The sequence below is a fragment of the Pseudopodoces humilis genome, chromosome 3 (assembly GCF_049639895.1).
Source record: "Pseudopodoces humilis isolate 2021_Gansu_Grassland_sample_001 chromosome 3, ASM4963989v1, whole genome shotgun sequence".
Classification (NCBI taxonomy): Eukaryota; Metazoa; Chordata; class Aves; order Passeriformes; family Paridae; genus Pseudopodoces; species Pseudopodoces humilis.
Window position 1 is genome coordinate 3,215,980 of NC_142202.1, and position 102,589 is coordinate 3,318,568.

General features: G+C 42.6%; 4 protein-coding genes across 14 annotated transcripts; 3 read left to right on the forward strand and 1 right to left on the reverse strand.

Moving 5' to 3' along the window:
- Nucleotides 1–14,532: 14,532 nt before the first annotated feature.
- Nucleotides 14,533–43,915, forward strand: REL (REL proto-oncogene, NF-kB subunit). Its single transcript, XM_005525515.3, has 10 exons — nt 14,533–14,615; nt 19,439–19,581; nt 22,196–22,344; nt 26,169–26,260; nt 36,051–36,191; nt 39,847–39,951; nt 40,245–40,457; nt 40,760–40,828; nt 40,931–41,005; nt 41,320–43,915. Exons 1-10 carry the CDS (start codon nt 14,609–14,611, stop codon nt 42,015–42,017), a joined length of 1,692 nt encoding a protein of 563 aa, XP_005525572.2. The 5' UTR covers nt 14,533–14,608; the 3' UTR covers nt 42,018–43,915.
- On the reverse strand, nt 43,706–69,192 carry PUS10 (pseudouridine synthase 10). 4 transcript variants are annotated; one of them, XM_005525514.3, is made up of 18 exons: nt 69,027–69,192; nt 67,359–67,495; nt 66,091–66,357; nt 64,724–64,810; nt 60,545–60,579; nt 59,975–60,086; nt 58,306–58,367; nt 55,772–55,817; nt 53,536–53,600; nt 53,036–53,121; nt 50,830–50,955; nt 49,961–50,017; nt 48,967–49,043; nt 48,818–48,873; nt 48,576–48,693; nt 47,342–47,484; nt 46,696–46,795; nt 43,706–46,420 (listed from the first exon to the last, which is right to left on the reverse strand). In XM_005525514.3, exons 2-18 carry the CDS (start codon nt 67,482–67,484, stop codon nt 46,382–46,384), a joined length of 1,602 nt encoding a protein of 533 aa, XP_005525571.2. In that variant the 5' UTR covers nt 67,485–67,495; nt 69,027–69,192; the 3' UTR covers nt 43,706–46,381. The 4 variants fall into 4 exon arrangements, with proteins under 4 accessions (XP_005525571.2, XP_087908511.1, XP_087908509.1 ...); XM_088052385.1 differs by lacking the exon at nt 69,027–69,192 and adding an exon at nt 68,967–69,009; XM_088052383.1 differs by lacking the exon at nt 69,027–69,192 and adding an exon at nt 68,874–68,903.
- A 3-nt stretch (nt 69,193–69,195) lies between these two features.
- PEX13 (peroxisomal biogenesis factor 13) lies at nt 69,196–75,594 on the forward strand. Its single transcript, XM_005525453.3, has 4 exons — nt 69,196–69,371; nt 71,361–72,058; nt 72,534–72,659; nt 72,894–75,594. Exons 1-4 carry the CDS (start codon nt 69,304–69,306, stop codon nt 73,187–73,189), a joined length of 1,188 nt encoding a protein of 395 aa, XP_005525510.2. The 5' UTR covers nt 69,196–69,303; the 3' UTR covers nt 73,190–75,594.
- Nucleotides 75,595–78,137: 2,543 nt separating this feature from the next.
- On the forward strand, nt 78,138–99,159 carry SANBR (SANT and BTB domain regulator of CSR). Of its 8 annotated transcripts, none has more exons than XM_088052966.1 (22): nt 78,138–78,281; nt 81,251–81,416; nt 83,286–83,472; nt 86,584–86,677; nt 86,765–86,836; nt 87,654–87,892; nt 88,736–88,794; nt 89,427–89,587; nt 90,414–90,500; nt 90,622–90,732; nt 92,467–92,590; nt 92,757–92,909; nt 93,094–93,269; nt 93,646–93,745; nt 94,225–94,257; nt 94,912–95,011; nt 95,992–96,086; nt 96,203–96,234; nt 96,327–96,400; nt 97,028–97,116; nt 97,477–97,568; nt 97,979–99,159. In XM_088052966.1, the coding sequence occupies exons 2-22, from the start codon at nt 81,267–81,269 to the stop codon at nt 98,013–98,015; spliced, it is 2,265 nt and encodes a 754-aa protein (XP_087909092.1). In that variant the 5' UTR covers nt 78,138–78,281; nt 81,251–81,266; the 3' UTR covers nt 98,016–99,159. The 8 variants fall into 8 exon arrangements, with proteins under 8 accessions (XP_087909092.1, XP_087909096.1, XP_087909097.1 ...); XM_088052970.1 differs by having other exon boundaries at nt 96,206–96,234; XM_088052969.1 differs by lacking the exon at nt 78,138–78,281 and adding an exon at nt 80,822–80,870.
- The last annotated feature ends 3,430 nt before the right edge of the window (nt 99,160–102,589 follow it).

Genomic DNA, 102,589 nt, shown 5'->3' on the forward strand with positions numbered 1-102,589 from the left:
TAAGAGGGAGAGAAGGGGCTTACTATAACCCTGTCTTATGTAATGCTTAGTGACATAAGCTGTTGAGCCTAAAAAGACCAGCAAAAACTCCTGGCTGTGTTTTTGTAATTACCTCATCACACTTCTTATAAAGAGTGTGATCCTGTGTGTTATTCCAGTAAATGAAGAGCCGTGGTTGGAGGCTGCTGGTGAAGGGCTCATACCCAGCCCTGTCCCAAAGGCAGTCAAGTGGCCCTAGGGCACGAGCAGGACTTTGGTGGAAAAGCCCTCTCCTGGAGAGCCCAGACGGGTGCTGCCTTCTCCCTGCCTGCCTGCCCCGGGGTGGCTGCGGGGGCTGCGTGCCCTTTCCCGGGGCTCGCAGGGGAGCTGTGGCCGTCCCACGCCCGGGGCTGTTTCCTGCCTGCGTGTGCTGTGCCAGCGCTGCTGTGGCCACCTCAGAGCGTCACTGCTGCCCTGGGCTGCTGCCGCCGGCCGGGGGAGACACCCAAAGCCCGCTGCTGTTGGACCTCGGGTGTTACTGTGGGAGCATCTTGACAACGCGGTAGCCTGCAGACTGATTTTTCTCTTATTCCAGAAAGTGCAGCCTGTTAAACTCTCAGCTCTCTGACCTTCAAGAAATTGATATGGACTGCTCATCCTTGGGCAGTTCCTCTTTCCTGGGAAGACACTGTCTGAATCCTCCTGGTGTCTTCTCCCAACCTTGTCTCTTATTCACACTTCATCTTTTTTTCATTTCTTCTGACCTCAGACTCTTGGCTGTTTTCCTTTTCTCTCTGATAATTCCCATTTCCCTCTCGCACCTGAGTCCCTCTTTCTGAATTTGAACTGGGTAACACGTTGCTGGGTGATGATGAGTAAAACTCCCGTGAGTCCTGAAACCAGAGGAGAAATAACCTACCCCGTTTCAGTTTCAGCCTGTGGCAGCCTGGCAATCAGCTGCCTACTGTGGGCACTGTCCATCTCACTCTCTGCATGTGTGCAGTGGAGAGAAAGCTGAGAATTTCAGCTAATAAAAGCAAGTCTGGCAAACATGTGCAAGGTCAGTCTTTTCCAAGGAAGAGCAAAAAATCCCAGTAGTGACACCAACACGGTCTCCTTGCTAAATTTCATGTCCCTGTTTCTGAAATGCAAAGAAGTTTCTGAAAAGCTTAAGAATTCTTTGAATATAGTTAAAGCATACATTCCCCATGGTCATTCGTAGAAAAATGACTGAGTCATATTTGTTCTGTTTTTCTTAAAAACTCATCTCAAGGGGCAGTGTGTGTGATCATGTGAAGAAAAGGTGTTGGCAAACTGGGAGTAACTGAAACTGTGGCCTTAAAATAGGAAGTGTGGACTAGCCATAACCAACAATGTGTGTTGACGATGATATGATAAGAATAAAAGGCTGTAGCAAGTAGCTACTAAAGCTAGAACATACTAGAATTTCTTTTATCCCTGAAGTTTTAATTCTGCTCTGTTTTTCCAGTGTGGTTGCTTGGCCAGAACAGAAAGTTATCCCACCTTCTCTGAGTGCATGCACACAAGGAAGAAAAGCTGAGGTTTTGTGAATCACTTGATGTGTAATTATTGGCCAAATGCTTTCAGCACTGCTTTGGAATGATGTTTGCTGTGATTTTTGTTCGATTGTTTTTCCCTTTTTTATTTATTTGATACTGAATTTTCATTTTATTGTGTACAGCCTTAAGCAGAAAGGCATAAACCTGTCATAATGAGCAATCCAACAGAGATTTCTAATAACTAACCTAAAGAAGTACCAACTATTTTACATTTCTGCATTTCTGCTCTCTCAAATGAAACAGGCATTAGACTGTCAGGAAACTGAAAGCTGGTGCTGGCTCTGAATTGTATTTCTGAAACTTAAGTCTCTGTTTCTTGCAAGACTTGTGACTGGTCATTACATTCACTTTTGGTTTTGTTTAGATGGTGTAGCATACGTTCATTTTTTCCACTCATTTTGAATGTTTTTACAGGTCTTTAATTATTTGCTATGTAGGATAACGTGTTGGGAGAGTCTAAAGAAACCCAGTATAGGTTTTGTTCAAAGCATTTGCCAAATCATGACCTGGAAAATCATGGAAACAATATTTTCTGTAGAGTGATTCTTTGTAGTAATTTAGTTAAAACCAAATGAGACAAAAATATGCCCCTGGGAATTGTATTTTGAGGAAAATGACGGTGTTGCAAGCAGTGAAGTACTAGCAGTGAGAAGGCCAGGGAATCCCCTGTTTCTGTTCCTCTGTTCACCCACTAAATAAATCCTGCCTTACACCAGATGGTAAATTGTGCAAGTACAGAGATGTTCACTTTGCTGTAATTCAGGATAAATGTTTGGTACATGCCTGTAAAATGATCAATCAATTTACTAAATACGATTCCTCTTATGAATGAGTAATCAGCAGCATGTTCATTTTCTCTCCCATGTTGTGACTTCAAATGGGGAAAATTCAGTGAAGGTGATAACTCAATTTTCTGTAGACTCTGGTTACTTAAAGTTGGTTTGAGTTCACCTTTCAGTAACAAGTAAGCTGAGATGGATTATCCAGCAGCCCAACCATGGAGCTCAAGCAGAGGTTTGTATGTTCAAACTCAAATCTTGTGTTCAACCTTAAAGGTCACTCCTGATTTCAGTGGCTGTGATGTCAGTGGGGAAACCCTGCTGCACTTTTCTATGTCCTTGTGCAAAGGTCTAAAAACGTCAAACAAAAGCAAAGCCATTACTTAGAAAAGTTTAAGGCTACAGAATAGAAACTAACCACAGGTTCTCGGTGACTTCTAAGCAACACCACATTATTTCATCAGCTCCTGCTTGTATGAGAACTTCAGCCTGTTCTCAGTCACTGTTTCTTTAGCTTACATTGTTTTGGTTTTTGACTATTCTTAAGAAGATGTTTTGTTAACAAACATGGGACAATCTATTTGTTAAATAGTGGATACCGCTAGCACCAATGTTTAAGATGACTTCTGATCCAAAATAATTGGACAGAGTGCCCACCAAAAATTCCTTATTTGTATTAAGTTCTGGAATTAAGTATCATACATTTTTTTTCCCCAAGGCTTTCCTTCTGCTTTAACAGATGAATCCAAGTTGTAGAGATTAACCATTTATGAAGGGCCAGGCAGAAATGTTGTGGCTAAGACCAGAAAGTGAAGCCAAGTTCCCTGAATGTGTGAGACCCTTTTTCTTTAGAGTCAGGTTGTCTATGCCCACAGTGGGGATTCCCAGTGCATAAGTTACTGTATCTGGCTAAGGATTGTTTTAAGGGTTCTGTATTTCTAGAGACTTCTGACACCAGCTATTGATTTTAAATCCACTATTTACATGATAGCCCCCACAATAGCCCACTATTCTTTCTTGTTGCTTTTCTACAGGCTTGCAAATTAAACAACTTTTCCTTTCAGACTATCTTCCTAACAACAGCAATAAAAAAATCATAAATTTGTTTCCTGCTTATTTTCATTTCTCTGTAAAAAAACATCACTAATAATTTTAGTGCAACCCACAGTGCCACAGGACTGCCAGATGCAAGTTAACACCTTATTAAGTGCTCACAGGTAAGTTCTTATGTCCTAATGTTGTGGGGGTGAGTGAGAGTGCTAAGGAGGAATCCCAGTAATGCTTGATAGTTAAACTGTAAAAAAAATAGAGTGACTTATTTTCTAAGAAGTATCTCCAGAAAAAGAATGGATGCTAAGTGTACATATTTATTTTGAAACATTATTAATGTTACATGTGTGAACTGGCATATTGCTATATCTTTCTGAAAGAATAGCAGAGTTTACAGTAAATTTCTGGCATCCTTCTCCCTTACAATACTTCAGTACTTACATGAATGTTCTGTTTGCAGGGCCATGGACTTTCATCACTCAGAATTCCAGTCAACTCAAGTGGAAGTGTCTGAAAGTGAGGTGTGTGAGTGGGTCCTTGACTCTTAACTGTTCTGTATTGCTGTGAATGTGTTATTGCCTGACCCCAAATTTAATAAACTTGTTCCCAGAATCAAACTTGTCCAGTGCAGTGAGCATGCACAATGAGCATGTCTCCAGCACCAAGAATGTGCTATTGCTTCATGAGTTTCTTAAAGCCCCTCAAAGCTGCAAAAACACTCAGTTGAGAGAAGCTGATGTACCCCTTCCCTGTTCCAGCTTTAGGAGGGTGAATTTTCTGAAATTCCCAAATAATGCTGTTGAGCAGTCTCTGCTTGAGCGTCTTACGAGCCAAGATGGAGATTGTCTTGTAAAGGAAACCACAGAGAATTGTGGCTCCCCTCCATCTTACTGAGACCAGGCCAGGAGTTTATGAAGATACCAAACATCTGTTCATAGAGCAGTGCTGTGCATATGCCATTGGGAAGCTCTGGGCTGGAAGACAGCCAGTAACTTTTGCAAAAGTTGAAAGAATGGTGAGTTAGAGGCTTGTGAAGGGGAGGATATTGCAAAAGAGAAGTGGACAGGGTTGCTAGAGCATGGAATGGCTGTTAAGGAGAGGGGAAAAAAGCCCTTTAGTAACACATAACTAAGCAGTAGCTACTTTGCTATGTATTGTTTCTATGAACCATAATCAATTGGGGTTTTTTCATTCTAGGAGGTTTTTGCTGCCACCTTCATCCTCAGCATGCTTAAGTCCTTTCCTGGCTGGAGAGTTCTGCTTCATCAGCTGCAGAGAATGGACTTGCCTGTGTGTAGGTAGGGAGCCAAACACTGGTAAAGGGAGAAAAAGGAACACCATGTTTATTTATCCCTGGTTTTTGTTATTTCAAATTAATTACAGGGATGTTTTTGAGGCATGGTTGTTGACCACACAAATATAGGCTGTTCATAATGCATATAGTCTGGGAGAAACTGTAATTGCTATGCTAAATGTAATTTATTCTGTGGTTCTGTTCAGCTATACATTTAATTTTATTTTTCCATTCTTCTAGGGGCACTGGTAAACATTCTTCTAAGCAGGGATGGTAATGATGAGACAGTAATTGAGTAAATTATCCAAGTGGCCGCCTTTCTTTTTTTTCACTTCCTACATTTCTGGTGTCCTCTGGCATCAGAACAGAAGTATATGCTAGTCTTAGGCTATGTAAATTAAAAGTTCTGTCTACATCTCAATTAAAAACATGTCAGGTCACATGGTTTCCACTTGACCAGTTACAGCAGTGCTGTTTTGCAAATATGGTTTTAACCACGTTGCAAGTGTGAAGCCCTGAACTGACCAAGTCTGTAGTAACTGGGTCACCTGCCAGAGTTTTTTGTGATGTAGGTCATGGGAATATTTGCAGAAGCAAAAGTGCTGTAATTGCATAGCTGTACCAGTATTTATGTTGACATTGAAACTTAAAGATGCATATTCAGGAGGCAGAAACAATACCATGTGTAATTAAGATACGTAAAAGGAATATAAATTCTAGTTTTAAAAAAATCCAGCGGCGAAACAACGTGAATTTTTTAATTAATGTCATTATTTCAGATCTGTTTCCTAATGGGGGTTTTGCACCCCAAGATCACAGACACTGCCCACTGTTGGGCAAAGAGAATTAGGAGCAGTAGCATAAAAGAATTCAGGAACCCAAAAATGAATCCAGTACGTCACATGTAAGGGTTGGGTGGCTGTGCAACTGAGGAGCTGTAATCTTCGACCATCCTGCTGTGCTGTGGAGGCAGGATGAAAAATCCCCCCCAAATTGTCCCCAAGCCCTGGCAGTTTCAACATAAACAGGTGAAAATGGTGAAAAGGGGTAGCAGCATCAATATCCAAGACAGCATCTGTCATGGAATGGAATGTTATCTTGGAAAGGAACCTCAAGATCATCTGGTTCAACCTTTCTTGGCAAAAGCACAGTCTAGACAGGATGGCCTAGTGCCCTTTCCAGCTGAATCTCAGAAGTGTCTGACACTGGGGAAAAGAAAGCTGGATTTAATGAAGGAGTTAAGGACAGGTGGAATTAAAGCTTTCCTTGCAGCAGCAGCTTTCTCCTGGGAGCCATAGTCTCACTTGGTGGGTCGGGTAAGTTTGAAAGACTTGGGGCAGTAAAAGTCTCTGGATGTGAATCAGGTCTCACTGCGAATCTCACCATTGCAACAGTCTCTGCAGGCTGTTTACAGGGGGTGTGGAGCATAATGAATATTAATTAAGTGTGGTAGCCAGTTTTACTTTAGGCAAGTGTCTCTGCTATTACCATGTCTGAAACTCCTGGAATCAGCCAGCTACAGAATTCGCTTCTCTATAGCATCCATGCCTTTGGGAACAGATTTGGTTTCTCTCTTACTGAGCTCTGAGTCTCTAGTATCTCTAAAACTTTGAAGTGGAATTAAACCTGGATTAGTTAACTCTCAGGATTTTGCAGGGTAAGAGAAGGTGGTAAGAAAAATAGAAATGGCTGTATTATTTTTTAAAAGTAACAAACTTCTTTAGACCTATAGATTTGGCTTTTTATCTGTTTTTTTTTTTTTAAAAGCAAATGATTATGTGTATGGACAGAAATGCTTTTGAAATTCAGTGGGAACGTTGGTCTCAGTTTAATTTCAGTTACGCCGATGGTTATTTATGCAGGTTTCCTTTTAATGGAAGCTCCTGGAAAAGGCACAGTCAGCTCTCTTTGGCTACTTTTCTTGGAGATGAGAGCTCAAGATAGTACACAGAGACTACAGTTCTCTGCTTTGCACGTGGACATCTTGACCCTCTTGTTCTGGGAGAAGCAGAAAAGCAGGAGTATGGGAGCAGTGGGGGAAGCAGGATTTGTGTGCCCTGTGAGGAAATTGTGGTGGTCACCATGAGGGATATTTTATTGAGACACCACAAAGCCAAAGGTGTTGCTCACTATAATTATGGTATCAAGGGCCTTAAGGGACCATCTGCTGTGACAACCAGGAGTAAAGCCAGTGGGACTTTAATCCAAATGCCCTCCATTCCTTACTTTCTGCTCTTTTGATCCTGGAGCCTGTAATACTTATCTTAGAATCCATGGGGCTGGCACAGTGGAAAGCTTTAGGTAGCAGGTGCCTGTCTCAGCCTTTGAGGAACAGAGAACTGAAGAGGCTGACTTTCAGCACTGCTGACTTGACTTGCACCCCTGGGTCTCATTGGAAAACAATCAGAAGTGGAGCTGGGACATCAGTGACTTTAATAATTTGTCTTTTTTACATCTGCCTGTTAAGGAACCTTTCCATAAAGCATTTGCCTGTTCTTTATATTCAGCTTTATATATGACATTGCCTTTGTTCTAATTAATCCTTTTGGCCACTGGCTGCTGTCAGCTCTTTCTTGGGTTAGGCCTTCTCCCTCCTCTGGTTCCTGCATGTACTTGCCAGAAGCAGCTTGTGGTGTACATTGTGTTTCCATTCAACAGGCTGTGTCTAGAGCTGTTATTTCCACTGCACAGAGCAAAAAATCAGTTCAGTTCCTCTTTTTTTGGATTTGTATTGCACAAGAGATCTCTTGAAGAAGTAGTCTTCTTCTTGGTTTATTGTTCTTTTAATTTAAAAAAAAAAGTCAGATTGATATGTGTATTCTTTACTTGCATACAGCGAGTAAGGTGCATGGAGTATTTTTTTCAGGCATCTGAAAATGCTCTGAGTCTCAGAGTGCCTGACACATGGTAACTAAGGCACAATATTTCAGATTGAAAACCCAGAGGTTGTTGTTTGGATTTGATCTGTTTTCAACAACATTAAGGCTCACAAGTGGAAATCCCGTGCAGGTGAGTGAGTATTTATCAAACTCATTGTAATATGAGAGGTTAACCACAACACTGATTACAAAAACGATGTCAAACTTTCCCCAAATGTCCTAAAAGCAAAATTGACAGGTCATGTAGTAACTGCCAAATGAACAAGACAATGAAATAGCAAAACTCATCACTGTTCTGGATGAGAAATCAAGGGCTTTCAACCCTGTCATTCAGAAACCTCAGATTAATAATGATAGCCTTACAAAGATGTAGGCCTCGTTAATAAATCTACATTATTTTAGTGCAGCATGGCAGTAAATTTGGTGCACAGGCACAAGGTGCAGACAGCAGCAGGGTGAGCAGCCTGGTTGTGGCTTACTCCGAGTTGATTGTGGCCACCGACTGCTGGTAAGGCTTTGCACGGTGAGGTGACACCTGTGACACACAGCCCCGGGCAGTCTGTAAGAAAGGGCTAATGCAGGGCCAGATAAGATGTGTTGTGGCCAATTTACAAACTGCAGGCTTGCTTTGCATGTGTAGGAGGACTTGATGTGTAAAGGTGTTACGTGTTTACTTTTGGCCTGAAGAGTGGTGTCACTGTCATTCCTGGGTGTGATCCTATAACTGTAAGGACTGCAGGAGTCATTGCATTCGAGGTTGAAAGTTAAGGTGTGAGACTTCAGATTAAGAGGAGATATATCTGGTGGGGCTGTACTGAAACAAAGTACCTTTTTCACCTCTTTAAGGTGTCACTTGTCGCTCTCTGCAGCTCCCTGAAAGAAGGTTGTGGCCAGGTGGGGCTCTTCTCCCAGGCAAGCAGCAACAGAAGTCTTAAGCAGCACCAGTGTTTGTGTTGGACATTATGAAGAATTTCTTCACAGAAAGGGTGACTGGATATTGAGTTTGGCTTCCCAGGGAGGTGGTGGATTCTCCAACCCTGGAGGTATTCAAGGAAAGACTGGATGGTGGCACTCACTGCCGTGGTCTGCTTGACAACGTAATGTTCAGTCAAAGGTTGGTTTCTGATCTCAAAGGTCTTTTCCAACCTAATTGATTCTGATTATTGGCTGTAGATGCAGTCTTTTGAGATTCTTGAAGCTGAAGGGGATGTTAAGTAGCTTAAACTCCTTGTGAGCCCTGAGGAAAAAGGGAAGTCCTGTAATAAAAAACTGGATGAGCAATTGTTATCCTCTGGATAGTGGATCCAGTGTGTGATGACTGGCTGGTGTGTGCTGGAGTCTGGGGGAGAAGCAGAATTACTTGAGGCATACATTGCCTGTATATTTTTATGCAGTTTTCATTATAATCTAAGGTACTTTAACAGCTTGCTGTTGCCAGAGGGGCAATTCCTATCCTTCCTTCTGCCTCCTTATGTTTTGTGGCTTCCCTTTGAAAGCAGCCACAGTGATCTGGCTAATAGAGGTAATCTATTTTGAAAAATTCTGGGTTGAAAAATGGTTGTTTTCTGCTGGCTTAGCTCCTTCTGCTCAGCTTGAGCTCATCTCTTCCCTAAGTTCTCTCCCTGCAGCTCTACTGCCTCAGATGAATCCTGGCTGTGTGACCACTTCAGAGGTCACTAATCAGCTTCACTGTAATGAGAGGCTTTTATGCAGCACAGTGGAAAATGAAAACACTGCTCCGTCTTTTCCTTTGCCTGCCAACAAACATTTAAAGTTTTTTCTCTGTTAAGTAACACAACACCCAAACTGTGGGATGTGTTTATAGCACTGGGATGAGTAGAAGGGAATAGGAAACACTTGAGAGGGCTGGGGAAGAAAGTGCCTGAGGACCTCTGCTCTGAATACTAACTCTGGAAAGGAAGGAGTGTGAATTAGAAATTTCAGAGAGGTTTATCAATTTCTCAGGCTAAAAATACAGTGTTATGCTACAGTTCCATGACGTTAGCCCTCTGTCAGGAAGCAGGCACCTCTGCCCAAATTTGTCTTCCAGAAACTTGTTCTGGCCTTGGTGCCACCACATTCCTTCCTGCTGGCAGAGTCATTTCAGTGATTGTACATGGAACTGGCTCCAGGAGAAAAACTGAGCCAGACAGCAGAAAAAAAAAAACCAAACAATAATCTTGTTCCCTCCAGGTTACTTTTATGCATGTTCCTGTATCTCCAAAGGAGTGCTTGGAACAGTGTAGGAGTGCTCAGGAGTCACCTGCATGGAATGAGACAGAGAGGGGACGCTGTATTTATCTGACACTACTCCAGTGTTCATTTAACTATCATTGTTTTGTGCTTGGCACTTTCACGTAACAGAGTGGCTCATTCCCTGAAGAAGTTGCATCATGAGTGAGTAAGGCAGAATTGTGGGAGCAAGGAAATATCTTCTCTGATTTTTATTGGGGAAATCGAGGCTTAGAGAATTAAACAACTTGCCTAAGAGTAGAAAGGCTGACTTGCCAAGAGCCGGATTCCAGTCTTCTGAATCACAGCCCTGTGCCTTATCCACAAGACCAACCTTTCTCTATTAGCATTTCTTTTCTCTCCACCCTGTTTTGAGGGAGGCACAGGTAGCATTGTTCTATGTCAAACAAACTTAAGAGTGTGGTACAGGAACGCTTCCAGCAGAATGACTTGAACAGCCTTTGAGTTTAACATTAATCTGGAAGCCATGAGTTTTTTGAGAATGGCTTCTTCATTGGAACCTTCCTCAGGACCAATAACCACAAAAGCTTTAACCACCAAAAGGTCTGACAGTGATTAAGTAAGACACCTCTGAGATTAAAACATATACTTCAAACAGCAAAAGGTTTCTTGAGGCATAGAGGGTTGGAAATTTCTAACCTGGCAGTAGGTGAGGCTTCAGATAGAGTGGACAAGAAAATAGGACTTAACTTTATTTTTTAAGGAGACAAGAGAGTGATTTTATTAATACTATTCTTATTCCTAGTATGATGTACCTTATTAGGGAGCCATATGCTGCAAGTGCCTTAGTGTCTGCTTAACCAGGTCAGTGACAAGGGCCTTATCTTTGATCGAAGTCAGATAGCTGGGAACAGGAAATAAAGACTTAACAGTTTGCCTGTGCTGCTCTGCTGTCACAGCCAGCTTCATTGGGCAATGCCTGAGCTGAGCACCGCTCTAGGCTTGACAAATGCCATGTCAAACTCTCAGTCCTTGGCTGTAGGAGGTTTTAGTTCTGGCTTCTTATCCCTCCTCTTTACCCTGGCTTGCCCCATGGCATTCCCTGCCAGAGCAGGGAGCTTTATTCCTTATAGCAATGTAGGTGTTAACTGTGCTAGCACAGCAGCCAGTGAAAAGCAGCAGGGTAGGACTCGTCCTTGGACTTGATAAGTGGAGAGAAATGGAATCTTAAAGCACTTGCTTTAACTGGAAGACAGGAAGTGAAGCACTGGATCAGACTGGCCTAAGAATTCTGGTATCTCGCCTCTGGCTATAGCCAAAGTCAGCTGACAAAAATAATAGTGAAGCACCTGGCTTTTGTTATGCAATGCTGCAGGAGGGGAATTCCGTCCTGTTTTTGCAGAGATCTGCATATACCCAAAGCTATGACATGTTCTTACATTTCATGGCAGTTGCTGATGAGGGTTCTGTGATTGCCAAAGCTATACTCCAATCCTCTAGTTCACCTCACTCTCCTGGGATAATCCCTGTGCCGGGGATTCCGATTGCAGCGGAGCAGAATTGCATACAGGGTAGTCAGGGACAGAGGAATATGCTCATGGTTGCATGGCTTTCTGTAAAACCTCTTTAATTTACTTAGGTTTTTGTCTTTTTCTTGAGAAGGCTTTTTGGTTTCCATAGAGTTTAGGAACATGAATCTTTTATAAAACAGCTATGCTGGTCTTAAACTAAAAGCTTCTGTTGTGCTTTTCCCTGGCCATTGGCTTATGGCTACTGCTAAAGAAAACCCATCAAGAAAACACCCTGTTTTTCATGCTGTTCTTCCTCCAGTCACTTTGTCCAGGATCTTCCAGATCTAGTCTGTGTGTTCTGATGATGGGAGCTCATCAGTTTTACACAATGAAACTCTTCACATGGCTGGTTGTCCTCTTATCACAAGTTGTTTTATTTGAATGAAGAGAGATTAAGTTTTTGGGATGCTATGAAAAGTGCAATCCATTCATATTTTTTCTTAAAAATAATATGAAGGAGCATTTTGTACCAAAGATGCTGGTGTGTATGTGAGATACCACCTCAATTTCGAACGTGCAATCTTAAGGATTATCTCAGAGTAGCCTGTTCCTGCAAGCCCTAAGAATTAGTTCAAAAGAGCTGGGGAAAAGTAGGGAATGTTTATTATGTTTTAGTCATAACACGGTATTTGTATTGCCTGGAATACTGCCCTTAATTTCACATCGGTTTAGATTGTGTACCCCACAATAAAGGTTCCCTTCTGAAGAAATCAGAAGATACTTCTGTTTTGAACCTCAGCCTCCCTGGTCCCTTGGTCAGTGTTTACTCCAGTAGTGTCATGGCCTGGAAAAATAGGTGGGAGCTAGGGATATAAACTGTATTTAGGGAAGCAACAAAACTAATTCTTTCTGAGATGCTACAGTTTTTACTATCAGAGATTTGGAAAACCAGCCTGAGGAGAAGTAAGGGAAAGTATTTAGTCACTTCATACATCTGTGCCCACAACTTGCTTTACATCCAAACTCAAAACTCACATCTACAGCTTCAGCTATCCCATGGAAATTGCACCCCTTTCCTTTTAAAAATCCTGTCCAGGTCACCTCTGTGATCTGCAGGGATGCCCTCAAATTGGGAGCATTTCTCTGGCTGTTCAGCCCTGTGAATAAAGACTTGTACAAAACTTGCCCCACAAGGTGATCAATTAAAAAACTAAAGTATCTTCTAATATGAGTTGCTGACAAGCTGATTGTTTGGATGGGGCACTTAGCAGAGAGAATTCAGGTTGTGCATTTTCCTCTTTGCTGCTTTTGTTTTAGAGCAGCACAATTTTATTTGTGGTCTCTTTGTCAGTTCATGCTTTGGGATCACGTGTGCTTGTGTAGGTAAAGTTTAGGTTTGATTTAAAATATTACATCCACTTCACTGCTTTATTATATATTATCAATCATAGGGAATCCAAGAAATCCCTGAAGACGTACAAGTCCAGTCTGAATTTCTTATACTTTCAGGGCACTGCTGGTTTATATCTTTTGTGTTGTTTTGTTTTGGCTTTTTTTTTGTGGGAAAGAAAATAAGAAATTACGTTCTTCTGGCAAGAAACTAACCCACACTCATGGAATTTTTTTATCGTAACATCTGAATAATGTATTTTTTTCTTCTCTTTAATCATCCAAGGCTAATGTCACAGACATTTTGGTTATCCTGTGTTCTCCCTAGGATTCTTCTACTCCAATTTCAGTTATAAGTTTGACAGGGGTACACCAATCCTACCATGTGACAAACCATGAATCTTTAATGAGGGAAGTTTTGCTTGTGGGGTGGAGAAAGATAATTTTTGTTTATAGGAAATATGAGGATAGCTGAGCAAAACTAAGGTTATAAAGAAAAGTCCTGTTGAGATGGACTACAGAGGAGGAAGAATAATAAGCATTTGGCAGCCTCTTCTGCTTAGTTACATGGCTTAGTGTATGAATTTGCAGATAATAGAACAGCATTTTCAGCTGTGCTTCATTTCTGTACATGCCAATAACCTTAGCTTTAGAAATAGGATAGCAGGCGAAAAGAAGCAAAAACCTATTGGTTTTGTACCTCACTTGAGTGTTCTTTCAGGCTTTTCTTATTTTATTAATCTTTCTTTTTCAGGGATGCTAATTGATTAAACTGCATTTTCACATGGGACAGTTTATTCCACTCCCGATTAAAGATTTAAGAAAAAAAATTTAAATTTTGTTGTTAACTAAGGAGTCTTGCACCACAGCTAGGTGTGGCCTTCCTGTTCCTTTGTGTTCCTCTTTTTTCAGATGTTTTTTTAATTTTCCCCCAGATCTGTCTGTTACTGACCTCTCCACCTGATCCAAACTTGGGGCTGTTCCCAGTGTTCCTTCACCTCTTCTCGCTGTGTCGGTGCCAAGCTGGGATGGATATTCAGGATCTGGGATGCTCTGAAGGCTTGGTAGATTTAGAGCTGGTCATTGTGACTAAATCAGCTTGTTGGTGATTAGTTCTTACCTTACCTGCAGTGTTGGTCTATCCCTAGTGTACAGCTTAGTTATCGAATCACAGAATGGGCTGGAAAGGGCATTCAAAGCCTGTCTCGTTCCAACACCCCGCTTTGGGCAGGAACAGTTTCCACTAGAGCAGGCTCCTCCAAGCTCCATCCATCCTGGCCCAGAACACTTCCAAGGATGGGGCATCCCCAGCTTCTCCGGGTGGGCTTGTTCCACTGCCTCACCCCGCTCACGGTAAAGAATTCCTTATCAGTATGTAATGTAACCCTGCCCTGTCATTTCAAGCCATTCCTCCTTGTCCTGTCGCTACAGGCCGTGGTAAAAGTCTGTCCTTGTCCGTCTTATAAACCCTGTAAGGGGCTTAGGTAGGCGCTGGAAGGCTGCAGTACAGTTTTCCCTTCTCTGGGCTGACCATCAGGCTCCATGCAACCGAGAAAAAGATGGGTAAGGAGAGCGCTTGGTGTCTCGAGGCTGGGAGAGCGGGGGGTGTAGGAGCGATGCTCTGCGAGGGTGAGGCTATGGAACGAAACAGGCTCTCGGTGAAATCAGAGCTGAACTTTTTTTCTCTGTACTTTGGGCCGCCGGGCAGGAGCGGAGGACAGCGCTGTGCCCGGAGCGGGGTCTCGGAGCGGCGGCGGTGGCGGGCGGGGCGGGGTCGGGCGGGGGGCGGGTCCGCCCCGCCCCGCGGCTCGGCGCGCACGTCCGCCCGCCCCACGGGAAATTCCCCCTGAAAAGGGCGGCGAGCCCGGCAGCCGCGGCCGTCCGTGAGTCCCTGCGAGGTGTGCGGGCCCGGGCCGGAGCCCCGCGGCGCAGAGGCCGGAGCGGAGCTGTCAGCATGGCCGGTGAGCGGCGGGGATGGGCGGGGGGAGCCCCCGGGGCCGCTCGGCTCGGGTGTTCGCACCGCGGGGCTACAGCAGCCGTGGGTTGTTGGCGTGAGTCGCGGTGGGATCTTACGAGGCTGTTCTATTTCAAGCGGATCTCTTAAGTCTTAAAATTGTGGAGTGGAAGCGGTTGGGTGTTAAATTAGCGCGGGGGTCTCGTGTTTGGGCTGCAGGCAACAGGCTGGAGGTTGGGTGATGCTCATCAGGATCCCGTTTACATCGGAACTCGGCTGTGAGAATGCAAATGAATGAGAAATAGTGATGGCACAAATGCAAAGTAATGCAGATAAGGGATCGCGCTTTGAGTAATTGCAACAAAAAGCACAATAAAGTTTCTAGAGGCTAAATTAGACCGAGTTCGTCATCCTTTCGGGAGGCGTCTCTCTGGTATCTTAGGATTAAAAAAAAAAACCCTAAATTTAAAACTTGGCTATACTAATTAGAATAGTATTTCTAGGCAAAGCTGCTTTTCAGAACCTGAGTGTGTGTGTTCTGTTCCCACTTAGCAAGCTACGAACTTTCACTCCTGATAAATGTACGTGTGCTAACAATCGACGTGGAGAAAAAACAGCCGGTGTTGTGCTTTAAATGTTAGGATGTATTTTAGATTGGCAACAGTGAGGAGAGAGAAGTTTCGGGTTTTTTTTTTTCTTCGCGTCTTTATTTTCAGTGTAATTAGGAAGCAGATAAGGAATTTTTTCAGCGGGGGAAGTTTATAACTTCCTGGTATTAGCTAGCTTTTGTCGTGTGCTTTTTTTTTTTTTTTTTCTTTTAGTTGCCGTTTTGTAATGTAACACGATAGTAAAGAGGAAGTTAATGAGCGTTGTTTGGTCTCTGTTAGAATTTGTGCAGTTTATGGGGCCGTAGGTAAATTACTGCGTTTCCAAATCAAATCCTGTTAGGTTTCCAGTTTCTTCTACTTAAACCGGGGTGTGCTGTAACAAAGCTTTCACTATCCTCCCTCTTTGCCTGAGGTGTTGCAGAAGGTTACAAGTGGATAGATTCTTGCTTTTTTAGAAATGACAAACTTAGGGCCACCAGGGATTTGTTCAGAGCAGTGACATCAGAGTTAAAGGGTGACACTTCTCCCAGCCGGGTCTCATTGCAGTCACCTCGGGCCGGAGGGTTTCGGGTGATACTTTCACATCTTCCACAAAGACCCGCAGCTGCTTTGCTTTCACATGCAGATGTCGATGGAGAGTCTGTTCACCGGGCACCCTGGCTGTGCAAGAAAATGACAAATTGGGCAGTTCCGCCAGAGTTGCTTGCTTGGAGCAAAGGAACGAGACAGAACCCTTGAGCGGGCTGTCACTTTGCTTGGTGGCAGCGTGTCACGCTTCCTCCCTCATGGCACAGGCTGTGTTAAACTTTAAAACATGGGTTTCTTGTCATGGAGAGGTCTGATGGAAGTCTGCTCCGAGTTTTAGGGGTTGTCCTTTTGTTCCTCTTTGTATTGCTCAAAATGTGAGAATAAAACACCCTTTAGTTCTTGGATGAGCATAACTGGCTGAACTCTCAGAGCTGTCACTGCTTCTGCTTCTTTGCTTCTTTTCCTTGCTGAACTCTCAGAGCTGTCACTGCTTTTACCTCTTTTCCTTGCATATATAATTGGGACACTTGATCTCCCATATTCTCTTTAAAATTATTCAGTGTTGTATTCAAGGCAGGAGGGGGGAAAAAGCAATTCAATAATAAGAGATTGACAGGCAGGTTATAATGTGTAGCGCAACATTTCTACTGCTAGCATGTGTATAGGCAATTAGAATTAATTACAAAGACAAATTAAACTCTTAAGAACGTAGATGAAGGATTAGCTAATTTTTTTTCTTTTCTCCTATTTCAAATGCTTTATGGAGTAGTTGTGGGCAGGCAGGTAATAAATATGAGTAGCTATGCATTTCTCTTCCAGAATTAGTGAGAGTTTGGGTTTTGGCGTATCTCAGATTTGTTTGACAAGCAAAGTGAGACCTGAGGACAGGTCTGTAGTGACTGTGTGGGAGCTAACAGACCTCTGTGTGTGTGTGAGAGTAGATTGTGAAATAGTTAAGCCGTGCCACTTGACAAGCACATTGCTGATTTACAGAAATAGGGAACACTGGACACTCATCTGCAGGGTGTTGGTAATGCCCCTCATCTGCACAAACACTTCCGTGTGTTTCCTCTCTACACAAAAACGTGATGACACTGATAATCACAGCAGAGATGATAACGTGATTCTTGAATAGAGAGAGAGGCAGCCAAGACCAAATGAAGTTTAATGTTTAATCTCTGGAGGCTGCCGCGTCACCGAGCTTTACTTTCCCACAAGCACACCTGCTGCCGAGCAGTGGGTTTACCTTCAGTCACATTTGCTTCAACCACAGCCCTGTAAAGATCACTGAGCCCAGAGTTCTATAATCAAGGGCTCTTGAGAGGTGAGAAAATAGCCCTCTCAAGAGAATATTAATAGAACATGAAGGGAAATCGTTGGTTAAAGCAGCAAGTGTTAAAGACCTCGAGTGACTGCGCTCTTGTAGTTTCGAGTGGCGAGGCTCTGGCTAGTTTTGACAAATACGAAGTCTGTGGGTGTCCTGCACGTCTGCTTAGCAGCTATGTAAGCATGAAAATCTCCCAGTCAGAAGATTAGTAGGCACTTTGCTGTAATGTCATTTTAACTTGTAAAACAGATTTTTAATTTAGTATATGGATACTTGTGTTTGTGCTGATCAATGCAATAGCATAAGTAAATTGAAGTGTGAAAGTTAAAATAGCCATACACAAATGTGTGAGTGTGGTTTTGTGAGAAGCTCAGACTTCTGCTCTCCCTGAAACCAGCTTTACATCATTTCTAGGCTTTTTTGTCATCAGTGCCTGCCTTCCCCTTCCCTTTTGCTGGACTTGCTTGTTTTCCAGGATGAGAAAATATGCAAAGCTCCTCTAAAGGAGAGTTAGGTAGAGAGTGGGGAAGTATCCAGAAAAGGGATCCTGAGTAACTGCACCTTGACTAGTGGCTAATTTGTATTTAACGTGACAGCTCATGGCTGGTGATAAGAAAGGTATTTAAAATCTACCTGATGGGAGGTGATCAGTTTAGAAGCTGCATTTTGACTGACTGTTAGAAAGGTCTGTAAAGAGTCCTGAACCACAGTTCCCAAAGGTTTTGACCTCAAACACAGTCTGAAGTGGAAGTGCACTGTGCTTTTGAAGGTTTTGCAGAGGCTCCCATTGTTGAAGACCATCCCTGCACAAGAGCTGCTCTCACACGGTGGTGGATGCAGTTCCACCGCTGCCTGTAGGTGTGTGACAGATAAATGTGCTTTCAGGTCAGACTGAGGTGATGTCTCAGATGCTGTTCTTTCCATCCATCCCTTCTCTTCTGCTCTTGATTACTTTATCTCTTAGGTTATAATATTTTCCTACTTCGGGTATGAACTGCTGCAGCGCTGGAAATGTTTTGCGATCAACAAATCCCAGGGATAAAGTTCAAGCCTTGTGTTGGTAGGGGTGCCTATACCATTGTAGGTGCAGCAAAAGAGAAGCCTTTATTATGGAGTTAGGGTTGGAATCCACCTCTTTGCCAAAGCCTGTGTGCTGTGGACTCACAGGCAGCATAGACCTTGGGCAAAAGGAAGTAGGGGTTCTTTTACCCTTTCAGCACTTTCAATATATTTAATAACTGTTTTGCTTATTATGTTGAAGTCCAAGCGCTTTTTTTTCAGTGCTGTGCCACAGGATATTGTCTATCCTGTTTGTTTGTGATGCTCAGCCTTGCTTGAGGAGGATGCCATTATATGAAGATGACAGAGAGCTCAGTAGACATTTCCATAAGCTACGTTCTTCTGATCGTGTAGCACTGTGATGATTCAACTTCACCAATATTTACTCAGCCTCTGTTTGTTTTTCACATGCCATCCCACTGTTGTCACTGTTTGATTGACTGTCCTGTTTGATGTTCTCAGTGAGATATATTAAATAGCTTGTTACTGTCAGGCCATAAAACATCACTTGAAAAGTACTTAGACTCTTGCTAAGTTCATGTCTTTCTAAGCCCCCCATTTAAGAGTTCTGCTGTCTCTTATTCTCATCTGTCACTCTGTGTTTTCTGGAAACCTCCCTTCTGACAAATGCCCAATAGCTTTTCTGAGGTTTCATTGTCTGGGGAGATACTGCTACTAGAAACCAGCCCCATGGGAGATGGGCAGCTCAAAATGTAGAATTCAATACGAGCAATCAGGTATTTTTTGGGCTCACAGAGATAGTATTCCTCCCAGTAGGGTGGGGTTTTTTTTGCATAATTTGAATAGTTTCTGCTGCACTGTGATAGGAGCTAAATCAATCTATTCTGAGCAAACATCTTCACTTTCAGAGGATGCTTAAGAGAGCACAGCAGTTGACAGCACCAGTTCTTGGAGAGGACAGCCATTCTTAAAACTGCATTATTCCTAAAAATGTTAAGCATTCCCTCAAAATAACGATTTGGGTTTTGTTGTATAAAATCTTCTTTCATCGGACACGTCTTCTATGATGGTTATAAGAAGCTACATTCTAGATGAAATGGAGAGAAGGGTGTCTTTTTTTGCTAATTACTTCCGTGGCACTGGTACCGTGGATCCATCCAAATCTGTTCTCTCCCCTTGTACCTTCAACATGTCCATGTACATAAAAATAGAGTAGATTTTCTGATAAGGTAGACCAAGTGGAAAAATGGTAATGTGAATCAGGAGTCTAGAAATTCTAATTCTTGCATCTTCTGCTGCTTTTTAAGCTGTACTGTGTCCTAACATTGAAAATATTTTATTTTTAAGGTGGCCCTGAGCCCTACATTGAAATATTTGAGCAACCCAGGCAAAGGGGCATGCGTTTCAGATACAAATGTGAGGGAAGATCAGCAGGCAGCATTCCAGGAGAACACAGTACTGAAAACAATAAGACCTTCCCTTCCATCCAGGTAAACACCGCTTTTATCCGGGAATTACCATTGCCCACGTTACCGTGGTGCTCGTAGCTATGTGTTGGACTCTGCACAGTAAATACAATGCTTTTCATCTCACGTTCTGGGATTCTTTCCTTGGCATGCAAATGGAGTTGCTGCAGAGTGGGAAAAGTAACTTGCTCCTGGTCACGAAAAGATTTGGTTTACAAAAAGAGGAGAAGGTGCAGAGGTGGTTTACAAAGTACTGCTAGAGGGGACGCAGTGAAGACTCGAGGTCTGGGAGCCACTCATTAGCAGCTTTCTCTGTATGCACGTTTGCTCTGCTTTCTTAGTTAGGTGACGTGGGTTTGGTTTTACGGTTTGGACTGCAGCACAGATTTTGGGAGAGCGTTGAAGTAATTTGCCTACAGAACGTGGAAAGGCTTTGAAACGTTGCTGGGCACAACATGAAAGAAGGCGCTTCGTACGAGCGAACGATCGCCCGTGATGCGGCAAATGGGCTCTGCAAAAGACACCAGCGTGAAGTGTGTGAAGTCAGAACTTAAAAATGAACTGAGAAGGGGGAATTGTGTCCTCAGAGCATCTGCAGTGATGATGAGTTGGGTGGTTGCACCATGGGTGGTGGGTTGGGAAATCCAGAGTGAAGGGATTCAGAGGAGCCCGGAGAGCTGCGATTAAAGCAGGGACAAGGACAGAGACAGTGGAGCTGGAATGGAACCACTTGGGCAATAGGTTAGACAAAGGAGACCCCTAGACAGGTAGGGTAAGGTAATAGAATTTCAGGTCCCCTATCTGATGTTTGAGTTGCCAGTATTTCCTTGATCTCTTTCAGTTTGGAGGAAGTCTGTCAGAGCTGAGATTAGAGGAGAAAGCTTACATTTAAATGGGAAGTTAGTTACGAGCGCTTGCCATCCTCCTGCCCAGGAACAGAGGCTGTGTATCTGTGTTTGCAGAGTGTGCAAGTATAAAAAAAACAGTGTGGAGCCCAAAAATGGAGTCTTTGGAATCACAGCAGGAAGTGAATAGAGAAGATGTGAAATATGACAAATATGAGATGTTTTATGCTGAGGCACAAAAGCCCTTTAAGAGGGAAAGTTTGAGAAGGAGAGTGTTGGCAGTCATGTGTTGAGCAGCAGAGTGAGTCTATTGCATAAAGCAACTGTGGAAGCTGGTCCAGCCCTGGAGCCAGAATTTCTAAGGGAAGAAGCAAAGAAGGTTTCCCTTTGACTATCAGAGTGCCAGATTTGGTTAGGGAATGCAGGAAATGGAGATGGTGCCAGACTCATTTTTTCAGCACTCTGCCAATTGAACAAGGAACTGTGTGGGCTGTTGGCAAGAGTAGAGGCTTGCACAGACTCTCAGCCTAAGTCTGTGTCAGGGCACAAGCTGAATGGGCTGAATCAAGCCTTGATTCCTCTTTTCTTGGACTGTGCTGTACATGAAGTCCAGGCAGAACCCAAAGGGGAGGTGGGACATGGGTACGTGACTATGCAAGCCTGGCCAAGTTTGTTCTTTTGAAAGGTGACTATTGATGACAGAGCTGATTGTACTGATAGCAGGTGATTTCTAGGTGAATTCCTGCCTCCCTGAAGCCCGTGGGAGGCTTTAGTACTGATTGGGTTCCAGGGGAGTCCCCTCTAGAGATGGAAATGTGAAGAGAGGGGCCAGGAAGAGATTAAATTTCATGGTGTGGTTATGAAGATGAGCATCAGGGGGGAACTGGGGAACCAGAAGCAACTAGATTAGGCTTCATGTTCATGGGGCTGGGTGTGAAATGAGGGAGAAATGATGTAATGGTTGAAGAAAGTGAAGGAGCAGTGGAAGTACCATTTAAAGGGTAAAAAGTAACAGTGGCTTGTATGAAGACTGAATAGAGCAAAATTGGAGATTGATGCAAACAGATGATTACAGGTAAAAGAGCACAGTTCAAGTCAAAAGGTTTGAGGTGTTGACTAAAAAGGATTGTGATGGATCCTTGGAGTTTCAGGAGGAGGAAAGAAAGGGAAGGAGAGGAACTGTGGAAGTGGAGGAGGAAAGCTCACCTCTGCACAAATGTGTGCCTGAGCAAGTCTTGTATTTGCTTTCAAGTTTTTATGTGTCAAGCAATTTAGGCCAAACTGTTTTTCCTCCTTTTTTTTTTTTTTAATTTTACACTCCCCCACACTTGGTGACTTCACTGGTAGCCCTGTGCTTGAGGTTGCTTTTATGCACCTGAGAAAGAAGCATTGAATTAGCTGATGACTGCTGTGAAAGCTCTGGTAGGAGCTTGAGACTTTGGTACTCCCCCAGCTTGAATGTAATATTGAATACTCATCTGAGAATTAGTTGGGAAAAAACCCAACAGCTTCAGAGGGGATTGTGTCATGCTGTATCTGTTAAGATCCTCTTTCACTCCCTAGTGTTCCGTGCACAGGTAAAATCCTCATCCCTGAGGCTTTTTGAGTTTTTTCCCCCTAAAATCCTTGGAGGCAGACTTGTTCTTCAAGTAACATTTCTGTATGGTCACCTGCATAGCTCCGGTGTTTCTTCCATAGAGCATTTCAGGATAAAATTTATTTTCTGTAACAGGTGGGGACTGATACCTAAATTCTTGAAAATACCCTGCTTTTTTTTTGTTGTTTTTTTTTAGATTCTGAACTATTTTGGAAAAGTCAAAATAAGAACTACACTGGTAACGAAGAGTGAGCCCTACAAGCCACACCCTCATGATCTGGTTGGAAAAGACTGCAGAGATGGCTACTACGAAGCTGAGTTCGGGCCAGAACGGCGAGTCCTGTCGTGAGTAATGGTGTTGCATGGGACTTTGATTAATTATGCAAGTGATTTGCTAATCTTGTGTTTTAAAACTCATACTAATGATTAAAATAGCAATTAGAATGCTGTCTTTGCTGTAGGTTACTAATCCATCTCTGGGAACTTCCCTTGGAAGTATTTCCTTCTTTTTTCAATGCTGCACTTGTGCTTTTTCTTTCCTGTTGTCCTTTTCTTTATCCATTCTCCCAATGTCTGTCTTCTTTTCCTTTCTCCCACTTAGTTTTCTTAGCTTTGTTCATTAGTACATCTTACTCTTGAGCATGACTCTTTCCTGCTTGTAAAAATGATGAGTAACAGAAAGGGTAGCAGCATTAGAATTCGTATTTTGTGGTGATGAGGGAAGTTCACATCTTCCATAGTAATTATATTTGGACTTTCTGGAGAAAGTTTGTTGTGGCTGAGTATCGTGTAATCTAGAAGACAGTGGTTGTGACACATCTAGAAACATGTTAGTATCTGTCACTGTTGTTGCCTGTTGTTTGGGTTGGGGTTTTTGAGTGAAAATACACATTCTGCTCAGGCCCAGCTCTGAAGAGTAAGTGTGCCAGGGAAGGATCTGCTTGTGGATGCAGTGAGGAAAACCCAGGATGTGTTCTCAGAGCATTTCTCAGAGCTATTAAGAATATCTCAATTACAGTTGTGTTTGATGGTGTTTCCTCTAAGTTTACCAAGTCTCGTGTAACAAAATAAAAGCAGAATAAGCTGCAGCAAGCATGGAGTGATTATTGCTGGAGAGGGGAATTTAGAACTGGCAAGCTGTTTGTGGTTCACAGTTTGCAATGAAGGAAATATGGAAGTAGGCTATTGCTTTGGGGTAAGCATAACTGACCTGGGAAGAAAATCAGGTAAATATTTCAGTGTATAAGTAGCTCTTACACACAGCTCTCAGGCCAATGGGATTCTGTTGGTGTTGGTGAAATTACTCCATGTTTACATGGGTTTAGTCAGTAGGACGCTATGAAAGGAGAGAGCTGAAGACACATCTGTTTTGAAGGTGGTGATTGCCTGACAGTGAAATAAACAGTGGAGATGCTTCTTCAGCATCCAGCCCAGGCTCAAGGGATCACGGATGTGCTGCAGTGTGTTCTGGTGGCACAGGGCACGCTGACTTGCAAACATCCTAAACTCTAACAGGAGTTAGAGCTCCTTCTGACCACCCATTCACCAGCTTCCCCTTTGTCTTCTCAGATCAGGCTTCCTCAGCCAAGGTCAAAGGAAGTCCTCTGTTCTGGCCCATCCCACTTCCTCCCCTCAGCTCTGTGCCTGCTGATCCGAAGCAGAAAAGCCTGATTGCTTAACACCTTTCCTGGCCCTGTGTTCCCATCACTGAGTGCAGGAAGACACTGACGATTGTTTCTCCTTTTGGCATTTTTTGGTTGCACAAGGTTCACTGTGGAGGCACGAGGCGAGCCTGTTAGAGAGGCCATTGCAGGATGTCACACCAAGAAGCACTGGGATGCTCTGCAAATATTTATTTGCAGATTGTGATTTCATCTCCTTTACGTGTTTGCATCGAGTCCTGTCCTTTGGCATAATGCCACACCTCTGTTTCACTTCAGGCACTGCTGCTTGTTTGCTCCATCCATAAATTCTTCTCAATATTTTTAGGATATGAGCCTCTCAGTTTCCTACAGAATAGTAAGTGGGCTGCTTTCATTTTATTGATAATGTGAAGCTGTGAGCTTTGTGTTTGACACTGGAGATCCTGATGGGAGGAGGCTCGACACATTTCCTTTGAAATGTTTCCAGCATCGGTACACTCATTTTTTTTTAACAAATCATTGGTTGCTTTAAGATGAAAGAACAGTATGATCCATAATTGGATCTGGATGTTTAAAGTCATTTTCCTTTTTGTGGCTGGTGACTCAATCTTCACATTCTTTTCTTCAAGTCCATGTTGGAGAAAAGCTTCATCCAGTACTGGTGAGCAGGAGATGTCCTCTGTCAATAGTGTTTCTGGCTCTTTACTCTTGCTGAGCATCCCAAATTGAGCAAAAATCCAATTTTTTTTTTTTTTTCTCCTCAGTACAAGTGGAATTATTAATCACAGATTTTTGGGCTGCTCTGAGTAATTACTCTGCTTTCTGCTGTTCAAAGTTCCCCATGTTTTAAAGTTCCCAAGCATTTTGTTCTGCCTGTGGTATAATGATCTTTGTACTGCTGCCCAAACTTGATCAGAGCCCTCCCTGGCCGAGACATCAAGGCAAGAGTATGAAAGAGCTTGTGGGGCTGCCTGTGTATTTTTACTTCCTAGTTTCCTCTCTCTACAAAGATGATACTGCTTTTTTAGATGTTTTTCATTTTTTCCTTCTTCCTACTTCTCCCTCTCTCTTCTCGTTATCTCACTTGCTTCCTGTCAGCGCCCATCGATGTGAAACCCCACAGCCCTGCTGGGGCTCTTGGCAGTTCCTCCTCTGGCCCAGCCTCTGCTTAGGCGTGGTTAAACACACTTTCACTGTGACAGCTTAGAAAACATTGATAATCTGAGAATTTCAGGCTGCTGAAAAGCCTCCTGTCCATGAGAGGCTTCGTTTGGGGGTAAAATAAGGAACTGCCCCTGTCTGTGGGCTTTGAAGTGTGCTTCAAACAGTCTGTGGAGTACAGTGGGTGTTCTGAGGAGGGGGAAATAATGTGTGCTGTGATCAAGCCCTAAAGAAAGTACTTCCTCCAGGAGCAGGTGGAAATAGGATTGCTCATCAAGGTACAGTCCCAGTCTGAGTGTCAGTAGCCACGATATGAAGGCAGAGTGCTTTAGTGAATTACGAGATGCTGCTGTGTTTAATTTTCCCCTAGGTCACATCATGTTCAGTTTGCAAAGGAAGCCTTTGCCTTCCTCTAGTGAGCAGAGGTTCTGGAAGTGGAGCTTGGTGGCAGAGGGTTTGGCAGATGAGGGAGTTCAGGGAAATTAAACTTAACATCATGCTGGGATAGTCTTGTTCAGAAGTGTACAAGCACTTTTTGCAGGAACAAGGAGTACCTTTAGGTGCATTAAGATGCTCTTCTGCTAAAGCAAAGAAGGTTTGTGGAGTTTCAAAGGAAGGGAAATAGCTGGGACTTCTTGAGAAAGATGCCTACTGGCATAACCCATCTTCAGAGCTTATTGTAACATCATGAAACACAGATTATTTATTTAATTCTTCTTTTTTTTTTTTTTTTTTAACTTCCTGCTTTACATCCACTCAGCTTTGATGATGTCATGGTTTTTCCATGTGGGAACGAGTCAGCCTGCCTGGGACTCCCCCCACCTCCTGCATCAGGGTGACCTGCACTTTTATGCAAATCAGGAGGAGCTGCAGCTCTTCAGAACTTTTCCATAACTATGTGAGATTTAAAAACCTGTTTTGACCTGTTAAAAAAAACACATTTATAATAGTATTTAAGACTTAAATTCCTTGCTAAAAGCAGGAGAACAAATCCTTTAACTAATACAAATTACCAGATTTATTTATTGCAAAAATGATTGCCACTATAAATCACCCAAGACTGAGTATCTAACTTTTTAATCACTGTAGGTTTTACTGCAGGGTAATAATTTTTAATATAGAAATATGTCCTCAATAATGTAAATTATTTAGAATTTTTTTTAGGTTTTTTTTTTGTTTCTGTGTCTGCACTTACTTTAGGAAAAACAGCATCTCTGCTCTTCAGGTCTTGTACACCCTTTTCAAAAGAAGCTTTTTAAAATTTCTTCCACTGGATGTTATCACATTAATTAACATGAATATTTTACTTAATAGTCTACACTGAAGATGTTATTAGTTGCTGAAATCTTGCCACATATGCTTCAGTTTTCAGAACTTGGGCATTCAGTGTGTGAAGAAGAAAGACCTGAAGGAATCAATTTCCTTACGAATCTCCAAGAAAATTAACCCTTTCAATGGTGAGTGGAAATCAGCTGATTCTCTTGGCAGGGTGATGGGGTTTTGTTTGTCCTGTCCTGCCTTTGCTTTTGTGTTGGAGCTTTATTTTGTGTTGGAGCTCTCTTTCTGAGGAACAGTCTTCCCCTTCTGTGTCCCTCCCAGTCTTTCTTCCCAGTCATCACATGATGACTCTATTTGGACAGTTGCCCCTTTTTTTTATATTGAGTTTTTGTGATTCCCAGCAGCAGTCTGAGTTGCTGCTTGGACAGAAGGAATGGGATAGCAGCAGAAACCTTTCCTGGAAACTTCTACAAATGTCTTTGGAGTTGGATTTCCCCACTTTTGGCAGTGATGAGAGCAAAAGACTGAATTAGCATAACTCTGCGACAACTTAAGCCAATACAAATCTCACTTGCCACTTTCTCATCTCTTGCTGTGTTTTTGTGACCTGGTCAGGGGGCTGGTAGCCCCTGGGAACTGCCCCTCACTCGATTTCACAACATGGGAGCTCAGAAATCCACAGCAGGATTGCAGTGTCAAGGCTGGGTTGGCCAGGGTTTGGAGCAGCCCGCTCTGGTGGGAGCTGTCTCTGCCCTTGGCAGGGGCTGGAACAAGATGATCTTTCAAGTGCCTTCCACCCCAAACCATCCTGTGATGCTGTGGTTGGGCTCATCAAGGTCAGAGGCAGGACCTGCTGCTGCAGAACCACACCTGTGAGGGCTTGCCCACAGGGTTCTGTTTGATGTGACTGATCTGTGGGCTGCTCTCAGAAGGAGTCATCCTGCTCTTCCCTCCATCCCTGCTCACACGCTCCCACCACTTTCCTCACACCACCACGCGCAGGGGCTGCGTGGCCTCGCAGCGAGTTGCTCCAGTGGAAAACCAACTTGAAAACAAAAAAAAAAAAGGAGAGTGGTTTCCCTTCAGATCGACTTGCTAAACCAACTCCCCTCACAGCAGTTTAACTGCCAAGTTCTCTGCACAGAGGGGGTGGGGAACACACTGCAAAGTTTTGGGCTAGCTGGAGTGGGACCAACACATGCAGAATGCAGGCACAACTGAGGGGAATTAGATGAAAAGCATAAATACCCCCAAATTATTAGCTAAGCAGTGTCAGTGTATTCATGTATTTCCCTAAGTGTGGCAGGAGCTTGGAGACGCTTCCATGGGTTTTGTAATACCCACAGAATTCTTGCTCAGGTAAGATCTCAGGTAAGATCCTTTATGGAGAGATGAGAGCTGGATTTCTGGCTGGCTTTAAAATGCATGTCCCTGAATCAGGACAAAAAGAAGGATGTTGAATTTATCACAGAATAAGAAATGTCCTAGATATTTTTCTTAATTTTGGAGCAGCTGTTTGGAATCGGGTTGATGGCCCTGATGACCCATCTGAACAATTACCCTAGTTATGATAACATTTGCACAGAGTATTTTGACAAGGCTTCAGTTCATCAGCACAATTTAAACACTTTAAGGGCTTGAATTATGTTGCCTTGACTCAGGCAGCTCTACCTTGATTTCAAACAATAAAAGGGGAACTTTTCTGTAGAAGGAAGTAGATTTTTACAGTTGGCACTTAACTCCAGATTCACTAATAAATTCTGGGTGATTTTGCTTGCTTGTGTTTGATAGCATCCAGGCAGATCCTGGGCTGCTTCCCAGCAGTCCAGCAGTGGAGGGGGCCACTCCAGCAGGGGAGAGCCTGCCTGGGTGACACACAGGGCAGCAGCCTGCTCTGGGCAGGGACTGTGCTGACAAGGGGCCACTGGCAATCCCCAGCTGTGTCACTGCCCTTTGGCTCATGTTAACGTGTCAGCACAAAGCAGAGCCACTTGAGAATGGCCTCCAGGGCAGTCCCACGCTGAGCAGAGCCTAGAAAGGCCTGGGACCAAGGTCTAATAAAACAGGATTAGTGACAGGAATATTTTTATGTGTTTGTTTAGTTGATCAGAACAGAGCTTTGTGAGCAGCAGTCACTGCAGTGTTTGCTGCTTGATAAGGTTGAAAGTTTTATGTGTGGATTTAGTTTGTTTTTTAAGGTCAGAGGAGTGTTGGTACATTTTCCAGGATAGTGCAGTCTGTGCTAAATCCATCCTGCATTGTGCTTTACCTCTGTGTCTTCAGAAAGGCATCTGACATCCCTGTTCAGAGACATTCCGGAGCTGTGCATCCTCTAAGCAGGTCGCAAGTTGGTGTTACTCATTTCTCGTATGACATCATCAAAGAAACTTCATGGAAAACGAGCCTTCAGGGTGCTTGTGTGTTGGTTGGCTTTTCCTTCTCTTTCCCACTTTCTTCTGGAACAAATATTCCCTGTCCTGAGCCTCCTTTTGGGAAAGAGAGCTTCGGTATTGATCCTAAACAATTGATGCCTGCCTCGGAATCCCTGGGTGGTTGGAATTGGTTTGCGGATCGCTGCCGTGTGCCCAGCTGGAGGTGTCATTCTGCAAGTGTACCTGTGTAAGGCTGTCTCCCTGTGAATTCCCAGTGTTGGCTGGCAGCCTTTATCCCTTGTGAAGTTCAGCACAGGCTGTAGGAGCTGTGTGCATTCACTAGGGTGGATGACTGGCAATCAGGTTGCTCCTCTTGCATTAGCCTTGTTTGGGAGAGAGGGAATTGCTGTTTCCGCACCGTGTTCACGATCTGTTGTGTTCCCAAAGCACATCCTATATATTTTTGTCATCTAACAGTCTCAAGAATTCTAGAAATCCCTTTAGCCTCTCATGTCTGAGCACTCCTGGGAAATGGGGCACGGTGTCAGCCTAACATGTAACTAGGACTCCTTGGCTTGGTGATGATGATACAAATAGCACATGGTGATACAAACAGCAGAAGGAGCAGAGTTACTCCTCCAGTGGAGCTGGTCCATGTCTGCTTTCTATGGTGTTTGTTTTCTTTTAGGAGCTGTTGAGTTGTGCCATATCCTTGTCTTCCCATGCACTGTCTGATGTACAGCCAACTCAAATTAAAAGAAGAGCCAATTTTCAGTTAAGAGCTTTTGTGAGTGGGTGTGACTTGACATAGAGACAACAATTGAGTTAATAACAGCTCGAGTTAATTGTCAATGAGGAAAAGCCCTAAGTGTTTTCTTTAAATTAGGGAAAAACTGTACTCAGTGCAGTGTTACAGAGGACTGACCTTTTTCCAGCCAAATGCGTGACAGCGTGAAAACCCCGGACTTGTCTTGGAGTGAGAACCCCGGAGAATCGCCAAATTCCAGGCAGTTTTTATCAGAGGGGATAACCTGACTTTCCCTGGAGCTTGCCAGGTTTAAGCTACCTGCTCCTTTGCAATTTCTGGTGCTTACGAGCGGTGCAGTTCAATTTTGGGCTCTCCCCCACACCTAAACACGTCTGCCTGTGCCTCCGCAGTGTTTCCTTTGCCGTTTCCCCTTTCCGCCCGCGAGCAGCTGACCCTGCGGCGGCTCCGCGCTCATCGCCGTCTGTGCCGTGACGCCCCCGCCGCGCTCTCCTCCTGCCCACGCAGTCCCCTCTCTGCAGTTTCCTCCAGCGCTGCTTCCACGAGAAACCCCCTCTCCTCTGCCCCAGGATCCCCCTCTCCGTGGGGAGTTTTGTGGAGCCGTGGATTGCACGAGCGGCTCTTGGCAAGCATTCTTGGGCTGGGAGTGGGTTGAAGGTGTAATGATCTCCTGGGATATCACAAGGAACTTTAAGCTTCTTTTCTTGTATGAACACAAATGTGCAACCCCCCAGTTAAATCCTGAGGTGTAAAATCAGAGCAGCGAGAGTCATCAGCTTTAGAAGAGAGAAAAACAGAGCAAGCTCACTCAAGGGAAGCTGTGTGTTCTGATCACGGCATGACTTTAGTACTTGCCTTTGGAAAGCTTTGTTCTTCTGTTCTCATGCAAATGCTCCTTTCTGCTTATTCCAAAAGGTGTGTGTTAATATAAAGGACAGCCCCCTTTCAAATTGTTTAAAAAGGAAAATTACCAAATAGCAAGACAAAAATGCTGACTGCTTGATTTTTTTATGATAGAAACAGGAACTGCTAAAGAAAGGTATTGGGAATGCACAGAGGCTGATGGATACACTCATATAAAACTGTTTTCCTTTTTCACGTTGAACTTAAAACAGGAAAAGAAGCCAGCAAAACATTGTCTAGGCAAAACAAGTGCTGCATTTTGAAAGTTTTAATTGGTATTTCCATTTTCTTTCCTTGGCCAGGCCTTTCACCTTCCCTGCATTTCTTTCTTCTGTAAACCAGGGAAATGTATCCATAGAAGTCTGGGCATTTACTGACTGTAGAATAGCATCTGAATTTTAGTTGTTTGCACTCATCAGCTCCCTGTGTTTTTGCTTTCTGAAAAATGGGTTGCTGATGCATGTTCTGTTTCAAGGTACAAGTAAAAGTTTCTCTTTTTTCTGCAGAATTGATTGAAAATTACGTTTTTGTGGATCTCAGTGGAGTAAAACAGGTGTGGGTGTATCAGGAGAAGAAACACAGTGCTGCCACAGTGCTTCCCTCCCCTTGTTCCCAGCTTCACCAGGACTCTTCCTCAGGGACTGTGGTCCTGTCACTATAGGACAATGGGTTCAAACACAAAGAGGGGAAATTTAGGTTGGATATATGAAGGAAATTCTTTAATGAAGGTGAGGCCCTGGCACAGATTGCCCGGGGAAGCTGTGGCTTCCCCATCCCTGGAAGTGTCCAAGGCCAGGCTGGACAGGGCTTGGAGCAACCTGGGACAGTGGATGGTGTCTCTGCCTGTGGCAGGGGGTAGGACCTGGATGATCCTTAAGATCCCTTCCAACCCAGACCATTCCATGATCCTGCCTCTCGGGAAGCGTTAGTGAAAGGCTACACCAGTGCAGCTGTGGCTGCAGCAGGGACATAGGCTGGGGGAATGAGCTGGCTCTGAAATGGATCTCCTGGGCACCGAGAGGGACCTGTGACTTGCAGAGACTTTCCCTGCCTGGTTGAACCTGGTGTAAATCAGCACCAGCTGTGGAAGAAGCTCTGCTTCCACCGATTCCCTTGTGCCGGGGCTGCCTGTCGTGGGAACCAGCTGGCTGAACACAAGCCTTTTCCTCTTCCCTTCTGGCAAGATAGTTCTGAGCCAGACCAGTTCCTTGATCTGATTCACCACATGAGAGCTGAGCCAGCCTGAGCAGTGCTGGAAAGCTTGGGCAGAGCCACCTTTTGCAGCAAAGCCTCTGGCATGGACCGAGTTAGACTGCCCGGTCGGTATCAGGGCCAAGGGGGGTATCTTTGTATTCCAGGAGCAAAACCCTGGAGGCAAACCACCTCTGTGTCATCCCTTAATGAAACTGAGCTCCCAGCATATCCCTAAATTAAAAACCCTCATCTGCGTAAGAGAGAAACAACTCATGATGATTATTAATGCTGTGTGTTCCCCACACATGTGGGGGGTGATGTGTGATGATTATTAATGATGTGTGATCTCTGGGGTGTTTTAACTTGTGGAAGGTCATTCTCTTTGACATCTCATGTAGCTCATGTGGCCCTGCAGCCCCTGGCTGAGGGGGAAGGTCACAGGATGTCCCTTTTCAGGGTGAGTTGTGCTCTCCACAGAGCCCCCTCTCTGTGTCACACCACATGGTTTGCCCTGGAAGTTTCCATGCAGGTTAAGTTGAGATGCCTCCAGCTCTGCCCACTCCAGAAGGCTGACATCATTAGCTGGGTGATGGGCTCTGTGTGAGGGATCTGCTGTTTGATAGGTGTCACATTATCAGTCAAAAAACCAAACCCTTGATAGTTTTCTTCAATGTTCAGAATAAACTTTCACTTTCCCTGAAGCATCACCTTACAAGTGAACATAAAAGCCCTTAATCCCCCATTAATTTAATCATATAAATGGCATTTTATTGGCCTTGCTGGATGTTGAAAGCTGTTGAAATACTACAAAACCTATAAAACTATAATTAGAAATTAATAAACAGGACGCCTGACATTACCAGCATCTTTAATTTTGTGTCTGAGCTTGGACTTGCACGTTGGTGCGTTGAACCCAGAAAGTCTCCAATTTTGTATTACAGAAGCAAATCCAGCAGCTTCTCAGTGGAATTCAGTGGAATCTCAGCGGGGAATCTCTGGATTTTACAGACAAAATCTTGGAGACAGGGACAACCCAAACCTAATCCTTAGGAGCTGCCCGGATCAGCCAGCTCAGGTTGGAAGGAGTTCACAGTTTAGATTGTGTGGGGTGTTTTGCCCACAGCAGGACTGTATTGGTCTCAGATAATGGGTTAGGGAATTATTTTCAAGATAATTATTTAGTAGAGTTGAGGAACCAGCATTTTGTTCAGAAGAGTCAAAACCAGATCTATAATGAAATTATTTACTGGTTATTGTAGCACCTTTCCAGATGAACAGCAAATCCTCCCTGGGTTTGGCTGTAATTCCAGGTACTCCTTTTGCAACCCAATTGCCAGAATCTTGGTGAGCAGAGTTGGATTTCTTTTACCATGGTGCTGCATGGTATTTTTATGGGCTTTTTTTGCATCATATTCCACCTTTACCTTAGAATTTCAGTTATTTTTTAAATATTATTTTCATTTCTATGAGTTACTTCTGAAAGCTCCTTGTGAAGCATACAAATAGTCCTTCATGTGTTCCTGTGTGCAGAGAGAACTGGAGTTAAAGGATTTCTGCTGGATTAAGGCGAGGTTTGCCTGGGCCATCACAGGAACATACCCAGGCTTTTGGCTGGCTTCCAGCTCTTTCAGCTGGATCCAGATGAAGACACTAAGGTGTGGTACCACACAGCGAGCAGCAGTCAGAAGAGGAAGTTGAACCCTTGCCAAAACCAGAGAACTTCTTCCCTTTTTGTGTTTCTTTTTCTTTGGATGGTTTTTTCACCACACCTGTGCCCCCAAGCCGCCGCATCGCGCGATGTTTTTACTTCACGTGCGCGATGCCCCCGATTTCGGTCCTGCTCACGCGGAGCTTGCAGGGCTCGATGGAGAGTGGCTGCTCCTCCTCTCCAGCACATAGCGTTCCCAAAATCTTCGACAGCGTTTCCTAACTTTAATAACTTCAGGTTTGTCAGGTTTAGCCCCGTCTGTTGTCCTTCTGCACAGGAGTTGGTGGAACAACACGGAATGACGTGACCATCCTCCATCCGGCCGCACTCCAGGCGTTACTCAGGGTGTTTGTCTGCCTCGGCTTTGTTTGCTTTTAATATTCCCAAGGTGTAAGCCAGCATCCATTCCAAGTTAGTGGCTGCTCTCAAATTGACTTCAGAGGGAGCAGAATTAGATGTTTGTTAAAAATAACATTACTTTGTTTTGTTTGCATGATTGTCTTGTTTTGAAATTGGTGAAAGCTGTGCGCTTCTTCATATGCACTTGGAATCTGGTCTTGCTCTTTTTTTGAAGCGTGTCGTCACAAGATGGAGTTGCAGCTGTCTTGTTCTCCTTTTTTTTGCTCTCTTATGTCCTTCTTGTCTGGTTAAAAATAGCCCAAGAGGAATCACTCTTCACTGAACGCTTCCTCTTTCAAACTACAGATTTTTTAAAATTCTATGAAATCTCTTATAAAAACATGCAAATCAGGAGCAGTGGGTTTTGCTGCAATAGAATGAGCTGTACACAGTGATTCTGTCCCTTGCCATTCTTGGCACCCCACTCCTGTGTCAGGTGTTAAACAGATTTATTGGGAATTTGCGCAAGTTTGTAGCATAGGAAATGATGTCATTTGAACATTAGCATTGCAAATTTTCTCCGTATCTAGAGTATTTTTGCTTTTATAGAGTACTCTTGGTCTTATGTCTGCTGTTAAATGTTTCTGAGGAAAAGACACATTTCCCTGTGGAAAGCACAGAGCGGGACTGAGGCTCCTTTAGCATGAGACAGGGACTTGGTTACACAACCACTAAGTCCTCACTTTTGATTCAGGGTCAGAAGCCAGATCCAGATTTCGTGCTCAGCCTCCATCTACAGGCAGCTTATTCAGGCAAAGATACTGAATCTCTGTGCTTAGTTTAGAGGTAGGGTTTGACCACCCCTTGGGTCTCTGGAAGGATCCACATGGTCACCAGTGGCTAACACAGCGCAGGAACATAAACCCTAATGTTGAGGTTATGGATGTTCTAATCCCATCTCATCCCAATCTCATGCCCATGTCCAGGGCATGGATTGGAGCTGCTCCCCTGACAGCCCTTCTGCAAGGTGCACTTTGGAAAACGCACTTTTCTGTCTGTGTTCTCTGAATCAGGCTGTGTCCAGAGGCAGCTGGGCTGCAGAGTCAGGCTGAGGATCTGCCTGTTCCAAATCTGTTTCCTAAAGATCCTATTTCAGGTTAGCAGGTGAACTGATGAAGTGCATTAAAGCATAAAACTTTGTGTATCTGGTGCCACAGCACCAACCTGCACAGAGCTCACAGGCAGAACTCCCCTGGGCCTCGCCACTTCTGAAGCTCACACAGTTGTTGCTTCATTTTGTACTCGCTGCTGTAGGTGCCTTGGAATATTGCAGATCACAGGCTTGAAAAGGGAAAGGTGACTCGATTTCCCTTTGCAGTGGAGACCAGGAGAAACTGGTATTCAGAGCACCAGGAGGACTGAAAATGCCAGTGGAAAGTATTCTGAGCTCATCACACTTACTATTTCACACTATCAAAAGGTAAAAGGAAGAAGTCATTCAAGTGGGCATTGTGGAATCCCACTCGTGGCAGGGCGGAGACCTGAGCCAGTGATAAATGCTAAAGGTCAGAGCAGGCAATCTAATCAGTACAGCATGGTCCTCAGACTTCTTATCACAGCCACATTTAATCTTCTGTTCCTGCTAGAGCCCTTTGAAAGGGAGGGGAAGAGAGTGGAGAGCTGGTGATCTGGTGACTTGGCACACGTTGGTTTTGGGTAACTGTGAGGAGTGGGAAACAGCTGCACTGCTGCATGGAAGGGTGTGGGGAAACAAACACTTGAAATGATTTTAATTATCAGCACTTCCACTTAAGTGAAATTAAGCCAGTTTCTCATTTTTACTAGCATTGAATGTCAACATAATGGGTTAGTGTCACACCTTAAAGGAAAGTGTCAAATTCAGAGCGGGCTGCTCTTCCCAGAATTGTCCATTAAGCTGGGAATACATGGAATGTTCAGCAATGGTAGCCCAGGCACTGTGTCTTGTAATTAAAATAAGGAGTGAACAAAATTGAAGTGCTGAGTTTGGGTTATGCATTGATGGGTTTTACCCTGGGGGGAATATGCAAGGAAATGGATCCTTTCCAGCAAGGCTTTCCTTCTTGTGTTACACATCTGTATCCTAATGGCTCCACTACTCCCTGCTCTGGAAGGTGTGACACTGCTGGTGACAGGGTGGGGAGGTGGTTTCTGTTTCAGCATGGTTCTTGCCCCAGGAATTGCCTTCTGACTCTTCTCCCATCTCAGTTTCTAGAGGAAAATAATGATACCAAAATCTCTCAGCGCTGCAGAAAATCTTTAATGAGATCCTAGGATCCCTTTGTACCAAAATATTTCTCTTGGGCAACAACGTTAATTTTGTAAATTTTATCATACGCAAAGAAGAATAAAAAATTAGTTTTAAGCTATAAATACATGAAACTGTTGTGGCAGGCAAGGTGAGGAACTCAGACACGAGAAACAACTGGAGAACTCGGACAGTTGAACCTTGTTGGGTGCAGGGAAAGCGTTAAAGGCTTCAGTGTCATTTGTTGTGAACGAGGGATTAATTCATGCAGCCCCTGTCCAGCTGCCAGGCACGTGTGCCTGGGCAACACCATCTCATTTACTGGTGAGGATTCATCCCCAGTTTGGTGAGGAACTCATGCTGGTTCTGTGACTGACCCTCGGTGCTGTCTGTCCTTCAGTGCCTGAGGAGCAGCTGCACAACATCGATGAGTACGACCTCAACGTCGTCCGACTCTGCTTCCAAGCTTTCCTTCCCGACGAGCACGGCAACTACACGATAGCCCTTCCTCCTCTGATTTCCAACCCCATCTATGACAACAGTGAGTACCAGCTCAGCCAAATGTCTTGTCTTTCTTTTCCCTCTTGTTTTTCTCTTTAGCTTGGGATGAGAAGTGCCAGCTCTCTGAGGGCTGTGCCAGTTCTGGGTCGCCTCTGTGGCTTGGGACTGCCAGGTGCATGACTGTCACAGGGCAAGTCACACTGAGCATACATTCAAACATGATCCCAGGGTGAAATGTTGGCCAGCCAGAGTAAGGATTGTCCGTGGCATTCATGGGCTCACACATAGGAGTTTTTCCAGTCCTTGTTCACACACAGCAGCAGTGACTGGGAGGAAAGGCCCCCCATGCCTGACATGCCAAGTGACTAAAATGACAGTAGTGAGATGGATGGCTGCCTCAAGGCTCATCTGTTTTCCAAGGGAGTCCTCTGGAGCCTGTTTGTGCCCTTGAGGAGTCTTACCTTTGCTTTGTGAGGGCTCTGGAATGGGACTTGCAAGAGAGATTTATCCCAGTGGGAAACTGTCTTAAGGCCTTTTGTGTCCCGGTTGGTGGCTGTTTCACTGTGCAGGTGGGGTAATGGAGGAGTCCTTGGTCATGCTCCAGGAGGGTGCAGAAGTACATGACACCTCTTCCTGGCACTGTTTTCCACATTGCACCAAACTGGACATCTGTAAGGCATCAGCAGCTGAGGATTTTAGTTCCCAGTGTGTGCTGGATTCCTCTCTGGGAGCAGAGTAGCAGAAGAGCTCCTAATCCTGGAAAACTTTTCTGCAGCGTTTTTCATTTCTGCCCCATGAGTGTTTCCATGCTAAATATTTGATGTCCTCATTTTAGCAGAAAGTACTGAATAAAATGAGATCTGCATTTCCTGAAGTCGTTAGGATTGTGTTGATGTGGGCACAACCATTGTGAATATGTTGAGTATGAGCTCAGATGGCTCTGATATATTTAGAGTCTCCTCTAGAATGATCTAGAAGGTGGAACGGCGAGCGTTACTGAGAACCCTTGCACTGAAATAATCAGGGCTGAGATGAAAACTGATGTACCAGATTTGCAGCTCTGCCTCAGATGCCATTTAGAAATGTGCCAAATCATGACTGCTCGTCCCGTGGGCTGACGTCAGTCCCGCGGAGCCACCAGAGGCCGGGGCTGAGCGCGGTGGGGGAAGCAGGGGCGGGTGCTGGGGGTGTCTGTGGGCAGCACTGGAGGCACCCAAAACTCTCCCTGTAGCGTAGCAGCCGTGTAAATAAACCCGTGCAGAGCTGTGACCACAAATGGTAAGAAAGGGCCCTGCTCGGTTTCAGATCCCAGTTGCTTTGAGAAGCGCCAGCCTGGTTGGAGCTGCTCTGTCCTGCGGCCAGGCTGTGCCCTCAGGTCACAGCGACTGCAGGCTGGGCAACCCTGGGCTCTGAGGTCTGGGCCTTCACAGATCTGCTCGGATTAGGAGCAAAGAGATACTCTGAAAAACAGCTTGGACGCTTCAAATCCAGTATTTTCCTCACTTTCTCATCCTTCGTAGTCTCCACTTGCTTTGGGTAGTGAGAGACAGAAGAATCACACTGACATTATGCAGGCAACCCCATCAGCAGAGGCTGCAAGTGCCTCAAATTCAGCACCTTCTGTTTCCAGATGCTTCTAAAGTTAACTGGCTCGGAACAGAAATTTCCCAAGTTGTATATCAAAAACTCTGAAGAAGAGTCAGATGAGGCAGCTCAGCATTTCTGAGAAACAGGGTTGGACAGAACATGTTGTCCTGCCCTGGTTGAAAGCAACATGATTTTCAACGAGGAGCTCATTTCTCTAGGGGTTTGTCACCAGGGATGTGGTGTAGGGGAGTAGGAACAGGAATTGGGCAGGAGCTGAGGTGACAGGGATGTGGAACATTTCCCCCTGAGGCAGGTGCTGGGCTCAGCGCTCCTGCTGACAGCACAGCAGTGCATCCACATCTGCTGTGTGTGTTGATTTCCCTTCTGAATTCCTTCTCTAAGGACAAAACAACAGATTCCAGTGAAGGAGACTGTCCCAAAAATCTGTTACAAGGACCTAAAGGGAACTGCAAGAGAGCTGGAGAGGGACTTTTCACAGCAGGGCATGCATGCAGTGACAGGACAGGGGGTGATGCCTTCAAATGGACAGAAGGAATGGTTAGATTGAATATTAGGAAGAAATTCTTCTCTGTGAGGGTGGGGAGGCCCTGGCACAATTTACCCAGAGAGGCTGTGGCTGCTCCGTCCCTGGAAGTGTCCAAGGCCAGGTTGGACAGGGCTGGGAGGGGAAGGTGTCCCTGCCCTTGGCAGGGGGGTTGGAAATGGACGATCTTTAAGGTCCCTTCCAAGCCAACCCAGTCTGAGATTCTCTGCTCTTGAGTGCCATTCAAGCACACAGAAGTGAAACATTGGTAAAATTAGGCTTTTCCTCAAAATTCTTAATTTACCCTTCCTGTGAAAAGCGCACCATGATGCTGTCGGTCACATGGCCCTGTGCTGTTTCTGGGTTTGTTTGGTTTCCCCTCCCTTGAAGGCTTCTGATTCATTCAGCAAATGAAGTGGTGTGTGTCATTTAGAACATGAGGCTGTAGCTCCCACTTACAATAATGACAGTAATAACTGCAGATAGTAACTACGTAATTGGGGACTGGTGAGAGGTTACCAGGATCTCTGCTCTAGGTGTAGTCTGTGTTGTGCTGTGGCTGTACTTGGGTAGGAATTGATTCCAACTGAGAGTCTAAAGTAGATTGGTTTGGGTTTTTGTTGTTGGTTTTTTTTTTTGTTTCTTTGTTTTCTTTTTGAGTTCAACACCATGAGCTTTGGTTTTTGTATTTTTTCTCTGTGTCTGGAACAGGGAGCCTGTAGTGGTGGAGCCTCATGGAGGCTCAGTTTCGTGGTGTCAAAGCAGCACCACCTGGATCATTCCAGACATTTTAAATGTGTTTGGAGCTGCTGCTCCAGAATGGAGCCAGACACCACCAGGCAGAGCATGGCTCCATCCCATTGGAGTCACCCATAGCCATGAGATTGTTTGGAATGCAATTTGTGCAGCCTTCAGTGGGGGCTAATTCATGGTGAGAGGCAGCTCTCCATCCACAGCTGTTCTGAGGCTGTTCACATAGAGCCTGGAGTCCTCCAAACTCCAGTCCTGTGATTTTAAATTTGAATTTTGGGGTGAAAGCTGCTGCTCTCGGTGAAGGTGTGAAATTATGGTCCTAGAGCTGTTCTTGGACACCTGCAGAGGAAAGGCTGGATGGCCAAGGGTCTCTGTGAATAGAACTACAGCCAGACCCTCAGAGAGGGGACTTCTGCTGACTTGCTAGCCCAGCTCTTTCCAGAGAAGTGTGACTGTATGAGGTAATCAGTCACTCATAGAACTGCTTTGAATTCTGGAGCTTGCAGGACAGCAGGGCTGAGCACAGCCACATCAGTGGGAGCGGTATTTGAGTCTGCTCTACAAAAGTTATGGAGTGGGTGGCACAGCAGTGCTGGTGTCCTGTGTTTGGAGGTAAGCTGTAGCATCATGGAATATCAGACCCTGCTGCTGGATTTCCTGTGTGGAGTGATTTGCTTTGTGCGGATTTCAGGGTGGCACATTTCCCCAGCTGTTGCCTTCCCTTCGTATACCTGAACTCCCAGCACCTCCTATCCAACAGTGACACAGCCACAGTAATTCTATGTCACTAAATTCACCTGTTTGCTTCCAGGAGCTCCCAACACCGCAGAATTGAGAATTTGTCGTGTGAACAAGAACTGTGGAAGCGTCAAAGGAGGAGATGAAATATTTCTGCTGTGCGACAAAGTTCAGAAAGGTAACCTGGACTAGGTTTTTTCTCTCCCTTTTTCCCAAATGGACAAATTCCATGACCATTTTCCTGCTGGGGGGCTGGAATCCTTCACCACACACCTCAGAGTGGTTTGTTTTTGTAGCTGGGTGGAACAGCTTTCAGGTTCATGGGATCTCAGCACCTCTTGTGCCTTTAAAGTTGAGCCATTTACCTTGCATCTGAATTCTGAGTCAGGCTCCTCACTTTGCTCCCCTCTTTCCTGCTGCATGTTTCCAGTTTTCCAGCTTAACAAGCATCTTCTGTTTCTCGTGGCCTAGATGACATAGAAGTCAGGTTTGTCCTGGACAACTGGGAGGCCAAAGGTTCCTTCTCCCAGGCCGACGTTCACCGCCAGGTCGCAATCGTGTTCCGGACGCCGCCGTTCCTCAGGGACATCACCGAGCCCGTCACGGTGAAGATGCAGCTGAGGAGACCCTCTGACCAGGAAGTCAGCGAACCCATGGATTTCAGATACCTGCCAGATGAAAAGGGTATGGTTCCAATGAGATGAGCTGCTGAACAGCTCTTGGCTTAATTAATGAAAAATCTACAGCACTGCTTCAGCACAGTAGAGTTGTGGGTTTTAAAAGTTACAGCAGTCAGTTTATTCCCTCTTTCAGTGGAAATACCAGAATTATTGTTGGGTAACACTGGCGTGGTTTGTTAGTGCTGCCATGCCTGCAGTATTTTCCCTGAAATAATTCCTACTACAACTTGGTGCCACTAGGAAGTTCCTTTAGGCCTTCAATAAAGAGAAGTGCAACACTTTCCCCTTCCACTCCTTTCTCTGTAGATCCATATGGCAACAAAGCAAAAAGGCAGAGATCAACGCTGGCTTGGCAGAAGCTCATACAGGACTGTGGTAAGGAAGATATTTGTCTTTTTCTTCTCGTTTGAATGAACTTACATTTAGATGGAGCTGTTTCCTCTAAATGCTGCACGCTCTCTTTGTGTCCCATCACAGGATCAAACACGATGGAGAGGCCCAAAGTAGCCCCATTCCCTGTTGTCACTCCTGAAGGGAAGCTGATTAAGAAAGGTAGGTTTTTGCCTGCAGTCTGACAGTGGTTTAAACAGATAGTGCCCTCCTCTTTGCTTGAAATTCAAATCTCTTGAGGGTTTCTTCCTGTGAGATAGTGGTACTTCTGACTGTATACAGAGAAAGCTCTCAGTTCTTTATGTCACCCTCAGCATGGGCTGTAGGGGGGTGAGGTAGGCAGCTCTCTTGCTGCTGCCCAGAACTCTGGGGTCCATCCTCGGGAGCGGCAAAGCAAGCAGACAGTGGAAATAACACATGTACAATCTTGTTGTAAGTTGGGAAAAAAACCCTCAAAAGTGACATTCTCTCCACAGAACCAAACATGTTTTCCTCCACGCTGATGATGCCGTCAGGGTTGGGAGCCCTGTCCAACACGAGCCAGCTGTACCCGGGCTGCTCGCACACGCCGGCGCTGGGGCCGGGCAAGCAGGACGTGCTGTCCCCGAGCTGGCTGCACGGCTCCGCGTCCCCGGCCGGGCTGCTCGGCTCCCACCTGCACAGCAGCTTCTCCACGGAGCCCCAGCCCAGCGCCCCGAGCAGCAGCTCCCTCCCGGCCTTCCACGACAGCGCCCTGGCCTGGCCCGATGAGAAGGATTCGGGCTTCTTCCGGACCTACGGCAGCACCAACGGGCTGGGAGCCGTGGTGCTGTCGGCCGCCGAGCTGCAGAGCCTCCCCGGCGGCTCCGGCGTGCTCGGCATGGACACGGACGACGTGAACTGCAGCAGCATCAGCCTGGAGAAGTTCAGCGCCGTGCTGGGCAGCCACCGGCAGCAGCTGCAGCTGCCCACGGCCAACGCGGGCAGCGGAGCCGCCGCCTTCGCCTCGCAGCCCGGCCTGGCCGACCCCGGCTACGGCTTCATGGAGCAGGAGGTGCTGAGCGAAGCCAGACTGTCCAGCGGCCACCAGGGCAGCCTGGCAGACGGCCAGTTCTACGACACCGACGGTGTCCACACTGACGAGCTCTATCAGTCCTTCCCCTTCGATAACATTTTACAGAGCTATAACCCGTGAGCCGGCGGCGCTGGGTACGTAGAGCTCCCCGGGCGCTGCTGCGTGGAGAGGAGTAATTTACCCTTCTGGAGTCCCTGCTTTCTCTTTCAGAATGTTGCTGTGCGAGTTCCGTGACATAACTTAAAATGTTATTTATTGCAGCCCATAGTGGTGCCCGTAAAGTGGGAGGTGGGAGTGGGGTTTGGGGTTTCTGTACCTTAAAAGTACCTTGAAGACGTATTTTTGCGCTGTTGGAAGTGGGAACTGTTAACACTTAAAGCTTCCTTACCTTTGGGGACTGTAAAAGCTGGCATCTTCAGAAGGGTTAAAATTTCAAATACTTCACAGGGTTAAAGTTGTTTTGAAATAGGCATTTTTGCTATAGAAATTAAATTGAAATTTTGATAGGACAGAAATTAGGAAACAAAACTGGCACGTGAGCACTCGAGTTCAGTCTCATCTAATGAATGACGTCTGAGTTCTGCTCAACTTACTTGAAAGGTTTAGGTTTTTAACCCCCTTTCCATAAATATTCTTCTCCTAAAATGAGAACATGTATTGATTTTCCACGCTGTCACCACACTCCATTTGCTTTGAAGGCAAATTTACTCGTAAATTTTTTTTAATGACTATGTCATTGTTAGATATATTTAAAAAGACCGGAAGGTTTGAGTTTTTAAATAGTCCAGCTCTGTTGTAAAGGAAATCACTGCACAAGAGAAGGAACAGAAAGTGAGGACTTGTCTGCACTTCATCCAGAGTGCACTATTTTACAAGCCATGCCCCTGTTGCTTTAGGAGTGAAGCTGTTATTGCTCTGCAAGTTGTGTGTGTGTGTGTGTGTGTGTGTGTGTGTAGCTGCGATGCGAGTGAGATTTGGAAAGGCAGAAATCTCTGGAGCCGAAGTATCCGCTTACTCTTTCCTCAGGTATCCCGGCAGTTTCCTGCTATGCAAGTGACTGCTTCAAAGGTGGCTCACATCTTGCCTCCCTCCCCAGCACCACCCCCTCCCAGGAGAGCAAAGCCAGGGGCTGCCTTGGTGCAGCCTCACCTCTGTTAACAACTTTTAAAGCCATTTCAGTCAGTAGTAATTAAAAACACTCCTCTGTCCTCTGTATCAGGAACCAGAACTTCCCTCCCACTTGATTCCCAGTCTTCGCTCTTAGCCCGAGCAGGAGCTGTTCCTGACACCTCCAGCTGGAGGTAACTGGCTGGGTAAGACACTCTGGCCTTGGCTACTTTTTTATACTGTTACTTTTTAAGAAGCAACACAGAGAAATGTCTGAGTATTTCTTAAGTGCCACAGCTGCTCTTTAGGGCAGATAAAGCTCAAAGGTCTCCGTTGCACAAATTGCACAATCAGAGCAGCGACAAAAAAAAGCAATAAAACGTCCTAAACCCACCCTCCCAAATCACAAAAGCCATTTGAGATGTAGAGTTGTACACAAGGAAAGGTGCTCCAGAACCCCTCTGTGCCTTACAGGAAAGCAGGGATGCCTTCCCTGCAGGAATCCATTGCATTGGGAGCACTCCGGTGCTACTGCTGGAATTCCATCACACCGGCCTGACACTCAGGGGAGCTCCTGAAACTGCTTCCCCTAACTCAGGTGCACAACAAAACTAATTGACTCCCCCTGTTTTAAAGCAGTTTTTACTACCTTCTGCACCTCTCCTCCACACTCTCAAGCAATAGAAAGACCAAAAAAAATATGCAGGAAGTTTGAAACGTGTTGTTTATTCTGTTCTTTTTTTTTTTTTTTGAAGTTCTCAGTTTTAATTATATTAAATGTAAACATTTTACTCACTTCATAGAAAGCTCTTTATAGTACAATTTGTTTTTACTGTATAATTAAATATTTTCAAAGTTCTGTTTTCCTTTGTAAACGAGTTGGTTTGGTAATTAAAAAAAAACTGGTTATACCAAGAGCTCAGCTTCTGCAACCTCCTCGGCTTCATGACCTCCCTCACCACGGGAAAGGCAGGGAAAAGGGACAAGGTAGGTTATTGGTTGCTTATCCTGGGGTTTTCTGGGGTATTTTCTGTTCCCTGTTGCTGGTGGCCACTGTAAAACCTCAAGGCAAGTGAGGGCTCACCTTCCTCAGCAGGTTTTGTGGCAGAGCTATTGGGTTTTGAGGCAGAGGGGCCAAGGGCACAGATGCTTTTGGCTGAGCTGCATTGCTGGTACAGCTTTCTCCAGGCCCAGCTGAGCTGATGCAAAACCAAAATGCAGGGGAAGGCATTAGAGGAAATACAAGATGAAATTTGGCTCTCACAAAACACCCACTTTGAGCACTCACAAAAATACTCCTGAAAATCAGGTGAAGGCCCAAGTACAACATGAATACTATTGCTGCAATGTTCAGTACATGATGGTCCCGAAACTGGACTGGAAACAGAGTTCAGAGCTCCAGATTACATTTCTCAGTTTCATATTTGCACATGGTTGGTGCCCAGGAACTGCCTCAAGAGCTCAGGGATATTTGCATATCAGCCTCCCTCCCCCCCATTCAGATACTTCAGATTTACCATAAAAATAAACAGGGAATTTTGGGAGAAAAAAACCTGGGAGAAAAATTTTGGGAGGAAAACCTGGGAAAACTTTGGAATTTTTCTCTCTGCCTTGCCCAGAGACGAGCTCAGACTCAGCACACCGAGGGTCACCTTTATGGCCTTGTTTATCCTGGATTCTGCCTGGGATCCCCACGTGCAGCAGGAGCTGCAGAGGGAGGAGCCTTGTGTGTCCTTGGCACTACTGCAGCAGCTCTTTCCCTCTCCCCCTTTTGGCTCCATTTCCCCTTGGAACAGCTCTTCCCATGCCTGTTGTGTCCAGAAAGCACACTCTTGTTGACATTTTTTTTCCTCTTGTAGCTTATGGAATTTATAAATCACATTTCAGTTCAATGTGCGTTTTAAGAAATCACTCAGATAGGAAATTCTATTTTGTTTCTGAATTCAGTTTCTCTGGTTTTCCATCATTAATGACATTTCCTTCCTAGCTGCAGATTATTATCTGAGGACTGCTCATGGTATCTGTTGCTCATAAGAGCTTTAATATTAAAACCAAAAATAATATTGCTGTCTGAATCAAATTTTTGTGTTAGAAAGTCAGAAGCTTCTGAATTACTTAAATTACAGACACAAGTTTTGACAGCCCAGCACAGGCAGAGCCTTAAAGGAGTTCCTTACAAATGTATTTTTTAACACTTTTAGAGCCTCCAGCTCAGACTGTCATGGAGCTTTACTAGAATCACTGAATTCAAGGGAAGACATCCCAGTCATCCTCCCTGTCCCCAGACAGTGGCTTGTCTTGGCAAATGTTACCCTCTTTATTCCCAAAATGGTAACAAAGAGCTCTGAAATTCCAAACCTTAATTTCTTGTTGATAGTTTAAACACTCTTCTGTACTTCAGGGAAGCACCTCCCTCATGGATTAACGTGACACAGGTATAAAAGATTACTTCCTAAAGATGTAGGTGGTGCTTAGTAAGAAATATTTTAAATAACCAAAGAAAACCTCAGATCTTCCCCCTTCCAGGCAAGTTCCTAGGCTGTGTTCAACTCTTCCAGGCATCCATCCAAGGTGAGGTACAAGAAAAAATGTATTATGCTGCTAAATCACAGCTTTTTATCTCTCTCTCAATACCAGCATCCTGTGGTACCTTTTGTTTTTGCCTGCACTTTCTTGGTATTCCTGTTTTTCTTTAGATTCCCATCATGCACCACTGCCAGAAGTTCCCAATCTTTTTATATATTGTGACTCACTGGGGAATTCCTACTCCTCAAGAGGGCTGATGAGGCCTCACCTCTTGTTTCTAGGAAGCATCCCCAATGTTTTTAAATGAGAAAAACTTGGTTTTAAGCACAAAGTTTTTCTCTGAAAACTATTTTTTCCCTTTGAAATGCACTCGGAGAGACAAATTTGCTCATCTCTACTGCCACTGACCAAAAAGCAGCCAGGGAAACTTGCTGCAGGCACTGTCCTGCTGTCTGCAGCCTCCCTGGCTTGTGGGGTTTCCTGCATGAACTACTCAGAAAAAGCTGGGAGTGGGTTTCAGATAACTCAGTGTTACCTGCATCCACACAAGGAAAGCTGTAGTATCCAATACAAAAAAAGTTGAAAATAAAGTCTGGCTTGATGGGGGGAGGTTATAAACATTGGCTCCCCAAAATCTTTTTATGTACAGAAGAAATAAAAGTAAGGCTAGAGATTGAACCAACACTGCCTGGTCCAGAGTGTGTAAAGGAGAGCTCCAGGGTATCCTTTGGCAGATCAACGTGATCCAAGCGTTCCAGGGACACCCTTGGCACCCAGGCTGTAACACTGCACAGTGTCTGGTCACCAGCTGCTGCCAAGGAGCTGCTGCTTCCTCATCCCAGCTCCAGGAGTTAATCAGCCAGGGTTGGAGGCCAGTCAACATCAACAGACTAGAAAAGCAGAAGGGGAAAAAAAGGCAGCAGAGTTGGTATTTCACAGATACCTAAAGAATCACAACTCCTTTTGCTACTACTTGGCAGCATCACCCTCTGTTGGGCTGCATTTACAAAGAAGTAAGTAGGAAAAACTTATTTTACAAAGGAGCAGTAGGAAATGGATCCCACGGTAAGGAATGTTGATCCACTTAGAGCAAGTCCATGGAAAGCATCTCACCAGGGCAGCTCCCTTAGTAATTTCCAGGAAAGACAAACAGCAACCAACTTACTTCTACATCCAGCTCCAGAATGTCAGCAGTTCTGTTCAGAAGGGCCCCAATGTTGGGCTTTGTTCTCCCAAAGTCTCCATGCACGAACTCTTTAATGTAGCTGGAAAACACTGGCTAAGGAGAAGTGGATTTCACAGGAAAGAAATCAAAAAGGGGGGAAAAAAAGTGGTTTCTTCTAAGTAATTTCTTATTATTGTATTAAGCCCATGCCTATCTTTAGGAGAGCTCCTAATTCCTTCTGGTTCTGGTGTCATAACTGCTCTGCTGACCTTTATTTTGTTTCATTCCAAACTGAGTAGTGACTTTAGAACAAATCCATAACTTGTACATAGCAGCCATCTCCAGTCTGCACTGAAGTGCATTAAATATTGTGGAAAAGGTCATTTTTGGAGGTGAAAAGTTTTCAGTTAAATTAGAAAAAGCTGAAGTGTATTTTAACCAGCACATTTTTATATCTGCCACATAGTTAATGAAAATTCCAATGTGAAATTGTGACCTAAAAGCAAATACTGTGCAGCGACGCCACTGCGGGAGAGCAGGGATTTCAAAACACCGCAACCACCGAGCAGGAAACTTCCCATTATCCCAGTCACTCCCACCAGGAGGCTGCTTGGCAGCTGCCTGGTGTCAGGGCACCCAAGGATACGTTCCTGCCTGAGTCTTGAGGTGCAGGCGGAAGTGGTGCTCGTCGATGTACTCGGATGTCATGGTGTGGATGAGCCGGCAGCGCACGGCCAGCGGCCGCCGGTGCAGCACCCGCAGAGGGGTTTTCTGGTCCAGCTTCAACTCCTGGTACAAGAAGTGAACAAAAACGTGAGGAAGGAAATGTGCAAAAAGGGTCCATAGGTTGTGGGAATCGTGTGTGGTGTTAACCAGTCCCGTCTTTTTTATCTTGTGCTCTGGTAGTTGAGTAATCTCAAGGCAAGACCGGTTTTTTTCCAAGTTTATCAAAGGAAAAAGAAGAGCCCTCTCAGAGGCCAAAGGAGGCCTCACATGAACACAAACTAATGGAATCACAAATACAGAGGAATAACCTTGAAATCTCCATAGCCCTTTGCTGGAAAGACTCCAGGATTTAGCAGCTCACTCAGAGCCTCGGGGCAATCAGAAAAGAAAATAAATCCCACCCACAAAATGCTCTGTCTAAACTACAGCCAACCCCCTAGAAATAAAAGTGAGGGGGAGAAAACCTTAAATGAGATTAGATCTCAGAACAGTCTTTTCAAAAGTTCATTCCCAACTCCCTTTCCCAAAGGAGAGGAAGAAGTTTGAAAGGCAGCTAAGGGAAGCTAAAGGAAGAACTTCCCAACAATTGTCTCCCTGAGCTGTAATGGCTTTGAGAATGAGCTGAAGTGGTGCAACACACCAAAAACTGAACCCACTTCTCCATCAGCCCATCTCCGTCTGGATAAAGTTCTCATTCCTGCACATGCTGATCCTTCCTGAGGCTTCTGTGCACTCTGACATAGACATTTCCACCTCCAAATTGCTGCAGCCGTGGGAGAACAGCTTTAGAACAGAGCAAAAGAGCTTTTCTGCTCCTTTCACTTACACATGATGCTATCTAAGGTAAAAAAGGGTGCCAGATTTCCTCCTCTCCCAGGTTCTGTTCTCCTGGAAGGTGAACATTACACAAGGATTTGTTGTCTCTGCTAAAATCCAACCCCTCCTGTCCTGCTGGAGTGACTGGTGAAGGAAGGAAGGGTAGTATGAAAGTCCCTATAGCAAGAGAAACCCTGATTAAAAAAACCAACCAAACAAAATCCAAGCACAGAGCAAGAGACAGGCCCATGGATGTGTTTAACTATTAACTGTGTTTAACTATTCCCGAGGGTACCAGGACAGCTGCTATTTAAATGACCAACAAGAGCTCCTGCTACCTTGATATCATCTAGAAACGCAATGTCTTCTCTCTGTATTGCTTTGTCTGTCCAGATCAAGGCACTGTAGGTCTTTGTCTTCTCCTCCTCACCTTCCTTCATGCGACCAATTGCCTCTCTAAACAAAAGGAATTAATTACTCACTTAACATAAGCACAACTACACAAGGCTGTGAGCGAGAACACTTCTCAGCTCCCCGAGTGTCCCTTTGAAATCCCTCGCCGGCGACAATAAACACTGACCTGGTGACAAGCTGTAAATCTCGAACCCGTATTTTGTCTGAAGAGTCATTAATTGCCTGTGATATTTAAAAAAGGAATCAGTTAGCAAGGCTGCTGGGCTGGAGAGGCAGCACGTGCTTGACGAGTTCAGTGAGGTGTCCGTGATTTACCTGCTGCAGCCTCTTCATCTCCTCCACGGTGAAATGAATCCTGCGAGGATTCACCAGCTCGATCGCAAAGGGCCTTCCTGGCACCAGGCACGGGCATAAAACATAAAAACACGTTGTTCTAAATTAATGCTGCATTTACACAGGAAGGCTGGAAGGTGTGAAGACTGTCTGCTGTTACACAAACAGGGAGAGGACTGGCGGGCTGAGGGATGGAGCATCAGATGCAAGGGAAGAAACAAGGGACTTTTTTTTTTGGCTACTAAACCCCAGTATCAGCAGTAAGTGCAAATTATGACTTCCCAGAAGACATCTTGTACAAGTCTGTGCTAATTAAAAAATAAAATAAGAAAAAAAGCTAATTAGCTTATTTTCTGTCACCTACAGCAATGCCCAGGTGCACGGCAATGTTAAATCCCACTCCCTCAGCTCAACATCTGTTGCCAGAGTTGTAACTCTGTGCTCAGGGCCAGGACAATCCCCAGCACAAGCCATGCCAAGAATCACACTACAAATCAGACAGCTACTGAAATACAGAATTGTTCATTTTTACTTTTTCTTTCCCTCCTCCCTTGGCCACAGCAGCTTCAGCAGGTTGGAAAGAGCTGACCTTTGTAAGGGACTCAAGTTCAAACAGAAAACAAGGCTCCCCCACTCCACAGTCACAGCGGGGGAATTAGAAAGATCCAGCAGAAAACAAGACAGGAATAATTCTGACATAAATGACTTAAAAGTAGGGAGTGAATAAAATAAAATACTTTCAACTAACTGTGCCCTTCCATGCAGCCAAGGCCACTGAAAAAGGGCTCCTGTTTCAAGCTGGTTTTATGAAGCTGTTTGGTCTTTGGGAATAAATATCTAAATTTCACTAAAATGCTTCAGAGATAAAATTCCAAAGCATGCCTAGTCACACGCTTGGCATTCAGCAGGATCAGTGAGAGGGGCTCCATGCACCCATTTCATCTCTGTGTTTCACAAGGGGTGTTCCAAGCCTTACCATTGCCTAGTGTCCTTACATCCACATCTTCTCTTCCAGAGGAACTGAAATTAAAGCCTGTAACAGATTTGAACAAGGAAGGTGAGCTTTTATTTTACATTTGTAATAATCTTTACAACTTTTAAAAGGTGAAATATTTTCTTTCTAAACTTGTTTGCAAAAGCTACTTCAAATCTATTTTATAAACTGGAGCCTGCACTTCACAAACCATGGGAATTCCTATTTATTCCTAAGTTTCTTGAAGAGTACTCCCAATTCCTTGGTCTGAGTGAGATTGCTACAACCAGACTAGCATATCCACTGGGAGGAGAAGAGGGGGTAGTAGCAGGGGTTTTTCCAAACTAATATTTAATGCAATTTTTCCTTGGGCCTTCTATGTGTCTAATTCCACATCTCTTAGATGACAAATGATGGGCAGTGATAATTTCATCTGGATAATCCCTGAAGAAGCATTTAGCTTGTGGAACTTAATGCACTGAGGAAAATAATGAATGGAGGTAAAAAACATGAGGGGGTCAAAAGCCAGGCAGATCCTATGAAATACCTTCAAAAACCTTCTTGGTACAAGTCATTTTATGAATTACCAACTGTTAAGAAGTTTGGTTAAGCAAAAACACTACCACATGAAACCAACGTATTTGCATCATCAGATCCACTGAGGAGCTACTTTAGCAGGATAAAAGGATCTAATTACTTCCAGATCACAGCTAAATAAAATTTACAAGCTTTGACTTGGAAGGAAACAAGAGGGATAGAGAAACATCATTTTTTCCCATTATACTCCCATAGTAAGTGGGTAGCTATCAAGAAAAAAAATCTTCGAATAATGATGAGAACTATGTGTGGTAGCAGATCTCCTAAATACTTACTGTCTGCCTTGAATTCTGCCATTAGATGCTCTGAAATTAATTCTTCCACTGAAGATTCCAGCTTCCTCTCCCCATCAATAATCCAGGGAGTCTGAGGTAAATTCCTGGAATATTTGTTGTATCTTCCTGTAAGAGACAACCACTGTACTTCTAATCATTCTACAACCGTGAGCAAAAGCTGCAGCCTTGCACAGCACATTTAACTTCCATGGGAAAATAAAATGACAGGCTTGAGCTTGTTTAATGGCAGGAGCATTACACCAGCCCCGTGGAACACACGTGGCTGTGTCCAGGAGAGAGTCAGTAGCCAGGATGGCCTCTTAGGCTAGCCTTGGAGAGCCTGTGGCTGCAGTCCTGCCTCCAGGAATAACCCTCCTGTGTGAAATAATCCAGCTTCCAAGGCAGTTCTGTCATTGCCTGAAGGCTTAGGAAAAGGAAGCCAAACTAAAACACTTTGGCTCACCACGAGGAACGCCATGCAAGGAGCAGAAATTCCCCATAATAAATTAGGAGGAATGGCAGGAATCTTGAGAGGGTGCCACATAAAGAGATTGGCATCTTTGGATGGTCCTAGTGATGCTTTCCTGGCACCTCCTTTACAGGCCACAGCTAAAGAACAAGCCTGACATGGACAAGCAGTATGAGCTTCTTTATGGACAGGTTTGATAAGAAGTGAAAATATTCCCAAAGCAAGGAAATAATTCCTAAAGGCCAAAGAGCAACCCCCTGCTAAAACTGCTTTCAACCTGAAACCTTGCAAATATAAAATAAAGTTCAGAGTAGCTGTGTGCATTACTTTGGGCCTCTGACATCTCAGGGGTTTGGGGTTTCTATCATATTTTCCTATCTCAAACAATGTTTCCTTTTTGCAGTCTGAGCAGCAGAAAAAGCCACACAAACAAATGGGGAAACTGAGTAACACAGTTTCACTGGGGCAAATAATGAAAGTAGGATGACTCATCATTCAGATACAGCCTCACACTGCTAAATTCTCTTTTCATAAAATGGAAAAAGGAGAACAAGGTTTGCTTTCTTTTTTTTTTTCCTCTCTCAGCTCCCCATTTTAATAATTTTAACTTTTGATCTGAACAAGAGTAGGTTTTAAAAAACAGAAGGTGTTTCTTGGTTTGACAGCCCCTGAATCCTTAAAAAAGGTTGGGGTGGGAAGTGGTCGCTAAACACCGAAGGTGAGGTCAAAAGGACAATGTTGTGCTTACAAATTAAGATCCCATCTCATTAATTAAAAGCAAAATATCTGCACTGTACTCAAATTCTACTCTGGATTTAGTTCTTGAAAAATTAAATACCTGCCTGGACTGTTTTTATGTTGGAGCAAGATATAAACTACAAATGACAAGACCAGTATTAAATGACAGGCAGAAAGCAAACCCTCTGTTTTGCTCTTCATACTGTTGAATTCTGATAAAACTATCCAATAAAGCAACTTAAAATAAAACAGTGTGTTTGGAGAAGTCTAGAAGGAGCTGGGTATCTTGGATTCACAAAAATGTACATCTAACTGTCTAATCAGTAATTAAAAATAAGGAATGGTTATATGAAGAACATCGATTACCCTGCCATTCACTTCTGCACTTTTTCATTTTCCATTTCTTTATATTCAGGATTTTTATCATCACAGTATGCTGGATTTAAATTACAGGTTGGGTTCTTTTGAACAATCATCAGTTTGCATGTATTTAAATAAGCTGTTCATATAAAGGACTAGAAGAATGGCAGATACTCTGGCAGGCAGAGGATAAAAAAGTTAAATCATCTCAACTCAAGGACACCCAAGTGTTGCTGCACTACCTGTCCCACCCAAACCTTTATAAATCCCATGAGGATTTGCAGTTTTGGATGGGATAATATGCAGAGAAATCCAGATGGTGAAAACCTCTGAATCCAAATCAAAACCCAAGGAAGTGAACAGCACTGCTGGGAGCTTGCTGGTGTGGAGGTGCCTTTCCCAAACCATTATTTTGAGGGGATTTGTAATTTCTAACTTTTGACAAAATAATATCTTCAGCAAAGTTCAAATATAATTTCTTCCCCTTTCAAACCGCTCTTGGATAGAGCTGGATTTGATTCTTTGCTCCTTACACTTCATTACAGGAATTAACAAACAGCAAGAATCCTCTGGGTCTCAGGGCAGTGTTACAAAGTTCTCTTCAAGACAACACATCAGCAGAGAAATGGATCACTTTACCAGCCACAAAAACTGCACCATTATTGCACTGAATTTCCAGAGCATCACAGAGGTTCTTTGGTGAACTTGGGGGACACGGAAAATGCCTGTATTAAAAGTAAAAACAGAGTAAAACATATTATCACTACCAGAACATGATGGAGCATCACCAGAGCAGTAAAAAGTGCCTACCTTTGGCTTCCCACTGTGTGTGATTTTTACCATACTAACAGTACTAACAGTGTTTTCTTAAAACTTTTGGAAATATGAGAATATTTCTTGTAAAGGGAAGATTGCCGTACAAACTCTAAAGCTCAAAATAATCCTTTCAATTAAAAGATCAGGAGTGATTTTCTATTGCCAGAAAAAAAACACGTTTTAAACAGTAAAGCAACAGAATTTAAACAATCTGAAGTTCTTTTAAAGCCATCCTACCACTACATACCCGCTGAATATTTTCCTCCCTTCCCCAATTCTATACAAAAGCACAATACTAAGAAATAGTTTTGGTATATACTTACTTGAGAAAATCCTCTTCTTTTATCTTCTCCAGGGCTTTTATAACTGCCATTCTGGTGAAAACAGACTGCACAGTGAAATAAAAAAATGAGTCAAGAACTAAGAAAAGCAAAGAAAGGATATGCCTGAGGAAGAAAAAAAGCACTGAAACTTACACTGTGCAGTTCCGTCACTGCTCACTTGGGAGCCCAGATCCAAATTTGCAAAACAGTTTAAAACCAGAATCCTAAATCCATGAACAGAAACCTAAACCAGCTTCATTTTCAGGAGTTAAATATACCTAAGCTCAGCTTTTATGTCAGTGATTGCAGGCAGGTAGTTCTGCTGAAAACAAGCCTGTTGAGTAGGAATCTCAAGTTTCTGAAGTTCAAAAGTTGATTGATTTTCAGAACTAATGGCTCTGAACGGTGGGGCTGGGCAGTTCCTCCTGCGGAAAAGAAGCAGCTTCCCACTCCCAAGCTGCAGCCAAAGCTGCAATGCCAGCACCAGGAGCAAAGTGCCGAGCTCTGTGCACAGCCAGCTGCTGCTGGGATAACTCCAGTGAGAATTTACCTTCCTGGGACAGGAGGAACAAGTCTTGTAACAGCTGAGGTGAAATCCTGCTCTAGGAAAGCTGAGGACAGGAGAAGGTCTCTAAATGAACCTTCTAATCAAGCATGGTCAGGTCTTGAAATCCACCTGGGATGGAGCCTGCTCCACTGTCAGTTTCCTCAAGGTAAAATGTTTTTTCTTGCATTTCCTCTGAACTCATTTCAGTGTATTCCTGCTGTGTCTCGTCCTTCCACCACACTCTGTGCAGAACAGCCTGGCTCCCTGCTCTCAATAATCTCTTTTGGCACTAGGAGGAGATTCAGCTGGATCCTCCCCAAAGCCTTCACCAAGAACCTTGAAGAAGTTCCTCAGCCTCCCCCAGCAGGCATGTGCTCCAGCCTTGGGACTGCCCTGACGGCTGTCTGCTGAATTTCCAATTTAATGGTGTCTTTATTGCAAACTGGAGATTTGGGGAAAAAAAATAAAAAATACTGTGTCACTCTTTGGGACAATTCAAGTCTTGGCTCTATAGAGTTCCTGGGTGTCTTCAGGAAAGCTGCTCTTTCTCCTTCTAGGCATAAATTGGAGATAACAGCACTTCCCTTCCTGATAGAAGGATGATGAGCAGGAAAGCCCTGAAAGCAGCAGCAGGTTAAAATAACCATCTACACAGACAGCACAGAAATTTTCCCTCAGAAGCCAGTTTTTACACCACTTCTCTGATTAACACAGCCCTTGAAGCCCAGCTTCTTTGTGAGGACAAACCTCTGACAGCTCTTCAGAGCTGTTATTTTTCTTTAGATTCCCCTACATTTTGTTGCCTGTGTGGATTTAACAGCCAGGCCCTGCTGGTTTAGCTCCTTATGTGGGATTTCCCCCCTTTTAAAGGACAGCAATGCAGCAAGCAGTGAGCTGTAACAATACAACCCTGCTAAAAAAAGAGCAGCGTTTATTGGTCAGGTGGAGCAGAGTCAGCAGAATTCCTAGGCCAGATTCTGCCTCTGCCAGATGTTGGCAGACTCTTCACCAGAAAGAATAAAAGGCCTTGCAATGGCTTCTGACAGGAGTTACTTGCTCTCCCTCTGATCACATCCACTGTCCCACTTGTATCAGTTTCCCTCCGACTGGTTTTTTATCCTCGCGTGTCCCCTTTTCCGTCAATGGTTGCGTGCGTGCTCAGGGTCTGCAACAAGTGGCAAGGTCCCTTTTCTCTCCCCCCTCCTCCAGAGGCAGAAAGGATAAAACCATCCTGCATGTATCCTGGCTTTCATTCAGATCAGAGCACATGAAAACTGCAGTGTGATCATTTCCCTTTTGGCTGCCGAGTCTCATCTTCACAATGTGACTTATCTGAACTGCTTCACCCACAGAGAGCTCGAGGATCATCTTTTATGCTACTTTTGATGCATGACAATCAAATTCCTACATCTTAAGGGAGGTATTTACAGAGCACCTTCCTAAAATTATGGCCTTTAGACAGCCTGGAAAATGAATGACCTAAAGAAAAGCACCAAGCTCTTGGTTCTCCTAAGCTGCGAATTGTGAAGTGAATAAAGGAGACAACTTTATTTTCAGGCAGTTGAAAACTAGAGAGCTTTTTGATGAAGGAAAAGCAGACATTGAGCACTGACTGAATACCCAGGCAAATTGTAGCTACTGCTGTGAAATTCTGAATGTCAGAGCAGAAATACAATGATGAGATCTTACCTGTTTGTTCTTTGCTGGCTTGAAACAGTCTGGGCAGGCAGTGGCTCTAAACACAGAAATGAAAATTAGCTGCTCCTCTTACAGAGAAAGAAATAAACAGATACACTCACAAGCATAGCATGTAAATGGTTTTTGTACCCATACATCCAGTGTCTCACTTCCACAGCTTAGCTCAGAGCAGATCTTCAAACTCCCTTTATCCTAAGCCACGAACGGTGCAAGATGTGCATTGCTTGATCCAGAGAAATCATGGACAAAGCTCTGCTCTTCTGCTCTGACCAACACTGTGTCTCAGGTTTGAGATGGGATGGAAAAGCAGACCAGTTTATCTTTTAGTCCTTCCCAATCCTTCTCAATAAAGGCCATGATTAATCATTTAAGTTCTAGGCAAGATTTGCTGACACCTTGAAATCTGTACTTGCCGCTCTTAGACAATGCTCACTACAAACCTGAGATTCAAACTGTCCCTTCTGGAGAGGAAAATTCAATTTCCCACTGAAGAAGTAACTCCAGGTGTTCACCACCAGTTGTGCTTTGCCTGTTCGAAAGGAAACTATTGGCTTTTCACAAAAGTGAAAGCCAAGTCACTGAAACACTTTTTCTGAGTAGTGTAGAGGAAGTTGCTGTTCCTATTAGTGCATTTCTGTGTATGCAGTCAGAGATGATTTCTGGATTTCTGTGTCTGCAGTCAGAGGTATTTCTGACTTCCAACTCAAATTTCTTGTGGGTGTTTTTCAACACCTCTATAACTCCTTCAGACTAAGGGAGCAGGTTTTGCTGTTTCTACACAAACAACTTCCCTGGCCAGTCTGTGACCCAGAGCAATGCAAACTCCCTCTTCCAAAAATTTCAGTATCACCTTACCTTTAAATATGAATTGACAAGAGCCAATTCAACCTTCCATGTCAAACCATGGGTCATTTCAGCACCCCCACCTCCACACAACTGTGTAAGAACAGGTGAGAAACAGCAGGTGCCATGCTTGGAAATCCAATCCAAAAGCACATCTGGAGTTCTCCAGGTTGAGACAAAGTCCTGCTTTGCTTCCACGGAAACGATGACTGTCACTAGTACTGTGATAATTCCCAAATTTTACCATATTTTCATGAAAACCAAAGCACTGCCCAGAGCCAGCCACTCACACAAGCAGAATGCCTTGGCACCTGAGGAACTACTCTGTAATTAAATTAGGCAATGTGCTGTTACTCCAGAAAGTGTCTCCAACCTTAATTGCTGCTTAAGTGTGCTACAAAGAGAAGGCAAATAAAGGGAAATTGTCAGGTCACATGGAATAAACCAGAGTAATTGGAATGTGGAATGGAACTTCTTTACAGCTTTCGCCTCTACAACTGCTCTGCTTGGAGCACTAACACTGGTACCATAACTGGTTCAACAGCAATATTCCTGAAATGCCAGAAAAAGCATGGAAGGATGAGCACAAAATACCAGTGAAGAGGTTTCAGAGGAAGGAAGCAAAATGAAATAAATTAGAACAAAAGGGTGCAGGATGCAGAAACACTTCAGTTCTCTACAGGATTGTGGGAACCATTATTTAGAACTGTAGCTTGGCCCTACAACTTTCTCCGTCTTTTGCCCAGTCTTGAAGAAGCTGGAAAGGAAAGATGTTCAGGAAATTTTGGTAATAATTGTTCCTAATACTGGTTCCTTCCTAAATTTCCATCCCCTTATCCCCTACCTCAAGACAAACAAAAGATGCAGTTGTGGAAAACCAAGAAGGATTCAGCACTTAAAGATCTGGCTTAAATTGCCAGAAGAGAAATCAGGAAATAAATAAAGGCTGCAAGAGAAATCTCTAGTCTCAAGAAATGAATTCATGTTTCAACAGACGTATCTCTGCTCAGCCTCCTTCTATGCTAAGACTTAATTTGCAGTAGGTGCAAATTAACTGAGTGAAACTTTAGGTTTTCCAGGAAGCATCAACAAACAGGAAGAGTGACCCTAATTTTCCAGAATATACTACAGCTAGAATTTGAGAAATCAGATTAAATGGCAGCTAAATTCACAGAACTACTTTGCTTCTCTGTGTACAGCAGGTGCCCTGCTGGGCCAGGCCGGAGGCTGTGTGTAGTGAGGGAATTTCTGTTTGTTTTCATCAACCAGCTACATTGGATTAACTCGCTTCAAAACCTTTCCTCCATGTGCCCTATAGAAGCAGGAAAAACTTAGGTATGATCTCAAAAGATTCCCCCACCTGCAATTACATGGTCCAAATTTTTAAAAATGATACAGGGAATGTTTTTGAGGAGGGCTGAAATTGAAGAACTTATCTGAATGCTCTCCTTCCAGTTCAAATCAGAATTTTGGATGGTTTTTTTTTATTGGCATCAAAGAGCAGAATTAACCAGAGATGGTGTAACTTCAAGCTCTGCAACTTCGTGTGGATATGAAGAAACCTAGATGCAGACCACATTCTAGTTTATAAATACTGCATATTGTGCTCTGTAACAAATCCAAACCAACAATGTTGCACAACGTTTAGATAAAGATCTTTTGTTACTTGTAGAAAAACTTACAGGAAATGGCACTCCTCCTCTGTTTCTGGGTGAGCAAAGACCACGCTAATTTCAAACAGACTCTAAATTAAAAAAACAGAAAAAAGAACAAGGAGGTGGTAATAATTTTTTAAACAAACAGGGAGGACATTCTCAAGCACCTATACTGTAGTTTTAGGAAAACAGTAGAGACAAAGGAGAGAGTAACCCATTTATTTATGATTAAAGACATTAAAAGCTGTGCCAGAGCAGCATTTGCCTTTCTGAAGTCACCAAAGATGACGTGAGAGCACCTCAGAGCCGTGAGTGACCTGCCCCGGTTCCATCCTGTGCAGGGCTGAGCAGAGGCAGCCAAGGCTCAAAGCCTATTACGGTCACTAAACCCCAGAGCCCTCCCGGGAGTGCAATCAAGATAAAACCCTGCAGTAGTCACCACTGTAAAATTTTGTCAGGGGCTTTCTTTGCAATGCCTGCATGGCCTTGGGGCAAAGCAAGGCAACAGTCCTGGTGGATTGACAGCTAGCCCAGGAACTCCGGTGTAATCTCAATTCTTCCCCCAATTCCCTCTCTGGCCTTGGGCAAACAACGCTCATTACTTCTGTTACTCAGATACCAGCACACCTCAGGAGGGCTATTGAAAAGACTGGCTAATATTCAAGTGCCTTGTAGATAAAGGGCACTAGAAAAACAACTTTTGTGGTACAGAGATGTCTGGAGTGGCTCCGTGCCCACGTGGCGTGTGGAGCTTTTGCTAACTTGGTGTGTAAGAAGTTTGTTTCTTCCTGGATCATCTTCAGAGTAACTGAGTGGGATTTTTCTTCCCTAAGACAAAAGGGATGCTTTCAATTAGCACTCCTGGGAAAACACAGCCTGTAATTATTATGGAAGCTGAAAAATCAACATAAAGACTAAGTGAATCTAGTCCTGGGGTCAGTGCTATGGCTGGTGACAAGTAAAACCTACAGGCAGCCATGGCTGCAGAAAATTTACACTCAAGGCAATTGAAGGTGCTTCTGAATTTGGCAACACCTGATTGCCATATTCAGTCAGTGGCCTTCAGAAAGATTTTTAAGGATATTAATCAGAATCTGCAAGTTGAAAACAGTTTGGAAAAAAACACATTTCTATTGCCTGCTTAGTGATATTGCAGGTCCCAACAAGCCCATTTCTAGTGTTCATTAAAGTGAACAAGGACCAGTCTTTTCTCTTAAAGTACACTTCAGAAATTTATTTAATCCACAGAACCTGAGCAACTGAGCTCCAGAGCAGTAGCAAGTGTTGGCAGTGACAGGAGAGCAGGGAAGGAATGTGTGAGCATTCCTCAGCCTCTGCAAAACAGGGTTCCTGGAACAGGAGACAACTGGAAAACTCTCATTAACAAAAGGAGGATGGCAGCACAAGAGATTTAGCACAAGCCTGTGGTTTTTTCAGAAGATGCAATGATCTGTGTGTGCAAAAATGAACATTGGGCCCCTCAGGACTCCCGCTTGGAGATCTCTGGTTAGAAGAACTTCCCCCTTGCTTTCCCCTACAGTGAATTTAGGAGCCACTCAACTTGTTTCTCTCTTAATAAGGAAAAAAGGATACATTTTTATTTCCCTACCATAAGCGTATAAATATACACACCCCAACATGCATGAAAAAAGAATGATGAAACAAAGAAGAAAGTTTTCTGTTATTTATACAAGACCTTTCCATCAGCAGGAACACCCAACTCTTCTGACAACTGGGGATGAATTATCCACTTATAAGCTTCTTTCAGCTGAACGATGTCATCCTTTGCCAAGGGAAGGCCCAGATTTCTGAATCACAAAGAAATAATGACTTGCACAGGGGTCTGTCAAAAATAGATACATGACATACAATATTTCAAGAGGAACTTAAGTAACTACTGCCAAGTAAAACAGATTTTTTTTTTTTTTCTGTGAGCTGAGGAAACTGATGCCAGAGCTTCCTGGGAGATCAAAAGTTGCAAGAGTCTTTCCAGAGCCTGCCCAGAGAAAAGCTGAGGAAGAGAGAGATGCATTTCAAACCACTTGTTTGGGAAGTTAGAGAGCAAAAGAGATAAGAAACCTCAAGTAAGTTCAAAGCAGGTTAAAAAGAAAGAAGAAAATACACAAACCCATCTGCCACCTTATTCTTTGTAAGCATCAGGTAAACTGGACTATGAATCAACATTTATATAGAGAAAAAGTGTTTGTATGAAGAGTTCTTGTCAGACAGACAGACAGACAGACAGACAGCAAAAGCAATGGCTCACCTCATCTGCTGCTTCACCCCCAGCCAAGCAGCACGCTGCAGGTCACCAGCCATGCCCAGGGAAAAGAGAGGAAAAAACAAAAGCAAGTGAAATTAAGGCTCAGAACTCCCAACAATCTGAGAGACTCTTTGCAAAAGGAGAAGTGTTTTTAAAACTTGTGACAAAAAAGAAGTATCAGGAATTTAGCTTTTGCTTCAGAAGTGGAAAGATGGAATTGCTGTGAGTTTTTATTTCTAAGACATCACTTTGCTCTTCACGTCATAGCCTACCTGGCTTTAAAAAAAAAAAAGAAAAAAAAAAAAGAGGTATCATTAAACACTTTGAAACTTGCTATTAATACTGTAACTACAAAAAGACTGTAAGTCATCAGTTATCTTCCATACATAAATAAAAAGGGTCTAAATGAATGGTATATGAAAGCTGATTGACATAAATTAATGAACCCCCAAATTCAGCTATCACCCATTATAAAAAATTGAAATGAAAATATACTTGGTCTTATGGTAATCACAGAATTGGCTTCTTATTTACAGCACACCATTTAGTTTAGGTGAATAGGCTAAATATGGAAAAAGTGAGGAACAGAAGGAATAATTCTAGAAATCAGATGGGAACCCAAATGTTCAAGTTCACTAACAATTAGAAAAAAGAGAAAAACTCCGACAGTGAAGCACAACAACATTTTCAGCTCTCCTCTACTAACAACAACTACAAAATACATTAGGACTGGCAGGAAACCACTTAACTAATTCAGCCTGTGTCACCATCCTCACTGAAGATGAATTCCAAAAATCAAGTTGTTTGATTTGAATCCACCACAATGAAACTTTTCAGCCTATAGGCAGCAGACTTTTAAATCCCTTCCCCATCTTTCATTTTTTCATATACTTAAAGAATAACCTCCTCCAAACTCTGCTGAAAGAACCACTGTGCATTGTCAAGAAAATAATTCTGAGGAAGAAGTTTGAAAACAGGTCTCAAACTTCAGGAAGAAGGGTCAGGATCACATGGATATCAGAAGAAACCACATCATGGACTCCTTTTCCATACAGATAAGGAACTCAACAAAATAAGCCTATCATCCTTCACTTGGTACATCTAAATGAATGAGGGAACCCTGAAGACAGTGCCAGAAATTAAGAGGGAAGAGGGATGGCGGAGAAAGGACACAAACTTTGTTAGATCCATGATGCACAAACCCACACTGCTGAACTAAACAAATGCAGTTGTAGTGATGAAATCCCATTTGCTCAAATCCACTGTGATTCAATATCCTGCATTTGAAGACAGTATGAGTAAGGCTGCTCCACTTGAAGTATATTGTAATCCTGTTTGCATAATAACCCAGATAAAATCATAAATAAAAATAGCTTCCATTGAAATTCCTTAAGTGTAGATCTGAACTAGAGGATGTAACAACCACAGAACTGAGCCTAGGAATCTGCATTTGACAAATGCCAATTTACAAAGAAACCTCTCTCATGCCTTGATTCAGAGCACATGCAGGTTTGGGATGGTTGGGACTCAGGGGGAGGCTAATCTCACTCCTCTTCCCTGTTTTCTTGGGATAAAACTACAAAATAGACAAAACTTCTTCACAGGAGCAGCCATGCTAAAATGAGACCACAGGTCAAATTTCATCTCCCGTCTCTCTCGACTTCTACAATGAAAGAGAATTAAAGAAATTACTTTTCCCCTTCAATTAAGGGGAAAAAAATAGATGAGAGTACTGCAAGCACAGAAGCCAAAAGATCCCAAATTCCAAATCGCATTCAACCACCAAGCCAGCCAAACTCCTCTACTCTCTCCCAGCTGAATGTGGAGCAGGGGATCAGATCCCTCTACTTCGTAATTACTTCATGTTTGTGAAGTGGTTTGGAAATGAAAAATGCTCATTACAGAGCTGAAACCTGCAGGGCAATGCTCAGCAGCAAATCCATCTCTGGAACACACCAGCCCGGGCACTGTATTGATTAGGAGCTGCAGGATATTACTCTGGTGCTATCTGAGGGAGCACAATGGCAACAGTTGAAATACCCCGTGCAATCCCAGCCACAGCATTGTTTCAGTGCATTAGAAAGGAGCTTGGAGATGGGGAATTCCAAGATGAGGCACAGGCAGCCCTACAGGGAGTAATGACTACAGATGTTATTTGCATCAATGTCCTTGTAGCAAGCACCAGGATGATGGATCACGACTGAGACCACAGGCAGAGCCAGCAGTCACCCTTCTGAAGGGCACCACTCACTTCATATTCTAATAGAGCTGTCTGACATAAACTTGGGACTCCTGTATTTATGATTTATTTCAATCAAATCTCCTACTTGTGGAAGGAGGCAATTGCTTCCCTGCATCACAGATACAAATACTATGCAAATGTAGATTTTATGTCCCGCTCTTCTCCAGCTCCTCTCGTACATTTTAGACTTGGCAGGATGACAACTGTCATAATTAAATGAGATGAAGGTAATACTGAAAGGCAGTTTCTGATTTTTTTTTGTTAAAAAAGATGATGGAGAAAATCTGTGTGTCACACCAGAGGGCAGAGGGAGAGAGGCTGCCTTTGGGTGTTCTTTGATGATAGGATTCCACATGTTCTTGTACACAGCAGGTCAAAGAATTAAAAGCAGAATTTAACAAATTGCTTCTTTTCAGCACAAAGCATGTTGAGATATTCTGATACCTGATTTTGATACTTTCAGGCATTTTTACATACTGTATTGCTGCTTTTCTGTGGCTGTAAAACAGGTTCTCACCTGTCTTTTTTAAGTGATAAACTGATAGGAGGTAAATAAAGCCCCATGATTTTTAAAGTTCTTTCTCCACCATCACCCCTTTTCACCCCTGCATTTGGAGCAAACAGCTGCTTTGGCACTTCACAAGACAGGAGGGATGGAATGGAAAGGACAGCAGAAACTTCTAAATCCAAACCTTCTCCCAGTCAAATCAGAAGTGCTTCCAAAGGGAACAGATTCAGTTTTGGAGCTTCCTACTCATTCCTTTCAGTCCATCTGTTGATTTGTGGGCCCGCAGAACAACTCTGACTCCCTTGGCTGTCCCAGCACCGCTGCTTTGTTGGAACACGAGCAGCGAGGACATCCCTCACCTGAACTGCAATGCAACACCACCCTCTACCGAGGCTTCCTGCAAACATCAGGGGCTCTTGGATCGCCTCAGCTGACACCAGGCTTACAGCTGGAGTAAAGCTTGCTAAAGTCTGACCTACGTTTGGGGTTTGCCAGAGCATCACAGGCATCCAAATACTCACCTAGGCTGAAAGTGCTTTTTGACAGACCTCATTTTCTGGACGCATCAAAAAGCAAACTGGGAATCAGGGCAGTTCACCCAGCCAGAAAGGACAAAGCAAACACACCAAGTGTGCTCAGTTGAAGATGGGAAGTAGAGAATCTTTATGCTCCAGACGATTTTGGAGTAGAATATTTGTTAGCTGTTACAGTGGCACTTGCCCAAGATGCCACAGCACAAACCACCACTACACGTGCAGGAGGTTATTTACCGAACTCTGGGAGCAGAAGAGACTTCACCACAGCTTTACAGAGAAATCTAACACCATCTCCCCTTCTTTCTGCCATGTTCACTGAAGCCTCCACCACATCTTAACCCCAGCAGGCACCTCCTGTACAGATTGATGTGTTGCCCTTTCAAACACCACTTTTGCATCACTTTTAGAACAGTGCTTTTGCATCGTTTTCTAGCAGAAAGCAGAGAAAGACTGCAAAGTATCTCACAACTAAGTGTATTTTCCCATCATTTAAAATGCTGAACACTTCAAGACTTCATCCTCAAATTCCTTCATTTGCATTCTGCACTACCAATTATCATTTATCCCTGGAAAGGCACCAGCTGTGCAGTTCTGTCTCTGAGAAGATCCACAAAGCAGGGCTGGCATCTGCTCCAAAGGGAACAATTCACTGAGGGTTTCAACAAACTCCTTTTAGGTCTTCAGATGGAAAGTAACTCCTGGGCTAACTGAAAACTGAAGTGACTCAGGCCCTTTATTAATTACAATAATACTCACAAGGAAGGGGAGAGGAGATTTCACTTTGGGTTTTTTTAAATAATACCAATTAAAAATCAAACCACTTCCAGCTCATACATTCTACAGTTACTTTCTTAAATATGTATTTAATTATTTAAGTTATTATTTGAGTTACTTACCTCCCTGACAGACAGCTGTGGGGGAAGTGACACAGAAAATACAAAACTGGTGAACTGGTAGTCAGCAGAATTAACTTTTTGGCACAGCTGTAAGAGAAGGAGCTTAATATGAAACTACAGCAATGGGACTGAGCTGATAATTTTTGTTCTAGGATAATCACTGTGAATTCATGTTCACACACACTCAGAGAGATGCTCAACTTACAAACCAGAGTAATCACTAACAACTTATTGAAATATAAGCTTTTCTGTCCTGTTAAAAGGAGTTACTACTCAACAGTATCCTTGGTGCTATGAAACAACCAAACTCACTATTTTAAGGCCAGGACCAATTGTACATTGAAATTTTAGGTGAAATCAGCATCTCAGATAAGGAAATTTATGTATCAAATAATTAGGTTTTGTGGTGCCTCAACAAGTGGCATCAGATTTTCCATCGCTACTGAAGAGAGTAGCTCTGAAGCAAATCTTAGCAGCGGATTCTGAAAAAAGATACATATTCTGCCTATGGAAACAAAAAAGAAACACTTACATTCTGCAACTACAGAAACTATACACTATGATTTCTGTCTAGTCCCATTTTTGATACATTCCTGCTATTAAATCAAAACCCTTTCTATCAAAACTCTGTTAAGTATCTCAGACGCCAGTGTGAGTTTTCTAGCTGGTATTTCAGTTTGTCACATGAGCAGTGCAATTGCTCAGATGACATTTGCAACACTGTGTCCACATTCTCTCCTAACTCACATTTTCTCTATTATCCACAATCTGTTGCATCACCAAAACGTTTTCTTCCCCTCTGGTACTTCATAAAGACATGTTCATGCTGTATTAGAAATGTGTAGTTCAGAGAACAGCACTTGATGACTCCTCATTTTCCTGTCACATAAAAAAGGCGAACAGAGATCGCCAGTTCCACCGAGGTTTTCCTTAAAAGCAGCTGAACCTCAGGTCATGTCCTAAATTCATGTAGCCACATATCTGTTAGTCCTTTTCTTAGGAAAGTGTGCTCCCTGCAGTCATTCCATTGCACCTGCACTGCTATTTTTTTTTAAAAAAAAGTGCCACTATGACAAAGCTTGGGCAAAATTCCATCCCACCACAGATGCAAATTCCAAGCTGCAGGTGTGCAAACACTGCCCAGGAGTAGGATGCAGCAGGATTCTGCCTCCTACATTTCAAATCTTCAAAACAGGCAAATGTTTTGGTCTGCTGTCTGGTCTTTTTCTTTCAAAAGAAAGAGAAAACATTTATTTGGGAAAAAAAACAGCAAAAAAAATTCACAGTGTTTTCAGTCACCTGCTCTGTCCTGTAGGCCCAAACATACACAAGCTCCAATAAAGTACCCCAAAAGGCTACAAATTTACCTTTTTTACAAAGTCAGCCTCACAGAACTGCTGGAGAATTCCCAAACACACGTTGCAAACCTTCCCAGCCGAGCTCTCCATGGCAGTATTCCCGCTGTCAGCTGAGGGCAGCTGCGGGATGGCTCCGTTGTGGTTCACATCATCAGCACCTTCTTCCCTGTGTTCAAGTTTGATTCTCTTACAAGGTGGGTCAGCCACATCCAAACAGACTGTGCCTTCATTTTCCTGACTGTTCTTCAGAAATTCCTGCAAATCCTTCAGCAAATCCTAACACAAAGAGGAATCACACTGTGGTTTGTTTGTTCCTCTTTAACAAGCACAATTCCATAAGGCAGTATTATTCCAGCTGAGGCTTAGTGTATGTAATTAACAACATGAATTTATGCCCAAAGACATCTTTAAGACACAATTCAACAGCTCCAAGCTGCATTTCTCTCAAAATAGAAACTACCAGAGAAAATATTGCTGAATAGACTTGTTAATCATCCAAGAATGAAAATATTTTCTGACTTGCAGAAACACATTTATCTTTGCCCCATCACTATTCCATGAAAAGAGACACTTAGTGCTTTCTTGTAATTTAGACTATGTTAGAATTTAATTCCTTCAACTCCACTAGACCAGGAAGAGAGTTGGCCATTATAACTAAAAGAAAAGAGAGCAGACACAAGTGGGGGTGAAATTAAACACCCACAGTTCTTACACAGAGTAAGAACTTTTTATCAGGAGAGAAGCCTTCAAAAATTAAGCATTACCTGCATGTCTCTGATTCCTGGAAGGATGAGAGACAAGACATAGTTCTGGAAGAAGGATTTATTAAAAGGCTTTCAGTAAGGAAGAGAGCAGTTACTGTGCTGCAACTCAGAGAGAAATCAGGTAGAGATGCAAAAAGATAAAAAACGGCAGAATGAACAAACACTCCTCAAATAATTGATAAAAAATGGAAAAGGATAGGGAAGAAAGATGTTAAAAATGAATTGCGGAGAGTCTAAACTTGAGGAAAGGTAAAACAATCAAGAGAGACAGCAGCAGACACAAGCATAAAGACAGGGGATTAGAGCAAGTTAAGAAGGATGGCTAATAACACTATGGTTCTCTGATTTATCTTTTTTTTTAAATTTACCTTTGCTCTGCAATTCTTCAGTTGCATCCCCCTACCAATTCTGCAATTTCATGCAAATTTTCTTTACATTGAAGGAAAAAACACAGTTTTCCATAACTCCTTTTCCTTTCAGGCCAAGAGCCCAAGAACACAACAAAGGACAAACCTGGTGTGGATGTCTGTAGAGCATCTGTGATCCCACGCAGCAGAACCTCAAAACACATCGTGGGCAAGTGCCAGTGTTGAGTAAGAACTGAACAATTGGTCTGTCCTTCTCTGTCAGTGAAGACATGCTGGGCAAATCTAAAATTCAACACAGAGAAGTAAAAAGAAAAGCTTAGAACTAACACAGTTCAGCAATTCAATAATAAAAAGACTCAGCTGAGACTTAACTGCAGCATATTTGGAGTAACTGGAGGTTTTTTTGTCCTCTAGAGAAAAATTTGGTATACGTGTTTGTTTTAAATCAGAGGCACAAGAAAAGTGGAAGACCAACCCAAAAAAGACCACTGAGTGGAGGAAAAACTTCTGTATTTCTTAGGTTTTTCCTAGAAAACCTGACCTTGAGTTCTGACCAGGAAATGCTGAGCTTTTGCCCAGTGTTACCTTGGATAAAATACATGACATGCTAATCTTTACTGAATGAAGGAGGGTGGAACTATGACATATTAAGGCAATTTTAAAATGGGAATTCCTTCTAAAATTGCAGTGACTAAAGAATCAGTGTGTTAAAATCACAGGGAGAAAAAAAAATAAATAAGAGGCTCAAGTCATCCCCTTTTGTCACACAAAGTTTCTCCAATTTTTAAAGATTTACTTCCCTTCTCAATATAGGACTTGTGTTCTTGTGAGAAATCTCACAATGTTTTTTTTCACCCCTAAAATATTATGGCTAATTTGGTTTCCTATCGTTCTCTCTGCCCAGAACTTTAGAAAAGACTGATTTTTTTTTTTTTTGTCCAAAATTTTGTGATGGGATTCTTTTGGAAGAAGAGAAATTCCCAGTGACGTGCTCATCCTTCCTGGACATCTAGGAAATTTCAGGAGGCACATCAGGATAACCACAGTTGTTCAGACCGAAGGTTTAATGAGTCAATTGTCACTCATTAGTGGGAACAAATTCAGCAAGGAATTCCACAGTACTAATGAACCACCTGATTTTGCTTTGGGCTTAGCTCCTGCAAGCAACATTTGATACTCTCCTAGTTTTGTGTCCCAAGGGATGGGATATATCCATGTTCTCCATGCCAGCCCCAGACTGTTACACCTGCAATATCCAGTCCTGCTCAGAAGTTCCTTGCACAGCCATGGAAAACCTCCACAGCACGGAAAAGTTATTAAATTCAGTGAATTTCCTTAGTCCTGGGTCTGGATGCTTTATGGCAAGCTGTAAAAACTAAGGGCTACCTACAAAACTTCAAAGCTGCTTTTAGAAAGAAAGAACAAACACAAACGCACTTTTAGGTAACTGCAATCCCAGTGCACCTCCACTGACTCAAATACCGGCACGGTGTGACACATAAGGGCAAATGTGGCAATATTCCTGACATTTGGTGCTGCTGTGAGGGGAGGAATCGGGGCCGCCGCTCCGCCGCAGCACCTCAGGGCAGTGCTCAGAACCCCTCATGTGTGAGGGGGAAGGGGAGCTCAGCAAGCAGCGCGTTCCGGCTCCATTCCGCACCATTCGCATTCCCGCTCCCATTCCCGGTCCGCTCCCATCCCCATTCCCAATCCCGATCCCGCTCAGGAGCTCGTTCCGGCTCCGTTCCCGCACCATTCGCATTCCCGCTCCCATTCCCGGTCCGCTCCCACTCCCAATCCCGGTCTCGCTCACCCCTCGCTCGGCGGCCCGCGGAGCCGGCACAGGCCCGCTCAGCAGAGCAGCGGAGCGCATCGCTCGGCCGGCGCGGCGGGGCGCCGCGTCCGCAGGGCGGCTGGTGGAATAGCTCGGCGCTCCCGCGTGGCGCCTGCCAGCGGGCGGAGCCGAGAGAGGCCGAGCCCGAACCGAGCGAGGCCGAGTGAGACCGAGCCGGGGTCGAGCCGGAGCCGAGCGAGGCCGAAGCGGGGCCGAGCGAAGCCGAAGGAGGCCGAAGCGGGGCCGAGGGGGCGCGATGGCGGCGACGCCGCCGCCCAAGCCCTGGGAGTCCCGGCGGCTGCCGGGCACCGCGCCCGCCTTCCAGTGAGTGCGGGCGTCCCTCCCCGGGTGTTCCCGCCGCGACGGTCCCGGGTGTTCTCTCCCTCGGGGCGGCTGGGCCCGCTCCGCTGGGGCGGGCTCAAAGGTCGGGCCCGGCCGGGGCTCCGGGGGACGGGCGGGGGCGCGGCCCGGGGCTGCCCCGCGCCGTGAGGGGCTTGTGCCAGGCGGGGAGGGCTGCGCTCGGCGTGCGGGGCTGCGAGCTCGAACCCCGCGGGTGTCAGAGGGAAGCTGCGTGTGCGGTGTGGGGAAGGGAAAGCGGTGTTGCCAGCGGTGGTGGAGTGAGTTCACAGTCCGTTCCTGGCAGCATTAAAGGTCCGTTCCTGGGAGCATTCACAGTCCTTTGCTGGGGCTGTGCAGCTCCGTGAGCTCCCCAGCCTCTGCAGGACATGGGGAGCTGCGTGTCGCCCCCAGGACTTGGAAAAGATTGCCGTGTATTGTCAGTCTCGGTGTTCCCGACTTCTCTCCCAGAAAACGCAAACATTCTCGTGGAGAAGGATGCACAGAAAGCGTTTGTAAACTCCTTCCTTTTTGTGGGAAGTCAAGGAAGGCTCGCTCGGTGGCTGAATACTCGTCTTGTTTTTCACTTGGTGACTGCAGCTGGAGGGAGCTGAAACTGGGCAAAAGGTTGGCCCAACACTAAACATTGAGCAGAAACTTAGCTGTGTTCTCTGCAGCCTGCAGCGAGCTGAGCCAGCAGTTTGGTGTTGGTTATTCGTTCTGAGTTTATTTACCCCATTTTAAATAGCTTCAAGCAGCTTTAAAGTAGGGTGTCCCAAGCTGAGTACCGGAGAGAGGAGTGCAGTGTGACTTACTGAATTACAGCAGTTCTCTTTGCTGGGGTAATAACTTATTTTTCCTCCCGTTTCCACCTGCCGAGAGAGTTACAGTCTGTGATGGAAAAAAACAGCAGTGTAAAGATACAAATATTATTCTTTGCTGTGGAAACCTGTAAGTTTTGCTGAGAGGTGGCTGTTGCCTGCCTTGTATGGAAATAGTACAGCAAGCAGCAGCTCCATAGCAATTCCAAGCTTGACTTCCTTCTTTTTTTTCTGGTCTGCAGAAGTGGGAACTCGTGGGATGAGGCTGTAAGCATGGGAAATAAAATGTTTTACTTTTAGAGTGATAATGTGTGAATGAAACACATATATTTTTATTAAACTGGCAGAAGTTGGACAAAAAGCTGCTTGACAGAATTCAAATGCCAGTCAAGTACTTCCAGAGTTTTATTCTGAAGGGAATTGATAAAATGATTTAAACTTGTGGGCATTCAAAGGAAAAGAAAAATTATTAAATTAAGACCTCTGTCTGCCAGCACTTCTCAGTAGTAGATTCAATCCCTTGATAATCTGCACACAGGTAATCAGGTAGTGTGGGTAGAGAGGGTAACTGGGCACCCCAAAGCCCTTGCACATATTGTTGCATAATTACTTAGATTTTCAATAAGATCATGCCACCCTTGAAGAGTGGATTCAGAGGAGCTCTCAAGCTTTCTTCCTGCTGTATCATTGGCTCATTGTGTAGGAGAGCTGGGAACAAGGGTTGGAAATGAAGATTTCAGATTGGAAAGTTCATAAAAGTTCGTGTTAGAGCCTATGAGAGTCTTTCACGTGCAGAAGAGTGACCTGGGTGTTAGAGCAGCAGGTTTGATGGCTCTGGGTTGTGTTTTTCATGTGTTGATACATTAAATACACAATAAATGATAGAATGAACAAAGTTTTTCCATGTTTCCATTCCAGCTTCATGTTCACACTGAATATCTGATTATGGGGGTTTTATTCCCCTGAAGGATCAGATTTCCTGGCCAGATATTTTACTTCCAGCAAACGCTGTCTGACAATTCTGAGTGTTGGGCTCCCAGGTTCCCTATCCCTGCACTGCTGAAACTCTCTGTGGTACTTAGTAGTTAGCCAAGGGCTCTGTGGAAAGGAAAGCTTAAACTTTGGCTGCTGACCTTGTGATTCTGAATTCATTTAGGTCTGCTGACTTGGGTGACAACCTGCTGACCAGGCCCGGACAACCCACGGTGGCACGAATCCCTCCACCCATTTTGCCGAGACCGTCGCAGCAAACGGCAAGCAGCAGCCTGAGCGCTTTCAGGCCAGCCTATAGCAGCTCTTTCTCTCCAGGCTATGGCTCATATGGCACCTCTTTCTATGGAAGCTATAGTCCCTACAGCTATGGCTACGGAGGGCTGGGCTATAACCGCTTCTGTGCCGATGGCATTCCCCCCAGCAGGTTTGTGCAGCAGGCTGAGGAGAGCAGCAGAGGTGCCTTCCAGTCCATCGAAAGCATCGTGCACGCCTTCGCCTCGGTCAGCATGATGATGGATGCAACCTTCTCTGCTGTCTACAACAGCTTCAGAGCTGTGCTGGATGTGGCCAACCACTTCTCCCGCCTCAAAATTCACTTCACCAAGGTGTTTTCAGCTTTTGCTCTAGTGAGAACTATAAGGTACCTCTACCAACGCCTGCAGCGCTTGCTGGGTCTGCGGCAGAGCTGCGAGAACGAGGATTTGTGGGCTGAGAGTGAGGGCAAAGTAGCTCGTGCTGGCCTTGAAGACAAGGTGGCTAACTCTGCAAAATCCTGGCCTATTTTCTTGTTCTTTGCTGTTATATTGGGAGGTCCCTACCTGATTTGGAAGCTGCTTTCTACATACAGTGACGAAGAAACAGGTAAAGATGACCTGCAGCACCAGAGAAGTGCAGTGTGTATTGTTCCTTTTGTTGTTGCCTATATAGTGATAAATCTCACACTACAGTACTAGTAATTAATAGATACTGAACAGTAATTAATAGAACTGAATTCTAGGGGACACAGTACTGAATTTCAGGCATGTGATGCAAGTGACAGCCTGCTTAAGTAACCTGTCGTTAAGATGTGATTTCCTGCTGAAGCTTTCTGTGGTTCCAGAATCATGGTTCCTCTCAATTTCTGGTTCCTTCCTATTTGATGTGGCAGTTTGAGTTGGTTGGGACAAGTGTTGGTTGGATTTGCTCAAAAAATCTTGCTTTTCATGTTACTTCTGTCACTTCTCTGTGGGAAAAGTGTTAGCAAGGAAGTGAAAGTGTTTTCTTCATTTTCCTTTGAAAAACACGCCAAACCTTGTAACTCAAAGCAGATAAACTTGTGATTTGTGTTTGCAAACAGTGTCTAGTAACTGGGCGAGTGGAGAAGATGACCATGTAGTTGGAAGAGCAGAATATGATTTCAATGCTCTCTCAGAAGAAGAAATTTCTTTCCGTGCTGGTGACATGCTAAGATTAGCACCCAAAGGTAAACTTTTGATTTTCTGATTATTTTCTAATCACATATGAAGTTACAATGTAAGAGTCTAAAAATTTAAACAAAAAAGCCCTCAAACCACCTTATTTGACCAAATTCCTTATCCACACTGATATTTCCTCCCTGTTAAGTGATTACTTCCATTCAGATAAAACTTACAGAGTAGTTTTGTTCCGTTTTGTTGAATTGTCTTGTAACTTGATGCATTTGCATTCTCTTCTTCAGAACAACAACCCAAGATCCGTGGTTGGCTTCTGGCTAGTTATGACGGCCAAACGACAGGACTTGTGCCAGCTAATTACATCAAAATCCTGGGCAAAAGAAGAGGTAGGAGAACAGCGGACCCGGAAAGGGTTACGGAGCAGCGGCCAGCTTTCCCCAGCACAGCTGTCAGAGGAGCCCCTGCTGCTGTGACTTTAGAGGAGCAGGAAGCTGCTTTTGAAACTGTTTTTGCTGGATGCAGCAAAGTTCCCATTGCGTCGGACTCCGCTGTGGCCGGTGGAGAGAAGCAGGAACTCTGATGCACTTTGATCAACAAAGCGACTGAACTGTGCTTTATTGATACTACTTAGGGTTTGTTGAAAATCTGGTTTGTAATGGAGCACTGTGGGTCTGTACTGCTGCTACTGGTTGGTGAAGGGATGGAGAAATCATTGCTCAAATTTGTGGTATTTATTTTTGACTCACCTAAGGCTGCACCAGTGATTCTACCCACCCACCTGGCAGCAACTCTGAGATCTTGAGATAGGAGAAACGAGGCATTTAGAAAAAAGCAAACAAAGGGAAAAAAAATAGGGCCTGCCATTCTTGTTTAGGAGACAAATTAACACTCAGTCTTTGTAGTATTGAGCCTCTTGAGTAGATGTGCAAAGGGAAGGTTGATTTCTGTAAGCTGTCCTCCAGAACTTCACACTCAGAACCATGAAGGAGTAAAACACATTGGCTCCCTCTGAAAGGAGGGAGAGTTGCAGGAGATGCACACAGTTGAATAGTTAGAAGGTTTAAGTTGCTTTTCATAAGAAGTAGGTTTCTATCATAAAGAACTTAGCTCTTAGAATAAAAGGGAGAAACTTGGGAGGAAGGGAGGAGAAACAGAGTTTACAAAGGGAGAGCAGTGAGGCATCACCAGTAGTTCTAAGCAGTTCTGTTTTGTTTATTAAAAGGACGTTAGAATAAAGGGTATTCTGCAGTCAGGCACTCATCAGTTGTTACTCCCTTAACCAACTTTGCATCATTCTTAGCCATGTTGTGTTGTAGCCTGTTAGCTGCTTATCTATCAGCCACCATCTGCATCTCAACTTATTTCTGTCCTTTAATTGATTTTATATGAGTGTCAAAATATCTATCCTGCATTTTTCAGCAGTAGGAAAGCCTTGAGTTGGGGGAAGCTGAAAGTAATTGGAGCATCAAAGAAAAAGTAACATTTCCTGCTTAATTGTCTCAGTTAGAGAAGGTCTTGGACAAGCTTTTTATGCTGCCTTTCTGGTGGTAAATTTTACATCTGCCCATAAGATTTGAGGCCTCCGGTTTATCAAAAGCCATAAAAAATATTAAGACTGTTCAGAGTATTTTCTTCATATGGGTGTTTGAGAATTCTGTCCTGAAATACTGTTTTGTTTTTTTGTCAAATGAAGCAAAAATAATTAAAACTCTTTTTTTTCCATGTAGTATATATGTATAACATGCTGAACTTCTGAAGGTTACATCAGTGGGTTAAATAACTAAGTTTATCTTAATCATTAAAATAGCTGTTTTATTTTAAAGTTTCTTGAAAATATAAGTAGGGCACAGACCTTTGCTTAATTGACTGAGTAGTTTCAGTTTGACCATTGATCTTCAACACCCAATATGTGTTAACAAAGCTTTCAGTATTTATATTTTAACTGCATTTGCTGGCCTTGGGTTCTTAGAAGTCTGTTCAACACAACAAAACTGTAAAAAAACCTGAAATGAGCACATTTTTATTAGAGTGGCTGAAAAAACAAATATTATGCTGGAACCTTGATTTTAAAGTAATCTCTGAATGCCTGTTGTTAATAAATAGAATATGACTTTAAGTGGTTGTGGTCAGGTATTGAGAGATGGTGATTAGAATAATTTATAGTAAATAGTTAGATTTTCAAGTGCAAATGTAAAGGAAAATGTGGTTAAAGGGCAAATGAAAATCTTGAGGTTTAAAACATATTCCTGAGACATTGCCCTGTGTACCAGGGCATAGAAGAAAACTCTCTGTATTTGAAAATTATATCTATTGTTGAAATGAAAATAGAAAAAAAATCTGAAATCTAAAATACAGAGGGGCAAAAGGGGGGAGGGGTGTATCAAGTGTACAGTTCTGTGTGCAGAATGTGTTCCTGGAGGGAATTAATTTGCTGTTCTGAGATGTAATTAATGAACTGTCAGCCTCTCTTGTCAGTGAAAGATTTTAATCAGAGGAAGGGTCTTTAAATGAATGAATAAATAGACCCCAAACTTTTTTGGGTTTTTTTGTAAGAGTATCCATTCAGGTAGATTTTTTGTTCTTCCGGCTGGGTTGTTGTTTTCTTTTTTTTTTTTTCTTTCTGTTCTGTCTTCTTGCTCAGAACAAGTTGAGAAGACAATGCCATGATGTTTGTTGGAATGTTTTAAGTCTTCTTTTTATAAAGACAAGTTTAATTTCACTTCCAGGTCATGCTATTTTGATAACAATTCTTTTAGCAGGAAGATAGGTTATCCTTACCTAAGTTGTCTTTATATTTGTTTGACCTAGCCTACAAGTCACTGTCATCATTGTATCTGTTAAATCTCAACAAGAATTTTGATCCTTTCAATCTTGCAATTACCTTAATTGGAAAAGAAGGCTCTGAGGAAGTGAAGTCAGTTATTTAACTCACAATTAATTGTACTGATTGCAGAAGGGTATTAAAGTTCATTGAAGTCAAATATACACTACAATTCAATGTCTGTTTCTCTCTGTGTGTCAGGCTACAGAAAAAAGACCTAAATGAACACTGGGTGGAAAGGAAGGCTGGTGGACAGGCTGCTCAAGACTTGCACAACTTTAGGAAGGGGAGAAGACCAAAAGGAGCAGGTGTGGCTGCACCAGGAGAGTGTAGAAGAGGAGATGAGAAAAGAGAGGTTGTTGAAATATTGCTTAACCTAAGCATTAGGCAAGCAGCTCTTATTTTGAGGTCTGTACATAGTAAGTTACCTTTATGTTATCCTTTGGAATTATTTATATACTTGTAGCGGAGCTAGAAGTCTGTAACAGAGCTTTGACATCTATTTACATAAGATTTTAGTTTATTCTTACTTAAATCTTACTGATACTGTTTAGTAGATCAACTATTTTCTGCTTGAATATGTGAGCTACTGACAAATGCCACTGCTGAGTGGTCCTCGGGGTGCAAACAGAACGTGAACATGCACAGAGTCAAAGCTTTGTTCAGCTTTCTGAATAATGAATTTAAAAATCTCTGCTTGTCTAGTAGAGATAAATTGGCCACTTTGCACAGGTTCCTTATGTGGAATTAGACTCCATCTGGGATGTTCTGACTCACTTGGTGGTCTTGGTGAAATTTGCTACTGAGGTAAATACAAAGCAAATGCAGTTTCTTACAAATCTCATCTCTTGGCAATGAAAACTTTCCAGAAGAGGTGAAAACTTGGAAACCAGCACAGAGATTTCTTGATAAGCAAGTGCAGAAATACTCTTGTGTGCAATCATAGCAGAACTGTGCTTGTTTTGCAAAACATAACACAAGAAGTCATATTCTTATGTAACTCCTTCCAGATTTTTATTCATGCAGGTGTGGCCCAGGTATTGACAATGGTGAACATTTTTGGGTTGTAAAGGCAAATAGTAATTTGTGTGTGTCCACAGGTGGTGAGACCTGTCCTTTTCTCCTAGTATCTTGGACTGGTTCCTTTGCAGAGCAGTTTGAAGCAGCTTTGGGCTGGTAAATCTGTCCCCTGGGTTCTGTGGCCATGTGGAGCTCAGCCCTCAAACAGCTGGATAATCTCTCCTTGGAACAAGTGTTCTGGTGTAACTGGTTTGACTGGTAACAGAGGCATGATGTCAGTGCAGGGCACCTCTGGCTCTTTCTTACCTGCTATGAGCAATTCCCTAAATTTCACAATAGTCACAAAACTATCAGACTTGAGCAAATGACGGGGATTATTTATGCTGTCAGAGTATAAACACAGTCTTGTGGTTCTAGAAATGAAAAATACAAAGAGATAGTTAGTTCTATTACCCTTGAATTATTGTGACTGATCTAGCACAGTCTCCAGAACAGCATATGAGTAAAATTTAAGATACTGATTTTTTTGTTTATTCTCAAATACTGATTGTAATATTTTTCATAATTTAAAAAATAAGCGGGAGGGGGGTCCGAATTTCTGCTGAACAGCAGAGATTAATTAATAAACCTGTTTCAGCTCTCTGACATACCATCATTTTTCCATTCCTCATTAAATAACTGGATGTCATCATAATGCAGCAATATTCCAGCATTAGCTCATTCTGTGGCTGGCTGTGGGGTGGTATGAAATCAGTGGGTTTGGCTTTCCCTACGGGAAGCTTTTAGACAGACTTAGAGAATTTAGATTTCAGACACTTCTCTAGATCAGGGGAATAATTTTTTCTGATTTTTTCTGTGTTTTCTTTTTGCATTCTCTGTGTTCATTGTACTATTCCAGAGTTTACAAGTGAAATTTTTGGAAAGAAAATTATTAATGTCCTTGATTTTTGCCAGTTACCACCAAAGAACAGAGTTTAGCAGCGGGATTGGGAAGGATTGTTGTGTGGGAAATGGGGATCCGGGCTGGTCTTTATCAGGCACGGGTGGCTTCCCCCAGGAAGTAATTTGAAAATGTTTGGGAATACTTGATACAGTAGTAGACATGCAGAAGGAATCAAACAGTGTGGGTGAAAAAACAGGATTGGGACAAAAACAGTCTGAGCCTTTGCGGAGTAACTGTGGTGGCCACTCCCAGTGTTTGGGCTGTTCCGTGTCATTAGCTCTAATTGCAGTGTTCTGCTACTGGGTTTTATGGTTAACAGCGTAGCAAATGAGCTGGGCGATGCAGCAGCGGAGGGAGAAGGGGCGGCGTGACGTCACACGGAGCGAGGCCGCTGCCGCCGTGACGTCACCACCCGCCGCAGTGAGGGACACCGAAGTCACTTGTCCGAGGCGCGTCGTGACGTCACCGTGACGCCGCGCGGGGCGGCGCGTTGCCGAGGCGACCGGACGCCGCGCGCGGGGCGAGAGGGGGCCCTGCCGCCGCCGCTGCACTGCGGCAAGGCGGGGCCGCCGCCTGCCCGGGGCGGGAGCGCTCCGCGCCGCCCCATTGGCTGTGCCCGGCGCGAGGGGGCGTGGCCTCGTCATCCGCCCCGCGCCCATTGGCGGGGCCCGCCCCCCCTCACGGCGTTCCCGCCCCTCCCCTGAGGGCGGGGCCGGGCGGCGCCGGCAGCTGAGGGCGCGGCGCAGCGGGTGCGGACGGGGCGCCCGCGGGTCCCGCTCGGACCTCGGTGGAGCCGAGCCCCCGTCGCGCTGCTGCCCCAGCACGTCACAAGGAGGAGCCCCTGCCCGTCCTGTCCCGTCCGCTGACCCCGCGCCTGGGAACCGCCAGGTAAACCCGGGAGAGCGCCCGGAAGGGGTCCCGGTGGAGAGCGCCCGGGGGGGTCGTCGGTGTCCCCGCTCTGAGGCTGCTGCACTTGTAGGGTGTCTGAGACCGGTTTTTATTTCTTTAATTTAAACGCTTTATAATTTTTAATGTTGGCTGGTACGTGGGCAAGCTGCAAAGTTGCTGTTGTTCCTCTCCCCCGCCTCATTCTGCACCATCACTTCCTTGCGTCTCAGGGCTGTGGATGGAAACCTCGTGCCCATCCCACCATCTTCACCTTCCCTCAGGTTGTGCGCGTGCAAGGGGTAGTAGTTCTTCATCTATTCTTCATTAAAAAATAACTTTCTATGATTTGCTTTAAATAATAAAAAAAAACCAAAAACTAAACAGATTGTGTGTTTCCATAATGAGTTAACTCGGGAATCCTTTGCACCACTTGATTTGAAATTCTAGTATTAATATGAATTCCTGTTCTCACGTATCTTTCTATGTTGTGCGTCTCAAATGAGTTGGTCAGAGTTAAATAATTTGGGAACTTTTTTTTTCTCCAATTTTCATAGTGGAGGAAGAGGTTAACCTGAGCTTTCCTTGCAGTAACAGAGCAGAGAGAATCTGTAGAAGTTGCTTTTTCTCTTAAGAATGTGATTTATTACAGGCTTTATGTTGCTGCTTTTAAAGAGTTCTTGCATGAGACAGAATCTTGCACGTGTCTTTATATTTCCAACAGGGTTTCCTAAAGGACAAAAAGGCAAATATTGAATGTCATGTATAAAGCTGCAAAGAGAAATCCCGTGCTCTTTCCAGAGTATAAATAAAAATACTTCTGTCTGCCTGTAATTGTCTTCCCTCATTTGTCTTTGCAGTGACAAGCATATACAGAACTGTATTTTAATGTGCAGAATAAGCAAATAAAGAAACCTGTATGAGAGACAAAGACTTGATTCTCTCTGAATGTGTCAGCATGTTTTAGAGCACCTGTCAGCCTTTCATGCTTGGGTTGCTTCATGGTCCACAGGGTTGGTGTGTAGTAAACTTGTTATCACTGAAGCACTCAGAATTGTTCCCTGCAAATTATGGACTCCTTTTTTTTTTGTTTTTAAAAAAAAAAAAAGGTTTTCCTTCTGTTTTCCTTTCTTTGATTACCCAGTGTAATCATCCCATAGCAGTAGCCCTCAAAATGGTGATTTATGGAATATTGACGTTGCTGGTAATTTTACTCGCATTAAGCCTATTTTATGGTGGGAAACCATGGGATTATAATACTCCATCATTTACTTATCTCATCCAAACATATTTTTAAACCAGCTGCTCCATGTGTATGAGCTAGCACAAGAAGTCAGCTCTGTGTTTCATAATCACTTGGGTTTGCCCCTGGTGCTGACCTATTCTGGCCCGGTTATTTCTCCTCCTGACAGCAGAAACGGGAGCTGTTCAGGGGCTGAAATGTAATTGCTACCGACATCTGTCTGCACACTGAGAGAGAGAAGTCTCCACCACAGAATCACCACTGTGACACTGCTTGAAAGTGCTCTCAGGGTGAGGGATAAGGACACAGTGACTTCAGGGACTGATCCACTTTTGCCTGATAGTGGCATCTATTTTACTTGGAATTTTGGGCTTGTATAATCTGTGAGGACCTCTCTATTTTAAAACTGGCTATTTGGTGTATTTTACAGCAGCTTTCATTTAGACAGAATTGCTAAAATGGTATGAAATTTTCTATAGGACCTGTCTTCTGTTTTGTGGCTGTTTTTCTTCTTTTTAAATCTCACGACTGTGGGAAAGCAAAGGATTCTCTGAATGGGTTCTGGGTTTTTTTCCTTCTGATTTAATTCAGTTGCTCTTTTGAGAGGATGAAAGCTTACAGTTACCTGCTGCTGTGATTTCTGTTTCTACCAACAAAACAAGCAGAAAAAAGGGCTGGAACAGCTTCTAGAGAGAGAAAAATCAGGGCTATTTTGTGTATTTTAAGCATCTTTTCTTTTAGAGAGTGGTGCAAAAGAAGCATCTGTGTACAGGATGCTTTTAGTAATAAGTTATCAGGTATTATCTAGGTGTATTTTCTCTCAAATTATCTATAATTCTTGCTTTATAAGTCAAAAATTTGTGTGTGGCTTTTAAGTTCTGTTATTAAGTACTTCTAAGTCCCTCCTGAGCTCTTTGGCCATGTGTTACTTGATCATTAAACTCTTAATTAATGTCTGGAGTTCTTTCCCAGCATAAACCAAATTAGTACTTTGAACTTTTACTCTGTTCCCTGGTGCTATACATAAAATCCATTTAGAGAAACAAAAAAAACCAACCTAAATATAATCCTGTTTTATAAAGTGTTTTCTGCTGTTCTTATATGCTTTGTTCTAGTGTTCAGCTTGAAGCTGAGGAATAAAAGGTTTTTGGAACTGCTAATCGTGGCTAATAAGGAGTTAGGAATGTCAGGTGTTAGGGATGAGAGTTGAACAAGATTCAGGTGCTGTTTCCTGGCTCCGAAGTGTTGATGGCCCTTAAACTGGTATTCTTGTTGCTTGACTTCTAAATAATGGCAGTCAGGTGTGCTGAGCAGATGAGCACAGCAAGAGGAGAGAAAGCCGAGAGCAGGTTTGTGGGAACTGTACTTGAATGTGAGTAAATTTACATTAAAATGCCCCTCTGTAACTTAGGCTGTTTATTCTGAGATTTTTGAAGCCTTTCTGTTGTGTTCTCTTGTCTCTGAGGCCTCAGAGGTGTGATTTCCCCTCTGGAAAGAGGCAGCTCAGAGGAACTGTGGATAATACCTGCTGCTCTTGGGCTGGGTTTGGTACGTTTTACACATCTGCTTCTCCCTCAGGGCTTTGAGAATATGTAAACTTTGTCAAAAAAGCCTCAGTACTTGACTTTAATGCTGTGGTAAACACTTCCCCCAGTAATTTATGGGTAAAAGTAGATCAAGCTTTAGCAAACTATGCGGTGAGACTTGCTAAAAACTCTTTCTTTTCTAGGCTTAAGTAGCCAAAGATGAGTCGTGGATTCTCAGAAAACAATAACTTCCCCTATGACAACAACCAAATGGTTTTGGATATGATCCTGTGTTCCCTAGTTGGTGTTCCTCAGCCTATCAACTGGGACAGTGTGGCAAGGCTGGTTCCAGGATACACATCCAAAGAAGTGAGTTCTCTAATAAAAGAACTTAAATGCTTTATGGAGAAGAGAACATTTCAAGGGGGGAGGGAGGGAAATTGAAGTTAAGGGGTTTTTTTCCTAAAGTAATTTGCAGTTAATTGAAAATATTAAATAAGCAGTAGATTGAAAAGAAGTGGGGAGTTTTATTTTGTTTCTACAGAACCTGAACATTGAGAAATGCTTTCTGAATTGTCTTTCATTAGAACTTCTACAGAATAAGAATAAAAATTACCAGAAAGGAAAAATTAAAAGTGGATTTTAAAAAAGGTAGCTGTGCTACTGCATTCCAAACTCCATAACTAAGACTTGTGTGGAAACGATGCCAGTACGCACTAACCCTGTGCAGGTTGTAATATCCTTGCTAGGAAACCAAGTTTCCTACTTTTTAAAAACCTAGTTTTCAAAACCTAGTTTTCTCTATACTTGTTGTTCCAGCTCTAACCAAGGAGGGGTTACAGATCTCTATTAGGTAAAGAGTGCAGTTGCTTCTTTTTTGATCCTTCCAGATGTGGATTTTTCTTTCTTTTGCTGGAGTAGAGTTGGAAGAACCTCTGTAAAATTACTTCTCTTTCTGGATTGAAAGTAAAATGCTTTTTTTTTTTAAATAGTAATTTTGGCGTTTTCATTTCTGAGAAGGGTGTAAACTAAGAAAAGTCTTTTACCCTTGTGATTCAGCAAAGCTGAAAGAAAGCAAGCCAGTGGTCTTGACTTGCTTGCAAACCTAATCAAGTGTGTCAGCTCACATTTATAGCAGTGCTATTGGGCATTGCTATAACCTTGTATTTTGAACATAAAAATAAAGGATTGGGTGTAGAAGCTTCTGTGGAATGTTACTGCCTTTCAAGTGCCTGGCTGAGTGCTTGGGGACGTCTCTGCTGTTCACCTTTCAATGTGCAGACAGCACTGTGCGCGTTAAGCAGATAAAATAACACTCTAAGCGAGCCCTCTCCTCAAATTGATTCATACTATTGATTAGTACATGTCTGATTACTCTGTTTTTAAAGAACTAAATGTCTCAAATATGTGAAGTCTCTGTTTAAGGCAGTTACATAAAAGTACAGATATCCCTTTATTTATCCCTTGTATACGTGTGACTGGCATCACAAATTTGAGACACTGTGGATATCAGAAGGATGTCCCTGTGTGGCCCTGGCATGAAGCAAAGTCTGTTAACTCAACCCAAAATAAATAAATGAAAACAGCTGCTAATGGAGCCCAACAGCTGTGTCACAGGAGGAGCACCTGTAGAATTAAGTAGATTTATTTGTATGTGCAAGTTACCTCTGTGTAGGACTTTGCTGAACCAAACCTATAATTCTGGTTGTGTTAGAATAAATTTATAGAATGGAAAGACTTTCTAGTTCATCAAAAACAGGTGATGGGAAGTTCATAGAATTGCAGTGGAAAGCAGCAGTGCCTTTTGTCCACATTGCAATGATAGTCGTAAAGTAAAATAATAATAATTGTGAATCAATTACTATAGCCACTCTTGATAACATTTGACCGTGTTTATGGTAAAAATACTAGTTACAAAACGAGAATTCAAACCCTTCCCCATAACTTTCTCTTTGAAAACTGGGCTTAGAAGCACAGGGTTTAAGGAAATGGATGTTGAAACAGGTTCTATCTAATTTTTTCTCTATTAGAATCTTTTAATTATGGTAACTCTTATTTTGCTGTGTATTTACGTACTTTGCTGATATCACTAAATAGGAAGCATTTATGAGTTTGATATCAGTAACTGATAACTTTCACATGCAAAAATGTGCAATACAGTATCCATCTCAAATCATAGCTATTAAAAATGTGCTGAAAGCTACTGCTTCATTGTCCTATCATTTAATCTTGTGACAGTGTGCAAAAAGGTTTGATGAACTAAAAAGCAGTGGAAGTTCACCTGTTGACAACCAATATAATCCCCTGATGGCTGCTGGTGGGAGTCCTGTGGAAACTTTAGCTACGTACATCAAATCCTCCTTGCTCGATTCACAGACAGAGTTTCAGGAGCCTGCTATTGGGCAGGATTCCATTACTATAACTGGTATGTTTTTAGTCATTCTGAAATATATTGGCTTTGATAATCAGTATGTGCATGCTTCTGTCCTGAGTGGCTAAGTCCACCCAGGAATAATAGTCGTTCCTCTTTGGAGAGTTAAGTATGAATGTAGTGCATACAACAAGGCACTTGCCATTAGTTTAGTTTAAGAATCAATGTTTGCTTGGGTACTTGTGATAATTTGTCCTTCCAAGAGGCGTAAATCCTTCTGCTGGATTCTGTTTAGGATTTTTGGTGGTGTGCTGTTAACCCTACAGCCATTTGAAGTCAGGTTAAGCAGCATTATTAAAGTAACTGGAGAGTATTGTGAAGAAAAGCTGCAGGAAGCTGAGGGGGTGATCCCTCGAGGGCAAACCTTCCTCTCCCAGATACAAGCCCTGTGTTTGCCATGGATGGGTACAGAGGAGTTGGAACAAAATGTAGCTAATTTATGCTTCAGGACTATCTTGAGATGCCATAAAATGTCTCAGTCAATTATGTGTCCCAGTAATTATTGGGCAGAAGAGGACCAAACCCCATAGTTGTAAATTCAATCATAGCACAATCAAATATTGTTAACAATTCCTTTAGTACTACTTCTGTCAGAAGTTGTAATTAAATGTGTGTTATTCTCTGATTTTCAGTACAGAGAAGTTCCAGTGACTTTAGAACTTGGTAAATGCATTTGCATGAGAAATTTGCTTCAGTGATGAATAAATAATTTCTGTGTTAAAAATTAAGATGACAGTGAAGCATCTAAACAACGTGTTCTCTGTTAAAATGTCCTTTACTACAGCTTTCACTGTCCTGTTTGCAGCAGGAAAACAGCTGTTGGAACTTTGAATAAAATGTTTTTAATAACTCTAATCAAGGGATGATATTGGAATGGAGTGTCACGACTGAAAGTGTTTCCCATCAGCTTTCAATTATGTGGTTCCATGCCTGATGTGGGATAAATGCTGCTGGCACCCACAGGTCCCTGTTTACAGGATTAGCTGCTTCCCAGTAGGCAGTTAAGGAGCTAACTCTGCTTCTAGAACTCATTAGACAATTAGTGCATGTTTTCTTTTTAACAGTGTGATACATGTAATGAGTATTTATGCAGTTAAGTCCACTAATGTAATGTTTTCTTCGACAAGATCCTAGCCTGAGATTGTTATCTGTTTTCTTTGTGACTTTGGATAAATAATTTGCCCTGTTTGAGTGTAATTTGTTGATAGGAAATTAGGGTAATTAATCTTTATTTCTCACAGGCTTGGGTGAACTCGCCTTCTTAGTATTTGTGAGGTACTTCTACATTTCAGAATTGGGGATTTGAGTCAATCCTATTTGTAAATGTTTTTTGTTTAATTAATTGCTTCCTAGTGGATTTATTCACATTAGTTTATTGTTAGGATCAAGAATTTTGGGCTTGTTTGCCTTTGTTTGTAGTCACGAGTAACACCAAGAAAAAGCAAATCAGACCATACTCATTCTGAGCTGGATTCTGGTTTTGGCCGAGTCATAAAAGCTCATTTAATACTTGCTAATTGCAAGGCAAACTGCTGGTTAGTCCCTCTGATTGCATCTCATGACAGTAAAAAAGCAGGGAGGATAGCCTGTCACCTGAAGTATTTGTTACAAGGTTTCAAAAGTTAATCAATTTGTAACCTTTAGTGGTGAGAAGAAAAAGATACGCGTGGTGAAGTTCAGATGTCCTCATTAATTTGGCTGTGTTGCATATTCTTTTCAGACTTATTGCCTTCAATAAATCACTTCACCATGATCACAATGAACTTGTTAATATATTTTCAGACAGAACTCTTTCATACCATGTATTTTCACAGTCCCTTCTTTTATAACTCAAACCTTTGATTGCAGCCCAGGGCTCCCACCTCACCTGCAGTGAGGATGGCTGCCCAGAAAGCTGTGGCTGGAGCAGCCTTTTCCAAGATTTTACTGGGAGTGAATCTCTCCCTTCTGTTAACTGTACTCCCTCATATTAAGGCCTTACTAAGACTAAACTGTACAAGCACCTTTGGCTGCACCTTTGGAGAAAGTTTTGTTTCTTTTGCCTCCAGTGCAGTAATTTTGCTTTCCTGAGGGGCATAACTGCTGTGTTCTGCACCATATAATTTTTGCTGTCAGTCTGCTGTAGTTGCTCAGCCATTAGATGAAGAGGTCTGTCTTAATCTTCTTCAGCCTCTTACATTACTTAGAAGGGAGATGATGCTTCTGGAACTCCCAGAAATCTGAGAGAATGGCATAATCATGGAAAATCACCACCTTATGGGTTTTCAATGGAAGACAGATATGTGCCCTTGCATTGTTTTAAAAAGATAATGATCTTTCCGACTTTTAAGCAAGATCACTGAAGTTCCATGTTGCAGCAATCCATGCACAGCTGGTGAAGACCTTCATTGTTTTAACCCTTGATCCAGAGCTCTGTGGATTTGGTGACTGAACTCCTGAGCTTCACTAGGTTGTTGTGTGCACTTTCCACTGCTGGTAGTGCCTTTGTGAAGACCAGTTATTTGAAGTGCATCTGTCCTTTGTTCCTGGAACAACTTCAGTGCTCTAGGACCAGGCAAATTTCATGGTCTGCTCTCTTTGAACATTGTTTGATATGATCAGCTGGTTTAAGCCATATGTGTGAGAAATGTAGCAAAAACAAACACACCCTAAGTGTTTTCTGTGCTTCTCTTTGGAAACTGCTTATTTCCAAAGCTGGCACGTGGTAAGGAGTGGGATTGTTCTCAAGTTATGTCCTGGCAGAAGCTTTGATGTGGCAGGGGCTTAGGAGCCATGTCCCACAAAGCAGACCAGAAGAGCTAAGGGGATGGGTCACATTCCCAGAAGGAAGTGCTGGAGGCAGTGTGTCTCATGCTCAGTGTTGAGCCAGGAGTGATCTGGATTTGTAGCCAAGTGTCTGGGCAAGCCAGCAATGCTGTGAGTTCCCATGCATGGCACTCAGAGCAGGAATCTGGATTGTTTAGTAGCCCTTATGGAAGCAGATTTGTTGCTAGCTGTGCCATTGCTCCACTGTGACAGCCGTACTTCAGTTGCATTTCCAAGATGCTGAAGAGCAAAAGATCAGGAGCTTTTGTTCTAATGCAGCCTTTTTTCCTTACATTGAAGGAAGACCCAGTGCAGCCTCCACAAGGAGCTGTTCTTCAGAATCTGAGAAAGGTCCTGTACATAACAGTGGAGAAAGCACTGATGAAACCCAGGGGTAAGAAGAGCTTTGTGTGTTTGTTATCTAGGGGATTGTAGAATTGACAGAAAGACGTCTAAATTGCTGTTATTTATCTACTACCAGAAAGAAAACAGCTGGAAACAGCCTAATGAATAAGAAGTTTGGAAACCTTCCATTGCTACAGAAATTCAAGGAGTTGGTTTGAGAATGTGTTGTGTGCAATAAGATATTTATAAATCTGTGCATACTGTTCCTCTGGGTGATTGATCACTGCTGTGGCAGGAATGAGAAACATACCTGGTTTTATAAAGGAATGAAACAGGACTGATGCTCAATTGCACTTTAAAAAATACTCTTGAACATAGGTTTATCCTGTGTAAAAGCAGGAAAAGAAAGCTGTAAATGAAATTTTCCCATGGCTTCCAGTAGGCATCCAGGTCACTTTTATTCCATCACATATCCCTGTTTTCCACACTATATAATTACATACACATAGAATAATGTTCTGTAGAGGCAGCATTTACTGATTCTAGCTTTGAGCATTTCTTAAGAAATAGAGATTTTTAATATGTAATAAACCAATTCTTAATTTACACTGATAAAAATTGCTGTTACTGTCCTTGATGCCTCAGTGATTTAGGCACCCATATCTGGTTATTCTTTGAAAGAAATTAAGAAGGGAGAAAAAATAAGTTCTCCATGTAATTCAGGTACTATCCTATAACAAACAGGTAACAAAACTGAGGAATGGAGCTAGAAATTTTCTATTTCTGCTGCCTTATTAAATCATTCTGATTATCTGTAGAGGATATGCCTCTGTCTTCTTCACCTACTCAACTATAGTTTCTATTAATAGTTAATAACCACAATTTGTTTTCCCCTTGTTAATAAAACCCTGTTGGTGACATCTGGGTTGCAATGCATGGAACAGAATTGGAGATGAGGTCGTTGGGATTTGATGTCCTGCTTGGCTTAGGCTCCTAATTTGCTTTGTGGCTTTTTTTCTTTTGAGGCCGAATATGGTGATCCATGTGTGTGATGAAGCCAAAAACCTCAAAGAAGATTTTGTGTGTCCTCGAGACCTCTTGATTTCAGAGATGAAATACTTTGCTGAGTACCTGTCAGTGGATGCCCAGCGCTGGGAGGAGGTGGACATTTCCGTGCACTGTGACGTTCACATCTTTGACTGGCTGATAAGATACGTCAAAAGGAATTCCAAAGAGTTTGAGGCTAATGAAATGCCTACTTTAGGTAAAAGCAGATAATTTCTTTTAGTTTGTTAGTTCTGTATTAATTGAAGATAAATGGTTTTGATGCAGTTCATCCTCAGTCTGTTTCTGACTGTTGTCAGTTGTTAGAGTATTGCAACAGAGATCCTCTGGTCATTTCAGCAGAAGGCTCTGCTTTGCCAGCACTGACAGCTTTGAGGAAACATGCTGAAAGCTGAAGCAATAAAAAAGCCCTAATATATTTTGGGGTGTGATGTCTTTAATTAAGACTCTTCAGACCTCTTCCGACCAAGGACAGAGTGGTAGATTTTAAGTGCTGATGATTAGTTTGTTTGTTTCCCCTCTGCTCCTTGTTGGTACAATTGCAACGTTTTCTACAATTTCAGTACAATCCAATACAATGGTAGAAGAGCCTTTGTGGATTTTGAGACAAGTTTTTAATTTTTTAATGAGCCTTTGCTACCACTTTTTAAAATGTAACTATTTTCTTTGTTTGTAACTTGCAATGTGAGGGTTATCTTGAAAAAAAATCTCAGCTGGATGTGATGGCTACAGATGGAAGATAATCTTATGTAATTGTTTAGTCATTGTGTCCCTGTGAAGCCTCATTTTCGAATTTTAATAAGGTTCCCGTTTTTAACAAATTTTCCAGGTTATAATTGTAGTCTGGCCACTGAAATGGTAAACCAAAAAATTATTTCTTAAGATGGTTAAAAGGTTCTGTATACTAGAAGATGGACTGACAAGTTGATTGCTAAAATAATAGCTAACACAGATGCTAAATATGAAGAGGAAGGGATGGGATATGAAATTACAAAAAAAAAATCCATCTAAAAACCCCTGCCTTTGTTCTGTTGCCTTCTAGAACCATCAAATGTCATCTCAATCCTTATTTCTTCTGAGTTTTTGAAGATGGATTCATTAGTAAGTACTAAGAAAGATTGATTGATTTTTCTGGCATGAGGGCACAGTTAATTACCAGGTGTCTTAACAGCTTGTTTGTTGTGCTTTGGCTGTTACATAAACAGGTGCTGCAATGAGAACATTTTGAGATTTTTAACACTTTTCCTATTCCATGCAGTCAGTACTCCAATATTTGCAGAATCTCGATGCAGTAAAACTTAAATTATTTCTAAATGTGATAGTGTGATCTAGAGTGCTTGTTTTATATCCTTTTCACATGAATGATATGCCTGCAATTTAGGATCTGATTTTCTAGCTCTGTATAAGGAATAACTGCTGACTTTGTTAAAATGTTTGTCAAAAGTTCTGTCATTGGGGTGACCCACAGTAAAGCACAGATGTTGAAGTTGGGATCCATGTGTTTTGTGCTTCTATTTTAACAAGCAATTGGAAGGTTACTGAATTTTTTGGAGGAGAACATAAACTAAGTAATCTTAATTCAGCGTCTCCTTTAGGCAAATCTGAGGCTTGTTTTTTATTTTTAAGTTGAACTGAAATAGTTTTCCAAAACATCGCACTTAAAATCTTGAAGCAATTAGTATGGGGGTTTTCTGTCTAGAATTCCTTAACTTTCATATTTCTATTTTTCCTAGGTAGAGAAATGTATTCATTATTGTCACAAAAATATGAATGCTATTGTAGCCACACCATGTAACATGAACTGTATCAACGCTAATCTTGTTACGCACATTGCTGATCTCTTCAGGCACAACGAGGTGGAAGAGCTGAAGGACAAAAGAGACAAATTTAAGAGGTAACTTCTTTTGCCCTGTAATACACCTCTGAAGTGCTGTTGGGCTTTGGGATCATATTTCATAACACCTAAGACTGTGCAGTTTGAAATTGTATGTTATATATATTCTCATGGAATGTATTTTTAATGCAGGATAAAATGGTGTGAGTTCAGAATTTTATATTAAAATTTTGAGCAAAACGAAAGAGCTTTTACAGGAAACGAGCAAAAGGAAAGGCCACACTAGGAGCATGGCATGGGCAAATAATTTATGAATTCTCCCATGGGAGCCAAGATTAGGGTGAGAAACCTTTTATGGGATGACATGCTCCTTATTGGTAGAGAATGTTTTGGCTTCAGTATCCTGTGAACTCAGGTGTTTGGACTTAGAATTCAGGATGGCTGGGAGGCTGAATAGTTGTGCTGGAATGTTCTTTCAAACATCAGGACCTCAGCTCAGTATCAAGATAAGGGCCAGTTACTGGAGTGCAGACTGACAGGCAAGCAAGGTGAAAGGAAGGGAGGATTTTAGTCCATAGGGATGAAGGTTTAATTTTAGAATGAAGTGCAATTTCACAGCAATACTCACTAATAAAAGGTCTTTTAGTTAAGGTAGAAGCTGGCAGTTAACACTGGCAAGCATTTTAATAAAGAAAAAAAAATCGAAGTATCACTTGTCAACCTTGTGTAAAAACGAGATTAACATGATAATTTAAAGGAAAATTATATTAAAATCTAGATTCTGTGAATGACTTTGCTTATCAGAATGCGATTGTTAATATCACTATACATAAAGCAATTTTCAGGTTTTTTTCTAATGGGTGAGCTGTGTTGCTGTCATTAATAGTAAACTTTTCTGCAAGAAGATTGAGAGACTGTTTGATCCAGAGTATGTAAATCCAGATTCTAGAGGAAATGCAGCAACTTTATACAGGTATGGGCTTTTTATATGGTGGTTTCAATAACAAGGACAGTCCCTGTGTTTAGAAGTCCTGCTCTTACTCCAGTGCTTTCTTTCTTTCTGTCCTTCTTTCTCTTTTTTTTTATAAATCTAGGTGTTGTTTATGTAAAAAGCTGCTAACCAAAGAAACTGAAAGGAGAATTCCTTGTGTACCAGGAAAAATCAACATAGACCAACATGGGAATATTGTCTATGTTCATATAAGGTAGTGAATATGTACATATATAAAATGCTTCTTCAATTCTGATTTTGGGTGATTTTAGAAATACTTACATACTCGGATACATTACAAAATTAAGTCACAGATATGTGAAGAGTGTATGAAGCATCTCAATTTCTTGTATTACCTAGCAAAAAATGGGGTGTGATTGTGATGATGTACTACGGAAATTCATTCAGCAGTGCTGCTGCTGAATGGAAATGGGAAAACTGCAGCCATGATTACTGGGAGGGCTATTTTTGGGTTGTGCTGCTTTAAATAGAAGATACTCAGCTAATTCTTACATCAGATGATTTTAAGGTGTATGCAGTTGATGACAGATTGAATTAAATGCTGCATTTCTGCAAGTTTTTTTAGTGAAAGATAGACCTTACCATGTCAGCAAAGAACGGCTGAAGAGGATTTTCTAGTCTGACTTTCTACTGTCAGATCAAACGCTCAACCTGCTTAAAGGCTGCTATAAATAAACTTAGCCAGTTGTTTTTCTGTTCCTGAAGTATTTGTCAGAGGAGCTTGCAGGACCTGTTCTGTATATAAGCCTGATTCATTTGGCACAAATGTTTAACTGAGTTCTGTCTGCCTGATCTATGGCTGTGAACAGCTGGATTCTCCTGTTAATGAAGATGAGTCCATGATTAGCTGCTGCTCCCTCCCTCCCCACATGCCCCCTTTAAGGAGGATGGTGGGAGATTAATGACAGGAGACCTTTCTCATCAGATCCATTTTGTTCAGAACAACCAAAACAGTTCCATATCAGCTCCCACCAGTTATTCCAAGGTTTGGAGTTAAGTTCTGCCTAATATCTACATAGAACCAAGTCTTGTGTCCCTGTCCTGACCTATTTAAGGTCATTGGTGATTAGTCACATAAAATTCATTAATTGTATTACTTCACTTAAGCTGAGTGTATGTGGCTGCTCTGCAATTCCCAGCTGATAAGTGTGCAGGGCTTTAAAGTTACTCAGAGGATTATCTGGATTCTAATTATTTGCCTTGTGCTACTTATGATGCTTTGCTACACAGAATATGTTCACTGAGAAGTGATGCTGCCCACTAATGAATTCAGGCTCAGGAGCTAATACAGTTCTATCTTTAATGATTTAAAAATAGGTTTCTATTTATTGGTCCTCTAGTGGTGCCTAGAACTAACTTCCCACTGGAAATACTGCTTGCTTAGTCTAGCTTAGGCCCACATTTAACAAAACTTGTCCAGGCCAGGGCTTAAAATTGGGAGGAAATTTTATCTGCTCATTCTGGAGATAACATGCCCCACTGCAAGTTGCATATTCTCTTTTGAATTCTGAAGAGGTGTATCTCATTTGAGCCCAAGGAAGGAACCAAGTCCTGTATTTTTAAGACTATAACTGCCAGGTATGCACCTTCATCAAAAGGGCACGAGTTTGTGTTTTCAAACTGTATTTCTTAGCTAAGTAATTATTGTTGTGTTTCAGATAGATAGAAGATGTTTATCTTAGCTTGCAAATTCGCAGTATGTGGATCTTGAGATGAATCAAGCTCTAATTCTTTGTTAGGAGTGAGTTTAGGATGTTCTGAAAAAACAAAGGCTCTTCTGTCATGCTCTGAATTTAGTAATCATTGTCTCATATTGTATCCCTCCTCTTATAACTACTGGAAGCTTTCCAGATTTTCGGCTCTTTCTCCACCTCATGGTTCTGGTGGCAGCATCAAAACAGTCAAGACTGATGTTTTGCTTTTTCAGAGACAAAACCTGGGAAGTGCATGAGTATTTAATTGGCCTTCACGAAGAACTGAAATCCTGGCGGGACGTTTATTGGCGTCTTTGGGGGACTGTCAACTGGTTGACCTGCTCGAGATGTAACCAGGTTAGGTGATTTCGCTTTGGCTTGTGGTAGGTGACTTTTGGGGGGTGAAGCAGGGATTAAAGCAGTTTGGAAAATGTGGTAATAAAGCTCAGTACACATTCTTTATAGCACACAATTTTTACTTCCATAGGTCATCTCACCTCTCCCTCTCTTTTTGCTAATGTAGTCTTTCCTCTGCACGGAATTCTCCCACTGCCAGTACCATTCGCAGCCGGTTCTTTATCCAGGTGTAGCAAGTGCTCTGGGCTCCACTGGCACAGGAGTGTATCCCTGTTGTAACCAAAAAGTTCTTCGGTTTGACCCTACAACCCTCCCAAAGGTACTTCAGCTCTCCTTTAAAAGAGCAGGACACATGGTGGGGTGGGCAACAGTATGTTAGGAAAACTGACCTTTTTTCAAAGTGAGGATTGTAATTCAAAAGTTGAGCTTTTATTATTATACTGACTGAAATCAGTTCTTCCCATTAGCTCCAATATTTGATCTTTGGCCTCTGTGTATTGCAGGGCTGCAAAGTGAGGGATCATATGGTAGAGTTACCTCCAGAAAGTGAAGATGGGGATGCTTTGCCACCTCAAAGTGAAGAGGGGGATGCTTTGCCATCTCAGACTGCTCAGATCCTGAATGATCTGCTGCATCATAGAGATGTTATAGTTGTTCCTTTCACTAAGGATGAGAATAGGTAAGAACATTGTATTGTGTTACTGAAATAATTTAGCCTTCAACAGTGAACACATGTCCTTGTTATATTTGAGTTCTCTCCCATTTCAAAATGAGTCATAGGACTTTCTAAGGGTAATTTATTTTTGGTTGTTTGCTTGGAAATTGGGAAGTGAAGAACAAGAACTTTTTCCTTTTACTTTTCAAGAAGGCTTTTAGTCACTCAACCTCCATAAGCATTCACTGTGATCTTTATATTTTAATGTATTGCTATTAAAATGTTACGTGGCTGACTTGGAGGTCTGTCTGCTCTCTTGATACATGTTGAGTAAATTGAGACTGATTCTGAAGTAGTGGAATAGCAATATTTATTTTTGGTTTATTTATTTCTCGCAAAGTGATTCTGGTATTGGGCTTGGTGATGACAAAGGCCTTGAATGTGATGTGCTTGTAGAACCAAATACACCATGGGGCCCCAAAACTGGAGAAGTCAATGCTGTGAGTTCTGATGCTTTTCCTTCTTTATTTCTAATAATGAGGACTCTTTGAAGAAGTTCTTCAAGAACTTTTAATAAAAATAAACACTGGCTGAGCACTGTAGAGTCGGTACAAAGTACCTGGTTGGTGAAAAAGCAAAACTTTTCCTGTGTTGCTGGAAATATTTCAGTACAAAGCTTCCCTCCTGTTCTGGACTGACTTTCGATGAAAAAAATCAGCTGTAAATATTTTTAATGCTAATCTTACCTTAACTAAAACATGGATTGACTGCATTTAATTGGTCATTGTTTTTCAACCTGGTTTAGTTTAGTCATTCCACCAAAATTTAGAGTTCAAGATGGGAAGAGGCCTGGAAGTTACCAATGTAGAGTGCTGTTCTGTAACATACCACTCCTATTTTTAGAATTGCTCTCACTTTTTTATTTTGATTATTATTAGTTCTTTAACTTACATGCCTTTTTCTCTCTTTCTGACTACAGTTTTTGTCTCTGAAGAACTGGACTTTGCAGCTGGTTAGTAAACTATTTTACTGATTTTAAATATTTGGTCTTCTGCACTAACAGAGAACTAGCTTTGATGTTTTTTTGTCTCGTTTTCTAACAAATGAGACAAAAAATGTATTTTTTTGCTTTAATTTGGAGGTTGCAGTATAGCAACAGTTTTTATAAGTATGGTATGTGTGAAATACTACTCTGGCCTTAATATAAATGAGAAATTCCTTTGAATGTTTTTATAAATGGCAACAAGCCACACTAGCACTGCATGCATCAGTTATTAATAGTTTTTTAGGCTGACAGAAACATAAATCAAAATCCAAGTTTTTGAGTATCTGTCTCTCTTGGCTGGTCTGAGGTGCTTCAGTCTTCATTGTTAAGCTTCATCATGTCTCATTACAGGGCACTTATTATCACTTACTTTAGTGTGTTTGTATATTTAGTGTATACTATGTATATATAGTGTATACTTTAGTGTACATTCAAAAAATGCAAACAGCTCATTACTGAACATTTCCATAATTCTGTGCTGACCTGTTAGAAATTATTCATGCTTTTGTCACTGCGATAGGGAACTGTACTGGATGGCAGCTCCTACCAGACAGATTAAATCATTATTTAATAGAAACCCAGCCTCTCTTTTAATCTCTGGCTTTTCCTGGTGTTGGTTAGAAACAGCAATCACTGTTATCTGAAGAGGAGGAGTACACCACGGGCTCAGAGGTCACTGAGGATGAAGTGGGGGATGAAGAAGAAGTGTGCAAGAAACCAGGTACATCAAGTCTTTACAGTCCTCCTCTCTGGAGTTATCAGATGGATTTGAGGCAGCAGAAGTCCTCTGTAAGCAGATTTTGAATATTAGGCATTTCAAAAATAAAACACAAAGTTACTTGAATTTTATCCCTAGTTTTTCTGTGGTTAGATACAAATTATCTGACTGCTCAGTGCCATCAAAAATCCCTGGCAAACATGACAAGCTGAAACTATTCATGTCTGAAAAGTCCCTGTAATTATCAAGCACTTATTTTGCAGGAAACCCTCAAATTAATGAAATTTCATGTAATAAATGTTGGAAGAAAAGGTAGAAATTACATGGCTGCTTTTACATGCAAAAAAAAATTTGCAGATTTGTCATTTGATTACATGGAGGAATGACTGATTAATGTAGCTAAAGTTGAGTCTGCATTGAAGCTAAGCTTTATATGATCAAAAAAGACTTTAATTCATTTTTTTTTAATGTGATAATGGGTTTAAGGACATGGAAAGCCAAAAAGCAACTTCTCCTCGTCACCCTACTAATGATTCATTGGAAGAGAGGCAGTTCTTTGTTCTTTTTGTCTTTACTCAAAGGGCAATTAGAATTGTACCAGTTTAAAAAATTACATAAGTTTTGAAAGAAAATGTTTGTAATTTAAATTTAAAGTTGTTTGATCTGCTATTGCTCAGAATTTAGTCATTGAATTAATATGATCAAAAATGTAGCTCGTACATTAACTTATTTTTAAATGTAAAAAAATTGTGCTGTTATGTGTAATCACTCTGCATTTTAAAAACATACTTGAGTTTCTGTATATTTCTCGTAGAAAAAGCATTTGAGTAATGAGTGTTAGCATGCCTGCAACACTAATAAAAGGAAAACAGCCTGTTAATTTACACTATTTGAAAGAAATAGAGAGGAAAAAACACTTCAATAGCTCTGCAGTTGAGAAATTCCAAGTATCTGAGGGTATGAATAGATATTTCTTCCATTAGCAGGGAGAAAGGAGAAATTAAAGAAATCCTACAGGCACCCAAAGAAAGTGGTTTCTTCACCTAGTGTTCAGAAAAGGGAGAAGCCATCTGATAAGGTAAAATCACAGCTGTGAATCCAAGCCCTCTGGCTGGCTTAAATAATGAGGAATTTTCTCTAAATTTTGGAGCTGACCTTAGAAAACCATATTAAATGTGTTTTTGTTTCCTTCAGCAGTCAAGTTCCCGAGATGTTTCTCCTTTCATGTGAGTCATTTTCAAAGCCCTTGACCACACATTTCAGTATCTCCCTCTTTTAAGCCGTTCCTGATAAGAGTGTGTGCACCTTTCTCTTGCAGTGTGAGCATGCAGCAGAACAAATGGGATGCCTCCAGGTCCCTGAGATTCAACCAAGATGCTCAAAGAGAAGATGGTCTGTTCCTGCATGAGTTTAGCTTTTCTAAAGTTAATATTATGCAAAGAACATGATCCAGTTAATTTTCTTAAAATGTAGTTACACCCCTGTAGGGTGAATTTAATCTCAGATACAGCAATGGGATTTGGGGTGTTTGTGTGATTTATGTGTTTTATTTGGAATGTCAGCGCAGAACCTACAGAGATGTAGTTGTGTCATCTCATGATTATAAAAACATGCAGATATTTCTTTCCTGCATCCCAGTGGCATTTGTTGTCTGTGCAGATAAATAAACATCCACTTCCATCTCTTTCCCAGTCTGACTAAAACTATTCAGAATTGGATTAATTTTTTCTGTCTTTTTTAATCTCTCCTGAGACTCTTGTTTGAGTTTGCTGTTTTAAAAATCCTCTGCCTGAAAACCATTTCCTGAGATTTTGATCTCAGTGTAGTGCCTCAGGCTGATTCTAGTATCTGCCAAGGCTGCTGAGGATTCAGCAGGATTTAGGATCTTGGTTGTTCAAGATTTTTATATGAACTAAAAAAAATTACAAACCCAGTATCACTAAAGTCTGTGTCTATTCCTCCTTGTGTTCAGTAGCCATGAAAACCTTTATTCTAAATATCCTTTCTTATTTCTGACAGATCAAAGAAGAATGTCTGAGATCACAGGGCACTTAATAAAAATGAGACTGGGAGACCTTGATCGAGTCAAGTCCAAAGATAGCAAAGAAGTAAGTTTTGTCCTGGCAAAATGTAGTGTTTGCAGAGTTGAAGTGAGCCTTGGTTAACAAAAATATTAAACACAAATTAAAATAACATCTATTAAATACTTAAGCTGAAGAATTAATTTTATCAATCTTCATTTTGTTCCAAGCATGACTTTTTGAGGATTAGAGTTTAAAATAATCTTTAAAGGTCACTGCTTTTAAAAACTGTTCATGGAAAATAGAATGGGTTTAAAAAAAATCAGTACTGGATTGTAATAATGGGCAAAAGTATGCCATAGGTTGTGCTGAACGTTAGTGTCACTGATAACATTGAAATCATGTCAAAACTTGATTTTTTTTTAAATTTTTTTTTCTGGATTCCAGTATGCAGGAGGCATTTATTCTAGACTTGAAGCTCAGATAAAAGCCTCAGCACAGATGAGTGCACGACAAAGCAATGCTGAGAAGAATCCCAAGTAAGATGTTAAAATCAAAGCAAGAAAAACTCATGGATTTTTGGGGGTGTGGGGTGGTGGGTTTAAAAGAAATATTTTAAAGAAAAACACGCTTCACTTCATACATTACTTATGGATCAGCTTCCACCAGGTTAAGCCATATGAGGTGTGAAATCTTCCCTTTGTCTCCCAGTAGAGCTGGGAGAATGAAACTCTTGGAGCTGGGGGAAGGTTCACTGTAGCTCCAACATCATTTTCGTTTCAGGAAGTTAGGGAAAACCAGAAAAGTGTTAGCCAATACTTTTAGCCTGTTCTTCATCCACCTTGTAAAACAAAACCAAAACACCCCCACAGATCAAAAACCTGCATTAATAATGTAAAATACCCTGCATTAAAAATGTAAGTATGTTTCTTGTGTGTTTTTAACCCAGGTCCAAAGCCCGTTTTGGTCAAGGTCGTCCAACATAAAGAGTCATGGACACACTTTAGCCAGATCTCATTACTGCTTCCTGAAACTCCACTGCACTCTGACGTATGGAGAATGCACATCTCTGAAAGCTTTCCAGTGACTTATTTATTACTTTAAGCCTTGTAAATTATTTTGTGCTATAAATGAATGCAAACCCGATAAGGTCTGTACTTATTTTAATTGTAAATATACTATTTCTTAAAGTTAAATTTAATTGCTTTTTTAGGCTATTGCGTTAAGTTGCATAGAAAATATTTTATAAATCTACAAAATTAAATTATCAGACTAACTTTATTTATGGGGGAAGACACAAATACGCCTTTTGGTATGCTAGAAATACTGAAAAGGAAAAAGCAAGACTACTGAATTCTGAATGCAGTCAGCAGCATTAACCCGTCTCCTCGTGTATTTATATTGTGTTGTATTTGATGGTACATTTTAGGTCAGTCTTCTGGGGATTTGCATTTAAAGTCTGTGACAATACCTGTGACTTAGACTAGTTTAAGCAAAATTTTCATGCAGTTCTGGGGCTTTCTTGTGTACATCACACAACTCCCACTCTTCTGAAGGTGGGTAGCAGGTAGAGACTAGACCTCCAAAGATGCTCTCAATGCCATGATGGTGCAGCATTACATCTTGCATGTGAACCATTTGCTTTTCTTGTATATAAAATCTGTACCCATCCTAATTCCTGACCCCTCCTGCACAGGACAGTGCTTTGTTCCCTTCTAAAACCCAAACCTTGTGATGCAAAGCAGTTCTATCTCTAACTGATGCTATGCCTCTAAATTACTGAGCAGATCTCTTATTAATTCTGCATCTTGCAACAGAAATGTATCATTACAAAGGCTTGTGCACGTAGATCTTTTGGGTCTAGTTACTTCCTGAAACCTGCCTGATTAATACTGTTTAGAAGTCAGATGCACTTTCAAGTTCTGTATTTGGAGCAATAGAATACAAATCCAGGGCTACCCAAATGAAATAACTTGCCTAGAAAATACGTTGCATATTAGCAGAGAAAATGGCAATAATAATGATGGCTGAATTCAAGGAAACAAGTTCTGACTTTTTGAAGCAGGTGGAAAGAGAGCTCAGGGAAAGCTTATTCCAACTCCTGGCTGTACAATAAATTGTGAGTTTGGAATTAAGTCAGCAAGTTCCTGGGTGGGAGGGTGGGAGTGGGTTAAGGAGAGGGAGATTTGTCGAAATGCTCTTCTCTCCCCTGGGGCTTTTTTTGTTTGTCTTGTTTCTTGATGATTTTCAGTGGGTGTTAGAAGACTAGGATAGCAATACTTGAAAATACTGCTGTCAAGGTGGAAGAGTTTTATTGAAACAATTAAAAGTCGGTGTTACTTGTATGTTTTGTCCAATGCTGTAGCAAATTTGGAGCCCAGTGAAACCAACAAGCAAAATTTGATTCAGCGGCTTTGATTTTGGACAGGAGCTGCAGTTTTTCAGGAGTACTTTAATCTATGTCAAATAAATAATGTTTTGTGAATGGCTCAGGCTTGTTTGCAAGTACTAATGCAGTTTGAAGCACTTGTTGTCAATGTTGGAAAACTGATTGTTGTTTGTTGAAAATACTATAAAAGCCATCAGGTATGAAAAATGCAGTAGAAAAAGTGTATTTTCTACAATTTTATGACTTCTGATAGAGGGTTGTTCCAAATTGCCATGGTAAACCTGGCTATGAAAGTTGCAGGCTGCATGTGTGTGTGTTTAGTTTTCATAGAACTACTGACTAGAAGAAAAATGAAAATTCTGCTGGTTTTGTTCTGTGGGGAAGTGCCAGTTCTACGTGCCAGTATTGTTTTACTCAAAAATATTTTTGACCATATACAAATAATATACATGATGTGCAGTCTTATATTTTTTTCCCCATGCCAACCACCTTGAATTTTTATCTTGTATTAATTTTGAAAATTTGTCTTGGTTTAATGGAAATAAACATTATTAATTTAAGAAGTGTGTGAGTTTTTTATAGATGCTTTTAAGAGCTAAGTATGTGCATAAATGTTGTTTGATGGTCTCAATCATGCATGTGTATTTGTGATTAAATTGCAGCATCCTCATGCAGGCTTTTTATCTGTCAAGAACAGGATATCATTAAATGCAGAGCTGCTCCAAATCTACAAGAACTTATAAGAATTCTTATCTGCATCAAGTTTTGAAGCTGGATTAAAAATTCCTCAGTGAGCTGCACTACAACTGACCCAAGTATACAAAATGCCAGACTAAGCTATGTTTAAAAAATATTTAACTTTGCTTTACACTGCCACAGTGCAGATTGCTTAAATGGTACAATCTGTTAAATCTGTGAATACAATTAGTTTCCATGATTCTGTTTCTAGGAATTGCTAAATGGATGTCTTGGATGTCCTGTGTTTGTGCAGTTGGGATATTGGGAAGGCTACAGTCTATATCCTGCTGTCACACGTGGGTATAAATGAACTTACTGCACTCTGGAGCTGTGCCTGTTTCCTGGATTCCCAGAAATCTTGGAGAAAGGGACAGAATTTTAACTTCAGTGATGGCCCCAAGGGAAAAAGATGTTGTGTTAGGAGAAGGACATATGGTTGCCCCAGTCTATGAATAGCGTGGGCATGTTTGATGTGACTGAGTAACACCTTTCTCTTGGCCAGAAGGGAATCAATTTTTAAAAAAACATTGTTTCCTATTCTTGTTGAGTGCTCAGACATATGGGATTGTGTTGGGAAACTGCTCCTGTGCATCAGACACTTTCTTGAGCCCCTGTATGAAATTTCTGCTTCCCTTTAGGCACCTCCCTCCCCACTCCAGGCCAGTGTAACACCTTAAGGTATTCCTGATGTCCCAGAAAGCAGCACACACAGACCTTTCAGCCATTCCTCCTGCAGCTCAGTGAAAACTAGCCTTCATGAAACTGTACCACTGTCTTCTGAGCTTTTTTTTCTCTCTTTCTTAATAATTAAGGAATCACAGAATCCTTTAGGTTGGAAAAGGCCTCCAAGATCAAGTCCCATTTTTGAGGAGGTAAAGAAGACTTGACTTATGCTAAATTTATCTTGTCATAGGAATAGATTCAATACTGAATCCCCTCCTGGCTGTATCTATAAATAAAAGCAGCCAAAGGCTTTTCCAGGCTTGAGGCCAAGTGACAGCACAGAATGGCCGTGTCCCTGAGGTCAGGGTCTTGTCCTGCCTTTGACTGGCAAAGTTTAACAGCACTGTGAGCTCCTCTACTTTGGAAATCATAGGGGCATTGAGTGTTAAGTTTTGGGAGGCGCTGCTGTTGTTTTGGACCAAGACTCTCACAGCAAAACCTCTGTTGTTGCAGCTTCCGAAGGGAGAATTAACATTGAGTTGTACTGTGTCTCAGCAGCATTTTCATCATACACCTGCCTGTAGGGGTTTGTGTACACTACTCTTCTTCCTACAGCTTTTGGGCTGATTCCCCACGGATAATGTGGGAGATCTTACTGGAGTTTGATCCTCTAAGGTCTCATGCCACCGCTCATGGCTGAGCTTCCAGCTCTCTGGGACGCCTCTTGCTAAGAGAGCTCCCGGAGAACAAAATTGCCTTCCCTCTGGTTTGGGATATCCAAAAGTAAGTCTTCATTAGTGGATTAAGGCATCCAGCACATAAATATTTCCAGTGGTCAAGAAGATTTGCTGCTAGAACTTTTTGGTACAAATATCAGATTATGTAGGCTCTGGCCTGGCTGTGATAGCCTGAAGGTGTTTGGTGAATTAGGTAAGGGAACTCCTTTTCCTTTTTCTTCTTCTTTGTGCACAGACCTGCCTTCCTCCTTTGCTGTATGAACTTGCAAAGGCTTGGCCATCGCAGACATAGGGAAAAATCAGCCCAAGGAGGAAAATTACCTACCTGAGATTGGCACCAGCAATAAATAACACCACTGAAGATCTAATCACTGCTGCATGTGGCCTTTGTTCAAAAAACACGTTGCACATGCTTGACCTTCTTTTGATATTTCTTTAGCTGATTCTGCTTGAGTTGCTCCCACATTTCATCTATTCAAGGCTAGGACAGCATAATGGTAATTTTATTTTTAGTTGTTTTATGTAGTTTTATTGTATTTTGTGTTCTCATTCAGCCTACAGTAATTACTTTAGTGTCCACGGTGACCAAACATGTTGGCACAATCATAAAAAGACTTTGGTCTGGCAGCAGTTTCCTTGCTGTGTAATCAGTTGCACCTTCCAATTTAAGGTGTATGTACCTACAAGTGATACGTTTAATCATGTAGTTTGTTTCCATCATTTGTAGTCTTTGAAGTTTTCTACAAGCTGAAAATATTGGTGATTTGGGTTTTTTGTTTGTGTTTTTTAGGTAACTTCACTGAAGTAAAATGTTTTAGCTGCCTTGCTACACTTATTTCCGGTGTGTAGTATCTGTAAAATACTAGATGTGCTTCAGAGGTGTCTGCTTTCACCACATCAAATAGTAACCAGTTTCCAAACAGGAATTCTGGATTTATTCCTTGTGGAACAGTTATGTGACGATACTCTGCTATCACTATGAGATCAAAAGGGATGGTGCTGGTCCCTCTGCCTTTTGACACACCCCATTAAT

What these genes read in the sequence shown, in the direction of transcription:
- REL (XM_005525515.3), top strand. An exon ending in GTGCGACAAAGTTCAGAAAG is followed by an intron (nt 39,952 to 40,244) that starts GTAACCTGGACT and finishes CTCGTGGCCTAG; the next exon opens with ATGACATAGAAGTCAGGTTT. An exon ending in GAAGCTCATACAGGACTGTG is followed by an intron (nt 40,829 to 40,930) that starts GTAAGGAAGATA and finishes GTCCCATCACAG; the next exon opens with GATCAAACACGATGGAGAGG.
- PUS10 (XM_005525514.3), bottom strand. Translation starts at nt 67,484, where the DNA reads ATGTCTTCACTGACAGAGAAGGACAGACCAATTGTTCAGTTCTTACTC. An exon ending in AGATGAAGAGGCTGCAGCAG is followed by an intron (nt 48,874 to 48,966) that starts GTAAATCACGGA and finishes TAAATATCACAG; the next exon opens with GCAATTAATGACTCTTCAGA. An exon ending in CTCAAGACTCAGGCAGGAAC is followed by an intron (nt 46,796 to 47,341) that starts GTATCCTTGGGT and finishes AGTGTTTTCCAG; the next exon opens with CTACATTAAAGAGTTCGTGC.
- PEX13 (XM_005525453.3), top strand. Translation starts at nt 69,304, where the DNA reads ATGGCGGCGACGCCGCCGCCCAAGCCCTGGGAGTCCCGGCGGCTGCCG. An exon ending in GGCACCGCGCCCGCCTTCCA is followed by an intron (nt 69,372 to 71,360) that starts GTGAGTGCGGGC and finishes GAATTCATTTAG; the next exon opens with GTCTGCTGACTTGGGTGACA. An exon ending in GCTAAGATTAGCACCCAAAG is followed by an intron (nt 72,660 to 72,893) that starts GTAAACTTTTGA and finishes TCTCTTCTTCAG; the next exon opens with AACAACAACCCAAGATCCGT.
- SANBR (XM_088052966.1), top strand. Translation starts at nt 81,267, where the DNA reads ATGAGTCGTGGATTCTCAGAAAACAATAACTTCCCCTATGACAACAAC. An exon ending in ATTGTCTATGTTCATATAAG is followed by an intron (nt 90,733 to 92,466) that starts GTAGTGAATATG and finishes TTGCTTTTTCAG; the next exon opens with AGACAAAACCTGGGAAGTGC. An exon ending in CGAGATGTTTCTCCTTTCAT is followed by an intron (nt 96,235 to 96,326) that starts GTGAGTCATTTT and finishes TTTCTCTTGCAG; the next exon opens with TGTGAGCATGCAGCAGAACA.